Source organism: Dermacentor albipictus, chromosome 8, assembly GCF_038994185.2.
Source record: "Dermacentor albipictus isolate Rhodes 1998 colony chromosome 8, USDA_Dalb.pri_finalv2, whole genome shotgun sequence".
Lineage (NCBI taxonomy): Eukaryota > Metazoa > Arthropoda > Arachnida > Ixodida > Ixodidae > Dermacentor > Dermacentor albipictus.
In genome coordinates this window covers 7,909,499-8,053,677 of record NC_091828.1, presented here as the reverse complement: position 1 = coordinate 8,053,677, position 144,179 = coordinate 7,909,499, and positions in this window count along the sequence as shown.

Sequence of the window (144,179 nt, the reverse complement as noted above, 5' to 3'; positions counted from 1 at the left end):
ATGGTGGGCGGTCTCCATCTTTTGCGATGGACCAGTAGCAACTCCGATTTTTCCGGCGCACATTTAAAGCCAATAGTTTGAGCAGCCTCATGCACCCTGTTCATAGCCTGTTGGAGAGTTTCTTGGATATGCCCTGGCGAACCCGTGTTGATCCAGATGGTGATATCATCTGCGTAGATCGAATATTTGATGTCGGGGATGTCTCGTAGCGCTCCATGGACTACGCACATGGCAAGATTAAAGAGAGTGGGCGAGATCACGGAACCCTGCGGGATACCTCTCTGCGGCTGGGGATACTGTTGTGAGGTGATGTCGCCTACTCGTAGCGTGTACGTGCGACTCCGTAAGAAGTCCCTAATGTAGTTATAAAGCTTGGTTCCGCAGCCAGTAGCTTCGAGCTCTTGCAGCATAGCATCGTTGTTAACATAGTCAAAAGCTTTCTTGAGGTCTATGGCAAGAATAGCTTTAAGTTGAGCGCTGCTTGTTTCCTTCGTGATTTCTTCGTGTAGCTGCAGCAGAACGTCTTGAGTAGATAAGTGATGTCTATATCCAATCAAATTATGGGGTAGGTGTTGTGATTGCTCAAGGTGAATTAGAAGTATGTTAAGCACAATGCGCTCCATTAGCTTGCCGACGCATGATGTTAGCGATATTGGACGCAGATTCGCTATGGCTTGGGGCTTGCCAGGCTTCGGAATGAAAATGATGCTGGCTGTCTTCCACTCTTCTGGCAAGCTGCCCGTGTCCCACATATTGTTAATTTCCTGAAGTAGGAATGCATGATCGGCTTCTGTAAGGTTGCGGAGCTGTGTTGTCGTAATTTGGTCTGGTCCTGGCGCTTTATTCGGCTTTGCTTCTGCTAAGGCACGCTGTAGTTCCGCTAATGTGATTGGGCCGGTGAGACCCTCATTTTCTGGCTCTGCGCTTTTGTAGTCGGCATACTGTGGTTGCGCTGGATCCGCAATGTGTGTTGTTATAAGCTCGTTGAATAGGTCATCGGTATGCTCAAATGTTTCGAGCAGCTTTCCGAGCTTATGGGACGTTTCCGTGTTTGTCTGGGTTGGGTCAATGAGTGATCGGATGAGATTCCACGTGGAGCTCATATTCAATGTGTCATTGAGCTTGTTGCACGTATCGTACCACTGCTCACGAGTGAGATGTTCAGTGTAGTGGACGATCTGCTCGTTGAGCGTGTTGATACGTGAGCGTAGTTTTCGATTGAGCTTATTTCTTTTCCATCTCTTAATGAGGGCATGTCGTGCCTCCCAGAGATGAAGAAGATGCCTGTCCGTGCTTGGTTGCTCCCACTTCTCTATTATTTCCTTCGTGTGTGACTGGACCAATCTTTCAAGTGCGTGTTTTGGAAGTCTCCTACATGTGTCTTTCGGAACTCATTCCAATCCGTCAGGCGATGCTTGCGCTGGCGTTTTGGGAATCCTTTGATTTGCAGAAACATCTGTATGCCAGTGTGGTCACTCGTTAAAGTATCGTGCGTGTTAACCCATTGCGCTGACAGTCGTCCTTTAATGAAGGCGAGATCAGGCGTGGTATCTCTTTCTACGGAGTTTCCGTGCCGCGTCGGGGAGTCGGTCTCGTTAAGGAGAGTTAGCTGGGCCTGTTGCATATGGTATAATAGTGCGGATCCTTTGGAGGAGTTTTTTGTGTATCCCCATGAAGTGTGTGGCGCGTTGAAGTCGCCTGCTATTAGATGATCAAAATACTTCGTTGGCCGCAGATGGGCAACCTCCTTGAAGAAGTCTACTTTCTGTTTTGGCGGGCTATAAACATTTGTGATGAATAAGTAGGGCTGTGCCTTGCTTTTGTCAATTTTAGTTGGAAAGACACGTACAGTGAGGCTCTGTTCCGTGCTGTGGACAACATTTGCCGCTATATCTTTACGAATAAGAATGGCCATTGCAGAATTATGGCTATACGCCGTATAGCCTGCAAGATGAGGTGTTTGGTTAGTTTCCTGGAGTAGGAGAATGTCGGGTCGACGATCTTGAGCGGCAATGTAGTGCGTGAGAAGGCCCCGTTTTCGAGCAATCCCTCTGCAGTTCCACTGCCACACCACCAGATTAGTCGCCATTGTTCTACTGATGATTTTGCGGAGCGCCCGCTGTAGGGTAAGGAGTGGGTCGCGTCACGCTGGTAGATCGACGTGCTCTGGGTCGTTCGCGCTCTTCCTGGCGCGGTAATGCGGCCATCGCAGCCTGCACTTGTGTAGAGACCATCGCCTCTGCCTGGCTCCTGAGGAGCTCGTTGAACAGGGAGCGCATTTGGCTCATTATTTGTTGAGTGTATGTTTTTAGCGCCTCCTCAACTTGAGCAGCAACCTGTTGAGCTATCTTGGCCTCTATACTGGTTTGCATTTCTTTCATTTCGTCCCTTAGTTGCTTAAAATCTGCTTCAAGGTGTTGTAGGGCTGTTGTGTGGTATCTTGCATTTTCATTGCCGGTTGCAATGACGCTGGTTCTGCTTCCTGAGCTAATGGTTGCTCTATATCACCCAATGGTGTAACTTCAGGTGCGTGTGCCTCTGCTTGCATGTCCATGCCTTCGGTAGGCTCTAGTGATTGTGACGATAGTGTTGACATTTCATTAGGTCTGCGGGTTTGAAGTAGAGCGTTCTTATAATCTTTGGCTACTTTTTGAGCTCGTGTTTGAACTTGAGATGCCTTGGTAACGGGGGGGAAAGGGGAGGTGCCGGGTGACTGACTCACGTTTCGCTGGTTTGCGGGTTGCTCGTCTTGTTGACCTCGGGAATGGTTGTGATCCGGAGACTGGCTGCCACCTCCGAGCCGGTTGCAGTCCCCGGACCGGCCGCCGCTCCCGGACTGGCCACTGCTGCCGGACTGGCTTTGGTGCCCGAAGTGGTCCCGGCCCCTGGAATGGCCGCGTCCCCTAGATCGGCTGCGGCCCCTGGATCGGCTCCTGCCTCTGGAGCGGCTGCGGCCCCTGGACTGTTGACGGCTTCTGGAGCTACTACTGTCTCTCGATGTGTTGTCGGAGTTGCGTTTTGGGCTTGGGCTTCGGCTTGCGATGGTGACTGTTTTCATTTGCTTGTCGTCCTTTCGTTGTTTCAAACGCTTCAGGTAGGCCGCTTCTCTGACCGCTTTATCAGCGGCTCGTCGCACTTCACAAGTTGGGTCATCTGCCTTGTGATCCTTTCCACAATTAGGGCAGCCTGGTTTGCAGTGATGATCCCCTACAGGATCTCCGACAGACTTTCCACATGTTCTGCATCTTTGTTTTCCATTGTCGCGACAAACGTCTGATCGGTGTCCTATAGCAAAGCATGTTGAGCAAAATTGCGCCTTGGGTCGGTGAGGGACGCAGCGGTATACACCTCCGCCGAAGATGACCTGGCGAGGTACATGTGAGCCCTTGAAAGTTATGATTGCAGTGGCTGTTCTACCCATCATACGAGCCGCAATAATCTCATAATTTGGGGCTCGGAGTTCACGCATCAATTCTTCGGTTGGGGCGTTCATTTCTACGTTGTGAATCACACCTCTGCACGAGTTATGGGGTGAAGCGATATAGATGTGGACAGGGTAAGTTTTGACATTAAGAGTGGTTTCATTAATGTGCTGGAGCTTTTCTGTCGCCGAGGGGTCATCACTGGTTATTATAGCCAAGTTCTTTTCTTCTTTGATGTCTACTGTAGCGGCGCGAGCCTCTGCAGCAGTCAGAGCTGCTGAGACGCTCAGCGCGTCGTGAAGCGTTCGTGGGCTCCACTGAGGTAGGAAAAGGCCAGTTGGCGGACGCAAAATGAGCGTTGCAACGTGCTGCGTACCTTGGGAACGTTTTGATACTCGAGTGGTCCATCCATCAGTGTCGGTGACGAATTTCGGGGCCATTGCTGCTGAAGGAGTGCGGGCCGTTGGCGTACTTGACGGTAGGCCTACTCGCCTAGCCGTTAGGGCTAGCTGAGCGCCCTGCCAGGTCCGTGACAAAAGCACAGAAACTCACAGTACGTTGGTCCGATCACAGCAGAAGTTGGCCAAAATGTTCGGATGATGTTCTAGAGGAGCCGAGCCGTGTCTGAGGACTGGTCCTTGTCGAATAACTTGGCATTCGGGTCTTTCCTGTGGAGCGATGCGAAGGCACGTATGCTCGGACAGGAGCGACGCTCGCCCAAGAGCTGACGATGGGGAGGCATGTCTAGTTATCGGCGATGACGGTGGCGACGGTTGGTCGGTTGGTCAGAGTGGTGCCCCGGCCAAGTTTTATGGACCGCTATAGGACAAAGGGAATCAACTGGAAGGCATGGGGTCGCAGCATAGATCTCTTTTGGCGGTCGGTCAGAGTGGTGCACCGGGCAAGTTTTATGGCCCGGCTTAGGACAAATGGAGCCAACTGCAAGGCACGGCGTCGAAACCTAGCCCTGCTTTGGAAACCGTCCCAAACACAGCGGGAATCGTGCGTGATGCGGGCGCCACCGGACAAAGGAGGGGGGCGGGTGGCTGCATTGCTGCCGGCACGGGAGGCGCCAAATTGCAGTCCGTGAGCCGGTGGCCACTTCCGTGCAGCCGCGAGTAATTCGGGGATGAATGCGCCTCCATGGTCGTCACACCATAGCACTGGCCTCCCATCAGACAAATCCCAGGGCACAAACAACAGAACGCAGCCTTTCTTTCTTTCGGGCTTCATTCCGCGGTATGTTCCATGAAAGCCCGTTGCTCCGCACATGCTTCGCCGAGGCAGTTGTCGCCTAGCAACAGAGGTGCGTCTGTTCCTTCTTTCACACTTCTTTCTGCTTGGGCCTTTTCTTTCGTACGCGCTTCTTTCAGCGGCCGTATTAGACAGCCTACAACCATGCACGAAGAAGTGTAAGCCCTCGCGGAGGACGCCACTCGGCCAGTCCTTTTTAAACGATGTTTTACAACGCGCGTGTGCTTCGAAATAGTTCACGTGTCCAAATCCTGCGCAGTCCAGCAAGGCCGTGAGGTGGCGTTGAGGCAGGACCTTGAAGTTGCCCCGTGGGAGGTATGAGCCCGGGTCACGTTAAACCTCGCCGTACATACAAGAAAGTTGTATCCATCCAACCATCCATCACACTAATAGCCTATACCAATTTAAAGCAATGCCGTTTGGATTAGGCAACGCCTCTGCCATCTTTGAGCCTATGATGGACTCCTTGCTCCAAGGTTTCAATAGGTGCACATGTCTCTGTAGCGCCACGAAACGGCGCTTTGGTGCGCAATGCAAAGAGCGCATGCACGAGGAACCACGTGACTTTTCTTCGTGAGCTTCGGAGTGAATAAAAGTTCAGTTGTTGTTTGGGAACCGTGGTTGCTTGTACTCACTTAGCTCACCCTAGCAGCGCGTTCCAAAATTGGTGACCCGGACGTGTAAGCAGCCACCGGGGTTGGGCATCAACGTCGCTATGACTTTGACGTTGTCGACGGACGCCACGTCTATGATTTCGACGTCCACGACTGACGCTGCGCCCACAGTCTCTTCAGTCGGCGGTAAGGTGCCCCCAATCTGGACCGCGGGCCTCGCACTCTGCTTCATTCAAGTAGAAGCGCATTTCGCAGCACGACGCACAACAGCAGACCTTACCAAATACCACTACGTCGTAAGCAGACTGCCACCGCCCATAGCCACTAAAATACGGGATGTTTTACTCGACCTGCCTGCCGAAAAAGCATATGCACGCTAAATGAAACCCTCATCCGTCGTGTCACGCCCCCCGAGTCGCAGCGACTACAGCAATTGCTTCCCTATACGGACCTCGGGGACCGTACTCCTAATCAGCTGTTGCAGCAAATGCTTCCATTGCACGGCGAAACAACGAATACTGAAGAAGGAGCATTATTCTGAGAACTCTTTTTGCAAAAGCTGTCGTCAAGTGTCCGCTTGGTTGTCGCTGCTTTACAGCAGAAAGACCCACCTGCGCACGCCGAGCTTGCCGATCGGCTCATGGCGATCACTACGCCTACATCACTGGCAGCCGGGCGAGCACCTCAGGCTCAGGACGAACTTTAGCAAATGCGTGATGATATTTCTCGACTTGCCGAGACGTTATCAGCTTTGCGCACAAGCAGGAAATCACAAATTTTAAGCGATCCAAACACGTCGCTATCACAATCCCAGCGAGAGAATATATGCTGGTATCATCAGCGGTTTGGGAATGCTGCGCGTAACTATGCTCCACCCTAAGCGCTCGGGAAACGACCACAGCAAGCACTGAGGGCGACCAGTGCTTCTACGTTGCCTTCAAGTCATCCCTCGGTATTTTTTGTTACCGACCGCAGCAACGGGGCGCGTATTTGGAATATCCAGAAAGTACAACGCATGGCAACCACAGCACCACGCTATTGGCTTACGAGCCTGCGGGACGCCGTGATGTCACTCCTAGCAACGGCGCCAAGCGATAACTCTCGTTCCCGGTGCTCTCCGTACACAAATCCCTCACGTGACCTGATCATAGGTGCCTAGGGACAGGATCGTTTAGGGATTTTTGAGAAGGCATGATGGTGGCGCTGAGCGACACCGTGGCGTATTCGTTCTCGGCATGTTCGTTCTCCGGCTCGCGCGGACCGTGCATTGTTCGACGTTGCTTATGTGATCGTGCTTGCGTTGCTAGTGTGTTGGTGGTACGTTCTGCGTTACTTCGCGGAAAGCCGCGAGTAGTGGTGGTGCGGCAGTGCGACTTTCGCCTCGGTGAGCTCTGGCAGTACAGAATCTGCGTTGTGTGACCCGTGCTTCTACCGTGTGACCCTCGGCAGCGAAGTTCTACGAACCGCGATGTGGCGTCGCCGTGTCCGACTTTGCTTAACGGACATCGAGGGATGCGCTGCTCGCTACAAGTCATGTAAATGCGACTGCGTCGACCGCCCATGCACTGTTCAGCGCTGAATGTGTGTTAGGTGTGCTGTGCTTGAAACGAGTGGTGCAGCCGTGCAGCGGGGGGTAGTGGAGGAGCAGAGTGGCTTAGGGGTCTCCATTTGCACGTTCACAGATATGTGCTCCCGTTTTAGTCTCATTAGCGGCTATCGCGGGATTGTGGTGTGCTCCTTGCCTAGTATGAAGTTTACGATGCTTACACACAGCATATTCACGTTTTTCGTGCTATATGTCATTTGCATGACGGCCGAGTGGAAAAAAAGGCATATGTCTGTGTTGTTTGCAATTGTGCGTTGTAAATTACTTCCTATTGTGGAAGTTCTGGCAGTCTTATTACGCAAGGAGTACGAACGTAAACATATTGTGACGTAGCAGTCGTCACTACGTTTATTCCGACTCGAAGATACGGCGAAGCGATCACGCCCACAGCACGGATCACACTCGAGAGCCAGCCCCACAAGCGATGACGAAGAAGAACCCCATATGAGCCCCACATGATGATGATCATGTACAGATGACAAAGAATAGCTTATATCTCGCTACACTAATGTCCCCTCACGCGAGAGCGGCCATCCTGGCCGCAATTCAAAGGGGCGGCGAACGCCGCGTGAAAGGCTTCATACGGGACACGTGGACAACCTCAGCAGTGCGGCAGCGGCGGTCACTTGGAACAATAACTGGTACCACGCGATAGTTAACCGGGGAAGTCTGCTCCAAGACTTTGTAGGGGCCGATGAACCGAAGTTGAAACTTGTCACACAAGCCAGGAGTACGAACTGGTGTCCGGAGTAGCACTTCGTCGCCAGGGCGGAAGCACACGACGCGATGAGAGGCGTCGTAATGCTGCTTGCGGTCCTGTTGCTGTGCTTCGGTGTTGATGCGAGTGAGCTGGCGACAACGCAGAATGCGGGACACATATTCTTCACAGGAGGATGGACATTGATTGACAGTTGGCGCGAAGAAAGAGGCGTCAAGACAGGAACTGGGCGAACGACCATAGACAAGGTAGAATGGCGAGTAACCGGTCGTGCGTTGAACCGCGGTATTATACGCAAAAGTCACGAATGGCAAAATTGCGTCCCAGTTTCTGTGATCCGGTTCGATGTACATGGCTAGCATGTCTGACAGCGTGCGATGAAATCGCTCTGTGAGGCCGTTAGTTTGCGGATGGTAACTGGAGGTAGTCTTGTGGGTGGTTCCGGAGGCTCTGAGTACCTCGTCTACTAGTTGCGAGAGGAATGCTTTTCCACGGTCGCTCAGGAAGACGCGAGGAGCACCGTGGCGCAGTATTAGGGATTGAAGTATGAATGCAGCAACTTCAGAGGCTGAGGCAGAGCTCACACAAGTTGTTTCGGCGTAGCGTGTCAAGTGATCAACGGCTGTCACAATCCATCGTTTACCGGTGGGAGTCACAGGAAGAGGACCATACAGGTCAATGCCAACGATTTCAAATGGTTGCGACGGACAAGGAACCGGTTGCAGTTGTCCGCTTGGAGCTGATGTAGGGAGCTTTCGACGCTGACATAGGACGCAGGAAGCGACATACCTCGCTACACTGGCGGACAATCCAGGCCAGTAGAAGCGACCTTTGATGCGGTCATAGGTTTTCTGGAAACCAAGGTGACCAGCAGTCATGTCGTCGTGAGAAGCCTGCAGGACATGAGCACGTAGAGAGCGTGGCAGGACAGGAACCCAGCGCTGACCGTCAGGGTGATAGACATGACGGTACAGGACGCGGTTGTCAATCTTAAATTGCGTCAGCTGTCGACGAAGGCGGGCGTTAGGTGGGCGCGAAGCTCCTTGAAGGTGGTCTATGATGCGGCGACAGTAAGAGTCCGCCAATTGATGAGATTGAAAGAATCCGTTGTCGTGTTTAGGCATCTCGTCTACAGGGGCCAACAAGAAAGCATGTGAAGAGGGGTCATGCGAAAGCTTGTCACGGATGGTAGTTGGAGGTCCATTGCATGGCGTCGTAGGAAGCGGACAGCGAGAAAGCGCGTCTGCATCCTGGTGTTTTTTTCCGCACTTGTAGGTAATAGTAAAGTCGTATTCCTGTAGACGAAGGATCCACCGACCAAGCCGTCCAGACAAGTTTTTCAGCGTCGAAAGCCAGCACAATGCATGATGGTCTGTAACGATGGTGAAATGGCGGCCGTGAAGATAAGGTCGAAACTTCTGTACAGACCAAACGATAGCTAGGCATTCCTGCTCTGTGATGGTGTAATTCCTTTCGGCGTTTGTCAGAACGCGACTTGCGTATGCGACGACCCTCTCCCCTAAAGCGTCGTCTCGCTGTAGGAGAATGCCACCAATGCCATGACCACTAGCATCCGTATGCAGGAGGGTAGGAGCAGCTTCATCAAAATGGCGTAGTACTGGTTCCGATGTGAGAGCGCGCTTCAGATGGGCGAACGCAGATTCACATTCGGGAGACCACACAAAGGGAACATTAGAACCCAGTAATTTGTGCAGAGGTGACGCTATTGAGGCGAAGCCTCGTATGAATCGGCGAAAATAGGAGGCGAGGCCTAGGAAACTGCGCAAATCTTTGGCCTTTTCGGGACGAGGGAAGTGCCGAACTGCCGAAACCTTGTCAGGATCAGGACGAATGCCATCTTTGCTCACAATGTGACCGAGTACCTTAATCGTCTTGCTCGCAAAATGGCATTTCTTGGTGTTTAGCTGAAGTCCAGCGTTGGCAAGGCATGTGAGAACTTCATCCAGACGTTGCAGGTGCTGAGAGAAAGTTGACGAGAAAACAACAATATCATCCAGATAGCACAGGCACGTCTTCCACTTCAGGCCACGAAGAACGGTGTCAATCATGCGCTCGAACGTTGCGGGTGCATTGCAGAGGCCGAATGGCATGACATTAAATTCGTAGAGCCCATCTGGTGTTGAAAACGCTGTTTTCTCTTTATCGTCCTCATGCATAGGTATCTGCCAGTAGCCGGAACGTAGATCGATGCTGGAGAAGTACTCGGCACCTTGCAGGGAATCCAAGGCATCGTCTATTCGCGGCATAGGGTATACATCCTTGCGCGTGATCTTGTTAAGTGCTCGGTAGTCGACACAAAATCGAACAGAGCCGTCTTTCTTCCGAACCAAAACAACGGGGGAAGACCAAGGGCTAGCAGAAGGGCGTATTATATTCCGTTGGAGCATGTCCGCGACGTTCTCGTCAATGACTTTCCTCTCGGCTAGCGATACGCGATATGGTCTACGGCGCACGATGGATGTACCATCTGTCTGTATCCGATGCGTCGTAATCGAAGTCTTTCCCAACGAAGCTGAATGCACGTCAAACGAAGCTTCATGTTTCTGGAGCAATGCAAGCAATTGTTGTGACTGTGAAGGTGTCAGGTCGGAACTGATGGCAGCTGCAAGAGCTGAAGGAGATGCGGTCCGTCCGGTACAAGGAACTTCAGAGGAAGCTGGTTTAAATGAAACAACAGATATAGACTCCGATTCGGTGGCGGAAGCCAATGTAGTGCCTTTAGGGATGAGAATTTTTTCGGATGTCGGGTTTGTAGCGTAGAGAAGCGCAGAGCCATGATCAAACATAACCAGCCCTGATGCAAAGGAAATCCCTCTTGCGAGACAGCGTGCAGATGGTAATACAAGCACGTCGCCGCAGTCAATCACATCAGACGTGATAGTCACAATGCTTTGATGGCGAGGAGGTAGCGCGGTATCTTCTGCAGCAAGAAAGTGAAGTCGTGCGTCATCTGCATGAAGTGAATATGTCGTGTCGGTCATGTGGAGAACGCCTTGCCCACAGCAGATGGAGGCGGAGGCCGTAGAAAGAAAATCCCATCCCAATATGAGCTGTTGCGCACACGAACTTAGCACTGCAAATTGTACGTAATGCAGAAGTCCATCGATAGAAATACGAGCTGTGCACATGGCGATAGGTCGAATGGCAGCCCCTTGAGCAGCGAGTAGCGTAGGTCCATCATAGGGGGTCGTAACTTTCCGAAGTCGCGAATACAATTCACAGTGAATGACTGAAACACTAGCACCAGTGTCTATTAAAGCTTCTACTTGGATACCTTCTATTACAACCAATATCACATTGCACGGACGCGATGGAGGAATTTCTGTCCTGTCGTTCGATGCAGCTTTTCCTCCAAAAGCTGCATACTTTAGTTTTCCGGACGACGATCGGCGAATTGAGAAGCAGGTCGGTCTTAGTGGGGACGTAGAGCGGCGAAGGGGGGACGGCGAGCGGCGTCTCGCAGGACGGTACGGCTGAGCCGTCTCGGATGCTACAGTAGGCGATGGAGAGCGTCCGCGCGGTGGACCATAAGGACGGCGTTGGTCGTGGAAGCTCCCTAAACGTTGAAAAGTAGCTCCGGGCGAAAAGTCATCCCGTTCGTATACGTCATATCCGCGACGCTCGTCTTGCTGGCGCTTGCGGCAAAAACGTGCTATGTGGCCACGATAGCCGCAGTAGTAGCAGATGGGACGAGGAGGACGCCACTGCGGATAGCTGGTTTGGGTAGGTGCGCTGGTAGTCATGGACGCGATGGGGGCCGGTGTTGGTTTTGGAGGCATCGGTGGAACGATGACTGGAGTAGCTGCGGCTACTTGTGCGTACGTGGATGGGGCCCTAGGGGTTAGAGGGTCCGTGTACGCTGCACCAGCCATGGACGCCAATTCCTCCTTGATAACGTCTCGCAGATTGGTATCGGAGGCATGACAAGGCATAGGCCCTGCGGCTAAGCCAAGATACTGGAGCTCTTCTCGAATTATTGCGCGTATCATTGCTCGTAAAGTAGGGTCGTCGGCAGTAGTGTTCGGAGTGGTGTCTGGCTGCAACCGTACTGATTCGAGTTCGTCAAGGCGCTGGCAAGTAGCGACGATATCAGCAACGGTAGCGGGGTTCTGGATGGCTAAAGCATGGAAAGCAATAGCTCCGATGCCTTTGAGGGTGTGGCGAACTCTGTCTGATTCTGTCATAGCCGGGTTCACCCGTCGACAAAGAGCAAGCACATCCTCGATGTACGACGTATAAGATTCACCGGTTTTTGCTTGCGAGTGTCGAGCGTCTTTTTGGCGAGGGCGGAACGAACAGCCGGTGTGCCGAAGATTTGGCGGAGCTGCTGTTTAAAAGCGCCCCAGTTCGTGAAATCAACCTCATGGTTGAAAAACCAAGTCTTGGCCACTCCGGTCAGATAAAAGGCGACGTGACGTAGCTTGGACGCATCGTCCCAACGGTTAGCCGAACTCACTCGGTCGTAGTCGTCCAGCCAATCTTCGACGTCTTCCCCGCGAAGTCCAGCAAACAGATGGGGATCACGCTGGTGTCCACTGACAACCCAATACGGGGAGGCCGGGATAGCCGAGGCCGAGATGGTGGAAGTAGAAGTGCCTGTTGGCTCGTCCTGCGACATGGTGGCGGACAGCTGGCACAATCGGCGACCCGATCGAAGCTCCAGGAGGTTGAGCGGGGAGTCAGAGGACGGAGGACCGAAAAGCACACTCCACCACTTGTGACGTAGCAGTCGTCACTACGTTTATTCCGACTCGAAGATACGGCGAAGCGATCACGCCCACAGCACGGATCACACTCGAGAGCCAGCCCCACAAGCGATGATGAAGAAGAACCCCATATGAGCCCCACATGATGATGATCATGTACAGATGACAAAGAATAGCTTATATCTCGCTACAATATATACATATTTCTGTGTGTCTGAAATTTTGAATTTCCCATAATAGCCCTTACGACTGATAAGCTGGCTACACAGCCTCTGTGAATCAGCTACCTTTTGTTGCGACCCTCTTCCATGTGGTAGACTGATGCATGGTGCGCGTTTATTTCGGTACTGTTGTAAAAACCATTTCTTTATTCACCCAATACAAATGTACTGCTTCTTCGCCGCAGTACATTTTAGTTACGCACTGAAGGATACTAAAAGTGGGAGGGGACCGCTATCACTCAGCATAGTATGTCCACTCAGGCGACCTGAGAGGCGGCGGTTGCGCGAGTGTATAATTAAAGAACTCTTTTTATGTCCAGTGACAGTGGCCCCTGCCCCCTTTTAGTATGTTTCACCGCAGTACAAAGGTGTATTGCAAAAAAGGTCATTCTAAAAGGCTCAAATATGCAACGTTTGACATAAAAACTGTTTACAGCGCAAACACATGCAACCACAAAGTAAGGGACAGGACACAAGCGCTGTACTGTACAGCGCTTGTGTCCTGTCCCGTACTTTGTGGTTGCATGTGTTTGCGCTGTAAACGGTTTTTATGTCAAGTATGCACCAACTCGCCCAGAAAGAAGTTTTAATGCAACGTTTCTTTCATAGCTTGCTACACCGCAATACAGGGGTGTAGCATCGTGCAGTAAAGCATACTAAGAGTGGAAAGGGCACATAGGTTTACTCATTATTTTCAATTGTGATTTAATTTGCAAGTGCGCCTGTGCTCTTGGTAAGCTTTATTGACAATTCTTTGTACATTACAAATTCACATTGCCGGGATGCTTACGAAGGCACATTCGCCATTTTGTAATGCATTATTCACCTTCAATGCAGGAGCACAATGCGGATTCATGCCTATGTTTCTGGCTGGACTGCACGTGCTCTTTGAGAACTGATTTGTTGTTCATAAGTGCACTGGTACTTACTCTAAACTGGAGGGCTGAAGTTGATACGGCAGCACAATTTTTATCAAGGGGACAAGATGTTGCCAAGGTGGTTGTAGCACAGTTTTTTTTTCTTCCAGGTACCTTTTCTACTAGAAGCTTCCATTGCAGTGTTTCGAGCCTCTTTGAGCAAGCACATAGTGTATATAAGAATCGGACACCGATTGGGAACATCACCTATGCTCTCTGCAGTAAGCTGTGCACAGGATAAGTTCATGCCTATCTATAGAAAAAAATGTAGCATGACCAGACAAAAAAAAAGGGGGCGGGCTGCAGCAATACTAAGTGTTAAATGTTGCCTTATCATTTCCGTTGAGTTTTCTGTTTTGTGCTTTTTGTTATGGATCCTCCACAGTAACCATTAGAGTGCCGAACGTGAGCTTGTTGGTCTCAGATCTCATGGTTGTTACTAACAAAACAGTAAGATAAACAAACAAGGGCTTGGAGGCATCCTGTCACCTTGCTTATCTCATGGTGTTGCTTCATGAGCAGCGTGAGCCTCCAGACCAACTAGGAAGGGAAATTCGTTGCGATCACTTCAGAACTGTATTGCAACCAAACGAACAGTGCTCTCAATGACAACTTTTGGACAGTAGAATGCTTGCACCCAGCAAAGTCTAAGAAGGAAGCATTCAGGATGTGCAAGTGGGCCTTTTGAAGCTGGCATCATTGCTGAAGGGGCTTTGCCTGCTGCCCTCTTTACGGATACACAAAGATGATTTCCTGTTTGAGAGGGATTGTTTCAGATGTCGTTACATGGCAACAATGCTGGGTGTACAGTAGCAGAGAAGCTTGTCTTTGCCCACTGTCAATAATATGTTCCTTTTCCAGTGCCCCTGTGGAAGTGCCTACTTTTTGGACACAAAGTGCTCTCCATGCATGTATGCATTTTTAGCTTGTAAAGATGTCTATTACCCTTTGCCTCAAGCTGTTCCTTGTTGATGTCACCCAAGAAGGCATTGCGGAGTATGGCGATGCGGACTTACAAATCAGTGTTGATGCCAGTGAAACGAGATTAATGGAGCTGCCGTTTATTTCTGTCCACTCCATCTTCAGCCAGTTACAATGAGCATTTCTGTGTCCAAACAGAAGGCATATGTAGCTGGTCATGCATAGCCTGCGAACTAAGACTTGTTGGCGTGCCTGAGAACCTTAGCAGTGTCTATATGCAAAAACATTCATCAGGCAAAAACTTTGCCTGATGAAGCCAGCAACTTGGTCAATTAGATTTTCAAGAGGCTTCCCATTAGTTTTCCCAGCGTCTCCTTTACCAGGGTGCTGCTCATAGATATCTGTTTTCTTGACCTTGCACTGCACTTAAACCATGGCCACACTTGCTGAACCTACAGTATGCGATCAGAAAAGTGCTATACATCACGTTGCTCCAAGCTCACGACATGTGCTACAAGGCCTTGAGGAACACCCTCATTAATTTCCGCCCTCATCATACTGTATGAAGCTTCACATGACAAGTGCGACAATTAACATCTCCTGGTTCTTCAGTGGTATTGCTGTCCAGCTTGCTGAAAGCTGTCCCGAGCGTTTCAAAAGCAGGACTGCTGCCGGACAAGAAGTGCATAAAGCAAGGGTAGCTATAACCATATATGTCACACAAAATGAAGAAGTCCACTGAGTGCACAGGCGATTTAATTCTTATCCAACAAGCTTGGTTCTGCCTTTGCAAGTGAGTAAACCCAACTTGCCCCAAAGACATGGCCTGTGACAAACTATGTGCCAGATGCTGTGTCACCTGCAAAGCCCAAGATGTGTACAACATCCTGACACCCGCAGTGGCTTCTACAATGGGCAAACAGGCTACTATAAGAACGACCGCCTCTACTAATATGCTAATAACATGAAAACTTGCCGGAATTTGGTTATTCATTGGGCCCAACTGCAGGTGCAAGCCACTCTTCCACCAGATGTGTGTTGTTCACAGGAACTGGAGCTATACAAATGCAGACAAAAACAGTGATGTTTGAAAGTAGTTGAGTAGAACTATATTCTGCACAAACAGTGCTACTTGCAGCGCTGGTACCTTGTAGCTGCATTTCATGGCTGTCCCACCATGCAAAGGCACTATTCTTGAATTATTAACTTCTATTTATATTTATGGTGGCCATATATTGCAAGTACATATCTACATTGTGTGCAATATGGTTAAATTATGTCAACTATGATAGCCATTCCTAATCTGAGATGCAACAAAAGAACTAATATAGGCAACAAATTGTAATTCAAGAAGACAACCCGGGCACAGGATAAGTGACAGACTTCATTTTATTGAACAAAAGTCACATGTGTCTGTCAAAGATTGGTGGTGGGGTTAATTGCACTCTCCGAACCGGAGGGGATGGGGCGACAACAAACCCACCCCGCGTGCGTTTAGGGAAGGTTCGACTGCTGACCGGCGATAAGGTCCACGCCTGATCGACCGTGAACCAGAGGCATGAGACGGGAGGCGACGTCGTACAACACACACACTCAATTTAATACAATAAAATCATGTCCGAGACATACTCGAAAAACATACAAATTACCAGTAGCGGGGCCTAGTTCGCGGAGAGCGTGCGGGTCACACAGCACACGCCCTGACGCCACTCGCGCGACACTAAGCCCACCACGTGGGAGCCACTAACACTCGCGAAATACAAATAAAATACGCGACACAAATACAAAATATCCGCGACAATAAATAGGGCAAACGCTACACTAACAGAACATATAAGAAACAACACTCGATGGATAAACAAAGGAAAGATTAAACGAGATTGGAAAAGAGAGTCCGGCGGAAAGTTGTGAGAGCGGCCTGGAACACGAGGCTTATCTGGGGCGTGCTTGCCGAGGTCCCGATCTTAAGAGCGTCGGGCTGCTGCAACCTCGTTGCCGAAGATCCTGACGAACTTGCACCGTCTGTCGCTCGACCGGCGAAGGCTTCGGCCTGGAGATCTCAGCATGCCGACCACATCTTCAGCTGTTCCCCGGTGCACGACCCCACTCCTTCGTTCTCCAAACTGCTCTGCCGCTCCCCGAGCCGCGTCATCCCTCCGCCGCGCTCAGCCGACACACGTGACCAAACTGGTCTGGCGAGATCAGGGACAATGGGGAGCGCTCTCCCTCATCTCCGTTCAAGCGGCGTTGCTGCTGCTGCGGCAATGGCGGCCATCTTGAGAGGAGCGCGGGCATGCAACTCTGTGACAGTGTCACACGTCACCAGCAGTGGGTAGCAAACTTGCAAGCTTGGGTGACAGAGGCAAAACTTAGCAAAATGCTACACTCATATTCAAATGTAAAATGGCCTATGACACCATAAACGACATTATATTGTACTGAATGAAAGGGCAAGACTCTATCCAAGAACACATTATGGCACCACATAATTGACATGGAGTAAAAGATGTTAACACGCCCTCGCCATAAAAAAAAACACTGAACACATGCCTTAAAAGGCAATGTGCAGTGTCTAAAAGCAAGGAAAAACAACCCAAAAATGTTTCGCTAAGTCTTTCAATGATTAAAATTGTCAAACTGTCTTGTCTGCATTGTGTACTAGGGTGTTCTGATAAGGCAGTTTCAGCAAGTGTATTGGAAAGCAGTGTTCCCAGTCTGTGTCCAATATTTCGAATTTAAAGAGCGTCAGGCTGCCTTTCAAAGATGTACATTTTAGTTTATAAAACAGGAAGAGGCAAGCAAAATTGCTGTGCTTTAGAAATTCACTTAAGGCAGTGCTATTAAATTAAAGTATTAGCTTGCACAATTCCATTATAACAGCTTTCCACCTCTAACATTGTTTATCCCAGTTGTAAAGAGATGGGAATTTCTTTTTGAACAGAACTTTTTAAACTATATTTAACAGGCGAACCAAACACATCATAAAAGTGGCATTTCGCATCTGCAACAACTTCAGTGTACTTCAAATTTAGCATATTGGGATATGGAGAAAGCCATAAAAATGCAATAACGGCCCGAGAGAGTTCTCTGCAATTAGGTGAAGAAATTGGCACATACCTGCAACATTTATTGATATCTAGAGTGAACTTATAGGCTCTTTCGAGACTGCTTATAACGTTTTGTGCCAGCGCACATACGTTAAAACACTATTCAGTGCTTTCACGCCGTGTCGATGTATGCCGAATTGCATTAACAGGACGTGAGCAGCACAGTAATCGCACGGGCATTTTGTTTCCACTTGAGGGCATCGCGCTGCGTATCATTAGTAGTAGTGGTGGAATACGACTCCATCTCACAGGTTCCGATCTTTGTCGGCATGGGTTTCGCCCAGCGATCCTCGCAGCGTAAACTGTCGCACCGGCGTAGGTCCCGATTCCTATCAATCGGCAGGGCGGAGAGGGCGCTTCGATGGACGGGACGGAAAGTCGCGTCACCCTCGGCTCGCGACCGCGCCAGCACACAGTTACGGAAGTTTCACGTAGCCGCGTCTGCGTGCCAGCCACGAAAAAAACGTTGGTCACGGCGTTGGCCACGACCCACAAGAAGCTACGCGAAACCGCTGGTGATGAGAGTACGTTGTTAGGCATGACGCCACGGCGCATCCCCGCAGGCGGCAGCCAATAGCGTGGCGCTGCGGTTGCCATGCGTTGTCCCTTCTGGATGTTCCAAATACGCCAACGAGGCCCGTTTCTTAGTCGACACAAGCGCCGAGGTGAGTGTGATACCCGCGTCACAAGCGGAAAGGAAAAACCCTAGTACATCGCCACTACAAGCCGTCAATAACACGTTGATACGAACATACGGACATCGTTCGCTCACGGTGAACTCCGGTTTCAACAGTACATTCAAAAGGCGGTTCATAGCCGCTGATGTGAAGTTCGCCATATTGGCACTGACTTTCTGCAACACTTCAGTCTGTTGGTTGAAGTTTGGAATAAACGTCTTCAAGATACTGTATGTCGTGCAGTGGTACAAGGCAAGCCGTGTTTGCGTCCTCCTCTCAGCCCGACATTACTCCGTCCGTCCGGAAAATCGCGCTTGACCCCCATAGTACCAGAGTTCGCAGAGCTGACGCAACAGCACCAGGCACTCGTCGAAGTGAAACACGATCTTCAGCATCACATTGAAACAACAGGACCACCGGTCTCCACGCGGACACGGCGTCTTTCACCCAAAAAGCTATGGCTAGCCCGACAGGTGTTATCGCATATGATGGAAACCAGCATAGTACGTCCTTCGCCAAGCCCATATGCCTCGCCTCTGTACACGGTCCCGAAATCAACAGGCAGCTATTGGCGTCTTTGTGGGGATTATAGGGCAGTATACCATGTGACTGTACCGAACCGTTACCCAGTGCTACACGTCCACGACCTCACCTCTTGCCTGCATGGCGCTAACATCTTCTCGAAAATAAATCTCGTGAGAGCACATCATCAGACACCTGTAGCACCAGAGGATCTTCCCAAGACTGCAATAACAGCGCAATTTACAATGTTTGAATTTCGACGGATGCCTTTTGGCTTAAGGAATGCAGGACAAACTTTTCAGCGATTCATGGATGGGGTTGTCCGGGGCCTCGACTTCTGCAAGCATTACCTGGATGACCTGACGATTGCTAGCCGCACGCCCGAAGAGTACGAGAGTCATCTAAGCTGCGTGCTACAGCGACTAGCAGAGCACGGCATCGTTAGCAATACGGCAAGGGGCGTGTTTGGGATGCCTGCCGTAGCTACCATTTTTGGGCCAAAGCATTTCAAGCGCGGGAGTGCAACCACAACAGGACAAAGTCGAAGCAGCTGGTACAACGGTTTTCGCAGCCAAAAACAATCGACCAGCTCCGAGAGTTCCTGGGACTCGTAAACTTTTATCGTAGGTTTGTTCCGAACTGCACACACACCCTTCACCCGCTGCACAGCCTACTAGCAGCATCAGAAACTAATGCAAGCGCCGTTCAGGGAATGACCAAGCCGTAGAAGCGTTCCTGCATGTTAAGGAGGCTCTCTCAAATGCTGCTGTGCTCGCATACCTGCAGCCCGGTGCTCCGCAATGCGTAATGGTAGACGCCTCTGACGCAGCTATTGGAGCCGTATGCAGCAGAAGGGGAAGGTGGCGACCGATTTCCTCCTTCTCCAAAAAATTGAGTCCGTCCGAACCAACGTTACTAGACTAGCTCCAGTTGTAAAACTCCCCGCCCGCGCGCTTACAGCCGCTGTCGCCACTTCTGTGACAGCCGCCAGATGGCCGCGCTGTTCCATCGGGCTCCCATGGGCTCCATTGCAGACGCCTCGTCAAAGCCTTGAGCTCATGCGGGCGGGCAGTTTGCATGTGTTTCACGCTCGCTGGCGTTCTCCCTTGTCCGAATTAGTGATACCACGAGAAGGCGGTATCCACCTACTGCAATAAGATTTATCGCGCGAGTTCGCTAATACTGAGAGAAGGGTAAACTGCACGAAAGGAAGAAACGCATACACCGAAGCGCAGAAGCTGCGTTTCTAGATGCCGTGTGTTTCTTCCTGTCGTCTTAACGTTTCGCGCAGTTTAGGCTCACGAGCCTGAATATCTGGCCAAGGTGCGTGATTGTAGGATGAACTTCATCCCCACCGAAGCTTCTAACGACGCCAAAGAAGCACTACAAAAAGAAAGATGAGGTTGGTCTTTGTACACACCAGCCACAAAAGAAAAAAGGAAGAAGAAAGAAGTCGAGTTTTTCATTCCGTGAAGATGGTAAATCAGCGAAGCTGAAACGTGTGGCCCCTGTGTTTATAACTGGGTTAATCCCGAGGGTTCATTAAAGTATTTCTCAGTTATGAGGTTATACGCACAAGCGGCTGCGACGGAGACAACGACGTCACTGACGGTATGCCCGCAGTCCGCACTTGTCGCTTGCGTTCGATGTCTCGAGTTTGCTCGGCGGCGTGGTTAGCAGCCTTCGCCTGCGATTTGCCGCTTGTACATTCTTCGATATAAATTTCTTCAAAATTAAATATTTCCGTTGTGTAAGACCATGAGTGGCTCATACTCCCTTAAGGAATGGCTCATACCCCGTGAACGCGGCCTCCCCATTACGACGACAGAAGTCAAGTGAAATTCTACGCTGGAAAGATGAACGGCCACGCAGTCCGCTTTGGAAGACGAGGACGAACGCGGTAGCAGTGGCGCGAGCGCGTGCCGTTGATTTCGCAGAGAGTTCCCGGTCGGCACGAGGAATAGCTCTGTTTCACGCCGAGCAAAGCGTCGCATTGCTGGGAGCACAGAAAAAGTGGTGCGCCGAACTGTCGACACCGTTCCGATAGCAGCTCTGAAGCCAGGTACGCTGCACGTCTACAGTTCCACGGATGACACGCTTGCTGAAATTCGCCGTCAACAACGAACCACAGAATATACCAGCGCTGGACCGCGTGCTTAGTCCGGCCCGCCCGCGTAGCCGGTCAGTGAGGAACTGAAGCCGGGCGCGAGTGCAGCGCCACGTAGGCGCGGGCGGGCAGTCGGCGCCGAGTTTTAAAACTGAAGCTAGTCTAGTAATGTTGGTCCGAACGACGGTACAGTACCTTTGGTAGGGAGCTCCGGGCCATATACGTAGCTACACGACATTTCCGCGACTATGTACAAGGGCCCGAATTCTTTGTGCTCACGGATCACAAGCCGCTGACCTACGCATTGCGCGCGATGAACTCAGATACGGGTAGACACGTGGCACGAGAGCTCCACCAAATATCATATATCGCAGAATTCACGACAGATATACACCATGTCAGCTGGAAGGACAATGCAGTGGCAGATGCTCTTTCGTGCAGCCCAGTGAACGTCATCAGCCTACCGAGCGGCTTCGACTTTACCGCACTAAATACGGCTCAACGCAGCGACATGGAGTTGAAACACCTACTGAAGTCCACAACCAGCGCCTTGAAGCTGCAATGGGTGGATGAACCGACAGGACCTCTATGCGGTGACATGTCAACAGGTAGGGCCAGGCGGTTCGTGCCCCCTGATCTTCGCCGCAACATTTATGAATTGCTGCATGGCCTTTCGCATCAGGGGGTTCGAACCACTCAACGGATGTGCACAGCTAGGTTCGTGTGGCCCGGAATAAACCGGGACGTCCGACATTGGACACGGGAGTCCGTATCATGTCAGCGCTACAAAGTGCAGCGCCATACTGTGAGCCCCTTAGAATCCTGCTCCGTGCCGGACACTGGATTTTCCCACGTGCATTTGGACCTTGTGGGATCATTGCCTGATTGGCGAGGGCAAAACTACTTACTAACTTGCGTCAGCACTTCACGCGGTGGCCGGAGGCCACCCCCATCCCAGATAGGATTGCCGATACTGTGGCCCGCGCTTTCATGTACTATTGGGTAGCGCGATTCGTAGTTGCGTCAACAGTGACAACGGATCGCGGAACGCAATTCGAGTCTGCCCTATTCGGTAGCATAACGGGGCTTCTAGGCATCATGCGCATCAGAACAATAGCCTACCATCCCATCAGCAACTTCATGGTGGAAAGGTTCCATCGCCAGCTGAAAACTAGACTGACGGCAACTTCAACTCACAGTTGGGTAGAGGCGCTACCCCTGGTTTTACTGGGAATTAGGACGGCTCTGAAAGCGGACATTGGCTGTTGCTCGGCTGAACTCGTATACGGCACAACACTTCGCCTTCTGGGGGAGTTTTGGCTGACAGTACAAACTCAAACGCCTAAGCCAACTACGATTACATCCTGCGACTGTGGGGCACCATGAGCAAGCTACGCACTGTCCCTCCACGTCTGCCAGCACCACGGCTTGTGCATGTCCACAGTGCTCTCCTCCTGCTACCACGGGTTTGTAAGGTACGACGCAGTGCAGCGTCCACTCCAGCCCCCTATGATGGGCTGTTCAATGTGGTGAAACAGGGAGGAAAGCACATCACGGTCGACCAAGCTGGCCGTCATGACCTGGCTTCGCTTGACCGCGTAAAGCCATCACACGTAGACAGCAACAGTGAAGTGCGTGCATCATCTCGAGTTTCGCAGCCGGAAGGACTACCAGCAGACCAGACTGAACCGGCCCCAGAAATCGTAGAAAGGTTCACACGGAGTGGATGGCGCACAAGACCTTCGTTGCGAATGAACTTATGAACAGCAGCTCATTGGTGACCCATTCAATAGAGGGGGGGGGGGGGACAGTATTGTAGCGCCGCAAAACGGCGCTGCCGTGCACAATTCCAACAGCGCATGCACGAGGACCCACGTGATTTTCTCTTATTTTTTTCGTGAGCTCCGGAGTGAATAAAAGTTCATTTGTTGTCTGGGGCGCGTGGTTGCTTGTACTCGCTTAGCTCAGCCTAGCAGTGCGTTCTATCTCTGCTACCTCGACGTATCATTATCTACTCGCCAACGTTCGACACTCACCTTGAGCGTCTAACAAATATACCAGATGTATTTCGAAAGGCAAAGCTCCAACTGAACTCGTTCAAATGTCGTTTTGGCCCTCGCCAAATTACTCTTCGGGGCCATTTCGTTGACGCTTCAGGCGTAAAGCCTGATCCCGAGAAAACTCGCGCTGTTCGAGACTTTCCGGGTCCGAAGACAACCACCGAATTTCGAACGTTTGTGGGCTATGCGCGTGCTTTCGTCATTTTGTTCAATATTCGGCGGCAGTTGCTAGACCCCTCACTGACCTTCTGAAGAAACGCGTGCAATTCTCGTGGGGGTACTTCAGAAGCCACCGCCTTCTCTCGTCTCCTCACTCTTCTCACCTCACGATCAATTCTCGCCCACTTCGACCGTGATGCGCCTACAGAATTGCCTACAGATGCCAGTGGTCATGGCGTAGCCCAGCGTCAGCGTGGCCAGGATCGCGCTATTGCTTATGGAAGCCGCCTCCTGGCACCATCGGAGCGCAGATGTTGCATTACGGAACGAGAATGTGTTGCTGTTGTCTGGCCAGTTGCGTAGTTCCGTCCTTACTTTTACGTTCTGCCTTTTTTCGTAGTCACTAGATCGATAAAAGCTCCATCGGGGCGGCTTGGTCAATGGTCTTGGAAGCTACAATAATTTCCATATTTCGTGGTGTACAAGTCTGGCCGCCTGCACCAAGAGGCTGACAGATTGTCGCGTTACCCTGTTGACGACTCTGACTTCCGATATTGCCAGTGCTGCTTGCGTATTCTCTTATCACAGCTCCTTCATTTCGCCAACGAGCAACGTCGTGACGCCTACATCACAGCACTCATCGACCGTTTGGAACACTCTCCAGCCGATGCTATTCTACGCCTCTTGGTCCACCGCGACGGTATTCTGCACCATCGTAACCTTCATCCGGACAGCGCTGAGTTCCGACTTGTCATACCTAAACACCTCCGCTCAACCGTTCTAGAAGAGCTCCACGACGCACCAACGGTAGGACACCTCGGCGTATCTCGAACCTATAACCATATACGTCGCCGTTTTTTAATGCCGGGCCTTGCCCGTTCCGTACGACGTTACGTCGCCGCTTGTGAACTTTGCCAACGACGCAAGAAGCCTTCCTAGTCCCCGCTGGTTACCTACAGCCGCTTGACATCCCTGCCGAGCCCTTCCATCGTGCCGGCTTAGACCTTCTCGGCCCATTTCCGGAATCTACATCAGAAAACAAGTGGGTTGCAGTCGCGGTGGACTACGCGACCCGGTATGCCGTCCCCCGTGCTCTGCCAACCAGTTGCGCAACTGATTTTGCGGACTTCCTCCTACAAGCTATCGTTTTGATTCATGGTGCTCCACGTCAATTGCTAACATACCGTGGCCGTACGTTTTTGGCCAAAGTCATTGACATCATGCGTGCCTGCTCAATACAGCATAAATTTGCCACCTCCTACCACCCTCAAACGAACAGCGTCACTGAGCGTTTGAACCGCACCCTTACAGACATGCTATCGAAATATGTTTCAGACGACCACCGGGACGGGCACCGGGCTCTACCTTACATTACTTTTCCGTATAACTCTTCCCGTGTCGAAACTACTGGCTCTTGCCCGTTTTACCTCTTGTATGGCCGAAAACCAACGCTTACACAAGAGACTGTGCTTCCGTCCACCACAGCTTCAACTAGCGATTATGCCCGTGATGCAATCGCCCGTGCTGACTACGCTCGCCAACTTGCGCGTGCTCATCTACAAATGTCTTAAATAAATAGAAGCAATGCTACGACCTCCGTCACTGTGATGTCTATTTTATGCCCGGTACCCTCGTGTTGCTTTGGTCACCATCCCGTAAAGTTGGCTTTTGTGAAAAACTGCTTTCTTGTTACACAGACCCATATCGCGTGCTCCACCAAGTGACTGATTTCACCAATGAAATCGTACTCGCCATGCCCACTACGTGCTCTGCTGTGACAACCAGTGACATTGTCCACGTGGCCCGACTCAAGCCCTGCAACTCTCCACGCGCCTTGGGTATTTAACAGCGCCGTGATGGCGCTTCTGCCGCCGGGGGGTGGAGTAGTATCACGATATCATCGAGAGAAGCTCAAGAGACGAGCCGCCGCGAGAACGATGATGAAGTTCGTCTGTGCCCTTGGCGCGAGCGCGTGTCGGCCTGGCTGTATTGCTCCAGTGTAAACAGCCTGTAGATAGCCTCTTTCGTCTGTGTCCTTCCTCACGTAACCATATATATAAACAAGGAAAATTTAAGTATGTTCCATTAAGGAAATTTTGGTAACAATAAAATTCAGCCGTATATATTACAAAAATAATAATTAATTTAAACTAATAATGGAAGGTAATTCCCAAGTTAGTTCATACTCCACTCCAGTACAAAAAACACCAAAAGATTCTATCGGCTTAACACTAAAAACGCGATATCAAGTGATTACAAACTGAATTACTGCAAGTATTATTATTTAATTAGGGATAGCTTACAATTGACATCTAAACATATGACCATATCAGCACAAAACACGAGTACCGTGAATGAGGTGTAATGCTGTGCGTACGCACAAAAGTGCAACATATATACTCGCGTTTAAAAAAATAATCAACACCGCGACTCATATCGATTAAAAAGAAAGCTGTATTTATGAAGCGAGCAGGTAGTGTGCTTCAATAAAACTGAGTGGCGTAAGCATGACCATGAATGGAGGGTGAAATATACGACACACACACAAACTAGCAAATAAACAATTGAAATGAAGCATTGCTTACTCGGATCACATTTGTTGTTGCCTTCGGAATTCGCTACAGTGGTCACAACATAAGCAATGCTCACCACTGTCGCGTAAGCGAAGAACTTTTACCATTGTCCATTGGCATTGCGGCTTCTTGCAGCGGCCACGCAGCGCGCCAAACATGTCGCTGCTCCACAGCGGCAATGATTATTTTTGGCGGCTCGCGCACCTTTAGGAGTCTTTTGGTAACTGTACCACGCGTCACGAGCGACTCATGCACACAACACGCTTCGTAAGCGCACGCCACCAAATCAGAGAACGTTAAAAGTGGTTAAAGCGATGAAACAAAGCGCGACATGGCCCTTATAAAAAGACCGCATCGGCAATAATCTTCCCGGCATGCTTTTTGAGAGCTACACAACGCGGAGGTGGTATGACTGCGCTCATGTTTGGCTTAAGCTGAAGTGCATTTGATTATGGCACCCATCTGTAAAGCGCAAATAAAAAATAATAATCAAGCTACAGTTCCGCCAAAGTGTCACAAGATTCTAATATTCTATAGTTTAAAGATGCTGCTATTCATTTACATCTATATATTTTCTCTCTACTCATTTCACCGGCCGCCATTGTGGCATCATACCGTGAGCGCCCGTTCATCTCTCTACGAGACCTTTCTGGAGGGGCTCTCGCCCGTAGTCATGTGAATGCAGCAGCGTCTTTCCCGCGTCTTAGCGAGCAGGCAAAAGTGGTGCGTGTCCGCCGTTCTCTAAGGAACCACACATCTGCTGCCAAAGTTCGCTCGCCGCTTAATGCCTCCTTATTCTATGCCCACATTTTCTTCCTTGGCGGATTGATGGCTCGGTACCACAAGCTGCTGATTACCAGATAGAGTTAGCACGAGTGCTTCCGTCTTCGTGTGGCTTCTGCTGTCGTCACCGCCATGAGACCGGCCACGACTCCCTCTTCAACACGTCACACGCAATGTCCCAACGGTGCCACTACTTAAACGACTGGCATGGCCTGGCCGCCTTCATTGGGCACCGAGGAACAGCCGAAATGTGCTCGCCGCTCAATGTCTCCTTCTATGTGCAGGTTAGCGGCAGTTCGTCACTGCATTGCAAGCGTTAAAATAACGTCTTTTTGCTGCTCCTGTCGTGCTCCAGTGTGTTATATGTAATTTTTGTCACTGTGCGCACGTTTCTAAACTGCTCCTTCGATGCGGGGATGTACAGATGAATACTGGGCCGGATGATCGAACTAGCCCAGTCCTTGCTGCCATTACTGCTTTATCCGCTTTGGCGGAATCCCTTCATGAAGACGTAATGCGTTCCTTTTCGGAATCTAAAGCAACGCGAGAAGGCCTCACTCACAAAGTGTCGGACCTGTCAACTAGATTGGTAACCCTTGGAATCCCCCCCCCCCAGTTGTAGAGACCTCCAATCTACCCCACCTCCCGCAGACATATCCAAAATAGTTACTGACGTTAGTGCCGAAAACTGTGAATTCAAATCAAGGCTTGACGACTTGGAGGTTCGATCACGGAGCGACAATCTTTTGTACTATGGGGTTGTTGATAACACTTCGGAAACACGTGCACAAACTGAAATTGTTGTAGGCGATCATATTAAAATAAACCTAAAATTAGAAATATTTATTGAAGCGATTGCTAGGGTACATCGTCTAGGCTCTTTCGTGGTCGGCGAGACTCGCCCAATTATTACCATGTTTTCATCGTTCAAAACAAGGGAACACACCCTATCACTGAAAGGCCTGCTAAAGGCCACAAAAGTATCGCTGGGAGAAGATTTTTGCAGCGCTACCTGCCAATCTCGAAATAAACTAATTGACTTCAGAAAAGCCACCGGGCAATCATTTTCTTTGTGGACAAACAAATAAGTCATGAACAAAAAAAAACTTGTGTATTCTTCTGTCACCAATACTATCTGCGAACATCATTCTTTCGATTCAGCGCTGAAGTAAATAACGATACCACAGGTCGTAACTATCCTTCCTCTCATTCTTCATAGCTACCTTCAAGTCGACCTTGTCAAAATAGCACGCCTGTTCTTTTCACTAATGTGCGTGGCGTTTCTTACAAGCGAAGAGCTTTACCTTCAACTATCGATTCTTGCTCCGTTGACGTCATTTTCCTTACTGAAACTTGGCTTTTTGCGGAAATAAAGAATAGTGACATGTTCGACTGCGAAAGTGCTTATAATATCTACAGGCGGGACCGTGATATCTGGTAAGGAGGGGGCGTTTTGATTGCCGTCAAAGATAACCTAAATTCATTTGTCATTGGCATTGCATCACCCCTAGAATTAGTCTGTGTGCGCGTGAGCATTTCAGACTGTCCCTTTATTTTCAGTACATGTTGTAGGCCACCAAATTTGTCCTCTACATATTCTGCAGATTTCCATGATGTCCTTAACTAATTGATATTGAGGTTTCCTAACTCCTGGTATTTGATTTGGGGGGACTTTAATTTTCAAGATTGAATACGGGAGACTGACTGTGTTAATTTTATGCGTACTTCAAACGAGTCTATTGAATTCTTAAATTTGTGCTTTGACTTCCACTTGACACAGCTGGTCAACAAACCCAGTCGAGCCACTCCAACATCTAATACACTTGACCTGGTGTTGTCCCTACACCCGACCTAGTTTTCTCCTAAACTTATCTTCCTGGGATAAGTCATCTTTTATTGTTGCAGTTTAATTTAAAAACACGCTTTTCTCACACAAAGAAGGTTAAGACAACTCGCGATTATTCCAAAGTTGATATTCCCGCAATTACAATAGAAATGGAGCATTTTAGGATGCAATGATGCCCGATTTCGATCAACGAACTCTTGAGCAAAACTAGACTCTTTATAAGTGCAAACTGTTATTCCTAATTCGAAAATATGTTCCCCAACAAAAAGTACACTGTAATCCCCAGTCACATTGGTTTACGGCCACTTTGCACCGTCTTCGTAACAAGAAAAAACTTTTATTTGGTTCCGCAAGATACTCAAACAACCCGATTCGTTGGTACGAATACCACTGCATCAACGATGAATATTGTAGCGCCATTTCCCAAGCTAAGCAAACCTCTTTCAACATTACATTACCATCATACTTACATGTCAACGCACGTAAATTCTGAAATGTTGTTTGTGGCAATACACCAGCCACAATACAACCGTCCCAATTTAACACCCCTGTTCAAAGTTGTCAGTAGTGTACAATTTCTAACAATGTATTTGCTTATTTTCTTCATGACACTGCACCCATGCTTTTGCTACCATCAACTGAGGTTTATGATACCCCAATGGACTCAATTCTTATAGACTGGGTGGGCATTGGAAAACTAATCGATAATTTGAAAATATCTTCGTCTGCGGGCTCAGATGAAATTAACTCAAAAATACTCAAATGTACTGAACTGTATTATTCAATTATTCTTTCTAGGAGATTTCAACAATCAATACACCTCTGATCACTGCCAAATCATAGTCCCAAAAACTAGCGTCCGATATCACTAACCAGCATTCCCTGTACCAATCTGGAGCATCTAATATGTTCTCACATAATTGATTTTCTTGAGACAAACTGTTTTTAACAACAGTCATCATGGCTTTAGGAAATCGTTCTTCTGCGCAACGCAACTAGTTTGCTTTACTAACGACCTTTTCTAAGACCGACTTAAGATTTGACGCCGATTGCATCTTTATCGATTTTGCTAAAGCCTTGAATACCATATCCCATAACTTACTAATCTGCAAACTTAGTTTTCTCAACAATGAGCCGAAGTACTGGACTGGAATAAAAACGTTCTTGCTAATTGTACGCCATACGCAATCACAAACGATTCGTCGTCTGCGCCCCTCGCGGTAACGTCAGGCGTTCCGCAAGGGTTGGTTCTAGGTAATCTACTTATTGTAATCTATATTAATGATCTTGCTTCCTGTGGGAAATTTTCAACTATTAGGCTTTTTGCTAAACACTGCGTAATATATCATAAAATTACTGACCTCAATGATTCTCTTAAAGTTCACGACGACATAACGCTTTCTTATGTTCTAACAAGTGCTCTATGAAGCTTAATTTAAGCAAATGTAAATGCATGTGCGTATCACAGCATACCAATACTACTAATGTGCATACACATTTACTGAATAATTACCCTCTCAGTTTTCTCGTGGTGCAAATATTTGGGACTCAACATCACCCGCAACCTTTCCTGACCCATGCATGTCGACAATATATGCAGCAGTGCCAATCGCATGCGGTGCTATTTGCGTCTAAATTTTTCATCTCCACTATTGTCACTGAAACTCTCTACAAAACATTAGTCCTCTTCAAATTTAAATACGCATGCGCCCTTTGGGACCCAGCTTACATTAAACTCATAAACAGCATAGAAGCCATTCAAAATTTTGCAGCGCGTTCCATTTTATCAAACTACTCCCGATATGCTAGAGTTGCCTCAATGAAAACAACACTTGCCAGAACTTTCTTTCCGTCGTTGATGCTTCTGCTTTTTGCTCTTTCATAAAATCTAACACCACAACCCTTTGTTGAAAGAACAGCTTATCACCCAATTGCCATACGTATCATCTCCCTCTGACCACAGTTTTAAAGTTCGTGTGCCGTCTTCACGTACTAAACTTTGTAGTAATGCGTTCATCCCTAGCACAAGCAAAAATTGGAGCCACCTTCCTGCCCCCGTTGAGCCATCCTGGATACCGACACCTTCAAAACCACCATTCATGAAACGCCATGTTGAATACGATTTTGTATCTAGCACAATGTTTTTGCTATGCTCACCCAATCCTTTCTGTAATGCCTTCGGGCCTTGAAATTATTTTAAACAAATAAAGAAGTAAATAACTATAATGCGTTAGAAATGCAAAAAAATAGCGGCATCGTACATTATGTTGCAGTGTACAAAGCATTTTTCTTCCCTACAGAATAGTTTGTGGACCAGCTCGACGCTTTTATTCTGTCGGTCATTGAGCTTTTGCAGTATTCTATTGTGCGCCCGCGGCCCCCTACAGTCAGCGTGCTGCTGTCAAAGGGTGTCGCGTTTCAGCGGAAGCTATACAAACGCGACTAAATTAAGCATTGGTACACAAATAAATAAATAAAGATAATTGGGTACAAATGTATATCCACTTCCCGTAATTCATCTGGGTCTAGTTTTTGTGCAGATAAGTTTTACACCACAGCATAAAATGCCTGCAGTTGTAGCGGGGGGCTTTCCACCACACTAAACCGTAGTTATAATTTATGCCACAGCGTCGTTCACCCCAATATTCTCCAATGTATGTTTAATGTCTCCGTGGCTTGCTTTTACATTATATTGGCACGTAGGCAGTATATATTGTTACGTAAGAAGACGCAGATGAAAAGCTATATACAAGTATATTTACAACGTAATACGCCGCACTTGGCCAAGAGGCAACAGCCCGCGCTAGCCTCCAATCGTCGTCGTCGTCTTCTTACTGCTCGCCTCTTCGTCATTGGTAATACTTTTCCGTAGCACTACCCCCGGCGGCAAAAGCGCCGTCCCGGAGCGAATAAAGGCCGGACTCGGAAGCAGTGTAGTAGGCTTTTGCCTACTGACGTGCACGACATCACTAGATGCACGAGTAGATGACGAGATTGAGCTGACAGGAGCAATTTCGTACGTCACAGGGGTCACCTGGCGCAGCATGTGGTAGGGCCCTGTGTATTGTGAAAGGGGCTTTTCTGAAAGTCCAACGTGACGAGAGGTCGACCACAAGAGAACAAGCGCACCATGCGAAAACTGTAGGTCACGGTGGCGGGCGTTGTACTGACGCTGCTGAGTGGTTTGCGAGTCCGTCAGTCGAGCACGGGCAAGCTGGCGTGCATGGTTGGTGAGGGCGATGGCGTCGCGCGCATACTCGCATGTTGAGATCGAAGCAGGAGGGAGTGCCGTGTCAAGGAGCAAGGTCGGTTCGCGACCGTAGAGAAGATAAAAGGGAGAAAATCCGGCGGTGTCGTGCCGGGAAGAATTATAAGCAAATGTGACGTAAGGAAGGGCGCTGTCCCAGTGGCGGTGGTCCTTGGAAACGTACTTGGACAGCATATCGGTAAGAGTACGGTTTAACCGCTCTGTCAGGCCATTGGTTTGAGGATGGCATGACGTAGTCAGCTTGTGTTGAGTGGAGCAGGAACGTACAATGTCGGCGATAACTTTCGAGAGGTAGTTACGACCACGGTCAGTCAGCAGCTGTCGCGGGGCGCCATGAAGTAAATAATGTCACGCAAGAGAAAGTCCGCGACGTCAGTGGCGCAACTGGTAGGGAGAGCCCACGTGATAGCGTATAGGGTGGCGTAATCAGTTGCGACAGCTACGCATTTGTTCCCCGAGGATGACGTGGGAAAGGGACCGAGGAGGTCTAATCCAACACGAAAGAACGGTTCCACAGGGACAGTGATCGGCTGGAGATGACCGGCAAGTAGCACCTGAGGTGTTTTCCGACGCCGGCAGGTATCACAGGCAGCAACATAGCGTCGGACGGAGTGAGTGAGACTAGGCCAATGGAAGTGGCGGCGGACGCGGTCGTACGTGCGGGTTACGCCAAGATGTCCTGCCGTAGGTGCGTCATTCATCTCAAAGAGCACGGTCTGTCGTAGATGTTTTGGCACGACAAGAAGAAGATCAGATCCGTCAGGGAGGAAGTTCCTTCGGTACAGAATGCCGCCCTGGGGGACATATCGGCGAACGGATGCGTCGGTAGGTGTAGAGCGCAGACGCTTGATAAGTACTCGCAGCGATAGGTCTCGGTACTGCTCATCTGCGATGTTACCGAAGACAGACACAGAGAAAACGCCGTTGGCGGTACTACTGTCGGCGTCGTCAGGCTCGTCTACAGTGTAACGAGACAGGCAGTCAGCGTCCTTGTGTAGTCGGCCAGAGTTGTAGGTGAAAGCGCATGAATATTCTTGGAGGCGTAAGGCCCAGCGACCAAGTCTACCTGTAGGATCTTTCAGTGAGCATAACCAGCAAAGCGCGTTATGGTCTGTGACAACGGAAAAGGGTCGGCCATATAAGTATGGACGGAACTTGGCAACCGCCCAAACTAGGGCCAGACACTCACGCTCAGTGATGGAATAGTTGCGCTCGGAGGGTGAGAGGAGCTTGCTGGCGTAAGCGATAACACGGTCGTTGCCACGCTGGCTTTGTGCCAGTACTGCGCCAATTCCGTGACCGCTGGCATCAGTACGGACTTTGGTAGGCGCAGAAGGATTGAAATGGGCCAGAACGGGAGGCGTTGTGCGAACGTCGATTAGATGCGAGAATGCAGAGGCCTCGTTATCGCCCCACTGGAAAGGGGCGTCTTTTTGCAAAAGCTCGGTTAGTGGTCATGCTATGGCCGCGAAATTTTTCACGAAACGGCGGAAGTAGGAACAAAGGCGGATGAAGCTGCACACATCCTTGATACACTTCCGAACAGGGAAGTGCGTAACAGCATGGATCTTGCCTGGGTCCGGTTGCACTCCGTTCGCGTGAACGAGATGCCCAAGGACGGTAATCTGGCGACGGCCGAATTGGCAATTCGATGCGTTCAGTTGCAGACCGGCTCGACGAAAAACGTCTAGGACTGCTGAGAGGCGCCCGAGGTGCGTAGCGAACGTTGGGGAAAATATGATAACGTCGTCCAAGTAGCACAGGCACGTGGACCATTTGAAACCTTGAAGAATGGAGTCCATCATGCGTTCAAAAGTGGCAGGGGCGTTACATAGACCGAGCGGCATCACTTTAAATTGATAAAGACCGTCGGGTGTTACAAAAGCAGTCTTCTCGCGGTCGAGATCGTCCACGGCAATCTGCCAGTAGCCGGAGCGGAGGTCAATAGAGGAGAAGTAGCGAGCACCATGGAGGCAGTCAAGGGCGTCATGGATCCGAGGTAAGGGATGCATGTCCTTTTTGGTAACCCTGTTAAGGTGCCGATAATCCACGCAAAAGCGCCATGAGCCATCGTTCTTTTTTACCAGTACAACAGGTGACGCCCATGGACTACATGACGGTTATATAATGTTCTTGGCAAGCATTTTGCGAACTTCTGAGTGGATAACTTGACGCTCAGCCGGTGACACTCGATACTGGCGGTGATGAATAGGAGGGGCATCGCCGGTAATTATGCGATGTTTAACAGCTGTACTTTGGGCCAAAGGACGATCGTTAAAGTCCAAAATATCGTTGTAGGAAAACAGAACGCGGTAGAGCTTACGAGCGTGCTCGGACGGCATGTTGGGCGCAATCACTTTCTGTAAGTCGGCGATGGTACAAGTTGTCGACTGCGATGGTAGAGGAGGATCGGCTGAATTGTCGTCTGCCTCAATAGATGCTATAGAGTGATCCTCCAATGAGCAAAGCTGGGCCAGAGACACCCCGCGTGGCAGCGCTTGTGTCGTCAAGCGAAAATTGACCACTGGCAGGCAGACGCAATTCGCCGTAATAGATAAAACGGTATGAGGTACCGTGATCCCGTGTGTAAGGAGGACGTCTTGCATAGGAGCCGCGATATAGTGACCGTCGGGCACTGGTGGGGATGACACTAGGTCAACGTAAGTCAGTACCGAAGGTGGCAAGTGAGAGAAGTCGACGGAACTGAGGCGACTGGGGTGTGGTTCAGCGGGATCGAGAACAGGCAGGTCAAGGCGCAGAGTACTGACGGAACAATCGATAAGAGCAGAAGGTGCGGAGAGGAAGTCTAAGCCGAGGATGATGTCGTGCAAACAGTGGGCGATGACTGTGAATAGCACAATTGTGGAGCGATCGCCGAAGGAGACACGGGCGGCACACATACCATTTACGGTGGCTCATCCGCCCTCGGTGACACGGACAACATGCGTCGTGGTGGGCGTGATTATTTTTTTCAGGCGGGTACGAAGGTCAGCGCTCATTACCGATAAATGCGCCCCAGTGTCTATAAGAGCAGATACAGGAACACCGTCGACTTGCACGTGAAGAAGGTTCAGATGAGTGCTCAACGTCAGTAGAGGATTTGGTGGCGTAGGGAGCAATGCAGCGTCACCTCGAGGCGCTGCATCATCTAGTTTTGCATCTGTGAGCGGCGTCTGAAGGGAGTCCGCGAAAAGGTGCGACGAGGCTTGGGAGAGCGAGATTGTCGTCGTTGGGGCGAAGGAGAACGAGAATAGGGACGGTTCGGCGCAGGAGAGTGAGTGGCGGCATTATCGCAGCGTGCGGCATAGGGAAGAGAAGGACCACCTGAGGGGCGAGAGTAGGCAGTATAAGCAGACCGGGTCGAGGAAGTCCAGCGACTTCGACAATGCCGAGAATTATGCCCGATGCGACGGCAGTGAAAACAAATGGGCTTCTCGTCAGCAGTGCGCCATTCAGATGGGTTGCGGAGACGTGGTGGGTAAGAATATGCGAGACGGGGCGGAATCGAAGAATCCAGATGGGTATCAGGGCGATGGGCCGAGCAGATGGTTTGAAGGCCTATGCTTTCGAACTCCTGGCGGACAACTGCCTGGGTCAGGGAAACCGTGACTGCAGGTGCGTTGGTGGGGCTGGAGTCGAAGGCAGCCAGATAGGTGGCCTCAATCTCACGCCGGGTGATTTTGGTAATATCGCCAGTGTTGCTGGGACGAGGAGCATCAGCACAGGGAGATGTCGCTGGGGTGTTGGGCAAAAGGGCAAACTGCTGGTCGATACGTCGGCTTTTAGCGAGTTCCAGGCGGCGGCACTCCTTTATAACAGCATCCACCGTCGCGAAGTTGTTGAATACGAGCAAGTTGAAAGTATCATCGGCAATGCCTTTCAGGATGTGGGATACCTTGTCTGACTCAGCCATGTGTGCATCAACCAACAAAAAAAATGAAATCGCGAAAGAAAACAAGGAGCTCAAGGCAATTAACACAAAACTTACAAGCGATTGCTCAACGCTATCAAAGCAAGTCGGTCAACTCGAGAACCGTGTTACTGTGTCTGAGCAGTACTCAAGAAACCGCAATCTCGAGATAAAAGGTGTACCCTTGACTGAAAGTGAAAGCGTTCCTAAGATTTTGCACAAAATCGGTGTGGTCTTGAATGAACCTATCGTGGAAACAGACATTGAAGTGTGCCATCGTGTGCCTACAAGGAATGCTGATGCCACCCCAAACATAATTGTGCAGTTTAAGTGCCGTACCAATCGTGATTCAATCCTACAGAAAGTAAAAAAGTCACGCCTGTCTACTCAGGAACTGGGTTTTTCCCCTGGTTCACCACTGTATGTTAATGAGCACCTTTGTCCAACGCTGAAGCATCTTCTCAGCATGGCGCTTGCGCAAAAGAGATTGAAAAACTGGCGATTTGTTTGGTCAAGTAGCGGCAAGATTTTGGCCAGGAAAGATGAAACGTCACCGATTGTGCACATTCGCAGTGAGCGTGATCTAGAAAGGATTAACTAGTTTGCGTCGACTGCACATATTTTTTCTGTTATTCAATGCTTTTGCAATGGCTGTGTCTTCAGAATACTTTAATAATGCGTTTCACTATTGTAAAAACCATTTTACCTGCCTTCACCTGAATGTGCGGTCCCTGAGAAACAAGGAGGAAGAACTGTCAGTTTTCTTAGATGAATTTGTTTTCCATTTCGATGTGATTATGTTTACAGAGACATGGTGTTCTGCAAATACTGAAATTTTCCACCGCGAAGGTTATCAAAGCTTCTTTCTTAATAGGCAACATAAGCAAGGTGGCGGTTTAGAGGTTCTCGTGAAACGTGAGCTGGAATGTGAAATAGCTGCCGAGTTTTCCATTATATCTGAGGACATAGAATGTTTGACATTACTATCGCGCGAATATATTTTCACTGTCATGTATCGGCCACCGAAGGCACAAATCCAACATTTCATTGCATACGTTGAAAAACTTCTAAATTATGTTAATTCGAAAAACGCGAAACTAATTCTTGGCGGAGACCTAAACATTGATATCTTAAAATCTTCCTGCATTAAAGAAACACGCTTTTCAGCTGTAGAGTCATCTGGTCACGCTCGCTTAACAGATACGGCAACGCGTGTTACATCCTACACAGAGACACTCATCGACCTCTTTGTTACAAATATACATACCGAAAGTTTGACAACTGGTGTCTTGAATTGTGATATCAGCGACCACTTGCCGATTTATTTGTTTATCAGGGCTGAAGATAAGCTTATATATGCGCAAATGAACGATGTAAAGACGGTACAAAATATCGTTCCCACAACTTTAAACGCCTTCTACGCGTGCCTTGAAAGGGAAACTTGGACTGACGTTTACCATTATTCAACGGCCGACGCCACATACGAGGCTTTCATTTGTGCTTTCAAACGTATTTATTTCGAACATTTTAAGGAAAAAGTATTGCGAAAATGTAACGAAAACCGGAAACCGTGGATCAACCGCGAGTGCCTGCGCAGAATAAAAAAGAAGGCAAGATTGTTCCAAAAGTTTCTTAAGACCAGATCACCAGAGGATCTCGATATTTATAAAAAATATCGTAATAAGCTTAACACCTTTCTAAAAAACGAAAAGCGCTCTTTTCTGCACGATCTGTTTAGTAAAGAGCAATGTAGAGACAGTGCGCAGATGTGGAATAAGCTCAACAGTCTGCTAAATCGCACACAAGTCTCGGCAACAGTCACGGAGCTAAACTATCATGGCCGTCGTATTGAGGGCTTCGAGCTTGCTGAACAATTTAATACATTTCTCAAAGATGCTGTGTCAGGTCCGCAAAGGTCAAGTAGGTCTAAACATGCCATAAATAGCAACCCTTTTAGCATGTATCTCGAACCAACTAATGAGGCCGAAATATGTGCCATATTTAACTCATCTAAAACAGCAAAGCACATGATATTGATGGTATACAGATGGCTCCAGTTAAACACGTGGTTGAAATAATAGCCCCAGTATTGGCTTATGTATATAACTTATCAATATATTCAGGTTGCTTTCCAAAACTGATGCAAGTAGCTAAAGTTAGTATGCTTTTTAAAAGTGGTGACAGAAATGACATGGCTAACTATAGGCCAATTTCGATTCTGCCCATTTTTTCCAAGGGCTTGGAGAAGATAATTTATAAACTACTGATGAAGTTTTGCGTGAAATTTAACTTGATTACTTCATCTCAGTATGGCTTTCTACCAAACAGGTCCACAGAAACAGCTCTTCTAAAGCAAAAAGAATTAATTCTTGAGTCCATTGAAAACAAAAAATTGTGCATTGGTGTATTTATAGACTACTCGAAGGCGTTCGATCGGATCAACCATGAAATACTTTTGGAAAAACTAGAATTATACGGTATTCGTGGAATCGCAGCGCTCCTCCTAAAATCTTACCTACAATATCGATGTCAGGGCGTGGCGATAGGAAACTACGTGTCTACTTACCAGAATATCACCACAGGAGTCCCTCAGGGTAGTATCCTGGGCCCATTATTGTTTCTGCTATATATTAATGATATAACAACTATTAGCAACGACCCAAGTTTTATTTTATATGCAGATGACACAAGCCTCCTATTTAAAAGCCGTGACATGCAGCACCTGACCTTGGTTATTAACGAAACTATGGAAAAGCTTAGTAGATGGAGCGCTGCAAATTGCCTGTTGATAAATTCCAAAAAAACAAAAGCTGTGTTGTTTCATGCGCGTCAAAATACGCCTATTGTAAAACCAGTGATAAAGTTCAACAACTGCAACATTGAAATAGTTGATACTGTAAAAACGCTAGGAATACTTTTCAATAAAAACATGAGCTGGGATCCTCACGTTAGCTCAGTTATGTCTCGCCTAAATAGGTCTGTTGGTGTTCTAGCAAAATTTCGCTCATACCTTCCCGTATCCGTAAAATTGTTAATTTATAACACATTCTTCTTATCCCATCTTAACTATTGTTTCCTGGTTTTGGGAAATACCACATCGTCTAACACTAGCAAACTGCATGTGCTACAAAAGAAGGCATTACGTCATATCGCTAGTGCTGATTACAATGCACACACTGCTGAACTGTTTCGTCAGTTTAAAATTGTTCCCGTGCCCAAACTTTACGAGTATTTTCTATGCATAAGATACAAAAAATCTGTATATAACAGCGAGCATGCTTTTCTTAGCATATCATCGTTGAAAACGAATACCATTGTGTATCCAATCCGTAGTAAAGAATATTGGCACGTGCCATTTTGTCGTACTGAGCTTGGGCGGCAAATGTTACGTCATGCACTTGCAGCTCTGTTGAATAAACTAATTTTCCAGGATATTCATGTAGAAATGTGCAGCATACGTAACATACGAGAGTTCTTCATTCCATGATGTCAGTACTATTTTTCCACTGCTGTTAGTATTTTTATGTATGTATAGTTACTGTCAAGCTGTTCGTATTACATTACATTGTATAACACTAGAGGTTAGCCTGCAATGGTAAGCTGTTAAAATGCCTTGTTAATTGTCACCCTTTTTGTATGCCTTGTATATTGGGGGCTCGGGCACTTCTCAAGTAAATTGATTTTCACTTTTTGCCCGAGCATTCCCGCATTGTGATGATGCAAATGAATATCAACTTCAACTTCAACTTCAACCTTGCGGCACAGAGCCAAGACGTCCTGAATGTGCGTGACATAGGGCACTGTTGGCGCCTGCACAAGGCCGGAAGGCGCCTTCTGCGCGGCAAGTTTGCGACCGTAAGGGTTGCCGAACAAGTCTCGGAGCTTTTGCTTGAGTGAATCCCAACTGGTGAACTCATCTTCGTGCGTCTGAAACCAAACTCGAGGTGTGCCACCGAGGTAAAAAACTACGTTGGCGAGCATGATAGTATGGTCCCACCGGTTATCGTGGCTGACGTGTTCGTACAGGCTGATCGAGTCCTCGACGTCTTCCCCATCTTTGCCCGAGAATACACCAGGATCACGAGGAGCAGGGAGAGTGATGTAGGTAGTCGAAGTGGCAGCAGGTGTCGGAGGCGGCTGAGTCGAGTTGTCGTCGCCGGGAGCCATGAAGCTGGGCTCGACGCACCGTCCACTGCGAAGCTCCGTGTCGAGATACAGGGAACATCCACCTCCACCAGAAATTTTACGCAAGAAGACGCAGATGAAAAGCTATAGACAAGTATATTTACAACGTAATACGCCGCACTTGGCCAAGAGGCAACAGCCCGCGCTAGCCTCCACTCGTCGTCGTCGTCTTCTTACTGCTCGTCTCTTCGTCATTGGTAATACTATTCCGTAGCAATATGATTGATCACTGAATTGCTGCTAGTTGGAGTGAGCATGGGCTCGCGCAAGAGTTAAACTTTTTTTTTATATTTCGAAAAGAAATATTCCGACTGGCACCATTGACATCCTAATTTAGTCCAACCTGCCTCCGTCCCGCGGCCGCGCACCATATTTTACACGTTAGTCCTGGCTGAAAATATCATATCAGGATCGCAATGCAAACAAATTATCAGAAAACTTTCAATCAATACAATAGGTCCCGTGAGCTACGGTATAAAACTTTCTATAAGTTACAATCTAAATATTACGAGACATTTGGCGTTGCAGTAACATTTGCAATACTATACTTCGACACATGTAACCTCTAGCCCAGAAGGAAATTAACAAAAGCACAAATATCAAGTTGGTTTATAAACATAGTAAACTTCATTTGATAGGTTACTTGCAAGTAAAGGTAAACTTAAACGTTACCGCGCTAAGAGTGTAATAATTCTAACCGCAGATATTACATTCACGACGACTTATACTTCTTCATGTATACCATTAGCAATACGTCGGTGTTAACCCTTCATAAGTTCTATCTTGGTCCTTTCATATGACATCCACATGCACCGTCGCCCAAAAGTCTTTACAGTACCTACGCCGTAGCCTCAGTAATTCGCCTTCTAATATTGCCAAATTAGGTGACCTTAATTTGTTCTCCCACAACTTGAGTTTGCTTCCTCCATTTGGTCTCGATATCATAACCGCAGGGTCACTTCCTTCTTGCCTAATTTAGAATGCATCCAAAATAGGGTAGCACGATTCACCTCAAGGAACTATAACTACCATTCAAGCGTCACTAAGATTAAAGTGATCTTTCTTTCCATCTCTAGACACAGGCCGTGATAGCGCTGTACTAACGTTATGTCACAGGTATGTACACTCCGATAGGTCATGTACATTTCACCTCGGTGTCTCATCCCACACTTGCAAAAGATCGCACTATCATTTGAGTTTCTCATGGATTTATGGTGATACTTCAGTTTCCATCAGCACTTCCACAAGCCATCCGAATCCGGAATAACCTACCAGAGAACATCGCTTGTCTGTCTAAACGTGCTAGATTCCGGCACGAACTCATTGAGCAGTTCACTGAAGCCGTCGTTTAGCATGTCTAAGGTCATATCATACTTACGCGATATCACAATTTGATGAATAATGCAATCATCCATGCGCCATGCGCATTATTATGTTTTTCGACAGCGTGGTTTAACCTGTGCTCCATATTTATTGTTGTGACTGCCGCATCGCTTTGTCTTCTGTTCTCAACTGCGATAATGTGGTCATATTTTATTTACCATGTATTGCACTTTGTTTTGCTTTGACGTGTAGTATAAGCGTGTAGTAGAGACGTGAAAACAAACCCTGGCCCTCAAACGCACGAACTACTCTTACAGCTGATAGAAGGGCAATGGAAATCAGAGCAGAAATAACGGAAATGACACAAAAAATTGTTAGTGCTGACATGGCTTTGTCCGAGATACCTGCACTGGTAAAAAGGGCTGAAGTCACTGAAACAGAACTGTTAACTCTGCGATCCACAGTGGCGAAACTGATAAAAAAGGTTAGCAAATTGGAGAATCAGAGCAGAAGTAATAACATTGTAATTAGAGGCATCCAGATACGTAGAACGAGACAGAGCAAACGTTTAAGCAGGAATTTGTAGTGGGAATTGCGCAGGGGAAACTGAATCTTTCAGTTACAAGTGCGGAATGTATGCATCAAATTGGAAAACCTTCTTCAAACGCACAAAGACCCGTCATTCTGCGCCTGGGAAGCCTCGCAGAATACAAAGACGTACTACGCAACCGCATAAGCTCAGGAGCACGAATATTTTCATCGATCAGAACTTTTCGCATGATGCAAGAAGGCAACGCCTCTGGAACAGCGCATTGGAAAACAGAAAAAGAAAAGGGAAGCTCGCACGTCTGCATGATAAAATGTAGATAAACGGAGTGATGTACGCATGGGATGAAGCCAAAAACCAATGCTATCGGGTGACTGACAGCCCGTCTAATACAGGTGCAAGAACCGCTGCTTCCTTAATTGACTGACATGTGGGTGCGGGCAAGCTTCAGCTACTGAACGTCAATGCCCGTAGCCTTGTTAATATTGCTGGGTGCCTGGAGCACGTTTGATTTGAGCACAACCCATATATTCTATTTGTAACAGAAACATTGCTACATAAGTATATCCGAGATTGTGAAATATGCCGTCCCCGATATAACGCTATCAGAAATGAGCGCAGTAGCAGGGGTGGAAGCGTTGCCATGTTTCTAATATGCAGCCTTAAAGGGAAGCTGAAGAGTCTATCGAATTCAATAAGACGTTCATATGCGGATGCGGCAACCTTATAAACCATGAAGGTAAAATTTTGGGGGGGATTTTTCACCTAGGAGCGACGCAATCGTCGGTTAAAATTGCGCTGTAGCTCCGCCCCCCGTCGAGCGCCGCGCGCTGACGCTGACGATACGAGCGGAGACGGGAAACCGCGGCTTAGTGACGTCAACGCTGGTGTTCCGCTCCTTCGCATTCTCCGCGACCGTGCCTGACCGGGCCTATTTTTGCGTGCGTGCCGTCCTAATCTGCTTCGCTCGACCCTACATTCCTTTATTTGTGTGTATATAGGAGTGGTAGTTGACGTGCGCAGCATCAATTGAACTTGTAGACCGATCATGCCGGCGTTCTGTGCAGCCTACGCTTCCACAAACACCGGTGGCAGCGATGATGTTCCGATGTTCCATTAGTTCCTGCAAGACAAGAAGCTTTCAGCTAAGTGGGAGGCTGCTGTGAAGCGAAACAACTTCAAGCGCTCAACAACAAGTGTTGTGCTCTAAACACTTACGTGATGATTACTACCGGAGTTTATCAATAATGTGTGCCTTGGGTTCTCCTAAAAAAAAAATAGCACGCTGAACGGAAGGTGCATGTTTATCGCCCACCCTTGACGCAGGTTTCATCACCAAGCGCCGCGAATTTTCTATTCGCACTTGTGTTGTGAAGCAGCCTGCATGCAGCTACCATAACGCCGTGCAAGCGTTAAGTTTACATGTGTTAGAAAGCCTGCTCACGCCAAGACGCTGCGTTCCCCCTTCTCTCGCACACATAAGAAACCGACCATCTCATGAAGCCGACGGAATTCGCCGGTTACGAGTAGCGTGCGGATGGCGCGCTGATGAAGGTTCTATACTACACGTGCTACAACAGCCGGTAAACTTTTCCCGCGTTTAAACCGTCTGTGTAGCTTGCCGATAGCTTTGGGGCAGCGCACAAATGCTGAAGATCGCATCACCGCATACGTTCTACGAGGAGGCATGCAGGAAAATAACACTACAGTTGTTTGCCCGGAAACGCACTCAATGGAACGCGGAATTCAGCTTAGCAAAAAACATACTCGCCAACGAACATTTCCAACACAAGGAGATGCTAACACTTCGCCTTCGTTCGCGTGGAAAGCAGTGCTTGCACCAGCATTTTTTGCTTCTTGGAGAGGCCGGCTCTTTGCAATCGGCTCGTACATGTAGTATGTACAAGTATAAATCCTTTCCAAGTGATCTTGCACGCGACAGCGACAGCGCCACAAGCTAGGCGATGGCTGTCGCGTTCACTCGTCCTCTGCAAGCCGAACTCCTTATCAAAATAGAAGTGAGGGGTGCAGACAGGGCACAAGAGTAGAGAAGTGGACAACACGAACGCCGACTATAAACTGAAGGGAGCACCGACGCGGAAAATGAAATAAGACACAAAACTCATCTGCGCATGCTCAGGAATGGTAACACCACGTGTCGATCAGGTACACGTGCTGGTCTACGTGAGAGATAACTGTTTAGGCACTTAATCTCTTCCTTATGTAATGTAATCAAAGGCTGACTCACGCACGCACTTCCACCATTACCCTTAGGAAAATGAACCATGAGTTTCTGTGGAGGACGTGATGTGTTCCTAAGGTGACATCAGACATTCATAAGGAATGCATCGTCTAATGTTTTTTTGGCATCACAAGTACATCAGAGACTCAAATGACAATGCACCTTAGGATTTCTGATGAGAGGAGTGTACAGCTTTTTTGTGTTATTGCTAATGTCAAAGTACATCATATATGAATGTGTACGATGCCAAGTCGCGAAAAATTCTTTGTAATGCGATAGCGTTAAATGGCTCATGAGCCGCAAAATCCGGCATTGTCGGCGTGAGCACTCGATGTACAAAGTGGTTACAAACTCTCAACCTTTCATGGGAGTCGAACTAACCTACCTTTGGCGGCAATTAAGGCTACGAACCCAGGACCTTTGGTGTTCATTAAGGCACCGTTAATTAAGAATGTTATTGAAGATATGGTTAATTAATGCACTCGAACGCACGTACGACTCTTAGTGGAAGTCGAAGCCTGTTAATTAATCTGTTAATTAAGGCGCAGCTGATTATTATGTTGTTAATTAAGACACTCGTATCCACGACCCTTGGTGCTTATGAAGGCGCTGTTAATTAACGCGCAGTTAAGATGCAGTTATTTGAGGCACTCGAACCCACGACCTTTGTTAATGATGACGATGCTAATTAAGGTACAGTTAATTACGATCTAGGAATTAAGTCACTCGAACACATCACCTTGTGTGGGAATCGCACCCACGACCATTGTTGTTAATGAAGGCGATATTAATTGAGGTAACGTTAATTAGGATATAGGCAATTAACACCCTCGAGCCCATGATCTTATGTGTTAATGAAGGTGGTGTTAATTAAGGCGCAGTTATGATACAGTTATTTGAGGCACTCGCACCCACGGCCTTTCTTGATGAAGATGGTGCTAATTAGGGCACAGTTAATTAAGATCTAGCAATTAAGTCACTCGCACCCAGTACCTTGGGTGCGAATCCAACCCACGACCTTTGTTGTTAATGAAGGCGATGTTAATTAAGGTAGTGTTAATTAATATAGTCAGTTAAGGCACTGGATCCCACGGCGTTTGTTGTTAAAGGTTATGTTAATTAGGCATATTCAATTAATATATAGTTACTGAAAGCACTCGAACCCATGATCTTGTGTAGGAGTTGTGCCCACGAATTTTGTCGTTAATGAAGGCGATGCTAATTAATGTACAGTTAATTAAGATGTAGTTGATGAAAGCACTCGGACACATGACTATTGGTGGGAGTCCAACCCGAGACCATTGGTGTTAACGATGAAGATGTTAAGTAAGGAACCGTTAATTAGGATACAGTTAATTAAGTCACTCGGACCCTTGGCCTTTGGTGGAAGTGGTTCCGATTCATCGTTAGGGACAGTCTAAGAGACAAAAATGATGAAAACGATATAACACAGCGTGAGCGCCGAGTACTCAGGAAACGCTTCCAATATATGAGGGCTAGGCACAAAACAACGACGTCATTTTCTTTCCTTTTTAAAGAGCACTGTAAGATGGTGTTACCCCGTTATCACATTTGGTAAACAGTGCAATCCTATAGCGTATGCCTTGTTTTGAGCAGTTTGATTTCTCGGATGTGTTACTAGTCTTGAAGTGGCAAACCGACAATTCTGCAGATTGACATGATCATGACATTGAAAACTGCGCGTAAAAAATTATGGGGTTTTACGTGCCAAAACCACTTTCTGACTATGAGGCACGCCGTAGTGGAGTACTCTGGAAATTTCGACCACCTGGGGTTCTTTAACGTGCACCTAAATCTAAGTACACGGGTGTTTTCGCATTTCGCCCCCATTGAAATGCGGCCGCCGAAGCCGGGATTCGATCCCGCGACGTCGTGCTCAGCAGCCCAACACCATAGCCACTGAGCAACCACGACGGGTAAAAAGAAAAAAAAACTGCGCGTAAGCGTCTATTTGCTGGAACGCACTGTAGTACTTGGTTGAAAGCACATCGTACGCCAGCGCACATTTCTGGCATATACCACATAGGACAAATGCACGCTACCGAGACATGTGGGTTTTTCGAGGAATCTTCGTGGATAGCACGATCAACACAGAAGGCACGAGCGACAGTAGTGCAACCCGCGCAGATTAAACGCACTAACACGAAAGCAAGATACGGATGACAGGGGCGTAAGCTGCGCCACACGAGCAGATTTGACGCTTTCCGACTGACACTGTTGCAACTGGCACTAAAACATCCCACACTGCACACATGTGTCCCTCGGAGATCACGTCAACGATGCCTGAGGCCATATAGTTGATGTTAACGACAGCAGGAAGTTATTTAAATTGAAGTGACGGCGCAGGTAGCACGGGGAGCAGCGAAATGCGTAATTCACGGGTTTTATGAGAGGTAACCGAAGCGAAAATCGTTCGAATAACATCACCGCAACGGCTTTCTATATGGTTAACATTTTCAGATCTCGAAGGCCATGCTTTTGCTGTCTGCAGATAGCAGAAACGATTCAAATTGGAAATGCGTTATAGAATTTCTTTCTATGCCAAACTATAGCTTACAATATAGACTTATCTGCGGTTCGGCTTGTCTTGCAACAGCTATGCGCTATTAGGCAGCCGCACAAATCCTCAGATGACGCTAGCCGAGGCATTCGCCGGCCCCAGCCGACCTGTTGGTGGCGCCACCCACCATCCCGTTTCCTATCCAATCCAATCCAATAAGCCTGTCGCTCTGTTTACGAGTCGGTCGGGCGTGCGAGCTGCAACGATGTGCTTGTTTGATCGTGTGTTTTTGTGTTTGCTGTAACTAAATATGACTTAGTTCACGTGCGCATAAGTGCCACAGACAGCTTGTCTCTCGCTGCAAACTCGCCGTGTGCGTGGCGCGCCAGCCAAATGTGGACCAACGATGTTCATGCCGTGGAGTGCGTTCCCTTTGTCTCTGGTTGTCGTTGAAAGTTGGGTGGACGTCGCGAAGAAATAATGCGTATTGTTAGCGTGCCACTGCTCCTCCACTATGCACCGGTATGTCTGCTGGGAGTAACATCGAAGCATCGGCAACTTGGAGGGCGCTTTTCGACCGCGTCGTGCCTTTCAAAAGGTGAGTAACCGTGCTTGCTAACTACACACGTGTTGTGCGTGCTTCTCGGTGTGGGCATAGGTTGCCTTGCGAACGTAGGAAAGAGAACTCCCACGACAACAGTGAAACCTATGCCGACGCTTGCTGGGTGTTAGAGTTTAGTTGCGCGAATTTATTGCCATAATGCGGAATTGAAAATCTTGATAAGCGTTTTCTTCTGATGAGAAAGATTAAGTTCGGAAATAATCGTGTTCATCATGCGCGCTTGTGCGTGAGCTCCCGCATTTCTGCTGATGTCGCATAATAACGACTCATCTACCTCTTGACCGATTCTCACTGCAATGACGTTTCCTCGCTTATAAATGATTCGACGTTGTAGATAATCTCTGCTTACAAAGTTTTCGATTTAGGAATAGTATTAAGAGAAAAGAAATGTAAGCAATCACAGCGTGCTACTGGTACAGGTTTGTTTTGAAGGGGTGTTGCCATAACTTTGACGTAACTAAACATTACAAGGGATAGTCACATAAAGTCATTAAAGAAACTCTAGAATCGTTATGTAAACAAACATTCATGTAATGCGCTGCTGCTGCGTGTAAAATTTTGCCTTGTTGAAGGGGTCCCCGTTATCGTGACATTCATCTGTGACTTCGACGTTTTGCTCTATTGCCACCCTGCACCAGTGCAGGCATTGTTTTCGTGACTGTTTTTACATGCTCCTTGCATGTGTTCACGATGTGATGGTCTTATTCTGCCACAGCTATAAGTTAACACAGTATTCTCTTTGTAGTGGTGAAGCCGTGACCCACAACAGTGTCCACATAACCCGTGGCCATGGCTGCAGCAGCACGGCATGTAATCTGGATGGACATATCAGGTATGCTTTAAGTGTACGTGTTCACAAAAGTGGGCTTCGGTATCATTAGTGGATAAGTGTATCGACATATTACTTAATGAATCTTGCTAAATAGGCTAAATATTTATGCAACTTTATTCCACTTGCTGCTTATTTGTGTTTGTAGACATTATGCACACGTAAATCTTGTTCTGTTAAAACTACACCTCGCATGTCCTGACGTTTAGTATTTTTCTCGCATCAATTGCTTGCCTGCAAGTCCATTTCATTTTTGCCTATTACGCAGTATGTTTCATTTTTATTTTGGTTTTATTTGTTTGGAACTGTTTCTTATGCTGTAGCATATATTTCCCTGTTTTCCTTTCTGCTTATGGTACACACATGTGCTGTTTTTGTCCATGTAAGAATTCGAAGTGTAGTGTGCCATATATGTCACAGGTCTAAGCACGCATTGTGCATACCATTGTTTAACATTGATATTTACAATTATGTCTGTTTTGTTCTCAGAATAACTGTCACTGGCAAATACACATTTGATGAACTCGAATTTCTTGAAATGAAATAGGAAGGCCAGTATTCATTGTGCTGCAGTTACTTAAGTAGTGAGGTCTTTTCTGGTAAGCTTTCTATTTTTTCTCTCACTTTCTTCGTATTCTTTTCTTTGCAAGCTGCCCCTATTTATGCTGGTATGCATTGTAGCAGTTGTGAGTGTGTCTAGTGCAGTGATGTCACAGCTAGGTTGCACACACTACAGGATACCCACAGATACCCATCACTGTTTTTGTGCATTTCTGAGAACCAGCTGTGTCCACTCGGCAAAACTTGTAGTGTCTATTTGAATTTGCCAATCAGTTCATGTAACTTTTCAGGACAACATTTACGCAGCGAGGGAAGGGAGACCACGCAACATGATCTTGGCTAACAGCTGTTTAAGTTGTAGGAAGGACTAACAAAAATAGCACTCGTTGTGCACCAGTTAGTTTGAGGGATGGCAGAAGTTGTAATACAAAGGCATAAAATCATGATAAATGGTGTTTGCATAAAAAGAAGTAAGTGAATCGGCACACACTAGTTTCTATCCCTTGTAATCTACAAAGGATGCCTTTCTTCATGCATTGATAATGGGGGCTGCCTGACACTTATTGTTATTTATGTGGTGTGCCTGACTGATTTCTCTTGCCAATTTTCATCCATGGGTGAAAACAGATAAACAATCCTAATCCGGCCTGAAGCCCCATTGCGGATATGTGTGACCAAGTCGGACGAGCATACTGGTCTTTTGAGTGAAATATGGTGATCTCATAGGTACATATTTAGGCACCAGCCAGTCTGCACTATGTACATTTGACAACATGTGAAAGGAATACAGTACAGTGCCTCTGACGCGTACTGGACAAATTTTGTGCCACCTTTAACCAAGCAACCCTCGCTTGCCTCCTTGCCTTTCTCGATTCAATTTTCAATTCAATCAGTTCATGTAACTTTTCAGGACAAAATTTGCGCAGCGAGGGATGGGAGACCACACAACATGACTGTTGTGCATATGCTGCCTAATTTATTTTTGCTGGAAACATATGTGCATTGCAATCCACAAGTGAATTGACAAAGGCACCCAGGCATTGGAGGCTTGCTTAGTAAAAAATACCCAAAATTTGTTTTGTATCTCTGAGGGGCAATGTAGGCTATTCTTTTGATCACGTGCATATTTGGTCCAATGTACATTGGGCACGCTGACTAGCCGGTGCCTCAGCATGCGCCTAGGAGAGCACCATAATTCACTCAAAGGACCAGTGTGCTCGTCCCATTTGACCATGCATTGACACGACAAGCTGTGCACTAGATTTAGATTGTTTATCTGTTTCGTTCGCCTATGGCAACCGATTGATACAACAAAATCAGTGAGGAATACCACATCCAAAAATGGGACATGTGTCAGTCAACGCTCATTATGATTGCATGACAAAGAGGAATACTCAATAATGACGTGGGATAGCAACCACCATGCTTATTTATTAAATTATTTATGCAAGCTTGTTCATCATGCTTCTACGCATTTGTTTTTCAACTTGTGCCCTCCCTCTGAAAGCAGCGCTCGGGTTTAAATGATAAAAACACCAGACATGGTGGGGTGTATTTCTTGAATTGGATGTATGCCGTCATTCAGGAGGCCAACACATGCATGACATAGTAGGCTTGGAATGTATGAGAACTGTGCCCGTAGCTGATGCAAATATTCTGTAATGACTGGCACTTGGATGTCTCTGGGATGCATTGGGTTGCCCGTGCACAAACACTCCTACGCTCATTTCCAAGCCAAGTAATTAGTGAGATTTTCTCATTCACGCTAGCAATCCACAGACACTGCTGTCCTTTGTCAAGTGGAAACCGATATAGCTGAAGTAGTTCACGAAATGTACACACGCCACAGCAGATCCACGTTGCACGTTTTTACAGCCAAGAGCAATTTCTGCTTACTGTAGTTACTGCTCCACCCAAAGGCCACACAGTGGTTCCTCAACAACTTTGTGTGAACCGACCCCACATAAATTTTTCGCAGAACTATCTATAACATCTCCAGATCGTTCTGCAGCAAGTGATACAGCGTGTATTTCTGTGGTTCATTGCCAAGTTTTGTTAATTTTCTGTGCTTTCTACCATGCAGGGTACACGTGCACTTACTTCAACATGACGACACGCCACCTCAAGAACAGCCTCTCCTAAGTGATAAGTAGCGAAATTAAATGAAAGGAAAATATCACATCCGTAACCAGACTGATACTGTGTTTTCCTTCCATTTAACCTCCTTCTGCATTTGAGGAAGCATTGATATGCCCAATAAATGTTTTTGTTAAATATCTTTCTTTGAGTAATGTCTAACATGCAGCATATGTAGGGCCCATGTAAATGTTGACAAAAGTGCTGCATCTTCGCTGGACATACATACATGCATACAGGCTGCATATATCAAGCACCAAAGACAGTCACGCACAGGTAACATATTTAAATAAGGTCTGACTGCCATTGGGACACATGAGAAAATGTTACCACACGTGGTGGCCAATTTTGTTATAGGAGTAATATGAGCACCAGCAGTCTAATGTATAAGCTCATTAGAGATTCATTAGGAAGACGTGAGAAAGTCACAAGAAAACTGCTTTGGAGCGCACATTAGGAACACATTTCATGCTCACAAGAAAAACACTCGTCAAGAATTCTACAGAAAGACTGTGGCCAATATGTTATAGAATGACATTAGGAATACATCAGAAAATTCCAAAGAAACTCGTCAGAAAGTCTAATGGCTTTGACGTCAAAACTCGTCAGACTTTCTTGTGAAACTCATCTCATATTTTCATAAGGGTATAGATATGCCATGCCTATACCATAAGACGCGTATCTTCATTCTTATGCCTGTACAATATCGCGCATTCATCTAACTCTGGCTTGCAGTTACCATCTCGGCAATGTAGCGAAAGATTAGAAGGCGATCCACCGGTTAACGACCGTTTATGTTCCATTAGCCTCTGATTGATACGCCGTCCCGTTTTCCCTACGTAGAAATGGCTACATCTGAGGGGAATATTATAAACCACACCCATACGACAATCAGTAAAACTGTTGTTCTTATTGTGCTTCAGTGGAAAAATATCTGTTCGTGTTTTGCCTTTTACCCGCTCCTTTCTATTCTGTACGGCAGCGCAGATCTTACCTAGCTTATTGGTAGCAGTGAAAGCAACATTAACATCATATCTACTAGCAACTTTTTTAAGCCTGTGCGAAACTGAATGAATATACCGAATAGCCACTACTCTTTTTTTACTATTACTGCTTTCTGTAATCAAGTTCGTCCCTCTCGAAACCGACTTCTTTAGGCGCTCAGCCAAAGTGGCCACCGCTACACTAGGATAACCCGCTTCTAATAGGCGCCGGATCTGCGTATTAAAACTGGCGCTTATTTTGTGCATGCAGGATGTTTTGAGGGAAGACTTAAGGCACGACATGTCAATTCCGTTTTTTACTAATTTAGAATGCTTGGATTGGAAGTTTAGCAACGGCTTCGAAGATCTTGGGAAGTACTGCCATCAAACATGATTTTGTTCGAAGATCAAGGAAATGTCAAGAAACTGAATTACGCGTCGCTGAGGAAATTCCTTGGTAAACTTTAATCCTCCCCTTAAAGTTTAAATTGCTCACTTACTGAGGTAGCACCGGAATCGAATTCTTCCATTTTGGAAAAAATCAGGTAATCATCAACGTAACGAAATATCTTGATAACGCTATCACCTAAGGCTTTCTCTAAGCAGTTGTCAACCTTACTCAGGCAAATGTCGCTAAGAATAGGAGCAACCTTTGAGCCAATACAAATGCTTGATTTCTGCAGAAAAACGCCATCTCTCCACCCAATCAGCGTCGACTTCAAGTATATTGAAAAAATTTCTAGAAAAGCTCCCTGGGAAACAGAGAAAGGGACGTGGCAGGTCTGTATCGCTAGCTACCTACAGAAATGCCTAGGTTCAGTAGTGTTTTCAGACCCCTTTTGCCTAGGTAATTCTCAGGCACTAGCTCAGTATTTGAGAGAGGAAAGTCCTGGTGATTGTACAGCTTTTAGTATGGATATCGAAGACCTGTATCATTCCTTGCTGCATGACGGGTTCCTAAATTCCGTAAATGAGTGCATTAAAGAATAAGTGCAAGAGTCGGCTTTTATTGACAGATGCGGTGTTTTCAAGGGAGCTTTTCTAGAAATTCTTTCAATGTACTTGAAGTCGACGCTGATTGGGTGGAGAGATGGCGTTTTTCTGCAGAAACCAGGTATTTGTATTGGCTCAAAGATTGCCACTATTCTTAGCAACGTTTACATGAGTGAGGTTGATAACTGCTTAGAGAAAGCCTTAGGTGATAGCGTTATCAAGATATTTCGTTGCGTTGATGATTACCTGATTTCCTGCAATATGGAAGAATTCGATTCCGCCGCTACCTTAGTAGGTAAGCAATTCAAACTTTATGGTGGACGAATAAAGTTTACCAAGGAATTTCCTCAGCGACGCGTAATTCAGTTTATTGACATTTCCTTGATCTTTGAACAAAATCATGTTTGTAGGCAGTACTCCCCAAGATCTTCAAAGCCGTTGCTAAACTTACAATCCGAGCATTCTAAATTAGTAAAAAACGGAATTGCCGTGTCGTGCCTTAAGTCTTCCCTCACAAGATCCTGCATGCACAAAATGAGCACCAGAGTTAATGCGCAGGTCCGCCGCCTATTAGAAGCAGCTTATCCTAGTGTAGCGGTGGCCGCTGTGGCTGAGCGCCGAAAGAAGTCGGTTTCGAGAGCGACGGACTTGATGAAAGCAGTTATAGCAGAAAAAGAGTAGTGGCTATTCCGTATATTCATTCATTGTCGCACAGGCATAAAAAGTTGCCAGCAGATATGATGTTGATGTTGCTTTCACTGCTCCCAATAAGCTAGGTAAAATATGCCCTGCCGTACAGTATAAAAATGAGCAGGCAAAAGGCAAACAACGAACAGATATTTGTCCAGTGAATCACAATAAGAACAACAGTTTTACTGACTGTCGTATAGGTGTGGCTTATAAAATTCCCCTTAGCTGTGGCCAGTTCTACGTAGGGCAAACGGGACGGTGTATCAATCAGGGGCTAATGGAACATAAAAGGTTGTTAACCGGTGGACCGCGTTCTAATCTTTCGCTATATTGCCGAGATTGTAACTGAACGCCAGAGTTAGATGAATGCGCGATATTGTACAGGCATAAGAATGAAGATACGCGTTTTATGGTAGAGGCATGGCTTATCTATAATGGTGAAAGTGCGTGCGTGAGTCAGCCTTCGATTACTTTACATAAGGAAGAGATGAAGTGCCTTAACAGTTATGTTTCACGCAGACCGGCACGTGTACGCGATTGACACGTGGTATTACCATTCCTGAGCATGCGCAGATGAGTTTTGTGTGTTCTTTTATTTTTCGCCTCAGTGCTCCCTTCAGTTGATAATCAGCGTTCGTGTTGTCCACTTCTCTGCTCTTGTGTCCTGTCTGCACGCGTCACTTCTATTTTGCGTAATGAATCCTTACGAACTAGCTCAGCTTTCTGTCGTTCTAAGCCGAACTCAACGCGAGCGACGGCTTTGAGCGACGACTTCCCGGTATGAGGGCAGCAATATACGCGCCGAAACTAGCGTGACGCATGCTTTATCAATTTAAGTTGATGTATTTTACTGAAGAAGGAGCATAAAATATTTCTGAAGGTCTTGCCCTAGGTTGTTATTCTTGCACGTGTAAAATTCAATAGTATGCTCGTTCCGTGTGAGAAGCAGTAGTATTTGAGTTATGTACATCCAGTTTCGGCTTCGTGCAATTGGCTAGTCGGTCATAGCATTTCCGGGCGACAAGCGGCGAGTTCTAGATTTCTAGAAACGAGCGATCGAGCGACAACACCGAGCGATTTGTTCAAGCCATGGCCCGTTTTGTCGCTCGAAGCCGTCGCCCGTCACCGTCGCATGCAATATCGCTCTCGTAGAGTTTGGACTTAACGCCGAACTTCTCAGAGAAACGTAAGCTCTCGAAAATTTTCATGACCGTCTCAGCAAAACACCACCAAACCACTTTGCACCGTGCTTCTTCTGTAGCGGCAGCAGTCGGTCCGGACGAACACCATTATTGACGTCACGAGGCGCCCGACCAATCACAAGCGGAAACGAGGCGCGCGAGATGGGCGTGTCTGCTGCTGCAGTTTTCGTCGAAATAAAATATGTTTGTACTTTCTTTCGCTCAATTTCGATGCGATATTCGAATTCAGAGGGTTGAAAACCACGGCGTACTGCTCGTCACCTATTTTTTCTGGAAAATCTTTCAGCTTCCCTTTAAATACATGGTCCTTTACAAACCGTCCGACATCGAAGCACTATGTTGCGAAATTCCTGGACACCCCGACTTGATTGTTGGGTGCGTATATCACGCTCCGGGAAGTACTGCCGCCAGTATTGATGCAATGAATAAGAAACTGCATGATTTGCGCGTTCAGAACAGAGATGTTATCAAAGCGGGGGATTTCAATGTTCCAGACGTTGAATGGGACGAAATGGAAACGGGTACGCGAGACCGTGATGCAGGCTCAGCCATTATAGATATGTGCTTTTAACATGGAGTTACACAAGTAGTACGTGACTTTACTAGGGTCTGCGGTAATAGCAAATCTCTTCTTGACCTCTTTTTGATTAATCATAGCGTTGTATCGACATACTACACAGTCGAAATTCTTCCCGGGATCTCACATCACTTAATTGTAAGATTGTCTTTAAATATAAGTTCATATTCAAGGGTCCGTATACTTGTTTCATATTACAGACAGTTTAATGAAGCTGGTGATACTTCAATAATAGATTGACTGGCGTTTTCTTTGGAGAATTTTGAAAAATCAAGTCAAGATAAATCTGCGCATATCGATGAGTTGTGGCTATGCTTTAAGGGAACGGTTCACAAATGTGTAAGCCGGTATGTTCCTCTCAAATGTAAAACAAAACGAATGCACAGCCCATGGATTACAAGGGAAGTCATACAACTGAAAAGAAAAGTGACAAGGCTTAGGGCACTTTATAAGCGTACACATGACTCCGCTGTTCATGATGACATGTCAAACCTAACTAAACAGCTAGGGTTAATGATGAAGGGTATAAGGACAAGTACTATGGTGTCACTATGGGTACTTTTCTGTGCGAATCACCCCAAACGCTTTGGAGGCACCTGGCTCCAACTAAGCCGACAGTCACTAAAATAAGCACAGAGCAAGGACTTATTGACGATAAAGTACATATAGTGGACGCCTTTACTAACTTTTTTGCTAGCGTTTTCAGTGATGATGGAAAGCAGTCTAACCCGCCGTGGTTGCTCAGTGGCTATGGTGTTGGGCTACTGAGCACGAGGTCGCGGGATCAAATACCGGCCATGGGGGCCGCATTTCGATGGGGGCGAAATGCGAAAACACCTGTGTGCTTAGATTTAGGTGCACATTAAAGAACCCCAGGTGGTCGAAATTCCCGGAGTCCTCCACTACGGCGTGCCTCAATCAGAAAGTGGTTTTGGCACGTAAAATCCCATCATTTTTTAAAGCAGTCAAAATTTGAGGTACGCGAACAGCTACCAGTTGCAGAGGAACTGCGGCTAACGTATGAAGGAGTATTAAACTTACTGCTGAAGCTAAATACCAGGAAATCGGCAGGTCCTGATGAGATATCAAATTTGTTTTTAAATAGGTATGTTGAATGGACTGCGAAGTACCCCTTCATTACCTTCACGCAGTCATCACGGTCGGGTAAACTTCCTGAAGAATGGAAAATGAGCAACGTTATACCCGTATTTAAAGACGTTGACACCACATCTACAACCAAGTACAGGCCCACTTCGCTAACGTTAGGATGTTGTAAAGTGTTAGAGCATATTGTTTCTAAGTACATTTGGCTGTTTTCGTCACAGAACGAAATTCTCACTAACTATCAACATGGGTTTCGCGAGGGTTTGTCAATCGTAACCCAACTACTAGAATGCGTTCACAATTTCAATAAAGTAATTGATCGCAAGGAACAAATAGATCTGATCTTTCTCGACTTCAAAAAGGCCTTTGATAAGGTTAATCTTAGAAAACCGTTAATTAAATTAAAGGCTATTTTAGGAGATACAGGTGTAGTCAAACGGCTGGAGGACTTTCTTACTGGTCACCTACAGTACGTCAGTACTAATTAAAATAGGTCCGGGGTCTGTGACGCAAACTCAGGCGTGCCTCAGAGTTCAGTTCTTGGGCCTGTGGTGTTTCTGGTATACATTAACGACCTAATCGAAGAATCGGCCCCAGTTACAGCAAAGTTATTCGAACATGACTAAGTCATATATACAGAAGTGAAATCTATTAGTGAACAGATACACTTAAATAACTTAGGAAAAGTGCACCAATGGTGCATCACGGGGCAGATGCCTCTTAACCCAGCAAAGTCTATGTATGGCCATCACACACGAACATAAACCTCGGTCATTCACATACACCCTACAAGGTGAACCACTTCATCACTTAACTGAGCACAAATATTTTGGAATTTTAATAACATGTGACCTCAGTTGGACCTCAAAATGTAGTACGGAAAGCCAACCAAGATTAGGGTATATTTGACGTGTCCTTAAACTCGCTTCTCCAGCCACCGAACTGACTGCTCATAAAGTGCTCGTGCGCCCAAAAAAAGACTATGCATGTGAAGTTGGAGATCCGTATTTGAAGGATTCACTGTCAAAACTGGAGCAAGCTCAAAGACGTGCATTGCGGTTTATTTATTCCCAATACCGTGCGCAAGACGTCGCAACACCACATTACGCCAGGGCAAACCTGCCCCTACTTAATGTCAGGAGGTATGAAAAACGACTTAACCTTTTCTACTTAACCAATAATGAGCTGCTACTTGTTGATATGTCTCACTACATAAATGAATCTATGACCCGCATAGTGCGAAATAGACCTAGTAGACTCGTTAAGGAAAATTGATTTCGAAAGCACTGCTACAAATACTCATTCTACAAATACCCAGTCACGTGACTGGAATTGTATCCCTGCAAGCATTGAAAACGCAGGGACTCGTGAGCAGTGTTCCGCACTTGTGTCCGAATATTTTGAACAATAGGGCATATATCACTGTATCGCTGTATTCTATTGTTCCGTTCACTGCTTGCTGTACGTTTATGTATTGTTACCACTCCTGTCTTGGTCTTGATGTGGATCGACAGTATCTCTAAATAAAATAAATACTGCTTAGGCAGCAGCTGTTTATTGCTTATGCACTGTATGCGCTGTTTTTGAAGATGTTTGAGACTTGAGCGGTTTTGACGTTTTGTTTTTGAGTGCACTGCATTTTTACGACCCCTTGTGGGCGTAACCAGGCTGATGATGATGATCATGGCACAATGCTTTACAAGCATGTAAGACATGTCAAATAAATAAAATGAAATAAAACTTCGTCCTAATGGTTTGAGCATCGTGCCGCTATGCTGGATGGCAGATGTTCGACTCCGGCAAAGCCCACGCGTTGGGTTTCCCGCCATTTCCCACGCATTTGGTTTCATTGAGAAGGCACTGTACCATGCAACAGCTTCATTCTCTTTACCGCAAAGTGCCGGGAATGACCAAAAAATTGTTCAAATGAAAAGCTTGATAGTTTCGCACTAAGAGCAAGGCATGCAACGCAATACCAACGTTCAATTTTATGTTCCAACACGATGAATGGTCTTCGAACTATGCGCAGGACCGAGGTGTTGCTGCAACCCAACGCGAAAGGCCACTCCCGTTGGGCAGAAGGAACAATGCCCTGGCAGCTGCCAAGTGTGTGACAGCTCTTGTAATGTAGAATTTTGACAGCATTTACTTTCACCGTAAGCATCCTCTGCTTTATTGTGTAATGGAGGAAGTGCTAGGATAACAGCGGTAATTATCTAAACAGAGTTGACTCGTAACGAGCTCGCGGAGAACCTCAAGTTCTGAGAGCCTACAGTGGTATTCGTATTAGGATGAGGACCTGGTGATCGCCTACGCCCTATGAATGCACCTGTAATACTATTTTCCTTTCTCTGGCGGCGTAGCTCTGGTTTCGGAATGGGCGGTCACCCAAACGACTCTGGAAAGCCGTTTTGGCAGCCTTGATCGGAAGTGGGTATTATTATGGCACAGCCCCCGCGAGTAAGGGGTGCCGTAATGCTGCGACCAGGCAGTTCCGGCTATAGTGCCGGAAATTGGGCCTCCTTTGGCAACGCAAGTGTGCTCCAGAGAGCACTTGCGGATGGACGGCGGTCACGTGCTTTCATTTCCCTTGTCCCTCGAGTGCCTTTGCAAACATGATGGCCGAGGGCTCGGCCTCCCATTTTTGCCCTAATAATGTTGCTTCTCATTTACCGCCACTGGCGCTCTTTTCTGGCTGATCCTGTTCGAAATGTCCATGAATGAGGGATCTCCCTGAGGTACGCGAAATAAATAAATAAATAAAAGCACTAGTTGTCAGTTCAATTTAAAATCGTCGACATTGCCTTCTACTCAAGTGTAAAACATCTTGCTTTGCAGGACCATCGCCTAAACAATCACACTAGCCTGTTTTTGGGATGTTTAAGTAATATTTGTTCGGACACCTGTTGTAATGGCCGTAGTAATCACTGCTCTGGTTGCAAGGAGTTTTCATAGTACACATAATTAAGCAGCCACATATAAGTAGAGCGCCTAATCAAGAGAAACCTGTGTACAAACATACCAGTTGTATGGAACAATTTCATGCGTCATTATTTAGCGAAAAAACTACACACGAACTCATCAGTGAACTACACGACACGAGCGGCTGCGGCATGTGGTTCTCTTTTTCCACCTTCTGTATTTGCAGCTCATTCACGCTGAAAAATTTACAGTGAACGTCGACAAATAGCTGAGCTCGTCAGACTTCTTAACAAATACCTTAGCCCTATTTCATTTATTACAGGACAACATGTACTTCCCCTCTATCCCATTAAATTTATTAGCTAAAACTTTTGCGTCTGTTCCTGGGTAAAATTTAATGTTTATGTCCGAACACCAATTACGCCGTAAGTCACAAGTATATTGTGCCACTGTCGAAGACACCAGATGCACGCAGGCAGTATCCTTGCGAAGCGAAATGTAGCTCTGGACGTAACTGTCTGATTATCCGGAGGTTTAGGGAGTTTTATTTTTGCTCGACACATGTGATAGCAACAGGTGTTATTTTGCCATATGTGCAGGGCTGTCGCATGCTGTGAAATATTGTGGTGGTTACCACTGGTAACAGTGATCTGTTACCAGTGGTAACCAGAACAGTTACCACTGGTAACAGGACCGGACAGCCTCCTGTCTCGATACTAATTCGCACTAAGGACTTGCCCTTCACCTTCACAGCAAAAAATAAATAGTAAAATGAGTCATCGCATATTCTTATTTCAGGCTGGCGTAATAACAGTAGGCATGGTGCAGTAGGTATGCCTTTTTCGTTACTAATAAGGCCAGCTGTTTACTTTGACCCTGCACAGAAGAGGTGGGGATCTACGATAGCGATTTCATTTCCACTTAGCAGACGGTGCTGCACTGTTAGCTTTTGTGGTGCGTTGACAGTGCAGGAGGCTCTAAAATAGCAATTACTCCGGGCATCCTCAGTTTACTGCTCTGATCAAGTAAAGTACGTGATGACGGTGGCAAAAACTCCATCTACATGCTAGCAGATAATGCGGCGTGCGTTGACTTATTTAGAGAACGTTAGCATGCTTTCCAGGCTAAGGATAATGTACTGAACCCGTGATAAAGCGTATAGACGAAACGCAGCCCCGCTTTCGCATTCATATAAATTCGGCTAAAATTAGAGTGCGAAAACGAATGTTGAGGTAACGCATTTACTGTTTAGGGGCGCATGTATCAACAAGACGCCGAGCAGATGCTAGAGGGTCGGCCTCTTCCACAGTATAGCAAGGAACTACTGAGACTGCAAAAAAAATCTTAATTAAAGAAACTTTACTGAAATTTTCTGTACCACAAAAGAAATTTTCTGTGAAAGTTCTATGAGAAAAACTTATTTAAAAAAATGTTGGTCGTTTTTCGTCTCTGGCCTATAAATGGAGTGAAATCTAAACTATAACCATCTTAAATTGCTGTAACTGCATAAAAAACTATGAAATAAAATTTCATATTTGTTTATCTTTTCATACACGTCATCTTTTGTATTTACCACGAACAGTGTGTTGTTTGCGGTACAGCTTTGATGCCCCATGCCATAATCAAGATCGCGGCACTTGGAGTCAAGGCATGCTAGCCTTGTGACAAAGTAATATGGAACTTGAAAAGTGTAGCACAAATACATTTATTGCCATCATTAGCAGCTAAATATTGTGGACCATCCGTAGCAGTGGCTTCACTGCAAACATTTTGGCATCAATTGTCAGCCTTGGTCATAACCTTCAAGGCAAATTTAGTGAACAGAGAGCGAAAAAACTTGGCAATGCTTCTAACAACTTCTCATGATACTCAACCATTGAATACTTCACACTGTCGCAGCACTTCAGCACCATCTACGCCAAAGTAATGCTCTTAAAGTCGCTATCTCGCATTTATAATCAAAATGATGCTGATCGAGCTTCCAAGAATTACATTCTCTGTGAGCCTTCAGGATGCAGTATACAGTGGACAATGCATACATTACATAGCAGTTGAAATACAGCCACATCATAATCTATTGGCTGTCAGTGACGATGCACAAAACAAGCTAACCGAATTAGTAGCACGCGGTGCATGAAGCTCTCGACCAGTGCAGTTGTCTGTCAAAAGCAAGCTACTGCATTTCTAAAACGTTCTTAAAGTTTTAGTACTAAGCACAACAACAAATATGTGAGGACATGCTCATCTGTACTTTTCCCGGGAAGCATATGTCCATAGTCAGTGTCACAGATGAAAGTGTCTTTCGGCTCTGCATGCAGCAGCTGGTGCTTTATACTTGGCCACTGCTTCATCTTGGCAAGCACATTTCGTCATGCTTTAGAACAGTTGCAGACACGCACACATAACTTTTCATTTCATTTCATTCATTCATTCATTCTTTCATTCATTCATTCATTCATTTATTGATACTGTCAGCCCTCATCGGGCTATTACAGGAATGGAGAATAAAAACAACAAAGAGATGCATAGAATGCGACCGAGCAACAAGCTTTGGCTCACAAAGCTTGCCTAAAAAAGGAAAAGTATGAACTACAACATACAAGGGAAAGTAATAAAGAACCATTCACAATTTGGCACCGCATCGTCATAAACACAATAGGAGTCACACATGTAAAAGTAAAAGCATACATGTTGGGTAATTCACTATGTGCTATTACAAAAAAATTGTGCTTTTAAGACTTTCCAAAAAGGTAGTTGAGGACATCGAGGTTACTAGAGAGTCGGGTAACACATTCCAGTCTCTTATAGCCCTAGGAAAGAAACTGAACTTGAAACAATCATTGCGGGCGAGTGGAGGAGAAATGTACATACTATGACGATGTCTCGTTGACGCGTTCATAGAAAGCTCAAAATAATCATCTGGTTTAATGTTTACTTGATTGTGAATAACTTTGAAGAGGAATTTTAATCTGTCGTATTTAGTTCTGAGCTCAAGTGGTGCTAGATCAGCTAATTGACATAACTCTGTTGGAGAATGGATGCGACGATATTTATTAAATATAAACCGGGCGGCTAGCCTCTGTATGCGGTCAAGTTTAGAACAGTTAGTTATGGTGTATGGGTCCCAAACTATTTTAGCATATTCAATAATTGGTCTAACTAGAGTTTTGTAAGCAAGACATTTAATTTCAGGGGTTGCCCGATTGAGGTTGCACCTCAAAGACCATAGGGCTTTAAGCGATTTGATGCACACATTTTCTATGTGTGTATTCCAGCGTAAATATGACGTAAACGTTAAACCCAAGTATTTTGTTTTTCAACGTTCTCGAGTTTGTTGTCATCAATGTAGTAAGAGTAACTAAGGGTACACTTCTTACGTGAAATAGACATAGACACTGATTTTTGAGGGTTTATGACCATTTGCCAATCGTCGCACCATTTTTTAATTTTTTGAAGATTTGAGTTCAGTTCTTCTTGGTCTTGTCTCGATTGAATTTTGTTGTAAATGACGCAGTCGTCCGCAAACAAGCGCAACGGTAGAGTGATCTCATTAGGCATATCATTAATTAATACGAGAAATAAGAGTGGTCCTAGTACCGTGCCCTGAGGTACCCCAGACTCTACAAGTGAGGGTACAGACCGGCAGTTTCCAATTTGAACATACTGTTCTCTGCAAAGAAGGTAAGACGGGAACCATTTCGTGATTGTGGGATTCTTAAATATGGCGTCTATTTTATGTAATAACTTAGGATGAGAAACTTTATCAAACGCCTTTGCAAAGTCTAGGTACACTATGTCGGTTTGGCCACTTGAATTAATGGTTTGGGAGAGGTCATGTACAATTTCTATAGTTGAGTTGTCGTGGAGAGTTTTCTTCTGAAACCATGTTGACGGCTGTATAGTACCTTAAAGTAATCCAGATATTTAATTAACTGTTTTGATACAATGTGCTCCAGTAATTTTGAACATGCGCTGGTAAGGGAAATGGGCGGTAGTTGTTGACGTCTGCCGTTGCGCCGCCTTTGTGTATGGGTACGATTTTGGCACGCTTCCAAGGACTGGGGATACAGCCGGTAGCAATAGATGAGCGACATAGAATGGCAAGATATTTTGAAACCCATGCTGCATACCTGTATAAAAATTCATTGGGTATTTCATCGGGTCCAGGCGATTTCTTTATATTAATGTTGAGTAGCAAGTTAAGAATTCCTTCTTCACTAATTACTATATCCTCAATTGGGGCCCTATCTGAGGTGTCTACAAAGTGCGGAAACATACCGTTATCTCGTTTAAAAACAGACGAGAAAAAATCACTAAAGCTATCAACCTGTTTATCGTTATTTTGGCTAGCATCCACGTGTGGTCGCTTATCCTTAAGATTAATGTAGCGCAAAAATTTTCCGGGGTCTTCTGCAAGAAATTTTTTAAGTGTGATGCTATAAAACATGTCCTTGCTCTCCCGAACAAGTTGTTTTAACTGTTTACTTAGTTGTCGAATGCGTTCCTTATATTGTGAGGTGGTGTTTCGCAAACGGGCTCTTCGTTTCCTTTTCAGTTTTCTTTTAATATGTATAATTTCCCTCGTCATCCAGGGAGTTTTCTTCCTGACAATTTTGCGGCGTTTGGGGACAAAACGTTCGATGCACTGTCGTACAATGTTTGAAAAAGTGTTGCACAGCAGGTCTGTACTGGCTCCGGAAAGATAATGCATTAAAAACTTGTCGAGGGACTGTTCTAAGAAGTCAAGTGCACCGACGTCATCAGCAGCTTGAAAGTCTAGGATGAACTTCTTTGAATGAGTACTCGGCATGTCTGCAGTAACGTTTAATGATAATAAAACCATATTATGGTCGGATAGACCCTCAGTAACTTCACAGCAGACAAGAGAAGACATCAAGCCTGGCGATACAAAAACCAAATCAAGAATTGAGGACGTCGTTCCGCATACCCGTGTGTAATCCGTTACAACCTGAGTTAGCTCGTAACAAAACGCAAGCTCTAGTAGTTGTTCACAACTGACGACTTCTACCTGTCCAGGGGATTGGGATAGCCAATCAATCCCTGGTAAGTTAAAGTCACCTAGGATCAGAATATTATCACCTTGGTGCAGATTCGCATCCATAAAGGTCCTGAGTTGAAACAACGCATCTATGGGGCAACCGGGGGGACGGTACACACCACCTATGAAAACTGTACGACAGCCTAAGTTAGTTTTAATCCATACAGTTTCAATATCACTCTCAACTGGCAGAATCGTGAATGAAATGTGGCTTTTAATCATAATGGCAACACCACCACCCCTTCTCCCTCGATCTTTTTTATTACTATGTACCCGGAAGGTGTTACTTCTGCATCGCATATGTCCGTGTGTAACCATGTTTCTGTTATGACCAGGATGTCTGGGTCATGTTCCAAAACAGCACATTCCAAAGCGTCCGCCTTATTCACCAGGCTTCTGGCATTTAAATTTATTATTTTAAAAGCAGAGGATTCCGGGTGACGAGTTCATGCCGTAGTTTTATCGGGAGAGGCGTGCCACTTGCTCCGCTCGTTTGTTACATCATTCCAAGTGTACATAGTTTTATCAACTCGGAGCTTGTAAAAAAATAATTTAACCTTGGCACCCTTAATTCTTTCTTCTTCCGATGATTTCCAAAGTTTCTTGCGGATTTCAACGACTCGCTTGGAAAAGTCTTCATTAATGCTAAATTGCGTACCTCGGAATTTCCTCCAGTTGCTCAGAATTCTAACTTTATCCCTGAAGTCCGTAACTGTAAGAATAATCGGACGTATTTGACCAGGGATTTTCTTTCCTAACCTATGTATTCGTTCGATCGAGTTTAGTTTTTGTTTTAGTATACCTCCAATGATTTCCTCGTTCACCTTTTTCATCAAAATTTCATCTGTTTCGGAGTCTTCCTCCTCTACTCCTCTTATGATAAGATTATTTCGCCTAGCGCGGTTATCCAAGTCCTCAGTTTGTCTTCTCAAGGCAGCCACGTGCACACCTAGTGTCTCAACGCAACTTTCCACTTTGGTAAGCCTGTTCTCAATTTGATCCATGTTCTGTAACTTCATTTCGATATCGACAAGTTTACTTTGAATTTGCGTTATGTTCAATTCCGATGATACTTGTTTTTGCTGAATTTCGTTAATTTTTGACAAAATTTCTTTTTGGTTCTGAAGCATTTCTTTAACCATATTCTCCATCGGAGGTCCAGGGTTTTCTTCTACATCTCCGGAAAGCATAAGTAACAGGCTTGCCATTGAAAACACATCATTCAAACAATCCAGCACTATTTGTGGACACGGCAACACAATAAGGCATAAGGAATTGCTAGAAAAGTCTGTTTGTCGACCACCAACCTGCACGAAGAGCGGCACATTAGGTGTTATCGTCACGACAGGGTTGCCGTGTCCACTGAAGAATGCAGGCGCTGGTGGCCCTTTTAAACCCAACGGCGAGGCGATCCACTTATCCGTGAGTGACGTCATCGTAGCTTTGCGCGGTCCTCCGTGGGCATCATGTGCATGTGCAGCAGCTGAGATTGTTGGGGGCGTAGAAAAGGTACCGAAAGCGTTGTCGAAACGAACCGTCACAGGAGTTCCCAGTTCAGCGCCACGCCAGCAGCAACCGTCACTTGTCGAAATCGTTGTTCCCGAGGCCGAAGCGAGAACCAGGCATCCAGCGGCAATCTGCACGAAGAGCGGCACATTAGGTGTCATCGTCACGACAGGGTTGCCGTGTCCACGGCAACCCTGTCGGCCCTGCTCCGTTCCTGTTTTCCAAAACAGTGCACGACGTACTCTCTTACCCAATATTTCCCGCGTGTTTGTGACATGGAACAGGACTATAATGTAGTCCGCGAAGAAATTTCGGGCGGACAGTGAAAAAATTTAGCAACTACGTGTTCTAACATTTCAGCGTAGGTTGCACTTTCTGAGGTAAGGCGGGATTTAATTTCTTTTTTTCTTATGGCACCCGTAAGGGCTAGCCAGTGGCCTTGACAAATGTGTTATCGTCTATTCTTGCCTTTTCGCAGTGTACTTGTTTTTGCTGTGGCTCCGAGAAAGAAAGCAAGCTCACTCAGCGACGTTAGCTCTTAGGTACGATCAAACGTTTAGTTTATTGAAGTGACCGCAAAGTCCGAATTTCTTCTATTAAGTAATATTTTATTTGGTGTCATGCTGGCATAGTAAGCCGCCGCATATGAGGGCACATGGTATCTTTTATTGCGTTTGTTCCTTCGCAGCTGCGGCTCTAATGTTTTAGCGTGTTACCTTCGGGAAATGATTTTGCCTGGCTACTGACTAAGTCGCTTGACTTCAAAAAATATTTAGCGGGAACACTGACTGCGTCGCTTTGTATACTATCTGCGCATTTCAAAAGCACAGCGCGGAACGTGCTACAAATCGAGCCACGAAGATATGTTGTATCACGCTTGTGGCCACGAAGGACTGTCTGCTCGCCTAACTTCCTGTCTCTGACAAATAATCAGTAAATCTATGAATGATTCACTGCAATAATCAGAAGCCATGGTTAAAATTTGCATAAATTGAACTGCAGAAACACATTTGGTAAAAAAATAATAAAGGCAGCATATCTCATTGTTTCAAGTAACTAACCCTATACAGGTAATCTAATGTTTCCACCACTTTAACTATTCAGGAATATTTTCTATCGTGTGCCATTGTACTTGACACTGGTATAAAAATAGCTGAGGTGTCATTTGTTTGCGAGTGGGAAACTCGCGACCAGGCCCAAAAGGAACTGACGGAGGCAGCGCGGGAGGGATGCAATTGCAACATGTGCCCTAAAGTGAATAGCAAGATCAGCTTAGCAGAGTTACAAAAGCGGCAGTCATGAGAGAATGTGGCAATGTGCATATGTGTTTTTGACATAACGTTATAACTATCCGCATGGATTAAAAATGTTTCAACCATAATTGCACAAACGGTATGATAATATTGTCATGAATAGGTGAAAAGCATAAGAACAACCAACAAAACGACGAATTACACTTGTAGCTGAGCCAACCGTGATCAACCAAATACTTTTTTTTCGTTGTCTTTAACGACTGTTGTTCCTTTAAAATGAAACAATTATAATTCTGAAAATGCTGCCTTTCGTATGCTTACCTGTACTTAAAGAAGAAAACCACAGAGAGAGAGAGAAAACCACAGACGCCTCAATTATTCTGAGGTTCCCACATCCTATAGCTTGGTGCATATTGGCAGTAAGGAAGCTTGTTAGTGCAATGTTGCAAACATGCTTCTACATATTTTAAGGAAACAGCGACCACAAACATGGAGTTGTGTGTTCGTTGTGTGTGTGTGGAATGTTTCGGTGGGCATGTGTGTTGCGTACGTGTTGTGTGCATTGGGAAGGGGAGTGTGTACATCTAGTCACATGATGAGTGATGTTTGTTTGCTACTGCTTGCTAATATTCGGCAGTCACCTGAAACAAAATAGTTGTCTGGCTGGAATAAACATTATTTGTAAGTGGCCTCTCCCACGGGACTCACATACGCACACATTGCAGGGCTTTGCTGAGCATTCTTTAAAAAATAGTATTCTGCCAAAGCGCTGCATGGGGCTCTGTACAGTCCTGCTACTGCTCTGAAAGAGGAATCAAGTTCCAGACCCCAAGCAAGCAGTACAGCCTTGCACCAAAAGTTGTCTCCATAATTAGGTGTCTTTACGATTGAGTTTTGCATCAAAAGTCTTCATCAACGTAATGCCGAAACTAATTTGTGTTTGTTTTTTCTTCAGCATCGTTATGGCTCGATATATTGCCCTGTAGTATAAAGTTCGCTGTTTCCGTTTTGCTTTCATGCAGCTTATTTAACCATCAGTTTTTTTTTTTGCTATGAAATAGAACACTTATCTATTTTCCTATGCTAAAAAATGCAGCTTGGCTCTTCTTTTTACCATAGTTATAATACTGTCACCTGCTCTTTGTCGCGCATGTCTCCATCAAATATCTGGTTTCTAAATTTATTGAAAACAAGAAAGACCCGCCACGGTGGATAAGCGGCTCCAGTGTTGCGCTGGTAAGCACAGCCAGATTTGGATGGGTGCGAAATACAAGAAAGCCTCTGTCCCGTGCATTAGGGGCGCGTTAAAGATCCCCTGGTGATCAAAATTATTCCAGAGTCCCCCGTACGCCGTTTCTCATAATAAATTTTGGGTTATAGCAGATAAGCACCCAGAATGGATTCATAGAAAGAAGAAAGCGCTCGCGGGAAATTAGCTTGAACAATTTTCTGTTGCGAACAGCTGTGCTACTATGCCAGTCAGCAACGATGACTAAACCAATATCTGACTTTCCGCAATAGCTCATTGCACATCAAAAAAAGCATACGATTGTTTATGCATTTTAAAAATATGCACGTCTCTTCAATTTGCACTTCACAGTATCTGGACACTTGGACATAATGCACACTTACCATAATGCCTCATAGACACTGCACACGCATCTTGATGCTATTGTGTGTCACAAATTTGTGCATGAATGCATGCCGTGACTAATTCAACACAAATTTACTCACAGGATCGCGGGAGTTTTGTAAGTTACCCACCATTACCTATTAAATGTAATGATGTGCACATTTACTTACTTAACTTGCCATGCTTTGAAAGGGCATGTGCTTTATTTATTGAAACTGCAATCCCAGGAACGCATTCTCACGGGGTGGGCATACATATTTTCACAGGGTGGGCGTACTTTTTCCTGTTCTTCCCTCTATACTTACGCGTGTGATCCATGGCAAGTGCACGCTTATCTATAGCCTGAGAAATTGACTTTTAAGCTGTTATAACAGTTGGAGGAAAAGCGATACTGCTTGTTTTGTGGATCAAGGGCGCATTAGCAGTACTATTAATATACCTGCCTTGATATTTATCTGCCCAGTGATGTTTTCATTTAAAAAAAACAAAAATGTATTTTCTTCTATAATGTCCTAAATTACAAATTCTTTCTTACAGCAACTGAGAGAAAAGTGTTGCCCATATTTGACAGCAGCGCAAGAAAACTCAGTAAATGAAAGAAAAAAACGCAGACACAAACGAGCGCTACGTGTGGCCTGTGTCTTTTTACGCTGCAGTTGAACATCTTCAGCATAGAGCACACAGCCTTATTTTGGTTTTGAGACGAGCTGCATATTTACATGATATTTGTTGTTTTGTAATGATTATGTGAGGGGCGATAGAAAACTCAAACGAGAGAGAAGTTCACACGAAAAATGGAGACGAGAAGTGATAAACAGTGATCGAAGAAGGAATGCCGGTTGCACTCAACATTCCCGTTCAAAGCCTTGGCTTAAGCTACAGTCCTGGTTCATCCATTCTTCATCAGGATAGAAAATGGTCTTTACATGTCGCACTTCTGTACAGTCGAACAACAAAAAAGTGAAGTAACATGAAAAAATGTCACCAGAAACAGAACTTTTTCGGTGCCTGAAAATGGCCAATTGTTCTACACATACACTTTCTGTAAACTAAAACAGAAAGTATTATTAAGACAGCGGAAAATTTTTAAACACTATACACAACTTTACCTGTAATACAAGACAGATAACTCTCTTTAAATACAAATTTAGCCTTAATGTCAAAGCAGAAACAACTTGTTAAATAACAGAAAATATTTCGTAGTTCCGCCAGAAAGCGAAACACCCATTGCGATAGCACATTCGTAGATAGCTGTACGAAGTAAAGACAGTATGTTATCAGCCGTATAAAGTTGTTAAAATTCCCTTAATCATTAAATTAACACAGACAATGTGAAATCATGATTCACCAGGAACGTAGAAAGAAATAGACACACGGAGACAGCATGTCTTTGTGTATCTGCTTCTTTCTACATTCTTGGTCAGTCACGTTTACAGATTCTATCATGGATTCAAACCAGCTAACCCGTCAACGTGCTTTAACTAAATTAACCAGCACGGTGTCACGCTCGCAACGTTAAACATAAACACACATCTCTCGATGACAGCAGAACTGTGTATGAAAAAGATGTAAAAAGATGTTAGCAATCGCGGCAGCAGCCGTGAGCAAATTGACCTCCGTGCAACTGTCTCATCGGCACGTACAAAACGCCGAATGCACAGCGCATATGAAGGTATCGGCGCTAGGCGCACTCGCTGATCGCTTTGAAGATGAGGCCCGCGTGGGCGTGCACTTAAGCCACGTCGCAGACCGCTTTCAAGACAGACGAGCGCCGGCAAAGCGTCCCTAAGACGTCCGCCAAAGGAGTTCACTACGCCGTCCGCAATTCGCGTGGTCAACGCCGTTGAAGACGCCGCGGTTGTGTCAACTCTCTACGGAGCTGCGGGCGAAGAGGACATTGAGGGACCGTAGCAGCGGCAGGTGAGAAACGGCGCTCCTCCCTCGCCTCACCCCTCTGCCTTGCGCGCCACAGGAGAGGGCACGTATTCGGCCGCGTTGCTTGGTCGCGCACACGAGATTGAACCGCATTCAACGGCTCACCCCCACACGCTTTCGCTCATACGCAACCTAACGGCGACGGCGACAGCAGAAATGCGTCTGGAGTGTCCATATATAATTGCTATCGAAAAAAGGAAAAACATACAGAACATTGTTTTGCTAACATTTCATAGCAAGCCAGCTGCCAGAAATTTTCAGCTTCTTTTTAAAGAAATATTTTTTACAGCGTAGCTCTCTGAGACACACGGGTCGTCTCGCGACATCTGTGAGGCGTGTCGAGGTTTAGATGTGGTCTGTGGAGAACATAACGTTGGACTTGGCAGCGGTAGCGGCAGCGAAGTTTACGGGACTCAAACGCTGCACACCTTTTCACGCAGGGCTGCTGGAATTTTAACGCGATAGCGTTAAGGAGCTCGTGTCGCAGAAAAGCGGGTGTCATCGGCGTCGGTGTCGGCGTCCGCAGCGTTGACCGTGAGCGATAAATCACGGCAGGCGCTTGATAAATAAAAAGCAACTTCCAAGATTGCCTCGGTGGGAATCGAACCAGGGTCTCCGGAGTGTGAGACGGAGACGCTACCACTCAGCCAGGAGTTCGATGCTTCCAAGTGGTACAAACGCGCCTCTAGTGAATGCGGTGTTGCCTTCGAAACGAGCCGTGGAAAGTTATACTGCGGTGTATATCGGTAATTATGAACATGTAACGTACAGAAGTCGCAATTACACGACTAGCGAAGTGCGTTTTCACTGCATTTCTTCTGCGCTTTCCGCACACGCAGAGCCATCTTGCGGCAAACACAGAAGACCCCCTCCTCTCAATGTACGGCGCTGCCCCGACAGGAGGCGCGCCGCGCGTGCATTGGGACCGCTGCCAGGCGCGTCGCGGTCCCGACCCCCTCTCCCCTGACGACGCTTCGCCGTGCTCCCAGTCGCAGAATCAAGAGCCGTTCCTTTCTTTAGATTACTATCTATCTCTCTGCCCGTGCCGATCACGACGTTTGGCTGGCGTAGATTGTTTCCCCTCTGAGACACCGAGTTCTTTGGTTCGTTCCGTTCGCTCAGGCGCACGTTTCGTTGCCGCGCCGAACGCTGCGTTGCTCGACGCTCACCGCGTCATAGGTGGGCGCTAAGACCGATGCTTGGGCGCATCGTAAGTGATCGCTGTGCCGTAGCGCATTGTCTTGTACCCCTTGGCGGGTCGACGGGAACGCTGTCGCGTCCCACTCTTGAAGGCGAAGCTTAAGCGTCCTCCAATTTTTTTCGTTTCCGGCTTGGTGTGGCGGTTCCGATGCCCTGATATCAGTCAAGCAATCTTCATCTGCATCGAGCAAGGCCACCGTACGTCAGCCCTCGTGTTATTGTGACGCTGCCTGGATCACCGCCTCGCATTTGTTCAACCCCACAACCTGAGTCTACAATGTGACTGAACAATGTCTCCGTCCTTCACTTGGCAGCTGTAGCGGCAGCGAAGTTCTAGGGACTCAAACGCTGCACGCAGGTTTGCGCCCAATTCCTGCATGTTTTCTAGATTTCTTGCCTTCTTGCTGCTGCGGTTGCTGCCACAAGTGTGTTACTGCCTATTTCTGTTGTTGAAGCATGGCGAAAGGGATCAGATCACTTTTCGATGAATTGAAGCGTGAAATCCGGGCCGAGTTCAAAGACTTCAGAGACACAATTGAGCGGGATATTCTAAAAGAACTGAGGGAAATTATGGCCACCTTGGTTCCCATAAATGCTGATTGTGAAGAAATAAAGGCTACCAACAAGGGACTTAAGGCGGCGAATGCTAGAGGCACCGTGCGCTGATCTTGTTCAACAGGTGAAAAATCACGAGAGCAGAATGCTACACCTTGAACAATACTCCCACAACGCAAATGTAGAGCTCAAAGGCATCCTGTACAACGACACCGAAAACCTCGCTGCAACAGTAATCAAAATTGGCGAAAAAATAGGTGTTGCGCTTGTTGCGGCTGATATCGAGTCTGTGCACAGAGTCCCAACTGCCAACGATCCAAGAAAAAAGAATGTGGTAGTCCAGTTCGTGCGGAGGCACAAACGTGATTGCTTTCTCGAGAAAGCGCGTGCTGCTCGGCTGAAGTGTTCTGACCTGGGTTTGGACTCGCAGGCACCATTCTTTGTTAACGAACATTTGTGCCCAGAGCTGAATCGTCTGCTAGGCCAGGCTACTGCATGTAAGCGCGAGACCGGTTGGAAATGCGTTTGGGTACAAAATGGCAAGATTTTCGCCCGGCGGATGGACAACGCACCAAAAATAAAAATTTTGTGCAGTGAGGACGTTGATATAATGCGCAACCCATTTTGAAGGCTGCAAGATCAGACCACTGTTCTGAGCATTGAGAGAACTGTTAGGGGTGGTACTACGCCACATCTGATCAGGCCGGTCAAATGTGTGAAGGGAACACATAGCTGTTGATTTTCTGATAGTCTAGCGGGAGTAAAGGCAATACGCCCATGCGTTGCTCGCCATGCATTTGATCTCTTCGCGGTAGTTGCTGTCTACGTTTCTTATTTCTTTATGTTCTATGTTCTAACTTTCGAACTACCATTCTTTAGTTGGCCTGTTGTCTTTTGTCTGCACGTTTTGTGTGTCTACTTTTATCGTGACATGCGTCAGGATAGATCATGGTTTCATTTTCTGTCACAACGGATGCAACCAGTTGTAAAAGCCATATCCTTCGTTTGTCTGTTCCCAACATCGCATTATGTTACTCATAAATACAGGTATTTATTGCAGCGTCATGTATACATAATATAACGTCTAAATCAAACCGTATGTAATAATATGCGGACCCATACAAATCATCAATGAGTGTATCCTGCATCAGTCCGACCACTTTGATGTCCGATATTGTGAAAAGATTAAAATCGCCTTTAACTTTTATGCATTTGAATATGCAGTCAGCATGTCGAAAATATGACGACTTTGGATGCTTTTACACGAATTTGCGTTTTCTTTCTCAGTTATAATGCTGACTGAGACATGGTATAATGATCATGACACTATACATTTGGAGGGATACAGGGCTGTTTATTTGAATAGGAAATCAAAAAGCGGTGGCGGTGTTTGCATGTTTGTAAACTTGTGTATTAGCTACGACTACCTAGAGGGTCTTTCATGGTCCACACGTGATACTGAAATTTTTTGTTTAAAATGCGACAAATTTCTGTTTGCTGTGGTGTACTGACCACCTGATGGTAATTTGAGCGAGTTTTTCAAGTGTATAGATGCTTTTTTTCGTATGTTAATGCAAATCAATACACTTTAATTTTAGGAGGTGACCTAAACATCGATATGTTGGTTAAATCTGCTAAACAAAGTGAATTATCTGCAATCCTCGATTCTCATTTTTTGTCTTATATAAGCACTGCCCCTACACGTATAACTGCAAACCGCGAAACACTTATAGACCTTTTCATTACCAACCTATCACTTGATGACCTATTTTCTTTTACCATTAATGTGACCCTCAGTGACAATTTGCTCATATATTTAGTCACTGACACATCTCGTGCGGCAGAAGACATCACTGCGAAAAAAAATATATCAGGATATCAACACGGTTGCACTGTCTCAGTCTCGAGATGAACTCGTCATGATTGATTGGAACGAGGTTCTTGCGTGCTCGTCGGCTGATGCCGCATATGAGCGTTTCATTGAAATTTTTTCCTCTCTCTATGAACGATGCTTCCCTTACAAAGAAATAACGAAGCCGAAACGTGCACGTAAACCTTGGATGACAATAAGTCACTTCAAAATGATACGTGCAATAAACAAGCTGACCAGGCGTTCTTGAAAAATCGTGATTTAGATGCACTAAAAATGTTTAAAACTTACAAAAAGAATCTTGCCAAAGTATTAAGGCAAGCCAAACGTAATTATTACTTTACTATCTTCGATGGCATCACAGACAGCAAGCAAATGCGGAAAACCCTAAACGCAATTATATTTTCACGTCAACAAGCGCCCCGCGTGAACGATATTAAAATTGACAAACATGTATTTAAGGGAAAAGCGTCGGCCAATAAATTTAATGACAACTTTAGTTCTTTATCGGGCAGTAGTCACGATGGGAATGCGTTCAGTTATTTACCCACGCCAATAACGCCCTCGATATTTATTTGCCCCACAGAACAATCTGAGGTAACTAACGTTTTTATGAAACTTAAAAAAAGTAATAGCGAAGACATTGATGGCATAAAAATGGAACCGATTAGTTTTTTAATCGATTTGTTAGTACCTTATTTGCCCCATATATATAATCTTGTGTTAAACACAGGTCTGTTCCCTCAGCGTATGAAAAAGGCCAAGGTCGCGGTACTTTGCAAAAGTGGCGACAAAAACGAAATGAGTAATTTCAAACAAATATCGGTATTGCAAGTATTTTGAAAGGCTCTGGAAAAATTATTTTCACTAGATTTTCAAAATTTTTAGACATGCATTCTGCGATTACAGCGGCAGAATACGGTTTCAGGTGAGGTGTATCGATAGAGACAGCACTTCTACACCAGAAAGAGGTCATACTAGGCAACATTGAAGCAAGAAAGCTCACACTAGGTGTATTCCTAGATTTTACAAAAGCGTTTGATAGGATCGATCACCAAACATTGTTAGAAAAATTGCCCTATTATGGCATCAGAGGCGTTACACTTGAATTAATAAGGAGGTATCTTAGCGATCGGTACCAGTGTGTGTCAATAAATAAGAAAATATCCATGCCCCAAAAAATCAAACGTGGTGTACCGCAGGGAAGTATATTAGGTCCTCTCTTATATAACCTTTTTATTTTGATATTGTAAACATAGATCGATCAATACCATACGTTACCTATGCAGGTGACACGAGCTTATTTTTTACAGGAGCAAACTTAGATGAGTTGAGTCAAGCAGCTAATGAAACTTTACACAAATCGTCCGAATGGTCTTGACGTAGTTCGTTATAAATCAACAGCTTTCAAACCAAGGCCGTTCTTTTCCGCGCGAAAGGAACGGCTTGTAAGTACTCGCATCAACTGGTACAAAATAATCTTGAAATTGAACTTTCAGAGACTGTCAAAACATTAAGTATTATCTTTTAGCAACATATTCTGTGTGATTCTCACACTGAAGAATTATGTATTAAGCTAAGAAAAGCCCTCGGTATGCTATGGAGGTGTCAGTCGTTTCCGCCGGTCTCAAGAAACATTATATTTTTAATGCCCATTTTAGTTCCCACCTACGCTACTGCCAGGTGGTATGGGCATCTGGAACTCAAACATAAAAAAATTATATATGCACTTCAAAAGTGTGCTTTGCGGGCTGTCGCAGATTTAGGCTATAGAGATCATACATCTCATATATTTATGAAATTTAAGGTATTAAAATTCAGTGTTGCCTATGAACTTCAATTGTTGTTGTTAAGGTCTGAAATTCACAGAAATAGCCTAAACTTAAGAGGTTTAGCACAATTACAGCAGAACATTTCATTGCGTCCCATCAGAAATTCGGAACACTGGCCCATTCGCCGAACACGAACGAATTACGGTCTCCAAATGTTAAAATTCACCATTCCACAAGTACTCTATACGTTCAAGCTAACAGAAGATCACTTGCATGTACTTTCAGGCAGGGAGCTATTCAACATGTTTACATAATCCGCTTTAAGCATAGAAAAATTCTGTCGAAATAGAGCACTCCTTTCTGTTTACAGTATGTCTTACTGTTATGTTACCTTGCAATAATTCTTGTCGTTTGCTTTGGTTTTTTGAGCGTGAATGATTGATGTACTTTTAGGGACCCAAGGACCATAAAATTATGTCTACTTGACAATTATTGCACACGTTTTATTTATTTTTTTTTCTATCATATGTTAAGACTGTATGCAGTTTGCTGTGCTGTGGTTCTGCTGCCTTGTACGGATGGGAGGTGGGGCTAGAAAAGCTGCATCAGCGTAGCTTTTCTCCCACTTTCCACGCCACAACTGTTCTGTGTAAAACGCACTGAACTGTTGGTGGTGAAAATAAACTTCAACTTCAACTTCATATTGCTTGGAGGCAACGTTACATAGCTTCAAATTATGACAAGTACGTAATTTAGGTTGGTTCCGCCATGATTTATGAAGATTAAACCAAGAAATATTGTTGATCAAAACGCTTAGGCTGCTTTCCATCTGAAGGAAATGGGTCTAAGAATTCGACGCACTCTCTACAGATTTCACTTTTAGATGATCTCACTTGAACTACAGCATCGAACCTCGGGGAAATGCACATAATACTACATGAACAATATTTTTTTACTGAAGCGACCGCTGATAATTATCCAGTATCCAGTTACTCTACCAACGAAACGTCGTTTTATGCATTCAAGCGCAAAAGAAACTGTAACGCCGAAACATTTAATAATAGTAATTATTATTATTATTATTTCCTATCAAGAAGGATGCAGGAGGCTGCAGGTAAAAGCTGCACAAACAAACGGCAGCTTGATAGAGGCCCGCAGCCCCCTCTATCAGGCGGCAGTACAAAAGGCTACAGGAGGGAACTCCGAAAACATTCATAGGCACCGAAATGGACGCAAGGAAGGAACACAAAAATCATCTAATGAGAAAGACTAAATACCTTACACATAGCGTTGTTTTAGTTACATTTAAAATGTCATTGGTACTTTTGTTGTGATTATTCGGGAGAGTGGGCAGGGTGAAGGACAGTTTTTGTGTAGAGTAGTTAGCCCGAGGGGTTATAACATTAAATTTTTGTTTGTGACGGTTACTCTGTACGAAAATGTTCTCTTAAGTAATAGTAATAATCGGTCGCGAAGAAACGTTGTATTTTAATGTACTACGCGTTTGAAGGCTAGTGATAGCCATGTAGGTCGTTCCAATTATTTGTCCTAGCACAACAAACGAAGGATTGCCTCCTCCGGCTTAATTACGCCTCCCAAGATGGCCACTTCACCCTCTTTCTCTGCACAGTGTTCCGCGCCGCAACACAGCGCCTACTCCTCCTTCTGATTTTCTGTCAAGGATATCGAAAGAATTCCCCCCCCTCCCCCCGGCTCAATTATGCCACCCAAGCTAGCCAGTTCAGCCTCCTTCTTTGCAATGTCTTGTGCATACTAATACCACGCCTGATACTCTTTCTGAGTTTCTTCTGATAAAATTGGAAGGATTTCCTTCTCCGGCTTAATTACGCCTCCCAAGATGCCAACTTCACCCGCTTTCTCTGCAGTGTGTACCGCACCGCAACAAAGCACCTACTGCTCTTTATGATTCTCTGTCAAGGATATCCAAAAGATTTCCCCCTGCGGCTTAATTAGGACACCCGAGCAAGCTAGTTTAGCCTCCTTCTCTGCAATGTGTTGCGCATAGTATTACCGCACCTGATACTCTTTCTGGTTTTCATGTGATAAAATTGGACGGATTCGTACTCCGCACTAATTACGCCTCCCAAGATAGCTACTTCACCCTCTTTATCTCCACTAGAATCCGCGTCACAACACAGCGCATGCTGCTCTTACTGGTTATCTGTCAAAGATATCGAAAACATTTCCCCCTCCAGCCTAATTACGCCATCCGAGCTAGCTAGTTTAGCCTCGTTTTCTGCAATGTGTTGCGCACAGTATTATCACGCCTGACACTCTTTCTGGCTTTCTTCTGATAAAATTGGAAGGATTTCCTCCTCCGGCCTAATGACGCCTTCCAGGATAGATACTTCACCCTCTTTCTCTGCACTTTGTTCCGCGTCAGAACACAGCGCCTGATCCTCTTTCTGATTTTTTGTCAAGGATATTGAAAGGATTTCCCCCTCCGGCTTAATTAGGCAAACCGAGCTAGGTGGTTTAGCCTCCTTCTCTGCAATGTGTTGCGAATAGTAATACCAGGTATGCCTGATACTCTTTCTTATTTTCTTCTGATAAAACTGGAAGGATTTCATTCTCCAGCCTAACTACGTGTCCCAAGATGGCTACACCACCCTCTTTCTCTGCAATGTGTTCCGTGCCCCAACAAAGCGCCTGCTTATCTTTCTGATTTTCAGTCAACGATATCGAAAAATTTCCCGTTCCGGCTTTTTAACGTCACCCGAGCTAGCTAGTTTAGCCTCCTTTTCTGCAATGTTTTCTGCATGGTAATACAGCGCCTGATACTCTTTTTGATTTTCGTCTGATATGATTGTAAGTATTCACTCCTACGTCCTAATTACGTGTCCCAAGATAGCTACTTCACCCTATTTCTCTGCAATGTTTTCCGCGCCGTACCACAGCGCCTGCTGCTCTTCCTGATTTTCTCTCAAGGATACAGAAAAGATATCCCCCTCCAGCTTAATTACGCCACCCGAGCTAGCTAGTTTAGCCTCCTTGTCTGCAATGTTTTGCGTATAATAATACCGTGCCTGATACTCTTTCTGATTTTACACTGTTAAAATGGGACGGATTTCATCCTACAACCAAATTATGCCTCCAAAGATAGCTTCTTCAACCTCTTTCTCTGTAATGTGTTCCGCGCCGCAACACAGCACTTGCTCATCTCTCTGCTTTTCGGTCAACGGTATTGAAAATATTTCCCCTTCCGGCTTAATTACGTCACCCCAGCTAGCTTGTTTAGCTTCCTTCTCTGAAATGTGTTGCGCATAATAATACCGCGCCTTTACCTGTTTCTGATTTTCTTCTGATAAAATTTGAAAGACTTCCTCCTACGGCCTATTTACGTGTCCTAAGATAGCTACTTCACCCTCTGTCTCTGCAATGCGTTCCGCGCCGCAACACAGCGCCTGCTCCTCTTTCAGATTTTCTGTCTAGGATATCGAAAGGATTTCCCCCTCCGGCCTAATTGCGCCACCCGAGCTAGCTTGTTTAGCCTCTTTCTCTGCAATGTGTCGCGCATAGTAATACCGCGCCTGATACTCTTTCTGATTTTCTTCTGATAAAATTTCAAGGATTTCTTCCTTCGGCCAAATTACCATTCCCAAGATAGCTACTTCACCCTCTTTATCTGCAATGTGTTCTGTGCCGCAACACAGCGCCTGCTCATGTTTCTGATTTTCTCTCAAGGATATCGAAAAGATTTCCCCTTCCGGCTAAATAACGTCACCCGAGCTGGCTAGTTTAGCCTACTTTTCTGCAATGTGTTGCGCACAGTAATACCGCGCCTGATGCTCTTTCTTATTTTCTTCCGATAAAACTTGAAGGATTTCCTCCTACGGCCTAATTACGCGTCCCCAAAAAGGCTACTTCCCCCTCTTTCCCTTCAATGTGTTCCGCGCCGCAACACAGCGCCTGCTCCTATTTCTGATTTTCTCTCAAGGATATCGAAAAGATTTCACCCTCCGGCTTAATTACGCCACCCGAGCTAGCTTGTTTAGCCTCCGTCTCTGAAATGTGCAGCGCATAGTAACACCGCGCCTCATACTCTTTCAGATTTCCTTGTCTTAAAATTGGAAGGATTTCTTCCTACGGCCTAATTACGTGTCTCAAGATATAGCTGCTTCACCCTCTTTCTTTGCATTGTAATCCGCGCCGCAACACAGCGCCTGCTCCTCCTCCTGATTTCTGTCAAGGATATCGAAAGGATTTCCCCCTCCGGCCTAATTACGCCAATGAGCTAGCTAGTTTAGCCTCCTTCTCTGCAGTGTGTTGCGCATAGTTTTACCGCGCCTGATACTCTGTCTGATCTCCTTCTGATAAAATTGGAAGGATTTCCTCCTCCGGCCTAATTACGCCTCTCAAGATAGCTACTTCACCCTCTTTCTCTGCAATGTGTTCCGCGCCGCAACACAGCGCCTGCTCATCTTTCTGATTTTCCGTTGACGATATCGAAAATATTTCCCCTTCCGGCTTAATTACGTCACCCGAGCTGGCTAGTTTATCCTCCTTCTCTGCAATGTCTTGCGCATAGTAATACTTCGCCTGAGAGTCGTTCTGATTTTCTTCTGATAAATTTGAAAGGATTTCCTCCTACGCCCTAATTACGTGTCCCAAGATACCTACTTCACCCTGTTTCTCTGCAATGCGTACCGCGCCGCAACACAGCGCCTGCTCCTCTTTCGGATTTTCTGTCAAGCATGTCGAAAGGATTTCCCCTTCCGGCTTAATTACGTCACCCGAGATAGCTAGCTTAGCCTCTTTCTCTGCAATGTGTTGCGCACAGTAATACCGCGCCTGATAGTTGTGGTATCCGTAACTTCTGGTTTCGGTTTTGGGTCATCGCATCAGGGCGCCACTCAGCGCCAAGCGCTGTAAGTGCCTCCTGTAAGTTGCCTCCTCAGAAATAAAGATTGATTCCTTGTCTGGTCCCCGACTGGAGCAGTCCGGCTCTTATCTTGCGGCGCTGCGCGCCCCGGCCGTTTAGGCCTCATGCCGTAACCCTTCCGTCCGGCCGCCCCGTCGAAGCTACACCAAACAGGCGACGAGGTAAACCGCTCACTTTACTTTTACGGCCCCTTGCCTTTCTACTCCTGCTGCTCCCCTCCTTCCGGCATGCAAGACGCTACGTCCACTTCGGCGTCGTCCACCGCAACTCCCCCACCTTTGTTCTCCGTGCCCAGCATGGCGTTCGCACCACCCATGTAGCCTTTCCTTGCATTACCCGGTACTCCTTCGGTACCGTGGCTCACATAAAAACGTTCTTTTAGCACTTTTCTTCAGGCTACCGGATGCGAAGCATTACAAGTCGAGAGGAATAAGGCCATTTTACTGAGCAACTGAGGCTCCGAGGGGCAGCGTCTCTACTATGACCTCGCGTTGCAAACGGACCAGACGGCCGCTACGTTCGAAGACATTCTTCGCATCTTCGACCAGCACTACGAAGAAAGCTCAAATCCCATGGTGCACCGCATTATCTTCCGGGACAGGAAGCAACTACCCGGGGAAACCTTCCAGGATTTCGTCACCGTGCTACAAAGGCTAGCGCCTGCTTGTGCGTTCGGCGCTTGGCACGACGAGTCTCTTCGCGACCAAATTCTCCAAGGCGTCGAGTCAAAAAGAGTTCGAGAACGGCTACTGTACGAAGGATCGTCCCTCACGCTCAAGAAAGCCGAGGAAATCGGACGAAGCGTGGAGCAAGTTGAGATAGAACTTGAAGTCTTCAGCAACTCGTCTATTCAGCGCGTCTTGACGCAACGCCAAGATGGCATCGCCAGCCATCTCCTTCCTCGCCCGGGCGCGCAAGATGGCGGTCACCACCCCCTTCTCCCTCGACCCGGCGTCTTCAAGATGGCGATCAACGGCGTGGCGGGCAGTCGCATCGAGCGGCTGGCCAACGTGACGTCCGGCCCGAACTCTGCGAAGCCACGGGAGACCTCGCACCCCATTGTTACCGATGTGGTTGACCTCGCCACATTGCATTCGATCCAGCCTGTCCGGCAAAGCACGTTACCTGTCGTGCGTGCGGAAGAGTGGGACATTAGGCTTCGGTTTGCCGTTCGAGGAACCGAACGCAGCGACAGTCTCCTGCTCGAACGCAGCTTGTTTCCGTTACCACTGATACAGAATCAGCCTCTACAGTCCCGCTTGTGCTTACCATTCAAGCACCGAATTTCCGTCCGGCAACAATTCGCGCCGGCGTTCTCATTGCGAATACTACACTCAAGTTGCTCGTGGACACAGGAGCTACAGTGTCGCTGATGAACAGCTCCCTATACGAAGAACATTTCAAGGTTTTTCCTTTATCTCCTCCGAGTCTTCGACTCAAGAATTATTCGCAGCAAGAAATTCTGCATTCAGGACGTTTCTCCGTGCTCGTCAAGTATCGCAACAATGCTGCAGTAGTGACATTTCGCGTCACGAACCAAGGCACTTCTCTTCTGGGCCTAGATGCCATTCAAGCTTTGGGCATTGGCATTCAAGTGTCTTCGCTCACATATCAAGTATCAGGACTTCCAGCTGAGCCAAGCGTTCAGCCTCCCTCTCTTCCGCACAACGCTCCAACAGAGTTCACCCATCTGTTCTCGGGACAATTGGGACATGTTAAATGCTTCGTCCACGACGTTCGTCTCCGACCTTCAGTGCAGCCAGTCTCAGCGAAACTGCGTCCTCTACCTCAGGTTCTCCGGGAGCAAGTCTCCACCGAGCTGCAACGCCTGCAATCAGCTGATGTCATCGAACGAGTCACTGCGTCCGAGTGGATTTCTCCGCTCGTCGTCCTTCGAAAGAAGGACAATTCCATTCGACTTTGCGTCGATCTTCGAGTCCCCAACAAGGCTATCATCATTGACGCCTTTCCACTACCGAGGGCTGACGAATTGTTGCATCGACTCGCTGGTGCTACTGTCTTTAGTAAGTTGGACTGGCAGTCCGCGTATCACCAGGTTTTATTATCTGAGAAACGCCGTGAGCTTACAACTTTTATAACTCATGACGGTCTTTTCCGCTTCAAGCGTGTGTGTTTCGGTTTGGCATCTGGGCCATCCGCTTTCCAACAGATCATGTCATCTGTTTTGAAGGACTGCCCAGGCACCTTGTGCTACCTTGATGATGTGCTTGTATGGGGTCACACTCAACGTGACCACGACAGAAATTTGCAAACAGTCCTGTATAGGATAAGTAATGCAGGCATGCAGCTTAACCACAAGTGCGTATTCAGTGTCTCAGAATTAACTTTCCAAGGACATAAAATTTCCGTAAACGGAATTTCCCCGATGGATAGTAAAATTCAGGCGATCGTGGAGGCACCACAGCCTAAGGACAAAAAGGCTCTACATTCATTTCTGGGCCTCACGGGATATTATGCTAAATTTATCCCGCAGTATGCCGACGTATTGGAACCGCTAAGGAAACTCCTAAGGCAAGGACAAGCCTTTGTATGCGATCGGGATACTGAATGCAGCTTTCAGGCTATTAAAGACGTACTTGCATCACGCCCGGTGGTACGCATGTTTCAACCGCATCTGCCTATTGTTGTGACGGTTGATGCTTCTGACATTGGCATAGGAGCTGTCCTACAGCAAAAATGCGGAAATGAGCTCTTTACAGTAGCTTTTGCTTCTCGTACGTTATCTTCCGCGGAGCGACGTTACTCTGTAGGCGAACGGGAAGCATTGGCATGTCTGTTTGCGTGTGAACACTGGCATGTTTACTTGTGGGATCGACAGTTCACTTTACGAACTGATCACCAAGCTCTAGTCGCATTGCTATCTTCAAAGGGTCCTGGACAGCGACCGTTAAAAATTTGAAGGTGGAATGCAAGATTGCTGTATTACAATTTCGCCATTCAGTACTGTAAAGGTGACCAAAATGTCATTGCGGACGCATTGTCACGCCTACCTGTCCCTCCCGAATGTGAACCAGCACTAGATGAGGAAATAGTGTCTTTAGTTTCATCTTGTACTACAAAGGAGGAATTCCAAGCAGCCACACAGGCAGATCCAGTGTGCCAAGCATTAAAAGACAAAATAGTAAAAGGATGGAGAACTGCGGCGGACCTTCCGCCAGAGTTACAGGCGTATGCTGCTGTACAGTCCGAATTGTCCTACATGGATAATCTGCTTCTCCGAGGTGAATGTATCGTTCCTCCTGCTTCCTTGCGTCAGACACTCCTGTCTATTGCTCATGAAGGTCACTTAGGCATTACTAAAACCAAGCTCAGATGGAGAGGCATCTACTGGTGGCCTCAAATGGATAGGCAAGTTTTGGAACTTGCGGGAAACTGCTTTGTGTGCAAACAAGCAGATAAATCTGCCAAACCATCTTTTGCGTCATTACAACCTGTCGAATGGCCATTAAACCCATGGGAAAATTAGCCATAGATATAATAGGCCCTCTTTACCGTGCTCCACAGTATGCTCGTTTTGCTTTGGTCATGCTTACCTATCATTCCAAATGGCCCGAAGTTGCTTTTATTCCTTCCGTCACATCGGAAGCCATCATGCACAATCTCATGTCCATATTCAGCAAGGAAGGATTTCCTGATGCTATAGTGTCCGATAATGGGCCACAGTTTGTTTCTGCACAGTTCGAAAACATCCTGAAGGAAAGAGACATTAAGCATTTCTTGTCCTCTCTTTACTACCCACAGGCCAATGGCCAGGTAGAAAGATTTAACCGTGTCCTTAAAGAATTCATACAGATTGCTATTTTGGAACAGCGAGCCCTCAGACTTGCGGTATTAGAATACTTGGCAATTCACAGGTTTACTCCACATATGACTACCGGTGTGTCTCCAGCTATGATGCTACATAGTCGACAACCACGTTAGCATTCTTAAGGGGGGGGGGGGGGCACTATGGATTGTTAACTGCTTTTACGCACAATGCCAATCCACGACAGCCACAGAGACTGTCTAGACTCAGGCTCAGGGTGAATGAGCCACCCATCAGTGCTGTCCCAGGGGGCACACAGAAAGTTGTTAATGTATACTTATGTACTTTGTGAATTTTCGATGTCTTATCTGTGTGTGCAAGGCTGCATCTCATCGTCCTTCCAAGACGGGTACTGGAACTGCAGATCTGGACTGCAATAACTCATATTCAGTGTTCATGTGCGTTTTTTTAAATAGGGAAGGAAGAGATCATTTTATATTGTATAAAGATGTATCACTAATCATGTGTGTTACAGTACTAACAAGTGTTCTTTGACTCGTTACTTACTTTTGTTGCGACGAGAGCGAGTAGATCAGTTTTTCCTTTCAAGGGAGAGGTGATGTGGTATCCGTAACTTCTGGTTTCGGTTTTGGGTCTTCACATCAGGGCGCCACTCAGCGCCAAATGCTGTAAGTGCCTCCTGTAAGTTGCCTCCTCAGAAATAACGAGTGATTCCTTGTCTCGTCCGCGACTGGAGCAGTCCGGCTCTAATCTTGCGGCGCTGGGCGCCCCGGCCGTTTAGGCCTCATGCCGTAACCCTTCCGTCCGGCCGCCCCGTCGAAGATACAACAATACTCTCTCAGATTTTCTTCTTATAATATTTGAAGGATTTCCTCCTACGGCCTAATTACGCATCCCCAAAAAGGCTACTTCTCCCCTCTTTCCCTTCAATGTGTTCCGCGCCGCAACACAGCCCCTGCTCCTCTTCCTGACTTTCTCTCAAGGATATCGAAAAGATTTCCACCTCCGGCTTAATTAAGCCACCCGAGCTACCTTGTTTAGCTTCCTTCTCTTCAATGTGTTGCGCATAGTAATACCGCGCCAGATACTGTTTCTGATTTTCTTCTGATAAAATTGAAAGGATTTCCACCTACGACCTAATTACGTGTTCCAACATACCTACTTCACCCTGTTTCTCTGCAAGGTGTGCCGCGCCGCAACACAGCGCCTGCTCCTCTTTCAGATTTTCTGTCTAGGATATCGAAAGGATTTCCCCCTCCGGCTTAATTGCGCCGCATGCGCTAGCTACTTTAGCCTCCGTCTCTGCATTGTGTTGCGCATAGTAATACCGCGCCTGATACTCTTTATGATTTTCTTCTGATAAAATTGGAACGATTTCCTCCTCCGGCCTAATTGCGCATCCCAAGATAGCTACTTCACCCTACTTGTCTGCAATGTGTTACGCGCCCCAAAACAGCACCTGCACCTGTTTCTGATTTTCTCGCAAGGATATCGAAAAGATTTTCACTCCGGCCTAATTACGCCACATGAGCTAGCTAGTTTAGCCTCCTTCTCTGCAATGTTTTGCGCATAGTAATACAGCGCCTGTTACTATTTCTGATTTTCTTCTGATAAAATTGAAAGGATTTCCTCTTACGGCTTAATTACGTGCCCCAAGATAGCTACTTCACCCTGTATCTCTGCAAAGTGTTCCGCGCCGCAACACAGCGCCTGCTCCTCTTTCAGAATTTCTGTCTAGGATATCGAAACGATTTCCCCCTCCGGCTTAATTACGCCACCTGGGAGAGCTAGTTTAGCCTCCTTCTCTGCAATGTTTTGCGCATAGTAATACCGCGCCTGATACTTTTTCTGATTTTCTAATGAAATTGAAAGGATTACCTCCTAAGGCCTAATTACGTGTCCCAAGATAGCTACTCCACGCTGATTTTTTGCAATGGGTTGGGCGCCGCAAGGCTGTGCCTGCTCCTCTTTCTGATTTTCTGTCAAGGATGTCGAATAGATTTCCCCCTCCGGCTTGATTACGCCACCCAAACTAGCTTGTTTAGCCTTCTTCTCTGCAATGTTTTGCGCATAGTGTCAGGATTGGAGGCTCAATCCCATCACTCGTGATCCGTTGTGAAGATTGGAGTCCGGCATGATTTCGAAGGTCGGTGACCCATGCCGTCGTCCAACTTATCCACGCTGTGGACGTAGATGAAGGGAAGAGCTGCTTCTCATCGAGAACGAGGAATATGGGTTTATTTACAGTATTTAAATCAGTCTAACATGACTGCTTGAGAAAAAGAGTGTCAGTCCAACATGACTGCACGAGAGAAGTGTGTCAGTCTAACATGACTGCTCAAGAGAAGTGTCAGTCCAACATTACTTCACCAGAGAAGTGTGTCAGTCTAACATGACTGCTCAAAAAAAGTGTCAGTCCAACATGAATGCACGAGAGAAGTGTGTCGAGCATTCGCACCACAGGAGTTTTTAAACACTCGGTCCTCCCGCGATACAAGGTGACACGAACGTTCCTTTACTCATTGTCAACTTGCCGCCGCCCCGCAGAACAGTTTACGCACACATCGGCACACACATTCCGATGTCCGGTCCCGACATCAGAGGGGGCGCCGTTCCGCAGAACAGTTTACGCACACATAGGCACACACATTCCGATGTTCGGCACCGACGTCAGAGGGGACGGTGTTCTGCAGAACAGTTTACGCACACATAGGCACACACATTCCGATGTCCGGCGCCGACGTCAGAGGGGGCGCCATTCCGCAGGACAGTTTACGCACACATAGGCACACACATTCCGATGTTCGGCACCGACGTCAGAGGGGGCGCCATTCCGCAGGACAGTTCACGCACACATAGGCACACACATTCCGATGTCCGGCGCCGACGTCAGAGGGGGCGCCATTCCGCAGAACAGTTTACGCACACATAGGCACACACATTCCGATGTTCGGCACCGATGTCAGAAGGGGCGGTGTTCTGCAGAAAAGTTTATGCACACATAGTCACACACATTCCGATATCCAGTGCCGACGTCAGAGGGGGCGCCATTCCGCAGGACAGTTCACGCACACATAGGCACACACATTCCGATATCCGGTGCCGACGTCAGAGGGGGCGCCATTCCGCAGGACAGTTCACGCACACATAGGCACACACATTCCGATGTCCGGCGCCGACGTCAGAGGGGGCGCCATTCCGCAGAACAGTTTACGCACACATAGGCACACACATTCCGATGTTCGGCACCGATGTCAGAGGGGGCGGCGTTCTGCAGAACAGTTTACGCACACATAGGCACACACATTCCGATATCCGGTGCCGACGTCAGAGGGGGCGCCATTCCGCAGGACAGTTCACGCACACATAGGCACACACATTCCGATCTCCGGCGCCGACGTCAGAGGGGGCGCCATTCCGCAGAACAGTTTACGCACACATAGGCACACACATTCCGATGTTCGGCACCGATGTCAGAGGGGGCGGTGTTCTGCAGAACAGTTTACGCACACATAGGCACACACATCCCGACGTCCGGCACCGACATCAGAGGGGTGCCGTTCCGGGAAGCTCGGAGCCATGGTGGGTAGCTCGTTGTCTTGCGTCCCGGTCACAGGTGGGAAGCAACAAAAAACGGCTTTCCCGCGGCCGCCCACTCACTCGTAGCAGATCAGGTCCGCGCTGGAGAGCTCGGTCACAATTGTTCGCCCGCCGAACTCGTTCCGTCACAACGGCGATGGGGCTGAAGGATGAGGTGGCGGTGTCAGCACAAAGCCCGCTTCATCGAACGCATCTTAGCTGAATCGACGGAGAGTGGGGGATGCGTGTCTTGTTCCCCGGTCGTAACAGGGTGGCAATCTTGCCTTGCAGCTCGCCATTCTTAACAGCGCCCCCATGGCCCGAAAAATCTCGACTGTCTAGCGCTGACTACCGCTAGGCACGAAGAGAACGGCTGGCGGTCAGGGGGGGATTGATGTCTTGGCTCGCAGCGACCACTTGTGTATTGATGTCACCACCCCCAAATATCCAACAAGTGTAGGCAAATGCAAAATGAAACCCACAACACGGCTCTGCGCCGAAATGACGTGCCTTGGCTCTCACTTTACACCCGCTAGGCTTCAAAAAAAAAAACACACACAACGTAATTGCAGAAACAAAAAAAAATGCCGCATTTCGCTATGCCAATTTCTGACGCAAGTTGCTGCTGACAAGTTCAGCAATGATGAACCCAATCGTGCTAAATGAGAGGGGATCTTCTTCGCTTAATAAATTTAACAATTGTAACCCTAAAATTTAGGCGGGACCCTCAAACGCAGGATTCAAATTTGCCTGCTCAAATCATCCGAATGCTATGCAACTTTCCCTTCTTATATGTAACGGAGAAATTGTACTCTTGGAGAGTGAGGCTCCAGCGGAGCAAGCACCCATTTTTGTCTGACATTTGATTGAGCCACGTCAGAGGACAGTGGTTGGTCTCGAAGATGAACTTCGCTCCGTACAAGTAACACGACAACTTCTGGGCGGCCCAAACTAAACAAGCACATTCCTTCTCCGAAGCGCTGTAGGCTTCCTCCCTTACATTTAGTTTACGGCTGGCATAGAGGATAGGATGCTCCTCGTTATCGTCACCGACCTGACTAAGTACCACGCCCATACCTCTGTCGCTTGCGTCGCATTGAACTATGAATTCCTTTGTGTAGTCTGGCGCTCGAAGCACAGGACGAGAAAACAATAGCGTTTTCAAACTTTGGAAAGCGTTCTTCAGCCCGAAGCTGAGTGCGAGAGGGCGAAAAGTGCCTACAGGTGAGATGACTGCGGCATAGCGGCTGGCACTTTCTGAAAGGGGAACTTGCCAGTACCCCTGCACGAGATCTATAGTTGAAATGTATTTAGCAGCGCTAACTTTTCCAATTCATTCCTCAATGTTGGGTATTGGGTACAGCTGATCCCTAGTGATGGCATTTACCTTCCTGTAGTCAACGCACGGTCGAGGGTCCTTGTTAGGGGTTTCTACGAGTATTAGCGGTGACGTGTAGTCACTCTCAGCGAGCTCAATGACTCCAAACTCTAGCACGCGCTGTATCTCTGCCTCCATAATTTCTCTCTGTCTTGGAGACACCCTGTAAGTCTTTGATCTCACTGGTTCCGTTGATGTCAGCTCAATTTCATGCGTTATTAGTTCGGTTCTACCCGACCGATCGCTGAATCTGTCGAGATATTCCCCTAACACCTGTTTTAGCTCATCTAGCTGCTCGGGTCTTAGAGCGTGCGAGCTTACCGAGTGTTCTACTACTTCTTCTGGGCCTATTTCAGGGTTTGAGGTCGCCCTATGCTCTTTAAACTTGGTACCAGTGCCATCCTGCTCTTTGGTGGTACAGTTAATGACTCCGCTCTGCTCTATATACGGCTTCATCAAATTGCAGTGATATATCCTCACCTCTTTCCTGCGACCGGGCATTTTCAGAGCATAATTAGTATCTGAAAGGTTATGCAACACTTTAACGGGCCCAACCCAGTGAACTTCAAGCTTGTTGTTTCTTGAAGGTTTGAGGATCATTACCTGGTCTCCGGCGTTTAATGTACGAAGCCTCGCATTCTTGTCGTAATAGAATTTGGCGTTCTTTTAAACTATTGCCATGTTCTTTCCGACTAGTTCTTGGGTTGCGCTTGGTCGTTCCAGTAAATTTAGCACGTATTCAACCACTGTTGGACTCTCCCCTCTTTCGTCCCACATCTCTCTTAACATTCTCAGTGGAGAACGGTGTGTTCTCCCATACACTAGTTCTGCTGGTGAGAACCCTGTCGCTTCATGTGGAACCGTTCGCAAAGCAAACAAAGTTGCCGGCAGACAGTTCTCCAAGTCCTCCTTGTGCTCGTAACAGAGCGCACGCCAAACTCGCTTAAGCACCGAATGCCACTTCTCTACACTGTTTGACTGAGGGTGATCGACAGAACTGTGTATTAACTGTACCCCGCACTTCTGCAAGAATGTGGAAGTCAGTGCGCTCGTGAAAACTGACCCTTGATCTGCCTGAATTTCGGCTGGAAACGAAACTTGCGCAAACACTGTCAAAAGCGCGTCTGCTACTTCGATGGAGCTGAGCTCATTCAAAGGGATTGCTTCGGGAAACTTGGTAGCCGAACACAGCATGGTAAACAAGTACCTGTAGCCAGATTTTGCTTTTGGAAGAGGCCCTACCGTGTCTAATACAAGACGTCTGAAAGGCTCTGTGGAGCTTTCCATGTCTCTCCTGGTTTACCAGAACGCTGGCAGGCGTCGCATGATCATACAAAGTTTTCTACGTCTTTGAAAGAGCCAGGCCAGTAGTATTCCATAAGCAATCTTTCCTTTGATTTGTTTATGTCTAGGTGGCAGGACCCCCCATTTCCATGACAGAGACTCAAAAGGTCCTCCCTATACTTAGTAGATCCGACTAACTGATCTAAAATCCTACCCTTTCGATCTCTGTAGTGCCGATACAACAATCCTCCTCTCTCATGTATCGTCACGTTGCGCCTAGCAATGCCTTCTTTAGCTGTGTCATGTAATTTAGCTAAGCTCTCAACATTCTTTTGCTCGGCGGCCAGTGACACTCTATCCACAGGTAAGAGCTGATCAAAGTTCTTTGAGGCCAATGATAATAACGACCCTGTCTCGCTTGTGAGTGCGTCAGCTTGCTCTTCCTGCAGGCTAGAACTTTGACACTCTAGCGCTACGCTCTCATTGAGCTGGTCAGCTCGCAGGCTGTCCTCAACTGTTCTTTTGTCCCTCGGGCCTAGCTCGGATTCAGGTATTGAAGTTATCTCCTTTTCTGCTTCCGCTGGAGGAGCTTGAGCATTTTCAGCCGAAAGCGCCGCGATCTTACGAGCTTCGCCTCGGGTCAATGCCTGTACAATGCCCTCTCCCAGTTTGAGCCCTTTGTCACGCAGTAACTGATTCGAACGATTCGAAAAGTTGTAAGAATACTGCAGTGACAGAAATTTGGAAACTGCAGCCTCAGTCTCTAGCTCCCCGAATGGTCCACTGATTTTGACGTTGGCCATGGGTAGACACACGCTGTGTTCTTCTACAACCTGTTTTATCCATGCTACTTCTCTGGTGAAGTCATCTACCGTCACGTAAGATGGATGGACAATGTCCATCGTGGCGGCACTGTCTCTTAGCACTCGGCATGGTTTTCCATTAACTTGCAGGTCGTAAAGATATGGACTTAAAAGTTCTATATTCTCATCTTTTTCCTCCACGTAGGAGAAAACTACGCTAGGCTTCCCGCAGTTTACAGGTATGTGGCCCAGTTTGTGGCATTTGTAACAGCGAATTGGTCTAAAAGATTCGAATTTTCTTTTCTGTTCTTTGTGTGCGGTTTCTCCGTTAAGTTTCTCCTCGCTCTTTTCTGCGGGCTTTTCCGCCATGTCTACAGTCTCCGATTGTCTAGTCTGCGAAGCCCTTTTGAACGGAAATGGTTTTGGCGGTCCATTTCGACCGTCCCAATTTCCGTCCTCGGCGTTCAACTTTCTACGGGTTGCGTAATCTTCGGCTAATTCGGTCGCCCTTTCCAAACAGTTTACATTCCCTCTGTCTTGCACCCACAGTTTCACAGCTTGGAGGATGGTTTTGTAAAACTGCTCTAGACACATGCATTCAATGATCATGTCTCTGCGGTCGTACGCTTCCGCACTTTTATGCCACTCGACTAGGTTGGCCTTTAAGCTATATGCAAACTCCGGATATCCCTCGCTATCTTTCTTGCTTGTGCTCCTAAACCTTTGCCGAAAAGCTTCGGCTGAAAGGCAGTATTTCTTCAGGAGACTAGCCTTAACTTCTGCAAAATCATATTCATCCTGTGGCCTCAGCCTGTCGATTAATTCCGCCGCCTCACGCGGCAACACAGACAGCAACCGCTGTGGCCATGTACTCGGGCCGAAGTTCGTCTTTTCGCAAGTCCTTTCAAAATTGCTTAGGAACAAGCCTATGTCGGCCCCGACCACAAATGGCTTTAATAGCCTGTCCATGCGGTACGATTCTGCCTCACTTGATCGTCCCAGAGCGCCTTCACTTCCTTGAGACAACTCGAAACGTTTGCTTTCAAGTTCAAGTTGCATTTTTCTTAACTCGCGATCTTTATCGCGTTCCTCTCTCTCTCGTTTTTCTCTGTCCCGTTCTTCTCTTTCTCTTTCCCGTTTCTTTCTCTGTTTGAGAAGCTTTAATCCCATTTCAATATCTTCCTCACTGGCCTAATTGGAAATTAGCTCCAATAATTCCGATTTTAGCATTTCCTTGCGCACATCTAGGCCAAGTTCCTCACCAACAATCAACAATTCGTCTCTCAGCAGTGTCCTTACCTCAATGATTGCTACTTTACTGCCTTCATCATGCTATCTAAATCTAGCTAGGAAAACACAATCTAGCCAACACTCAATAATCTAGCTTCCCTACTGTTCTAAACAGAACAACCACAAAATGAAGCCTAGAGAGTCAAAGCAAGAACCATGCACTCACCGCAGTCACAGCACCACGTCGCAAAGTCCATCTCACCGCTGTCAGCCAGTTGTCAGGATTAGGGGCTCAATCCCATCACTCGTGATCCGCTGTCAAGATTGGAGTCCGGCATGAATTCGAAGGTAGCTGGCCCTTCACGTCGTCCAACTTATCCACGCTGAGGACGTTGATGAAGGGAAGAACTGCTTCTCATCGAGAACGAGGAATATGGGTTTATTTACAGTATTTAAATCGGTCTAACATGACTGCTTGAGAAAAAGAGTGTCAGGCCAACATGACTGCACGAGAGAAGTGTGTCAGTCTAACAAGGCTGCTCAAGAGAAGTGTCAGTCCAACATGACTGCACGAGAGAAGTGAGTCGAGCATTCCCACCACAGGAGTTTTTAAACACTCGGTCCTCCCGCGATACAAGGTGACGCGAACGTTCCTTTACTCATTGTCAACTTGTCACCGCCCCGCAGAACAGATTACGCACACATAGGCATGCACATTCCGATGTCCGGCGCAGACGTCAGAGGGGCGTCGTTCCGGGAAGCTCGGAGCCATGGTGGGTAGCTCGTTGTCTTGCGTCCCGGTCGCACGTGGGAAGCAACAAAAAACGGCTTTCCCGCGGCCGCCCACACACTCGTAGCAGATCAGGTCCGCGCTGGAGAGCTCGGTCACAATTGTTCGCTCGCCGAACTCGTTCCGTCACAATAGCGGTGGGGCTGAAGGATCAGGCGGTGGTGTCAGCACGAAGCCCGCTTCATCGAACGCATCCTAGCTGAAGCGACGGAGAGTGGGCGATGCGTGTCTTGTTCCCCGGTCGCAACTGGGTGGCAATCTTGCCTTGCAGCTCGCCATTCTTAGCAGCGCCTCCATGGCCCGAAAAATCTCGACTGTGTAGCGCTGACAACCGCTAGGCATTAAGAGAACGGCTGGTGGTCAGGGGGGGATTGATGTCTTGGCTCGCAGCGGCCACTTGTGTATTGATGTCACCGCCCCCAAACATCCAACAAGTATAGGCAACTGCAAAATGAAACCCACAACACGGCTCTGCGCCGAGAAGACGTGCCTTGGCTCTCACTTTAGACCCGCTAGGCTTCAAAAAAAACACAACATAATTGCAGAAACAAAAAATGCTGCATTTTGCTATGCCAATTTCTGACGCAAATTGCTGCTGACAAATTCAGCAATGATGGAGCGAATCGTGCTAAATGAGAGGGGTATTCTTCGCTTAATAAAATCAACACTAATAACCCTAAAATTTAGCCGGGACCCTCAAACGCAGAATTCAAAGTTGCCTGCTCAAACCATCCGCATTGCTATGCGACTTTCCCTTCTTATATCTAACAGAGAAGTTGTACTCTTGGAGAGCGAGGCTCCATCGGATCAAGCAGCCATTTTTATGTGACATTTGATTGAGCCATGTCAGAGGACAGTGGTCGGTCTCGAAGATGAACTTCGCTCCGTACAAGTAACACAACTTCTGGGCGGCCCAAACTAAACAAGCACATTCCATCTCCGAAGCGCTGTAGGCTTCCTCGCTTCCATTTAGTTTTCGGCTGCCATAGAGGATAGGATGCTCTTCCTTATCGTCGCCGACCTGACTAAGTACCACGCCCATACCTCTGTCACTTGCGTCGCATTGAACTATGAATTCTTTTGTGTAGTCTTGCGCGCGAAGCACAGGACGAGAACCCAATAGCGTTTTCAAACTTTGGAAAGCGTTCTTCAGCCCGAAGCTGAGTGCGAGTGGGCAAAAAGTGCCTCCAGGTGAGATGACTGCGGCATAGCGGCTGGCACTTTCTGAAAGGGGAACTTGCCAGTACCCCTGCACGAGATCTATAGTTGAAATGTATTTAGCAGCGCTAACTTTTCCAATTCATTCCTCAATGTTGGGTATTGGGTACAGCTGATCCCTAGTGATGGCATTTACCTTCCTGTAGTCAACGCACGGTCGAGGGTCCTTGTTAGGGGTTTCTACGAGTATTAGCGGTGACGTGTAGTCACTCTCAGCGAGCTCAATGACTCCAAACTCTAGCACGCGCTGTATCTCTGCCTCCATAATTTCTCTCTGTCTTGGAGACACCCTGTAAGTTTTTGATCTCATTGGTTCTGTTGATGTCAGCTCAATTTCATGTGTTATTAGTTCGGTTCTACCCGGCCGATCGCTGAATCTGTCGAGATATTCCCCTAACACCTGTTTTAGCTCATCTAGCTGCTCGGGTCTTAGAGCGTGCGAGCTTGCCGAGTGTTCTACTACTTCTTCTTGGCCGATTTCAGGGTTTGAGGTCGCCCTATGCTCTTTAAACTTGGTACTAGTGTCATCCTGCTCTTTGACGGTACAGTTAATGACTCCGCTCTGCTCTATATACGGCTTCATCAAATTGCAGTGATATATCCTCACCTGCTTCCTACGACCGGGCATTTTCAGAGCATAGTTAGTATCTGAAAGTTCATGGAACACTTTAACGGGCCCGTCCCAGTGAACTTCAAGCTTGTTCTTTCTAGCAGATTTGAGGATCATTACCTGGTCTCCGGCGTTAAACGTACGAAGCCTCGCATTCTTGTCGTAATAGAATTTGGTGTTCTTTTGAGCTATTGCCATGTTCTTTCCGACTAGTTCTTAGGTTGCGCTTAGCCGTTCCACTAAATTTATACGTGTTCAACCACTGCTGGACTCTCCCCTCTTTCCTCCCACATCTCTCTTGACATTATCAGGGGAGAAGGGATTGTCCTCCCATACACTAGTTCTGCTTGTGAGACCCCTGTCGCTTCATGTGGAACCGTTCGCAAAGCAAACAAAGTTGCCGGCAGACAGTTCTCCCAGTCCTCCTTGTGCTCGTAACAGAGCGCACGCAAAATTTGCTTAAGCTCCGAATGTCACCTCTCTACACTGTTTGACTGAGCGTGATAGACAGAACTGTGTAATAACTTTACCCCGCACTTTTGCAAGACTGCGGAAGTCAGTGCGCTCGTGAATACTGACCCTTGATCTGCCCGAATTTCGGCTGGAAACCAAACTCGTGCAAACACTGTCAAAAGCGCGTCTACTACTTCGGTGGAGCTGAGCTCATTCGAAGGGATTGCTTCTGGAAACTTGGTAGCCGGACACATCATGGTAAACAAGTACCTGTAGCCCGATTTTGTTTTTGGAAGAGGCCCACCGTGTCTAATACAAGACGTCTGAAAGGCTCTGTTATTAAGGGCACTACCTTCAGTGGAGCTTTCCATGTCTCCCTTGGTTTACCAGAATGCTGGCAGGCGTCGCATGATCTTACAAAGTTTTCTACGTCTTTGAAACAGCCAGGCCAGTAGTATTCCATAATCAATCTTTCCTTTGATTTCTTTATGCCTAGGTGGCCGGACCACCCATTTCCATGACAGAGACTCAAAAGGTCCTCCCTCTACTTAGTAGGTTCGACTAACTGATCTAAAATCCTACCCTTTCGATCTCTGTAGTGCCGATACAACAATCCTCCTCTCTCATGTATCGTCACGTTGCGCCTAGCAATGCCTTCTTTAGCTGTGTCATGTAATTTAGCTAAGCTCTCAACATTCTTTTGCTCGGCTGCCAGTGACACTCTACCCACACGTAAGAGCTGATCAAAGTTCTTTGAGGCCAATGACAATAACGACCCTGTCTCGCTTGTGAGTGCGTCAGCTTGCTCTTCCTGCAGGCTAGAACTTTGACACTCTAGTGCTACGCTCTCATTGAGCTGGTCAGCTCGCAGGCTCTCCGCAACTGTTCTTTTGTCCCTCGGGCCTAGCTCGGATTCGGGTATTGAAGTTATCTCCTTTTCTGCTTCCGCTGGAGGAGCTTGAGCATTTTCAGCCGAAAGCGCCGCGATCTTACGAGCTTCGGCTCGGGTCAATGCCTGTACTATGCGCTCTCCCAGTTTGAGCCCTTTGTCACACAGTAACTGATTCGAACGATTCGAAAAGATGTAAGGATACTGCAGTGACAGAAATTTGGAAACGGCAGCCTCAGTCTCTAGCTCCCCGTATGCTCCACTGATTTTGACTTTGGCCACACGCTGTGTTCTTCTACAGCCTGTTTTATCCATGCTACTTCTCCGGTGAAGTCATCTACCATCACGTAAGATGGATGGACAATGTTCATCGTGGCGGCACTGTCTCTTAGCACTCGGCATGGTTTTCCATTAACTTGCAGGTCGTAAAGATATGGAGTTAAAAGTTCTATATTCTCAAATTTTTCCTCCACGTAGGAGAAAACTACGCTAGGCTTCCCGCAGTTTACAGGTATGTGTCCCAGTTTGTGGCATTTGTAACAGCGAATTGGTCTAAAAGATTCGAATTTTCTTTTCTGTTCTTTGTGTGCGGTTTCTCCGTTAAGTTTCTCCTCGCTCTTTTCTGCGGGCTTTTCCGCCATGTCTACAGGCTCCGATCGTATAGTCTGCGCAGCCCTTTTGTTTCCGTCAAAAAAGTTTCCGTCAAAAAGTTTCCGTCCTCGGCGTTCAACTTTCTACGGGTTGCGTAATCTTCGGCTAATTCGGCCGCCCTTTCCAAACAGTTTACATTCCCTCTGTCTTGCCCCCACAGTTTCACAGCTTGGAGGATGGTTTTGTAAAACTGCTCTAGACACATGCATTCAATGATCATGTCTCTGCTGTCGTACGCTTCTGCGCTTTTATGCCACTCGACTAGGTTGGCCTTTAAGCAATATGCAAACTCCAGATATCCCTCGCTATCTTTCTTGCCTGTGCTCCTAAATCTTCGCCGAAAAGCTTCGGCTCAAAGGTAGTATTTCTTCAGGAGACTAGCTTTAACTTTTGCATAATCATATGCATCCTGTGACCTCAACCTGGCGATTAATTCCACCGCCTCACACGGAAACATAGACAGCAGCCGCTGTGGCCATGTACTCGGCCCGAAGATCATCTTTTCGCAAGTCCTTTCAAAATTGCTTAGGAACAAGCCTATGTCGGTCCCGACCTCAAATGGCTTTAATAGCCTGTCCATGCGGTGCGATTCTGCCTCACTTGATCGTCCCAGAGCGCCTTCACTCCCTTGAGACAACTCCAAACGTTTGCTTTCAAGTTCAAGTTGCATTTTTCTTAACTCGCGATCTTTATCGCGTTCCTCTCTCTCTCGTTTTTCTCTGTCCCGTTCTTCTCTTTCTCTTTCACGTTTCTCTCTCTTTTTGAGAAGTTCTAATCCCATTTCAACATCTTCCTCACTGGCCTCATTGGAAATTTGCTCCGATAATTCCGATTTTATCATTTCCTTGCGCACATCTAGGCCAAGTTCCTCACCAACAATCAACAATTCGTCTCTCAGCAGTGTCCTTACCTCCATGATTGATCATGCTCTCTAGATCTAGCTAGGAAAACACAACCTAGCCAACACTCAACAATCTAGCTTCCCTACTGTTCTAAACAGAACAACCACAAAATGAAGCCTAGAGAGTCAAAGCAAGAACCAAGCACTCACCGCAGTCACAGCACCACGTCGCAAAGTCCATCTCACCGGTGTCAGCCAGTTTTCAGGATTGGGGGCTCAATCCCATCACTCGTGATCCGTTGTCAAGATTGGAGTCCGGCATGAATTCGAAGGTAGCTGGCCCTTGCCGTCGTCCAACTTATCCACGCTGAGGACGTTGATGAAGGGAAGAACTGCTTCTCATCGACAACGAGGAATGTGGGTTTATTTACAGTATTTAAATCAGTCTAACATGACTGCTTGAGAAAAGGAGTGTCAGTCCAACATGACTGCACGAGAGAAGTGTGTCAGTCTAACATGACTGCTCAAGAGAAGTGTCAGTCCAACATGACTGCACGAGAGAAGTGAGTCGAGCATTCGCACCACAGTAGTTTTTAAACACTCGGTCCTCCCGCGATACAAGGTGACGCGAACGTTCCTTTACTAATTGTCAACTTGCCGCCGCCCCGCAGAACAGTTTACGCACACATAGGCACACACATTCCGATGTTCGGCACCGACGTCAGATGGGGCGGTGTTCTGCAGAACAGTTTACGCACACATAGGCACACACATTCCGATGTTCGGCACCGACGTCAGATGGGGCGGTGTTCTGCAGAACAGTTTACGCACACATAGGCACACACATTCCGACGTCCGGCACCGACGTCCGAGGGGCGCCGTTCCGGGAAGCTCGGAGCCATGGTGGGTAGCTTGTTGTCTTGCGTCCCGGTCGCGCGTGGGAAGCAACAAAAAATGGCGTTCCCGCGGCCGCGCGCTCACGCATAGCAGATCAGGTCCGCGCTGGAGAGCTCGGTCAAAATAATTTGCCCGCCGAACTCGTTCCGTCACAAAGGGCGATGGGGCTGGAGGATCAGGTGGCGGTGTCAGCACAAAGCCCGCTTCATCGAACGCATCCTAGCTGAAGCGACGGAGGGTGGGCGATGCGTGTCTTGTTCCCCGGTCGTAACTGGGAGGCAATCTTGCCTTGCTGCTCGCCATTCTTAAGATTAGTAATACCGCGCCTCAGACTCTTCCTGATTTTCTTCTCATAAAATTGGAAGGATTTGTTCCTACGGCCTAATTACGCGTCCCAGGAAAGCTACGTCACCGTCTTTCTCTGCAATGTGTTCCGCGCCGCAACACAGCGCCTTCTCTTCTTTCTGATTTTATGTCAAGGATATCGAAAACATTTCCCCTTGCGGCTTAAAAACGTCACCCGACCTAGCTAATTTAGCCTCCTTTTCTGCAATGTGTTGCGCATAGTGATACAGCGCCTGATTCTCTCGCTGATTTTCTTCTGATATAATTGAAAGGATTTCCTCCTACGGCCTAATTACGTGTCCCAAGATAGCTACTTTACCCTGTTTCTCTGGAATGTGTCCCGCGCCGCTACACAGCGCCTGCTCCTCTTGCTGATTTTCTGTCAAGGATATGGAAAGGATTTCCCCTTCCGAATTATTTACGTCACCCGAGCTAGCTTGTTTCTCTTCCTTCTCTGCAATGTTTTGCGCATAGTCATGCCGCGCCTGAGACTCTTTCTGATTTTCTTCTGATAAAATATGAAGGGTTTCCTCCTACGGCCTAATTACGCGTCCCAAGATAGCTACTTCACCCTCATTCTCTGCTATGTGTTCCGCGGCGCAACACAGCACCTGCTCCTCTTTCTGAATTTCTGTCTAGGATCTCGAAAGGATTACCCTCTCCGGCTTAACTGCGCCGCATGAGGTAGCCGGTTTAGCCTACGTCTCTGCAATTTGTTGCGCATAGTAATACAGCGCCTGCTACTCTTTATGATTTTCTGTCAAGGATATCGAAAGGATTTCCCCTCCGGCTCAATATTTTATTATGCGAAGCATATTACGAGAGCTCAATCCAGCTCCTCAGGCGCGGTGGTGTCGCCTTCGATACCACGTGACACCGTGAAGAGACAGAGGAGAAACGGGGCTCCAACTCGCGCCGTCGCTCGCGGCGTCGCGGTGGTATATAAGCAGCTGCGCTTGCCTCTGCTAGACACTCACGAGGTGAGATGCCTCCTGGAGATAGAGCTGCTCGTGGGAATGAGAAGCGAAGGTTGCGGCGTGCTACAGAGACTGTTTCTAGGTGGCTTTGCTACGGCGCAGTGACTACGCGCCCCGCATCGGACGCGGTGAGCGTCGAGCAACGCAGCGTTCGGCGCGACAACGAAATGTGCGCCTGAGCAAGCGCCGCACGCTTGAGCCGACGCCGACGACACCGGCTTTTCTGCGACACGAGCTCCTTAACGCTGTCGCGTTAAAATAAAGGCTAGTATGCTTCGCATCCTGGGCTTAACCTTAGCTAAGCCACAGCCAGTTTTCTTTTTCTTATTTTATTCTTTTTGTTTTCTTTATTTTTATGATTTTTGTAATATTTTTTTGTATTTCTTATCTATTATTATTATTATTATTATTATTATTATTATTATTATTATTATTATTATTATTATTATTATTATTATTATTATTATCGGTGGCACTCGGTGGCGAGGCTGGCATCGAATACTCATCGCCACGTTTGTCAAGGCAGGTGCTGCTTTGGTCGCTGTGAACTAACCTGGAACAAGCTTCTGTGGCTGCGCCATTCTTCGTCCCAGGCATGACCCGAGCATTCAGCTGGAAAGTTTGGGCGACGTTGCTGATAGCCTGCTAAGCTGCTGTCCAAAGTGGCCGCTGCCAGCTTTCACATCGCACCGAACCGTGGCGCCTGGATCTCGCATCGGAGCATAAAAGGCGCTCCCGAGTCAACAGTGCTCCGCAACAATAAAAATTCAAACAGCGCATAAACGACGGGACCAGAATGAGGAGGAGACAAACACAGCCAAAACTCCTCCTCATTCTGGTCCCGTCGTTTATGCGCTGTTTGAATTTTTATTGTTACCATGCAACACCAACTCGCCCAATCCGCTGCCCTTCTGCAGTGCTCCGCAGTCGGTGGCGAAGCTGTCATCGAATACTCATCGCCACGTTTGTCTTAGCAGGTGGGCCACTAATTTTAAGAGCATAGTTGTTTGCCACTGCTGCCGACTGCTGTCTACTTATGTTGAACCTTGTGCTGATGCTATAATTATGTTGTGCTTTATTGTGTTTAACATTGTGCTGATGTGATAGGTAATTAGCGAACAGTATATTCAGCCTTGTCAATGTTTTTTTTTGCGCGTGTGTGTGACCATGCCTGACCGAACCAAATGTCAATCGTGCTCGGAGAAGCTGCCAGGTGATGGCAGATTCCTAACATGCTTGGATTGCAAACTAGGCTATCACCTAGGTAAAAACTGTTCGGGTGTGGCTGAAAATACGTTTGCGTCAATGGGCGTGGCAAAAAGAGAGGCCTGGAAATGTAAGCAATGCAGCACACCTGCAAGCGATAACAGCTTATTGACAGCCACTAATCCTCAAGTAACTGCAGTGGCTGATGATCCGGGCTCTTTCGCAAAGGAATTAAATGCTTTCAGAGAAGAACTAAGGGGTATTAAGGACATGGTCGTTGTTTTTTTGCCTCTCCGAGAAAAGCTCGAGGAGCTCCTGGCTCTCAAACCAAAAATAGATGAAGTAATATCAGTGAAAGAGACTGTAGTTGAGCTGCAAAATTCTGTACAGTTTCTGTCTTCGGCCTATGACACTGTTGCGACACAAACAAAAAAGTCTGATTCGGCCTTGAAAAGCCTAGAAACTGAAGTTCTGTCGCTGACGGAAACGGTGAATTCCCAATCCACTGAGATTGTTCAGTTGCGAACAACAGTTGCGAATTAATGGCTGTGAGCAGCATAACAGACTATCGAACCTTGAGCTACACGAGCTTCCGTTTTCATCGGGAGAAAACTCTTGAACTGCTATCGCGGATCTCGCACAGAAGCCAGAAATAATAGATTTTGAACCCCGTGACATAGTTGCGATCCACCGTTTACCTGCCAGAAAAGATAAAACGCCTATCGTGCTCAGTAGATTCTCGTCCCCATTTTTGCGGGACACTTGGCTTGCTGCTCGCGGCAAACTTCGTGCCTTGGCACAGACAAAAAGTGTACCTGCTATGTATCTCAATGAAAACTTCACCCAAGCTACCAAGGAACTTTTTTCGAAAACTCGGTCTAAAGGCAAACAAAACAGCTATAAGTTTGTCTGGGTAAGGAATGCAAACATCTTTGCACGACAGGAAGACGGAGGCCCTGTCATCAGGATTGCCGCGGTCACAAACATCAATAAGATGCTTTAAACTCGTGGCGATAAACTATATTTCTCTCCCTGACTTCGGTTCTTTGGGATCTATTTTCGAAAACTGTGGCAAGCCTTCTTTTTCAGTCATTCACACAAACATAAGAAGCATAAGAAAATACTGGGATGAGTTTCTTGTCGATGTTGCTGACGTCATGGCCTTAGTCGATGCATTTGTACTCTCGGAGATAAATGTTCAAGATGATATGTTGTCACAGTTTCGTCTACCGAATTACCAAGAATACCTTTTTTTACTAGAACGGCCAGGAGAGGTGGTAGAATCGCAGTATTCATCAAGTCTAAATGGGCAACTACAACTACGACGTTTACTTTAACGTGGGCGGAAAGCCTCGCCTTCCGCTTGAAAAATTCTAATGTGGCTTTGTTGTTAGCTGCGATTTATTGTCCCCCCTCCGAACATGTGCAAATATTTTTTAATGAACTAAAGCAAAATCTCGGTTGTCTATCTCCTAATTCGAACGTTTGTCTCGTTGGAGACATAACCATAGACATTTTAAACTTAGAGAAAGCCATGGTCACCAATTACTTGAACATCTTAGCTGACTATGGCATTGAATCGGTTATTAACGAGGCTACACGAGAGGAGCTTCCTTTGTCTCGTGTTGTGACTTCCTCTATTGACCACGTGATGGTCCGTTCAATAGATTTTTCAAATATCAGTTCAGTCCGAGTGACGAAAAAGCTGGCAGACCACTATTTTATAGGATGCCAGCTTTCATTCCCAAGTTCCCAGCAATCCCAAAGTAAAGAATCCCAATATGTTGAAATATTTGATTGCTTTAATTTCGACCGACTAGTTTCCCAGTATGACTGGAACGCAATGCTAACAAATAGCTGTCCGAACAGAGTATATATTAATTTTATAGTGGTGATTACCGATTTAAAGAAGGCATGTAGAAAAGCAGTCTTGGTTCCGAAACGAAGACCACACCTATACTGGCTGAGCAATCGGATAATAAAAGCTACTGAAGAAAAGGAAAACTTGTGGAAGCGGTGTCGACAGCACCGTGATGACGAAACACTAAAATGTCTCTATCGAGAAGCCCGGAACAAAGTTACAGCATTGATGCGCTGTTGTAAGAGGAACGACTATCGTAATAATTTTTTTCCTCGCGTTATAAACCCGGTAAAATGTGGTCCGTGGTAAATGAGCTTGGAGCCTCTTATCCAGGTACGCATTTGGACCCGTTAACAAAAAAAATTCGGATCTATCAATCAAAATCTGGCGGACAGCTTCAATTATTTCTTTTCTTCGGTTTACGCTGATAATGATGGACCCACTGATCCTATTGGTCTCAATGGTGGTCTTAGTTCAATACTAAATTCGGCAATTCTTCCACCAATAAATAAGGAAGATTTGTATCGATTCTTGCATCGATCTAGATAAAGCCGTGCTGTCGGATTTGATGGCATAACAGCAGAAGACACATGTTGCAACGTCATAGTTCTGGCCGATCCGCTTCTTTTTATCTTTAATAGAATCCCTGATACTTGCATAATACCAGGTGCGCTAAAGAGAGCCTGTGTGATACCGATATTTAAAGGCGGAGATGCTTCGAAGCCAGAGAACTATCGCCCCATCTCTGTTCTTCCTTTCTTAGCGCAACTGTTCGAAAGACACGTGCTTAAAACGATTGAGGGGTTCGTTTTAAAACATACCATCTTATCAACTTCCCAGTATGGCTTCGTGTCTGGTAGAAGCACGCATACGCTTTTCGAAGAACTGTCGGATATTCTATATCAAACATTTCAACTTAACCAGGTAGCCTGTGGGCTTTTTTTAGATATGTCAAAGGTTTTCGATTCGGTAAGCCACAGTATTCTATGTGCTAAACTACTTAATTACGGCTTTCTGGCGCACTTCCATGCATTTATACAAAACTACCTGTTAAATCGGTCCCAGATCATGTGTATTGGCGACCAAAAAAGTTCTTTGCGGTTTCTTAGCGCAGGGGTTCCAGAGGGTTCCGTTTTGTCTCCGCTTCTGTTTAATTTGGACGTTTGTGACTTGGCACTGGTAACAACTTCATGTACCATTTTCCAGTATGCCGATCACACATTGCTTGTGTCGAAACACATGCAGTACGAAGCAGCGGTCGCTTTAATTCACAGCGACATAAAAAAATGTGATGAAGTGGTTTAAAAAAACCGTATAAAAGTCAGTACTAGGAAAACTCAATTAGTATGTTTTAGAAATCCGTTACAAGTCAACATGTTTTCCTTCACGGTTCTGATTGCTTATAGACTGTGTTTGTGCCCCAGTACAATATGTGGATAGTGTCAAGTACCTTGGAGTATACTTTGAGACTGACTTATCATGGAATATTCAAATGGCTCAAATTTTTGCGCGATTACGTAATTTTGCATGTGTCCTTTACCGAATAAGGAGTTATGCACCTACCAAGATTAAAAAAGTAATAGTGCATGCTTTAGGCTACTCGCATATAGGGTACGGCATTCCCTGTTTCTTTAATTGCAGCGGATTTTGGAAACATAAAATTGACAACCGATTAAAAAGCATACTAAAAAGTGTCGCGTAAAACTCTGTTTCGTTCAACAATTGTGATGCGTTATTTCTGGAGCAATACTTTCCGAGAACCTGTACATAAAAAGTGTTGCTTTGCGTAGTCATCCCAGATATGTAGTTCCTCGGACAAGAACTCGTTATGGAAAAGGACAAAGAAGGTACTACATCCCCCACCTGTTTAATAACCTTCCCATGCTGTACTGGATCAGACAACTTTGTCGGGATTAAAAAAGGCCCTCTAGGCAATGATAGAATAGTTTTCACGTGTCTCTTTTGTTGTAGTGTGATCTTTACCGAAATTATTGTCAGACTGTTTCCGCTGTTTTCACGATTTTTTTTCGTTCTCGATAGGTTGTACGTTTGTTTACACATTGTACTTTGTTTACTCAATTTTAATGGTTGTTGAGTGCTACGGGTTTTCATTTGAACATTAAGTGTTGTTTACTGGGCATGCTTACCTGCAAAAGCTGTGATACATTTTTTTTCCAATTTTTTTTTTGGGGGGGGGGCATTTAGTTTGTCTGTAATAGGGTACATAATGCAATGCCCTGACTGCCAGGTTTCTGTCATACAAGCCCACAGAAAGCTTCGGCAGACCTAGCAAAATTATATGCAATAAAGATTATTATTATTATTATTATTATTATTATTATTATTATTATTATTATTATTATTATTATTATTATTATTATTATTATTATTATTATTATTATTATATTTTATGCCCAGTTTTCATCTGATTATTTCCTTTTTTCTCGAAACACAAAACGTTTACTTTGAAATTCACGCGCTAAAATTATTAACTCCTTTGTTATCATTATTATTTTTATGCACCTAATTAAACCACCCGATTCTTGGCCAATCCCCCACTGTGGGTATGTGCCATGGCCACTCAGGACAACAACAACAACAAATTCTGAGCGTTCTTCGTCCGTGAGGTTGGCTGCATGGAGAATGGCGGTGGTTACCATGGGACGGAAGATCTTGGCGATATGAAGCGCGCCCTTGGGGTGGATGAGAATCTTGATACCCTCCGTTGGAAGCGGTGGCATGCGGCCCGCCTTCAAAACTTCAGCATTCATTGTCAACCCTGCATTTGTGAAACCTGAATTTTTCACCGGGGAATATGTAGGGATCCGGCAGGTAGTCGAAAAAAATAGTGTTTGTTTGCGAATAGCCAGCGTAAAGATTGAATGGCCGTTTGGACTATTGCTGACAGAAGCAGCAATATCGCCACATCAGTCAAAACACTAGTTCTACTTATTTTCAAATCGCTCGGAGATGCTGTTGAAAAAGAAGATCCTGAGTTTAAGCGACCATACAGTTCAAGCTCTCACGTGTTGCAAGGCTCAAGAGATTGCGGCAGAGATAAATCACGGCAACGAAGCCCAAAATATGCCTCCTGACAGTGACATTCAGGACGCACATAGTTAATAAAGCCAGTGAAAAAGGCACTAGAGAGGAGGCATCCGGGTCAGTGAGAATAGCGCAGCAAGGGCTAGCAGAGGAATTAGAGACTGATTTGGCACTAACACATTCGGAAAGGTCTTCAGACTTACTGGAGGTGGCTGAAGGAATCGCGATAAAAAAAGGAGTGATTAGGCTACGAAAATAGAAATAAAGACTATCCAGGAGGACGTTCCTTGCGGAGAGGAGGCCAGTTTAAACAGTCCCGAAAGGTTTAGGGAGGCGCGGAAGAAGTCACTCGTAGCTCCGCAATTTGGCGACTTTCCGGAGTTGTCAAAAGAAGAAAAGAATGCCAAGGCGGTCCAGCAGGGTAGGAACCCAACTCTTGGGAACTTCAGAGGCGCATTAGGCGACCGCCTTACTTGAAAAAAATTGGTTAAACAGCGCAAAATCATGCCAGCCAAGTATTCGGCTCAGCAAACAAAAGAGAAAGTCGCCACACCGCAGCCCATGACACCAGCGAACAGACCATCAAGCAGAACTTCAAAGGCTCGTTGTGGCGGGTGAGAAAACGAAGGCGTCACCTAACAACAAATGTGAATTCGTCTCCCTGAGTAGGGATGAGGCCGAAAGCTACAATCGGGCTGAGATTTGCGTGTGCGAACACGACCAGTCAAACAGTCATTTGAGTAGAATGCGCCCCGCCGGTCAGCTAAACAGGAGGCTGGCAATTCCTCTCGCCGTTACGCCCTCATTTTCCGGTAGAGAAAAGCAAGCCACGGGCACAAAAGGTACAGATGACGACAGAAGGCAGCATATGCATGGCGCCCTTTGATGCTTTCGGGGAGACCCGAAAGCTTTCAGAGAACGATCCAATGGAGTGCGCATTAAGCGTTCCTGCTTGTCAAATGAGGGACATCCATGGGTTTCTTGATTGTTGTAACGATCCTCCTTTGTTCTTTGCTTTTGCTAGAAGACACCTTCTTTGTCCGTGTTGAATATATGACTAATGTTATTGCTGGGTTTCAATGCGTGCTCAGTCTTTCAACAGATGAAAAGAGAAAACTCAGAAACATCAGGCCTTGCCATAGTTGGAATACGCAATTAAATCTGCTTTTCTTTATTTTTTCAGGAATCTCAAACGAGGGCTGCAGGTACTATTCTGAGAATGTTATCTGAAGAACGTGTCAACTTGGCAGTTCTCTGCTCTCTGTTTGCTCTGCATTGGGTTGGGCGTGGTTTATTTCCAGAAGGTGTCACCAGGTGGGCCTTGGAACGATCGGTGGAACGAAAGAAGCACGTGGTCTACTGGCCTCTTCGAGATGCTCGGACACTGCAGCCCCTTCGAGACTTGCGTGGCGGTGGACAGGCTGTTATCACAGAGCTGTCAGGTGTGAGAAGCATTCAAACAGGCTTCCCCACGTCAACATATTTGTCCTCTTCTGAAAACGTGTCAACATGGCAGTTCTCTGCTCTCTGTTTGTTCGGCGTTGGGCTGGGCGTGGTTTATTTCCAGAAGGTGTCACCAGGTGGGCCTTGGAACGATCGGTGGAACGAAGGAAGCACGTGGTCTACTGGCCTCTTCGAGATGCTCGGACACTGCAGCGTCTTCGAGACTTGCGTGGTGGTGGACAGGCTGTTATCACAGAGCTGTCAGGTGTGAGAAGCATTCAAACAGGCTTCCCCACGTCAACATATTTGTCCTCTTCTGAAAACGTGTCCACTTGGCAGTTCTCTGCTCTCTGTTTGTTCTGCATTGGGCTGGGCGTGGTTTATTTCCAGAAGGTGCCACAAGGTGGGCCTTGGAACGATCGGTGGAACGAAGGAAGCACGTGGTCTACTGGCCTCTTCGAGATGCTCGGACACTGCAGCCCCTTCGAGACTTGCGTGGCGGTGGACAGGCTGTTATCACAGAGCTGTCAGGTGTGAGAAGCATTCAAACAGGCTTCCCCACGTCAACATATTTGTCCTTCTGAAAATGTGTCAACTTGGCAGTTCTCTGCTCTCTGTTTGTTCTGCATTGGGTTGGGCGTGGTTTATTTCCAGAAGGTGTCACCAGGTGGGCCTTGGAACGATCGGTGGAACGAAAGAAGCACGTGGTCTACTGGCCTCTTCGAGATGCTCGGACACTACAGCCCTTCGAGACTTGCGTGGCGGTGGACAGGCTGTTATCACAGAGCTGTCAGGTGTGAGAAGCATTCAAACAGGCTTCCCCACGTCAACATATTTGTCCTCTTCTGAAAACGTGTCAACATGGCAGTTCTCTGCTCTCTGTTTGTTCTGCATTGGGCTGGGCGTGGTTTATTTCCAGAAGGTGTCACCAGGTGGGCCTTGGAACGATCGGTGGAACAAAGGAAGCACGTGGTCTACTGGCCTCTTCGAGATGCTCGGACACTGCAGCCTCTTCGAGACTTGCGTGGTGGTGGACAGGCTGTTATCACAGAGCTGTCAGGTGGGAGAAGCATTCAAACAGGCTTCCCCACGTCAACATATTTGTCCTCTTCTGAAAACGTGTCCACTTGGCAGTTCTCTGCTCTCTGTTTGTTCTGCATTGGGCTGGGCGTGGTTTATTTCCAGAAGGTGTCACAAGGTGGGCCTTGGAACGATCGGTGGAACGAAGGAAGCAGGTGGTCTACTGGCCTCTTCGAGATGCTCGGACACTGCAGCCTCTTCGAGACTTGCGTGGCGGTGGACAGGCTGGTATCACAGAGCTGTCAGGTGTGAGAAGCATTCAAACAGGCTTCCCCACGTCAACATATTTGTCCTCTTCTGAAAACGTGTGAACTTGGCAGTTTTCTGCTCTCTGTTTGTTCTGCATTGGGTTGGGCGTGGTTTATTTCCAGAAGGTGTCACCAGGTGGGCCTTGGAACGATGGGTGGAACGAAGGAAGCACGTGGTCTACTGGCCTCTTCGAGATGCTCGGACACTACAGCCCCTTCGAGACTTGCGTGGCGGTGGACAGGCTGTTATCACAGAGCTGTCAGGTGTGAGAAGCATTCAAACAGGCTTCCCCACGTCAACATATTTGTCCTCTTCTGAAAACGTGTCAACTTGGCAGTTTTCTGCTCTCTGTTTGTTCTGCATTGGGTTGGGCGTGGTTTATTTCCAGAAGGTGTCACCAGGTGGGCCTTGGAACGATCGGTGGAACGAAGGAAGCACGTGGTCTACTGGCCTCTTCGAGATGCTCGGACACTGCAGCCTCTTCGAGACTTGCGTGGCGGTGGACAGGCTGTTATCACAGAGCTGTCAGGTGTGAGAAGCATTCAAACAGGCTTCCCCACGTCAACATATTTGTCCTCTTCTGAAAACGTGTCAACTTGGCAGTTCCTGCTCTCTGTTTGTTCTGCATTGGGTTGGGCGTGGTTTATTTTCAGAAGGTGTCACCAGGTGGGCCTTGGAACGATCGGTGGAACGAAGGAAGCACGTGGTCTACTGGCCTCTTCGAGATGCTCGGACACTACAGCCCCTTCGAGACTTGCGTGGTGGTGGACAGGCTGTTATCACAGAGCTGTCAGGTGTGAGAAGCATTCAAACACGCTTCCCCACGTCAACATACTTGTCCTCTTCTGAAAACGTGTCAACTTGGCAGTTCTCTGCTCTCTGTTTGTTCTGCATTGGGTTGGGCGTGGTTTATTTCCAGAAGGTGTCACCAGGTGGGCCTTGGAACGATCGGTGGAACGAAAGAAGCACGTGGTCTACTGGCCTCTTCTAGATGCTCGGACACTACAGCCCCTTCGAGACTTGCGTGGCGGTGGACAGACTGTTATCACAGAGCTGTCAGGTGTGAGAAGCATTCAAACAGGCTTCCCCACGTCAACATAATTGTCCTCTTCTGAAAACGTGTCAACTTGGCAGTTCTCTGCTCTCTGTTTGTTCTGCATTGGGCTGGGCGTGGTTTATTTCCAGAAGGTGTCACCAGGTGGGCCTTGGAACGATCGGTGGAACGAAGCAAGCACGTGGTCTACTGGCCTCTTCGAGATGCTCGGGCACTGCAGCCTCTTCGAGACTTGCGTGGCGGTGGACAGGCTGTTATCACAGAGCTGTCAGGTGTGAGAAGCATTCAAACAGGCTTCCCCACGTCAACATATTTGTCCTCTTCTGAAAACGTGTCAACTTGGCAGTTCTCTGCTCTCTGTTCTGCATTGGGCTGGGCGTGGTTTATTTCCAGAAGGTGTCACCAGGTGGGCCTTGGAACGATCGGTGGAACGAAGGAAGCGCGTGGTCTACTGGCCTCTTCGAGATGCTCGGACACTGCAGCCTCTTCGAGACTTGCGTGGCGGTGGACAGACTGTTATCACAGAGCTGTCAGGTGTGAGAAGCATTCAAACAGGCTTCCCCACGTCAACATAATTGTCCTCTTCTGAAAACGTGTCAACTTGGCAGTTCTCTGCTCTCTGTTTGTTCTGCATTGGGCTGGGCGTGGTTTATTTCCAGAAGGTGTCACCAGGTGGGCCTTGGAACGATCGGTGGAACGAAGGAAGCACGTGGTCTACTGGCCTCTTCGAGATGCTCGGGCACTGCAGCCTCTTCGAGACTTGCGTGGCGGTGGACAGGCTGTTATCACAGAGCTGTCAGGTGTGAGAAGCATTCAAACAGGCTTCCCCACGTCAACATATTTGTCCTCTTCTGAAAACGTGTCAACTTGGCAGTTCTCTGCTCTCTGTTCTGCATTGGGCTGGGCGTGGTTTATTTCCAGAAGGTGTCACCAGGTGGGCCTTGGAACGATCGGTGGAACGAAGGAAGCGCGTGGTCTACTGGCCTCTTCGAGATGCTCGGACACTGCAGCCTCTTCGAGACTTGCGTGGCGGTGGACAGGCTGTTATCACAGAGCTGTCAGGTGTGAGAAGCATTCAAACAGGCTTCCCCACGTCAACATATTTGTCCTCTTCTGAAATCGTGTGAACTTGGTAGTTCTCTACTCTCTGTTTGTTCTGCATTGGGCTGGGCGTGGTTTATTTCCAGAAGGTGTCACCAGGTGGGCCTTGGAACGATCGGTGGAACGAAGGAAGCACGTGGTCTACTGGCCTCTTCGAGATGCTCGGACACTGCAGCCCCTTCGAGACTTGCGTGGCGGTGGACAGGCTGTTATCACAGAGCTGTCAGGTGTGAGAAGCATTCAAACAGGCTTCCCCACGTCAACGTATTTGTCCTCTTCTGAAAACGTGTCAACATGGCAGTTCTCTGCTCTCTGTTTGTTCGGCATTGGGATGGGCGTGGTTTATTTCCAGAAGGGGTCACCAGTTGGGCCTTGGAACGATCGGTGGAACGAAGGAAGCACGTGGTCTACTGGCCTCTTCGAGATGCTCGGACACTGCAGCCTCTTCGAGACTTGCGTGGTGGTGGACAGGCTGTTATCGCAGAGCTGTCAGGTGTGAGAAGCATTCAAACAGGCTTCCCCACGTCAACATATTTGTCCTCTTCTGAAAACGTGTCCACTTGGCAGTTCTCTGCTCTCTGTTTGTTCTGCATTGGGCTGGGCGTGGTTTATTTCCAGAAGGCGTCACAACGTGGGCCTTGGAACGATCGGTGGAACGAAGGAAGCACGTGGTCTACTGGCCTCTTCGAGATGCTCGGACATTGCAGCCCCTTCGAGACTTGCGTGGCGGTGGACAGGCTGTTATCACAGAGCTGTCAGGTGTGAGAAGCATTCAAATAGGCTTCCCCACGTCAACATATTTGTCCTCTTCTGAAAACGTGTCAACTTGGCAGTTCTCTGCTCTCTGTTTGTTCTGCATTGGGTTGGGCGTGGTTTATTTCCAGAAGGTGTCACCAGGTGGGCCTTGGAACGATCGGTGGAACGAAAGAAGCACGTGGTCTACTGGCCTCTTCGAGATGCTCGGACACTACAGCCCCTTCGAGACTTGCGTGGCGGTGGACAGGCTGTTATCACAGAGCTGTCAGGTGTGAGAAGCATTCAAACAGGCTTCCCCACGTCAACATATTTGTCCTCTTCTGAAAACGTGTCAACATGGCAGTTCTCTGCTCTCTGTTTGTTCTGCATTGGGCTGGGCGTGGTTTATTTCCAGAAGGTGTCACCAGGTGGGCCTTGTAACGATCGGTGGAACGAAGGAAGCACGTGGTCTACTGGCCTCTTCGAGATGCTCGGACACTGCAGCCTCTTCGAGACTTGCGTGGCGGTGGACAGGCTGTTATCACAGAGCTGTCAGGTGTGAGAAGCATTCAAACAGGCTTCCCCACGTCAACATATTTGTCCTCTTCTGAAAACGTGTGAACTTGGCAGTTTTCTGCTCTCTGTTTGTTCTGCATTGGGTTGGGCGTGGTTTATTTCCAGAAGGTGTCACCAGGTGGGCCTTGGAACGATCGGTGGAACGAAGGAAGCACGTGGTCTACTGGCCTCTTCGAGATGCTCGGACACTGCAGCCTCTTCGAGACTTGCGTGGCGGTGGACAGGCTGTTATCACAGAGCTGTCAGGTGTGAGAAGCATTCAAACAGGCTTCCCCACGTCAACATATTTGTCCTCTTCTGAAAACGTGTGAACTTGGCAGTTTTCTGCTCTCTGTTTGTTCTGCATTGGGTTGGGCGTGGTTTATTTCCAGAAGGTGTCACCAGGTGGGCCTTGGAACGATCGGTGGAACGAAGGAAGCACGTGGTCTACTGGCCTCTTCGAGATGCTCGGACACTGCAGCCTCTTCGAGACTTGCGTGGCGGTGGACAGGCTGTTATCACAGAGCTGTCAGGTGTGAGAAGCATTCAAACAGGCTTCCCCACGTCAACATATTTGTCCTCTTCTGAAATCGTGTGAACTTGGTAGTTCTCTACTCTCTGTTTGTTCTGCATTGGGCTGGGCGTGGTTTATTTCCAGAAGGTGTCACCAGGTGGGCCTTGGAACGATCGGTGGAACGAAGGAAGCACGTGGTCTACTGGCCTCTTCGAGATGCTCGGACACTGCAGCCCCTTCGAGACTTGCGTGGCGGTGGACAGGCTGTTATCACAGAGCTGTCAGGTGTGAGAAGCATTCAAACAGGCTTCCCCACGTCAACGTATTTGTCCTCTTCTGAAAACGTGTCAACATGGCAGTTCTCTGCTCTCTGTTTGTTCGGCATTGGGCTGGGCGTGGTTTATTTCCAGAAGGGGTCACCAGTTGGGCCTTGGAACGAACGGTGGAACGAAGGAAGCACGTGGTCTACTGGCCTCTTCGAGATGCTCGGACACTGCAGCCTCTTCGAGACTTGCGTGGTGGTGGACAGGCTGTTATCGCAGAGCTGTCAGGTGTGAGAAGCATTCAAACAGGCTTCCCCACGTCAACATATTTGTCCTCTTCTGAAAACGTGTCCACTTGGCAGTTCTCTGCTCTCTGTTTGTTCTGCATTGGGCTGGGCGTGGTTTATTTCCAGAAGGCGTCACAACGTGGGCCTTGGAACGATCGGTGGAACGAAGGAAGCACGTGGTCTACTGGCCTCTTCGAGATGCTCGGACATTGCAGCCTCTTCGAGACTTGCGTGGCGGTGGACAGGCTGTTATCACAGAGCTGTCAGGTGTGAGAAGCATTCAAATAGGCTTCCCCACGTCAACATATTTGTCCTCTTCTGAAAACGTGTCAACTTGGCAGTTCTCTGCTCTCTGTTTGTTCTGCATTGGGTTGGGCGTGGTTTATTTCCAGAAGGTGTCACCAGGTGGGCCTTGGAACGATCGGTGGAACGAAAGAAGCACGTGGTCTACTGGCCTCTTCGAGATGCTCGGACACTACAGCCCCTTCGAGACTTGCGTGGCGGTGGACAGGCTGTTATCACAGAGCTGTCAGGTGTGAGAAGCATTCAAACAGGCTTCCCCACGTCAACATATTTGTCCTCTTCTGAAAACGTGTCAACATGGCAGTTCTCTGCTCTCTGTTTGTTCTGCATTGGGCTGGGCGTGGTTTATTTCCAGAAGGTGTCACCAGGTGGGCCTTGTAACGATCGGTGGAACGAAGGAAGCACGTGGTCTACTGGCCTCTTCGAGATGCTCGGACACTGCAGCCTCTTCGAGACTTGCGTGGCGGTGGACAGGCTGTTATCACAGAGCTGTCAGGTGTGAGAAGCATTCAAACAGGCTTCCCCACGTCAACATATTTGTCCTCTTCTGAAAACGTGTGAACTTGGCAGTTTTCTGCTCTCTGTTTGTTCTGCATTGGGTTGGGCGTGGTTTATTTCCAGAAGGTGTCACCAGGTGGGCCTTGGAACGATCGGTGGAACGAAGGAAGCACGTGGTCTACTGGCCTCTTCGAGATGCTCGGACACTGCAGCCTCTTCGAGACTTGCGTGGCGGTGGACAGGCTGTTATCACAGAGCTGTCAGGTGTGAGAAGCATTCAAACAGGCTTCCCCACGACAACATATTTGTCCTCTTCTGAAAACGTGTCAACATGGCAGTTCTCTGCTCTCTGTTTGTTCTGCATTGGGCTGGGCGTGGTTTATTTCCAGAAGGTGTCACCAGGTGGGCCTTGTAACGATCGGTGGAACGAAGGAAGCACGTGGTCTACTGGCCTCTTCGAGATGCTCGGACACTGCAGCCTCTTCGAGACTTGCGTGGCGGTGGACAGGCTGTTATCACAGAGCTGTCAGGTGTGAGAAGCATTCAAACAGGCTTCCCCACGTCAACATATTTGTCCTCTTCTGAAAACGTGTGAACTTGGCAGTTTTCTGCTCTCTGTTTGTTCTGCATTGGGTTGGGCGTGGTTTATTTCCAGAAGGTGTCACCAGGTGGGCCTTGGAACGATCGGTGGAACGAAGGAAGCACGTGGTCTACTGGCCTCTTCGAGATGCTCGGACACTGCAGCCTCTTCGAGACTTGCGTGGCGGTGGACAGGCTGTTATCACAGAGCTGTCAGGTGTGAGAAGCATTCAAACAGGCTTCCCCACGTCAACATATTTGTCCTCTTCTGAAAACGTGTGAACTTGGCAGTTTTCTGCTCTCTGTTTGTTCTGCATTGGGTTGGGCGTGGTTTATTTCCAGAAGGTGTCACCAGGTGGGCCTTGGAACGATCGGTGGAACGAAGGAAGCACGTGGTCTACTGGCCTCTTCGAGATGCTCGGACACTACAGCCCCTTCGGGACTTGCGTGGCGGTGGACAGGCTGTTATCACAGAGCTCTCAGGTGTGAGAAGCATTCAAACAGGCTTCCCCATGTCAACATATTTGTCCTCTTCTGAAAACGTGTCAACTTGGCAGTTCCTGCTCTCTGTTTGTTCTGCATTGGGTTGGGCGTGGTTTATTTCCAGAAGGTGTCACCAGGTGGGCCTTGGAACGATCGGTGGAACGAAGGAAGCACGTGGTCTACTGGCCTCTTCGAGATGCTCGGACACTGCAGCCCCTTCGAGACTTGCGTGGCGGTGGACAGGCTGTTTTCACAGAGCTGTCAGGTGTGAGAAGCATTCAAACAGGCTTCCCCACGTCAACGTATTTGTCCTCTTCTGAAAACGTGTCAACATGGCAGTTCTCTGCTCTCTGTTTGTTCGGCATTGGGCTGGGCGTGGTTTATTTCCAGAAGGTGTCACCAGGTGGGCCTTGGAACGATCGGTGGAACGAATGAAGCACGTGGTCTACTGGCCTCTTCGAGATGCTCGGACACTGCAGCCTCTTCGAGACTTGCGTGGTGGTGGACAGGCTGTTATCGCAGAGCTGTCAGGTGTGAGAAGCATTCAAACAGGCTTCCCCACGTCAACATATTTGTCCTCTTCTGAAAACGTGTCCACTTGGCAGTTCTCTGCTCTCTGTTTGTTCTGCATTGGGCTGGGCGTGGTTTATTTCCAGAAGGTGTCACAACGTGGGCCTTGGAACGATCGGTGGAACGAAGGAAGCACGTGGTCTACTGGCCTCTTCGAGATGCTCGGACATTGCAGCCCCTTCGAGACTTGCGTGGCGGTGGACAGGCTGTTATCACAGAGCTGTCAGGTGTGAGAAGCATTCAAACAGGCTTCCCCACGTCAACATATTTGTCCTCTTCTGAAAACGTGTCAACTTGGCAGTTCTCTGCTCTCTGTTTGTTCTGCATTGGGTTGGGCGTGGTTTATTTCCAGAAGGTGTCACCAGGTGGGCCTTGGAACGATCGGTGGAACGAAGGAAGCACGTGGTCTACTGGCCTCTTCGAGATGCTCGGACATTGCAGCCCCTTCGAGACTTGCGTGGCGGTGGACAGGCTGTTATCACAGAGCTGTCAGGTGTGAGAAGCATTCAAACAGGCTTCCCCACGTCAACATATTTGTCCTCTTCTGAAAACGTGTCAACTTGGCAGTTCTCTGCTCTCTGTTTGTTCTGCATTGGGTTGGGCGTGGTTTATTTCCAGAAGGTGTCACCAGGTGGGCCTTGGAACGATCGGTGGAACGAAAGAAGCACGTGGTCTACTGGCCTCTTCGAGATGCTCGGACACTACAGCCCCTTCGAGACTTGCGTGGCGGTGGACAGGATGTTATCACAGAGCTGTCAGGTGTGAGAAGCATTCAAACAGGCTTCCCCACGTCAACATATTTGTCCTCTTCTGAAAACGTGTCAACATGGCAGTTCTCTGCTCTCTGTTTGTTCTGCATTGGGTTGGGCGTGGTTTATTTCCAGAAGGTGTCACCAGGTGGGCCTTGGAACGATCGGTGGAACGAAAGAAGCACGTGGTCTACTGGCCTCTTCGAGATGCTCGGACACTACAGCCCCTTCGAGACTTGCGTGGCGGTGGACAGGCTGTTATCACAGAGCTGTCAGGTGTGAGAAGCATTCAAACAGGCTTCCCCACGTCAACATATTTGTCCTCTTCTGAAAACGTGTCAACATGGCAGTTCTCTGCTCTCTGTTTGTTCTGCATTGGGCTGGGCCTGGTTTATTTCCAGAAGGTGTCACCAGGTGGGCCTTGTAACGATCGGTGGAACGAAGGAAGCACGTGGTCTACTGGCCTCTTCGAGATGCTCGGACACTGCAGCCTCTTCGAGACTTGCGTGGCGGTGGACAGGCTGTTATCACAGAGCTGTCAGGTGTGAGAAGCATTCAAACAGGCTTCCCCACGTCAACATATTTGTCCTCTTCTGAAAACGTGTGAACTTGGCAGTTTTCTGCTCTCTGTTTGTTCTGCATTGGGTTGGGCTTGGTTTATTTCCAGAAGGTGTCACCAGGTGGGCCTTGGAACGATCGGTGGAACGAAGGAAGCACGTGGTCTACTGGCCTCTTCGAGATGCTCGGACACTGCAGCCTCTTCGAGACTTGCGTGGTGGTGGACAGGCTGTTATCGCAGAGCTGTCAGGTGTGAGAAGCATTCAAACAGGCTTCCCCACGTCAACATATTTGTCCTCTTCTGAAAACGTGTCCACTTGGCAGTTCTCTGCTCTCTGTTTGTTCTGCATTGGGCTGGGCGTGGTTTATTTCCAGAAGGTGTCACAACGTGGGCCTTGGAACGATCGGTGGAACGAAGGAAGCACGTGGTCTACTGGCCTCTTCGAGATGCTCGGACATTGCAGCCCCTTCGAGACTTGCGTGGCGGTGGACAGGCTGTTATCACAGAGCTGTCAGGTGTGAGAAGCATTCAAACAGGCTTCCCCACGTCAACATATTTGTCCTCTTCTGAAAACGTGTCAACTTGGCAGTTCTCTGCTCTCTGTTTGTTCTGCATTGGGTTGGGCGTGGTTTATTTCCAGAAGGTGTCACCAGGTGGGCCTTGGAACGATCGGTGGAACGAAAGAAGCACGTGGTCTACTGGCCTCTTCGAGATGCTCGGACACTACAGCCCCTTCGAGACTTGCGTGGCGGTGGACAGGATGTTATCACAGAGCTGTCAGGTGTGAGAAGCATTCAAACAGGCTTCCCCACGTCAACATATTTGTCCTCTTCTGAAAACGTGTCAACATGGCAGTTCTCTGCTCTCTGTTTGTTCTGCATTGGGCTGGGCGTGGTTTATTTCCAGAAGGTGTCACCAGGTGGGCCTTGGAACGATCGGTGGAACGAAGGAAGCACGTGGTCTACTGGCCTCTTCGAGATGCTCGGACATTGCAGCCCCTTCGAGACTTGCGTGGCGGTGGACAGGCTGTTATCACAGAGCTGTCAGGTGTGAGAAGCATTCAAACAGGCTTCCCCACGTCAACATATTTGTCCTCTTCTGAAAACGTGTCAACTTGGCAGTTCTCTGCTCTCTGTTTGTTCTGCATTGGGTTGGGCGTGGTTTATTTCCAGAAGGTGTCACCAGGTGGGCCTTGGAACGATCGGTGGAACGAAAGAAGCACGTGGTCTACTGGCCTCTTCGAGATGCTCGGACACTACAGCCCCTTCGAGACTTGCGTGGCGGTGGACAGGCTGTTATCACAGAGCTGTCAGGTGTGAGAAGCATTCAAACTGGCTTCCCCACGTCAACATATTTGTCCTCTTCTGAAAACGTGTCAACTTGGCAGTTCTCTGCTCTCTGTTTGTTCTGCATTGGGCTGGGCGTGGTTTATTTCCAGAAGGTGTCACCAGGTGGGCCTTGGAACGATCGGTGGAACGAAGGAAGCACGTGGTCTACTGGCCTCTTCGAGATGCTCGGGCACTGCAGCCTCTTCGAGACTTGCGTGGTGGTGGACAGGCTGTTATCACAGAGCTGTCAGGTGTGAGAAGCATTCTAACAGGCTTCCCCACGTCAACATATTTGTCCTCTTCTGAAAACGTGTCCACTTGGCAGTTCTCTGCTCTCTGTTTGTTCTGCATTGGGCTGGGCGTGGTTTATTTCCAGAAGGTGTCACAAGGTGGGCCTTGGAATGATCGGTGGAACGAAGGAAGCACGTGGTCTACTGGCCTCTTCGAGATGCTCGGACACTGCAGCCTCTTCGAGACATGCGTGGCGGTGGACTGGGTGTTATCACAGAGCTGTCAGGTGTGAGAAGCATTCAAACAGGCTTCCCAACGTCAACATATTTGGCCTCTTCTGAAAACATGTGAACTTGGCAGTTTTCTGCTCTCTGTTTGTTCTGCATTGGGTTGGGCGTGGTTTATTTCCAGAAGGTGTCACCAGGTGGGCCTTGGAACGATCGGTGGAACGAAGGAAGCACGTGGTCTACTGGCCTCTTCGAGATGCTCGGACACTACAGCCCCTTCGGGACTTGCGTGGCGGTGGACAGGCTGTTATCACAGAGCTCTCAGGTGTGAGAAGCATTCAAACAGGCTTCCCCATGTCAACATATTTGTCCTCTTCTGAAAACGTGTCAACTTGGCAGTTTTCTGCTCTCTGTTTGTTCTGCATTGGGTTGGGCGTGGTTTATTTCCAGAAGGTGTCACCAGGTGGGCCTTGGAACGATCGGTGGAACGAAGGAAGCACGTGGTCTACTGGCCTCTTCGAGATGCTCGGACACTACAGCCCCTTCGAGACTTGCGTGGTGGTGGACAGGCTGTTATCACAGAGCTGTCAGGTGTGAGAAGCATTCAAACAGGCTTCCCCACGTCAACATACTTGTCCTCTTCTGAAAACGTGTCAACTTGGCAGTTCTATGCTCTCTGTTTGTTCTGCATTGGGTTGGGCGTGGTTTATTTCCAGAAGGTGTCACCAGGTGGGCCTTGGACCGATCGGTGGAACGAAGGAAGCACGTGGTCTACTGTCCTCTTCGAGATGCTCGGACACTGCAGCCCCTTCGAGACTTGCGTGGTGGTGGACAGGCTGTTATCACAGAGCTGTCAGGTGTGAGAAGTATTCAAACAGGCTTCCCCATGTCAACTTATTTGTCCTCTTCTGAAAACGTGTCAACTTGGCAGTTCCTGCTCTCTGTTTGTTCTGCATTGGGTTGGGCGTGGTTTATTTCCAGAAGGTGTCACCAGGTGGGCCTTGGAACGATCGGCGGAACGAAGGAAGCACGTGGTCTACTGGCCTCTTCGAGATGCTCGGACACTACAGCCCCTTCGAGACTTGCGTGGTGGTGGACAGGCTGTTATCACAGAGCTGTCAGGTGTGAGAAGCATTCAAACAGGCTTCCCCACGTCAACATACTTGTCCTCTTCTGAAAACGTGTCAACTTGGCAGTTCTATGCTCTCTGTTTGTTCTGCATTGGGTTGGGCGTGGTTTATTTCCAGAAGGTGTCACCAGGTGGGCCTTGGACCGATCGGTGGAACGAAGGAAGCACGTGGTCTACTGTCCTCTTCGAGATGCTCGGACACTGCAGCCCCTTCGAGACTTGCGTGGCGGTGGACAGGCTGTTATCACAGAGCTGTCAGGTGTGAGAAGCATTCAAAAAGGCTTCCCCACGTCAACATATTTGTCCTCTTCTGAAAACGTGTCAACTTGGCAGTTCCTGCTCTCTGTTTGTTCTGCATTGGGTTGGGCGTGGTTTATTTTCAGAAGGTGTCACCAGGTGGGCCTTGGAACGATCGGTGGAACGAAGGAAGCACGTGGTCTACTGGCCTCTTCGAGATGCTCGGACACTGCAGCCCCTTCGAGACTTGCGTGGCGGTGGACAGGCTGTTATCACAGAGCTGTCAGGTGTGAGAAGTATTCAAACAGGCTTCCCCACGTCAACATATTTGTCCTCTTCTGAAAACGTGTCAACTTGGCAGTTCCTGCTCTCTGTTTGTTCTGCATTGGGTTGGGCGTGGTTTATTTCCAGAAGGTGTCACCAGGTGGGCCTTGGAACGATCGGCGGAACGAAGGAAGCACGTGGTCTACTGTCCTCTTCGAGATGCTCGGACACTGCAGCCCCTTCGAGACTTGCGTGGCGGTGGACAGGCTGTTATCACAGAGCTGTCAGGTGTGAGAAGCATTCAAACAGGCTTCCCCACGTCAACATATTTGTCCTCTTCTGAAAACGTGTCAACTTGGCAGTTCCTGCTCTCTGTTTGTTCTGCATTGGGTTGGGCGTGGTTTATTTCCAGAAGGTGTCACCAGGTGGGCCTTGGAACGATCGGCGGAACGAAGGAAGCACGTGGTCTACTGTCCTCTTCGAGATGCTCGGACACTGCAGCCCCTTCGAGACTTGCGTGGCGGTGGACAGGCTGTTATCACAGAGCTGTCAGGTGTGAGAAGCATTCAAACAGGCTTCCCCACGTCAACATATTTGTCCTCTTCTGAAAACGTGTCAACTTGGCAGTTCCTGCTCTCTGTTTGTTCTGCCTTGGGCTGGGCGTGGTTTATTTCCAGAAGGTGTCACCAGGTGGGCCTTTGAACGATCGGCGGAACGAAGGAAGCACGTGGTCTACTGTCCTCTTCGAGATGCTCGGACACTGCAGCCCCTTCGAGACTTGCGTGGCGGCGCACATGTTGTTATCACAGAGCTGTCAGGTGTGAGAAGCATTCAAACAGGCTTCCCCACGTCAACATATTTGTCCTCTTCTGAAAACGTGTCAACTTGGCAGTTCTCTGCTCTCTGTTTGTTCTGCCTTGGGCTGGGCGTGGTTTATTTCCAGAAGGTGTCACCAGGTGGGCCTTTGAACGATCGGCGGAACGAAGGAAGCACGTGGTCTACTGTCCTCTTCGAGATGCTCGGACACTGCAGCCCCTTCGAGACTTGCGTGGCGGTGGACAGGCTGTTATCACAGAGCTGTCAGGTGTGAGAAGCATTCAAACAGGCTTCTCCACGTCAACATATTTGTCCTCTTCTGAAAACGTGTCAACTTGGCAGTTCTCTGCTCTCTGTTTGTTCTGCCTTGGGCTGGGCGTGGTTTATTTCCAGAAGGTGTCACCAGGTGGGCCTTTGAACGATCGGCGGAACGAAGGAAGCACGTGGTCTACTGTCCTCTTCGAGATGCTCGGACACTGCAGCCCCTTCGAGACTTGCGTGGCGGCGCACATGTTGTTATCACAGAGCTGTCAGGTGTGAGAAGCATTCAAACAGGCTTTCCCACGTCAACATAATTGTCCTCTTCTCCTATACGACGCCATCTCCATCTCCACTAGCAGAAACAAATAATAGGAGAAAAGACCTAACGTCAACATGACGCCCCGCTTTTAGAGATGGATATAGGCAGAAACCAAACGCCAAGACGACGTCCCGCTTTTATCCGAGCTGGGACAAAATTATAGAAGGAGAAACGAAACGTCAACATGACGTCCCGCTTGAATTATGAGGTTTTACGTGCAAAAACCATTTTCTGATTAGGACGGCTATACCTTGAAGAAGAAATGGCAGCAGCAGCAGCAGCAGCAGCAGCAGCAGCAGCAGCAGCAGCAGCAGCAGCAGCAGCAGCAAGCAAGCAAGCAAAGCAAGCAAAGCAAAGCAAAGCAAAGCAAAGCAAAGCAAGCAGCAGCAGCAAAGGCAAAGGCAAAGCAAAGCAAAGCACGCATTATCGTCGTGGGTGTCACTGGTACTGTATAAATCTCTATAGAACTCGTCAGCCGCATAAACTATCTTATTCATATTAGTAATGATATTGCCGGCTTTGTCTTTTAGCGCATGATTCTGATTCTTGCCTATTCGCAGTTTCTTCTTCGCTGTTTTTAGGCTTTCTCCGTTCCTGAGAGCATGTTCAATTCTATTCATATTATACTTCCTTATGTCAGCTGTCTTACGCTTGTTGATTAACTTCGACAGCTCTGCCAGTTCTATTTTAGCTGTAGGGTTAGAGGCTTTCATTCATTGGCGTTTCTTGATCAGCTCTTTTTTCTCCTGCGTTACATTACAGGTATCCTGTCTAAAGGAGTTACCACCGACTTCTATTGTACACTCCTTAATGATGTGCATAAGATTGTTGTTCATTGCTTCAACTCTAAGGTCATCTTCCTGAGTTAAACCGAATACCTGTTCTGTAGCTTGATCTCGAATTCCTCTATTTTCCCTCTTACTGCTAACTCGTTGATCGCCTTATTATGTACCAGTTACTTCCGTTCCCTCCTCAGGTCTAGGCTAATTTGAGTTCTTACCATCGTATGGTCACTGCAGCGCACCTTGCCGAGCACGTCCACATCTTGTATGATGCCAGGGTTAGCGCAGAGTATAAAGTCTATTTCATTTCCAGTCTTGGCATTCGTGCTCCTCCACGTCCACTTTCGCCTAGCCCGCTTGCGGAAGAAGGTATTCGTTATCCGCATATTCTTCTGTTCTGCAAACTCTACTAATAGATCTCCCCTGCTATTCCTAGTGCATATGCCATATTCCCCCACTTACTTGCGTCCAGCCTGCTTCTTGCCTACCTTGGCATTGAAGTAGCCCATCAGTATATTGTATTTTCTTTTGACTTTCCCCATTGCCAATTCCACGTCTTCATAGAAGCTTTCGACTTCCTAGTCATGACGACTAGATGTAGGGGCGTAGACCTGTGTGACCTTCAATTATACCTCTGGTTAAGTTCCAACACAACACTTGCCACCCTCTCGTTGATGCTTTAGAATTCCTGTATGTTACCACGTATATTCTTATTAATCAGGAATCCGACTCCTGTTCTCGTCTCTCCGCAGAGCCCCGGTAGCACAGGACGTGCCCTCTTTTTAGCACTGTATGTGCTTCTTTTCTCTTCCTAACTTCATTGAGCCTTATTATATCCCATTCACTGCCCTCTAATTCCTCCAATGGCACTGCTAGGCTCGCCTCACTAGATACTGTTCTAGCGTTAAGCGTTGCCAGGTTCAGATTCCAATGGCGACCTGTCCGGATGGTCCAACGGCATGTTGGGCTATTTTCGCCGAAACTTCTCATCCGCACCATCGTCACTGAAACTAACTCTCTACGAATCATTAGTTCGCTCCAAACTAGAAAACGCACGCGCCATTTGGGACCCGGCTAACATTACACTCATAAATAGCATAGAAGCCATTCAAAATCGTGCGGTGCGTTTTACCTTATCAAACTTCTCCCGACATGCTAACGTTACCTAAATGAAGACAACACTTAACTTGCCAGAACTTTCTTTCCGTCGTAGATGCTTCCGCCTTTCGCTATTCCATAAAATCTACCACCACAATCCTTTGTTGAAAGAACAGCTTATCACCCAAGCGTCATACGTATCATCTCGCACTGACCATAGTTTCAAAGTTGGTGTGCCATCTTCACGTACTAAACTTTGTAGTAATGCATTCATCCCTAGCACGAGCAAAGATTGGAACCACCTTCCCGCCACCGTTGCAGCCATCCTGGATACCGACACCTTCAAAACCAGCATTCATGAAACGCCACGTTGAATCTGTTTTTGTATATTGCACCCACTCCTTTCTGTAATGCCTTCGAGCCCTGAAAGTATCGTAAATAAATAAATAAATAAAAAAACCTGCGCATTACTTGACTACTTGACTTGCCCAGTTCCGTTTTTTCCTTTGATCTCTTTTAGAACATTGTCTGTACCCGTTTGCTTACTGATCCTAACTGTTCTATTTCTATCTCTTAAAATTATGGTTAGCAATCTTCGTTCCATCGCTCTTTGCACGGCCCTTAACTTGTTCGCAAGCTTCAATGTCAGGCTCCAAGTTCCTGCCCCATATGTCAGCACCGTTAAATGCACTGATTGCATACTTTCCTTTTCAATGATAATGGCAAAACCCCAGTCAGGAGCTCACGATGTCTCCCATATGCCAATCCAACCAATTTTCATTCTTCTCTGAATTTCGTTCTCATGGTCAGGGTTCCCTGAGAATAGTTCACTGTACCAATCTCCAGCACTTACTCGCACCCTAAAACAACTAACATTGCTGTACTACAAGGACCTATATTAGGAACTCTCTTATTTTAATATACATTAATGACCTCCGAAAGTACCTGAAGTCCTCACACTGTATCCTTTACGCTGACGACACTACCATTTTCTCCTCAGAGAAAAGTCTTGATTCATTGATGTGTAAGCTTAATCCCGACGCGGCAAATATTGCAACCTGGTGCCAAGTAAACAGACTACACATTAATACCGCCAAATCTAACTTCGCCATCTTCTCAGCTAAACAAAAACATATCTCAGTGTATCCATTGCTACGCTTTGCTTCCAGTGTACTTTATTCTACTGATAGTGCATTGTTTCTTGGCGTCATATTAGACAAACACCTAAAATTTGACGAACATGTTTTATCCTTAACAAAGAAGGCAGCATATGGAATCAGAATATTATTTAAAGTTCGCAATTTCTTTAATATGAAGACACTTTTCTCCCTCTACTACGCTTTTATTCACACTCATATTAACTGTTGCATATCATCGTATAATGATATGCAATAGTTAATATGCGTGTGAATAAAAGCGTAGTAGAGGGAGAAAAGTGTCTTCATATTAAAGAAATTGCAAACTTTAATTAATATGAGGAAACACATATCGCACACATATATCTCCACTACAGCATACCCAAAATCATGCAATTCGCATCATTACACGTAGCAGCTACACATCGGAAGGATCTCCATTGCTCAGATCTAACGGCATTTTATTGTTACAGAAACTAAATAAATACTCACTTGGAATACTTGTTTACAAATATGTTAAGGCAAAGCTCCCGTTCCCTATAATTATTACCAGCTAGTATCCATATTCCACGTCTACCCGTTTCGCTTCCACCAACAGCTATTTACTACCAAAACCTCGAACTAATTATGGTAAATTTACTACTAATTTTTCAGCCACACTACTTTGGAACTCATTACCGTGTCATATTAAGATATTCTCTCATCTCTACACATTCAAATCAAACCTTTGTAAAATTTTGCACTCGATTTGATCGTTATGATTATATTAATAAGTGCTTTGTGTCGTTAAATATTTTACAGCGTAAGCTAGTGACTAAATTAATATGATGTCTTTTGTGTTTGCATATAGCTGCCTTGCATATATATATCCTACTCATATGTAGTGGGAGGTCCCTTGTACAGTCTGTTGACTATGGGACCTCCCTCTGTATATATGTATAATCCCCATTTGTAACTTGATTATTATGCAAATAAATAAGGAACTAAATAAATAAAGGTAAATATACTGCTTCATAGGTTTTACAGTCTGACGTGCGATCTTGAACTCTTGTTGACTTGTCCGGTTATTTATCCTTATCTTCGTATTCTGCATATTATTCTTCAACCTAACTCTTACACTCTCCTTGTTAAGGTCCTCAATCCTTTGTTGTAACTCGTCCGCAATTTTGTTTCATAGAACAATGTCATCGGCAAACCAAAGGTTACTGAGGTATTCGTCGTCGATTCTTATTCCTAACATTCCCATTTTAATGGCTCGAATACTTCTTCCAAGCACGCAGTGAATAGCATTTAAGAGACTGTGTCTCCTTGTCTGACCCCTTTACGTATAGGTCTCTTCCTATTTTTCTTGTGTAGAATTAGGTTGACTGTGGAATCTCTGTAGATATAATTCAGGGTATTTGCGCAGGGGTTAGTACTCCTTGACTATGCAATGACTCTTCATTTCGTGCTCCTAATATTTTATTTCTTAATCGTACCAGTGAGGCCACAGGGTTTCACAATATCTTTGGCCAATAGTTTCAAAATATAAATTTTGTACTCCTTAAACCTGTGTACTTCTGCAGGCTTGGAGTGACGCCTGACGCCGGAAAAAGATGCCGAGAGCGAGTGGGGCTTAATAATCTAGGTACAACCAAATTAGGAAGGCCCACTATGCTTCAACAACGACACTCCAACACCATTATAGGAATTGGCCTCCCTGGTGCAGATTGGGACACTACCTCCCTAATGACTCCTCAAATTAACCTTTCGATCTCAGTCCCAAGCAGATGCGGAGCATTTGATGAAGGCGGTGGCCATACCTGTAACGTAGCAGAGGGTGCTAATAATCTCTGGGTCCGGCCAGGCCGCCAATTGGAAATGACGCTGTCAACCTTTAATAGCCGCACCCTGTCCACTGAGGCTAGCTTAGCAGGACACTTTGAAGAACTATAAGACATTGTTTTGGGTATCATAGGCCTTCTTAAGATTAGGAGAACTGCATCGAGGAATATACGTTGCGAAACAACGGTCCTGTCTTCTGCTATAGAGATCTCCCAGATAAAAAGCAGTATAGCGTAGGATTCCTAATTCCTAAGGGCATAGCGGGAAACATTGACGAATTCTACAGCATTATAGAGAGGCTAGCTGTAGTCGTAATCACACACACTAAGAGGTACAGATTAAAGATTGTAGAAGCCTGCGCTCCAACATCCGGTCACGATGGTGATGAAGTAGATCAGTTTTATAAGGATGTTCAATTAGCGATGAGAAAAGGGCGAACTCAGTATATTGTAGTAATGGGCGACTTCAATAAAAAAGTGGGGGAAAGACAGGTGGGTGGACATCATCGTCGTCGTCGTCCTCATCATCATCATCATCATCATCATCATCATCAGCCTGGTTAAGCCCACTGCAGGGAAAAGGCCTCTCCAATACTTCTCCAACTACCCCGGTCATGCACTTGTTGTGGCCACGTCTTCCCTACAAACTTCTTAATCTCATCCGCCCACCTAACTTTCTGCCGCCCCCTGCTACGCTTCCCTTCCCTTGGAATCCAGTCCGTAACGCTTAATGACCATATTACTCTCCTGTTACCAGCGATATTTAGACAAACTGGGACGGTGCTTCCTCCGCCAGGGATAATGGTACATGCATATTGTGTGCTTCTTGTGGACGATGCCCACGGGCGCGCCAACGAAGAAGACGAATGGCTCTGGCTCTCGAGCTGTCGGCTGAATTTGCCAGCACTGGAGTTATCCTTTGTCAATCAACTTTGTAAATTGTCTGCAGTTTCTTCTTCATTGCTTTTAGGCTTCCTACGTTCCTTAGAGCATGCTCAATTCTATCCATATTATAGTTCCTTATGTCGGCTGTCTTACGCTTGTTGATTAACTGCAATTCAATTTAATTCACTCTCTTTTCAACACCACAATGTTGAGGACCGCGAACAAAAAAGCCTTTTGTGGCTTGACAAGGTCCGCAGCCCCTTTTAACAAGCAGTGACAGAGCATAGGGTTAGGTATTACATATTGTTGCGTGAAGCTGAAGCCGAATACTCTTTACACTTTATTTACAGGTAAGCTCACGGAGCCAAAATGGCGACGCCATATCAAACCGGCACACACGTCGTCTTCGTCCTCTTCAGTGCAGCCACACTGTGGCGGCTGTTCCGTAGCATCACCCCCGGCTGGAGAAGCACCGTCCCGGTGCTTAATCTACACATCCGCGGTGAAAGGTGTGTGGTATGGTTTTAGTCTTGCCACGTGAATGATGTCACTTCCAGCTGATGATGACGCTGAGAGATCGGCGGGGATGGTTTCATACGTGACATCGGTCACTTGTCATACCATATGGTAAGGGCCAGTGTAGCGCGACAGCAGCTTTTCGGAAAGGCCCACACGGCGAACGGGTGACCAGAGAAGCACCAGAGAACCCGGAGAAAAGTGCACGTCACGATGGTGTCAATCATAGAGGCATCTCTGATGCTCCTGTACGTGAGGCCTCGAGATGGGAGTGGGTGAGCTGGGCGCGCATGGTCGGGGGCGCATTCAGTGGCGGAATGTGTGGCCGAGGGCAGCAAAATGTCCAAGGGCAACACGGGTTCTCGGCCAATAGGAGATAGAATGGAGAATAGTGGACGGTGTCGTGACGCGGTGAATTACACGCGAACGTCACATATGGTAAATGAACATCCCAGTCGTGGTGGTCGGTCGCAACGTACTTGGAAAGCATGTCGGTGATGGTCCGGTTGAGGCGCTCCGTGAGGCCGTTGGTATGTGGGTGGTAGGACGTGCTGAACTTGTGCTTTGTCGAGCAGGAGCGGAGGATGTCCTCTACGATTGCCGACAGAAAGCTGTGGCCACAGTCAGTGAGTAAGTGGCGCGGAGCACCGTGCAGTACAATGATGTCATAAAGCAGAAAGTCAGCAACGTCAGTAGAGCAACTTGTCGGGAGGGCTCTGGTGATTGCGTACCGCGTAGCATAATCGGTAGTGACGGCGACCCATTTATTTCTAGAGCCCGAGAGACGAAATGGTCCAAGACAGTCTAGACCAACACGGAAAAAGGGTTCGGGTGGGATGTCGATCGGCTGGAGACATCCAGCTGGAGGTGTGGAGGGCTTCCGGTGCTGACAGGGCTCACAAGCGGCAACGTAGCGCCGCACGGAGCGGGCGAGACCCGGCCAAAAGAATCGACGGCGTACATGGTCGTATGTGCGCAAGGCGCCCAAGTGTTCAGCCAAGGGAGCATCGTGAAGTTGCTGGAGGACAGTCGAACGCAGGTGCGATGGAATTACGAGCAGAAGGTCAAGGCCGTGTGGATCAAAATTGCGGCGGTATAATGCACCCTCCTTAAGGAGAAATATCCGGAGAGAGGCGTTGAAAGGAGTTGACTCCAGACGGTCGATGAGGGCGCGTAATGAAGGATCGCGCCGTTGCTCGTTGCCGATTTGATGCAACTGGGACACATAAAAAACGCAAGCGATGGCGTCCGCATCAGCCGGTTTGTCGACGGGGCACTGGGACAAACAATCGGCATCCTGGTGCAATCGTCCCGTCTTATATACCACGGAGAAGGTATATTCTCTCAGGCGTAACGCCCAGCGAGCGAGTCGTGCCGTGGGGTCCTTGAGCGAGAGCCAGCAGAGAGCGTGGTGATCAGGGATGACGCAGAAAGGGCGTCCGTACAAGTACGGACGAAATTTCGCAACAGCCCACACAAGAGCGAGGCACTCGCGCTCTGTGATTGAATAATTGCGCTCAGCGGGTGATAGAAGTCGGCTGGCATACGCTATAACGCGATCATGTCCACGCTGGCGCTGTGCTAACACTGCTCCTATGCCGTGACCACTGGCATCAGTTCGAACTTCCGTTGAGGCAGACGGGTCAAAGTGGGCCAAAATTGGAGGCGTGGTAAGGAGAGTAGTCATCAGCGAGAAAGATGCGGCATGGTCAGGACCCCAAGAAAAAGTTTCTTCAATAGGTCGGTAAGGGGACGTGCGATGGTCGCAAAATCCTTCACAAAGCGTCAGAAATAAGAGCACAGCCCTACGAAACTACGAACGTCCTTGGTAGACTTCGGAACAGGAAAATTCGTAACCGTGCGAATTTTGTACGGATTGGGTAGCACGGCTCTGGCGTCTACGAAGTGGCCAAGGACGGCGATTTGGCGGCGAGCGAAATGACATTTTGACAAGTCGAAAGACGATCTAGATGCGTGTCGAATGTGGGCGAATAAAGGATGACGTCGTCCAGATAGCACAAACAGGTGGACCACTTGAACCCCTGAAGCAAAGAGTCCATCATTCGTTCGAAGGTGGCGGGCCCGCTATAGAGACCGAAAGGCATCACCTTGAACTGATAAAGGCCGTCAGGGGTAACAAATGCAGTCTTCTCTTGGTCCATGTCATCGACGGATATCTGCCAGTAGCCGGAGCATAAGTCAATAGAAGAAAAATAGGTGGCACCCTACAGGCAGTCTAGAGCGTCATCAATACGTGGCAAAGGGTACACGTTTTTTTTGGGGATTTTGTTCAGGTGGCGATAATCTGCGCAAAAGCGCCACGTTCCATCCTTCTTTTTGACAAGAACGAGGGGAGATGCGCAGGGACTACAGGAAGGCTCGATAAGGTCCTTTGCAAGCATCTTTGTGACTTCCTGTTGGATAACAGCTCGTTCCGTCGCAGAAACATGGTATGGACCTCGGTGAATAGGTTTCGCATCGCCAGTATTTATGTGATGGGTCACGACGGACGTTTGACCTAAGGGTCTATTGTCAAAGTCAAAAATGTCGCGATAGCCTTCAAGAACGCGGCAAAGAGCTTCAGCTTGAGCAGGTGTAAGGTCAGAGGAGGCCATCTTGTTAATGTCGACGTCAGTACCGTGCGATGACGTTACGGTATGGGCTGGGCTGTAACGATCTTCCACTGTGACTGGCTCGACCTCATCATCCTGCAAAGCGCGAATTATAGCCAAGGAGATGCCCTGAGGCAGAACTTACGCGGTTAGCGCGAAATTGACAAGTGGAAGGCAGGTGCTGTTGCCAGTAATTTTCAGCACAGTGTGTGGCACGATAACACCATGTGTAAGCATAACGGCCGGAGTTGGTGCGGCCACGTAATTGCCGTCAGGTACAGCTGGTGAGGACAACAAGTCGACGTGTGTCACAGAGTGAGGTGGTAGGCGAATAAAATCTATGCAACTCAGATGTCTTAAAGGCGGGTCCACAGGGTCGGCAAGGAGAGGCAAGTCAAGGCGAAGTGAGCCGGCCGAATAGTCAATGAGGGCAGAATGATGGGCAAGAAAATCAAGACCGAGAATGAGTTCGTGAGGGCAATGCTCGATCACGGTGAAGAGAACGACGGTGTGTCTCTCAGCAATCGTGAGTCGGGCAGAACACATGCCAAAAATAGCGACAGTCCCTCCATCGGCGACTTGTACAACTCGGTTTGGGGCAGGCGTCAGAACGTTCTTGAGCCGACGGCGAAGAGCAGCACTCATAATGGACACATGCGCCCCAGTGTCAATCAACGCGCACACAGGAACATTGTCGACGAGAACGTCCAAATATTCTTGTTCCCAGTGGGTAAGGTGAAGCGAGGATTTCTCGCCGATGTCGTCAATGCAGCTTCACCTCCAGAAGCTGCACTGTATAGTTTTCCGGTCGGGGGTGCGGCGAGTAGGTCGGGGAAGGAGCATGACGTGACGGGGGCGAGAGAGATTGGCGGAGGGACGGAGAAGGCGAGCGGGAGTAGCGGGGTCGTGTCAAAGGTGTCGCAGGGTCAGATGATGGAGCGGGCATAGAAGGAGCGAAGGAAAAGGATGCGCTAGAGGGGCGAGGGGGGGTAATCAGGATAATAGCGAGTCGGAGAAGTCCAGTGGCTGCGGCAGTAGCGAGCGACATGTCCAATGCGTTGGCAGTTAAAACAGATCGGCTGGTCATTCACGGTTCGCCATTCCGAGGGGTTGCGCTGTCCATAAGAGGAGTAAGAAAAGCGCGGTTGGGACGTGCGTGGAGACAAAGGTTCCGAACGTACGGAACGAATGGATTGCACGCCGACGTTGGACAACTCTTGACGAACGACGGCCTGGATCAAGGAGATTGTCACCGGAGAATGATAAGGTAACGGGAATGAAGGGGCCGCCGGTTGTGCCGCTTCGACCTCATGACGAATGATGCGGGTGACGTTGTCACATCGTGATGACTGGTGGAAGAGGTGGTCACAGGATGACGTAGCAGCTGTGCTGCGAAGTCGCGTGATGTGCTGGGATACCCGGCGGCTTTTAGCATGCTCGAGACGGCGGCACTCCTTGAGGATGGTATCGATGCTGGTGACGTTCGTAAACACCAGTAAATTGAAGGCGTCGTCAGCAATGCCTTTGAGGATGTGATTAACCTTATCGTCCTCAGTCATGTTCGGGTCAGCCTTGGCACAAAGGGCCAAGACGTCGAGAATGTACGACACGTATGACTCGGTCGACGTCTGTAAAATGTGGCGTAGCTTGTCTTTGAAAAGATCCCAGCTCGAGATCTCCTCTTCGTTAGTCTAGCTCCACGCCAATGTTGCTCCGTCGAGTTAGAAAAGTACGTTGGCAAGCATAATAGTCGGATCCCACCTGTGACTGGTGCTGACACGTTCGTATAAGCGGAGCCAGTCGTCAACATGACGATTTCCGACTCCGTTGTAAACGCCAGGCTGCCGAGGTGGGGAAACGGCGACGTAGGTCGGGGCTGCAGGCGGAGACGCTTGCGTAGATGAAGTGCCGTCAGCAGGAGCCGAAGTTGCATTGCCGCCGTTGCGACCGCTGCGAATCTCCATGACGGGTACGGGGAACGTCCACCTCCAGCAAATTAATGTTACGTGAAGCTGAAGCCGAATACTATTTACAACTTATTTGCAGGTAAGCTCACGGAGCCAAAATCGCGACGCTATATCAAACCAACACACACGTCGTCTTCTTCCTCCTCAGTGCTGCCACACTGTGGCGGCTGTTCCATGACAATATTAAGCTAGAATTACCTAAGTCCCAATAACACGAGTGACAGACATATGCATATATATAGTATATACATACATATATGTGTAAAATGAATTCAAGTGAAACAGAATATATACACTACATATAGCATTCACGTACTATTGAAACCGAAAGAATTAACGCTAATTACTAATGCACATTGTACATATATGAAAACAACAAATGTGCCACACAAAACATACTGCAATGTACAATTCAGCAAATACACTGTTACACAACAATTTCTTCCATTTTTGCGCAAACATAGAAAAGACAAGAAAAAGGCACAATAATGAAAGTTATACAGCGTTGAATTCATTTGGACAAGATCGTAATGTAAAGCGCAACATTTGGTATGCGTAATCAGTCCTTGCCCGTGGCTTCTCCCAGAGTTCACAACTGCGCGTATTTAGCTTCCCATCTCTACGTTGTAAGTTCGATATAGTATTTAACGTGTTAATACTTCTTTTAATACCTGTCTTATATCGGTGAATTAGTGTTTGCTCATAAATATCAGGCATAGAAAGCAAATTCAGTTTTCTGAAAAGGGGGCGCGTCTGTGTGCGTGGGAAACATCCAGAATACTACGGACGGCCTTTTTTGTATTCTGTGTAATGTGGTGATATTAGAAAGTTTCGTTCGAAAAGTGTCCTTCGAAAGTTCTGCCAGTTCTATTCTAGCAATTGGCAACTAGCAAGTGCTGGTAACTACGGCGTTGATTCTAGGAACGCTGGAGTAGAGATGCCGCTAGAATTCGTAGAAAGGATCGAGCTTCGCGTAGTGAAGACATTTTTCAGGAAGCGTGGCAACAGAAAGTGGACCTGGAAATGCCCTAATGGTGAAACAAGAAATGAAGTTGATTTCATGATTTCTACCGCTCCCAGCTTAGTACCGGATGTGGAAGTTCGAAGTAGCGTAAAGACGCAGCGATCATAGGTTGCTGAGGGTTAGGATTCACCTCATTTTGAAGAATGAAATAGTAAAATTGGTCAAGATGAAACAGGCCAACCAAGTCTCAGTAACGGTAAAAGCAGACCAATTAATCTTGGCAATTGCAACGAAATATGAAGCCTTAGAACAGAGAGATAAAAATGACATCGAGACAATAAATTGAACCATAATTAGGCTCAGAAGAAGCAAATGAAGTGGGAGGTCAGACAACGTGGTAACCAGTAGGTAAGCTCCCTGAAGCAAAAAACGACCGAATAAAGAAACTGCAAGGAATGAATGCGGCCAACCAAGAGGTCAGATAGAATTCGCGTCATTGTCAAAACTGATCAACAAAGAGAAAATAAGGGATATTCAAAATGATAACCTAAGAAAGACTGAGAAAGCAGTAAAAAATTGACGCAGCCTGAAATCAGTGCGAAGAAAACTTGGCATCGGAGAAACCAAGATTTATGCTCTGAAAGATAAGCAGGCTAATTCATCAGCACTCTCGAAGTTATGTTAAAAGGCGCGTAAGAATTCAATACTGATCTATACAGTACCCAAAGCAGCCACGATACCTACATTCCAAGTAGTAATGAAAAGGTTACAAAGGCTCCTTCTACAACTAGTGAAGTTAGAAGGGTCTTGGAAGACGGGAAACGTGGAGAAGCGACAGGAGGAGAGGAAGTCTATGTAATCAAAGATAGAGGAGACATAATCCTTAGAAAGCTATGGGCTCTTTATACGAAATGTATACCGACTGCAGGGGTCCCAGAAAACTGCAAGAATGCAAACAATATACTAATCCACAAAAATGGAGACGTTAAAGAATTGAAAAGTTATAGATCTGTTAGCTTACTCCGGCTAAATATAATATATTCGCCATAATAATCACCCATAGAAAAAAGGCAACACTAGACTTTAGTCAACCAAGCGAACAGGCTCAGGAAGGGATACTCTACAATAAATCACATGCATGCCATCAATCAGGTAATCGAGAAATCCGCAGAGATCAATCAGCCTCTCTACATGGATTTCAAAGATTACGAAAATACATTTATTTCAATAAGGATACCAGCAGTCATAAACGCACTACTTATTCAAGGAGTACAGACCGCTTACGTAAATACCTTGAAAAATATCTACAGAGGTTCCACAGCTACCCTAATTCTGCACAAGAAAACTAGGAAGATACCTATAAAAAAGGGGTCAGACAGGGGGACACAATCTCTCCAATGCTATTCACTGCGTGTTTGGAAGAAGTATTCAAGCTATTACACTGGGGAGGCTTTGGAGTAAATGTAGACGGAGAATATCTCAGCAACCTTCGGTTTGCTGATGACACTGTTCTATTCAGCAACAATTCAGACGATCTCCAGCTAATGATTGAGGACCTTAACAGAGAGTGTGTAAGAGTGGGGTTGAAGATTAGTATGCCGATGACAAAGATAATGTTGACTAGCTAGGCAAGGGAACGCGAGTTCATCATCGCCAGTCGTCATCTAGAGTCTGTGAAGGAGTACGTTTTCCCAGGTCAACTAATAACAGCGAACCTTGATCATGAGGATGAAATTCATAGATGCAAAAAAAGAAAGTCGGTTCGTTCGCATACGGCAGACATCGTCAGTTCGTCACTGGAAGCTTACCATTGTCATTGACAAAGAAGGTGTACAATCATTGCATTTTACCAGTGCTGACATATAGGGCAGAGACTTGAAGACTGATAAAGAAGCTTGAGAACAAGTTAAAAACCACGCAAAGCGCGATAGACCGGATATTGCTGTGCACAAGGTTCAGAGACAGAAATAAAGTGGTTTGGATCAGAGAGCAAATGGTTATCGCTGATATTCTACTTGACAATAAGCAAAAAAGGAATGGAGCTGGCCAGGTCATGTAATGAGCCCATTAGATAACCATTGGAACATTAAGGTTACAGAATGGGTACCAAGAAAAGGGAAACGTAGTCGAGAACGGCAGAAGACTAGGTGGAACGCTGAAATTGGGGAATTAGTTGGGGCTAGTTGAAATCGGTTGGCGCAGGACAAGCGCACTCGGAGATCGCAGGGGAAGGCCTGCGTCCTGCAGTCCACAAAAAATAGGCTCATAATTGTTAATAATTATATTATTATTATTATTATTATTATTATTATTATTATTATTATTACTACTACTAATACTACTACTACTACAACTGCTGAAAATGGCAGGAACATTTGTTTATTTTTATAAAAATACTTCAGCTAGTGAATGCACTGGGTCACTTCTCTCAGCTATTCAAATGCATATACGGGCAAAGAAGATAGCCAACTATGTTTTAACAACCGTACATCAGGCAGTTAGGTCAAGAGCGCTCTTTCTTTTCAAACTGACTGCCTTTCTCCTCTCATTTGAGATTGCATTTCTGTTAAAACAGATAACTCGGGGAATTTTTTTTTTTGGTGGTAGTCCTTCTCCCTAAGGGCCTAAATATTCTTTTTTAATTCTTCGCCTTGGTTGCCCGAAAAGATGAAGGTAGAGTTCCTGCTTCCTGCCATAACGATTATAAAAGAATGTAAGCGTAGAAGAAGCCAATATTGATCTGGTCGGAATTTGGATAGAGAGCAGGGGTTGCGGTACCGTAAGTAAAATCAGAAGTGACGTGAGCGGTGGCAAAATTGAACCTCTAGGGATCCTCACTTCCGTCAACCTATTACGAACTTGTCAAGCCCAGGTGCCGCAGTGCTCCCACTGTCGCGCTTGACTGAACTGAAATATGAGGTGTCCGCTTGCCTGCGTTTTTCCTTATGTTTGTAGAATGAAGCTGCTTACAACCGGCCCGCTTTTTCTTAATGCCCTACGTGTTCTTCCTTCCTTGATAATGAGTTAGGCGCCATATAAAATAAAACCACGTCAACCAATTCTCAAGGTCAACAAATAGATAAAAGTCATATTCTATCACGCATAGGTGTCGTACGCTCCCGATGTGTCTAGGGGGTCCTCGCCTTTCTTTCGTGCCTTTGAACTTTTGTGTGCCGACAGCTGCTGAGGCGAGAATCACACTAGTCTGACACAAAGGGGCCATTGATAGGTTGGGTTAGCCTGTGATGTTTGAAACGAAGGTAGCCAATAGCTGAGTGGTTGCTTCAAAAAGAATAATCGAAAACAGAAAAGTAATTTGTGTTTCAGTGCACTGCCAATCAAAGTATTATTACTGATACGTTGCGGTATTTTAAGTGTATCAGCATACAAGTTGTTTGGTGACTTTTTTTAACATAACATAATCTAAGAGAACAATATCATTGTAATGGAGGCATGCATAATTACTTGAAAAAGTTCATGAAACGCGCAAGAAGGCTAGTGGAAACAATTGTATTTATTTATTTATTTATTCATTCATTTATTTATTTAGGTACCCTAATGAAACTGAAGGGTATTACATAGGATGAGGGGGGTGCAGTACAAATCATTCTGTCAAATGTAGAAACACCTGAACAAATAATAAGAAAACAAAGGACATGAGGTCCATAAATGAAACACACCTTCGTATAAAAGAAGTTTAACGACACATCCAGGATGATATTCATATTTAAATCAGGCGCAACGAGAAAGATATAGCGCAATTCTGAATGTGCGTAAATGTAAGTGCCAGTGGCTCTCACTGTGCCTAAATATGGTTCTATCAGAACAGTAGGCTTTTGGGCTATAGTTGTTTGCGGAAAAAGGAGACCAAGACAGGAATGTCTGTCCTGTTTTGGTGTCTTTTGTTCCGCAACACTTCTGCGCTCCCTTTTGAAAGACATAATGGTTCTATTGTTCGATGCATCACAATTGGCTTGCCGCCAAGCAACGCCATAAATACCTAGCGGCGGGTCAACTGATGAGGGATTGGCGTGGTTTAATATATCTCCAGGCCAAAGAAGGCATTCCATTGGAAGTTGCAATAATTCGGAAAAGCCTTACCTGCGCTGTGGCGCGTTCTTACACATGCCCTTGCCTCTGTGACCTCCCTAGCTCGTGTTTCACGCAGCTAGTTGTGGCGATTGGCAATAAGCTAGTGAAGCGTGCGAGAACATGGAAAAATAGTCGTCAAGCGCGTTCGTCGCATGAATTTTTCTTTTTAAGAAAAGCGTTTTCTAATCGCAAAGGATAAACGCTTATGCATAATGGGGATCGACTATCCTTGTCTTTCTTTTTCGTTCTTTTGTTTGTTTGTTCATTCGCTACTTTTCATAAGTGTTCACTGGTCTCCTGAATAAACTTGTGGCTGGTAGTCAACGCTGGTATCCCTAGTGTTTAAACGGTAAAAGGGTGCCTCCCTTTCTGAGGCACCTTATCCCTTTTTATAACCTTTAAACTTGCAACTAGTCGCTTGACCAGCCCAAATCAGGTGTATGACTTTAGTATATATAAAATGACAGAAGTCGAAGCTTTAAATTTTGTATATTTGCCTACAGGATATCCTGGATGAAAAATGTTTTGCTCTTCGCTCACTCCATTCCCGGGGCACAGATTTCCAGCCAAATACTAACTGGACATAAAAAAAAATTGGAGGATGCTTAAGCTTGACCTTTAGAGCGCACTGGCGCCTGTATGAAAACGACGCATAGAGTCCGTGAACAACAATGCAAGTTGTTTCTCAATAGCGAAAAAACCGGCATTCTTGTTCTCTGATAACTTTTACATGCCTATAAGAATCAACAGAAGCGTTAATATTGAACTGAGTAATACAATTATCACAAGCACCGGTTGATAAACTAATGGCCAAATGAGATCCGGAGAAGCAGTCAGTATCATATCTAAAGTTTCAGCAGTATTTAGTGGGCGGGCTGATGAACGAGATACATGAGATCACAATTGAGACAAGGTTGAAGGAACGAAGAGCCCTCAAATGAATTTCCCATTTCATTGTGGGGTGGGGGGGTTACACAGTGCAGTCAATTGTATGAAAATTACAATCACCTATCCAGAACAAGGGAGAATATGGAAACCGTGTAATTACATATTCAAAGCGCAATGAAAATCAACGCAAGAATTAGATAAGGAAGGCCGTCTGTGAGAGACGCACAATATAAAGCATTAATGACAAACATTTACAACGCTGTGTGTGTCCCTATGTGTCTTCTTCTTTCCCGTCTTTTAATCGCGCTACCGTACTCCCCTTGAAGACGCATTACCAACAAGCCCACGTTGCAACCCTCGTGAAAACGATTTCCAGGGGGGACACCAACATCACTAAATCCGGTGCGAGCCTTTAACGTATGGCAACAAGAACCTCGCCTCCTACGCGCATGTCACGGTCACAACAACAAAACCTGAATAAATTTTCGCATTGGTTAATTTCGTGATCCAAAAATTTGTCAGAGAGCCAGGGCTCGGGACAGTGACTGTATCTGTGGAGCAACTGTCAATAATAGAAGACAACGCGCCACACTTTTTGCAGACACGGCCCGCATTGGTGTCCATGACAGACATGCTTTTACCCGATTGGTTCTGTGATTGCTAAGAACACTGTGGCGAGTCATTAGTGTTGAAAGGGCTAACAATGAGACCGTTAGCCAGCGCGGGAATCTGCGTGGTCTCGGCCTCACACACGCGGTTCGTAACAGGATAAACAATGTAACATTTTCTATTAATACAGGGTGTTTCAGCGAACAGTTTCAAAATTTTTTAAATGTTTTCTGTGGCAGAGAGCTCAATTTTAGTTGATCAGCCGGTCCACTCGAAGTGGTGGGCACTACTCTAAAAAACAAATTTAATGCGAAATTGACTAATTAACAAGAATTCACTAACTTTTCAGCTATTTATCATATGACCCCTATTGCAATTTACAAATTCTAGCCGTGGACTTCGCAAGGTGCATCCGCTTCTAACGAATTCTCAGGACGACACCAGTTTCGCGATATAAATTCCCGAACTTTGCCGAGACCCGCCGCGGTTGCTCAGTGGCTATGGTGTTAGCCTGCTGAGCACAAGGTCACGGGATCGAATCGCGGCCACGGCGGCCGCATTTCGATGGGGGCGAAATGCGAAAACACCCGTGTACTTAGATTTAGGTGCACGTTAAAGAACCCCAGGTGGTCGAAATTTCCGGAGTCCTCCACTACGGCGTGCCTCATAATCAGAAAGTGGTTTTGGCCTGTAAAACCCCACAATTAAATTTTTTTTTTTACTTTGCCGCAAGATGTATTGGCGTTTCTCGGCAAATCCGCTTTCGTCACCGTCACCGCTTCCATCATGCCAGCCCTGTCTATGGACATTTCGGACCAGGCAGCTTGACGTCATGAATCGGAGTAAACAGCCCTTGTGCTATCTAGGTGATGTCGGCTAATCATGCGCGTCTCTCTTTTTGTTGCGCGCATTCGCATGGGATTGCACGGGAGGAACTTTCGGCGTACAGGCGAGCGACACATGCACGGACGGACATATTGATGGTCGGAGAAAAGAAAAGCTATAGCTTCAAAAGAGAACACCCATCCGGCAGCGTCCGACACACTGCTGTGCACGGCGCTCTGCTTCCGCGAAACAATTGTTGGAAGCAGGCACAGTGCGCGTCATTCTTTCGCGGTATCCGTTTTGCGCACGGCGCTCGTTGAGCCATGGCTACGAGCACCTTATATCGGAAGGTGATTACATAGAAAGCTGCAAATATAAAAAACAGGGCTTTTCGACGGTAAAGTTAGTACATTAATTGCAGGTATCTCTGCGGTTTGTAATACAAAACCGTAATCCTCATAGAGGTATGCAGGTCAAACGCACACTTTCGAATCTATGTAAGCAAAGCTTTAGCGAAGTCGTTAATTAAATGCTTTACTACTAGCGGTGATGCGCACAATTTTGTTTACTTCCATGTTATGCAGCATGTAATCTGAAGGATTGTTAATGTTAATCCTCCGCAAAGGTAACAACTGTTTCGTCATGCAATTGCTATGGTTACGCGCACCATATCACTCTCAGGACATAACGAAATGCGTGCCGGAAATGAGGTGTCCGATGCTGCTCTTTTTAGCACCCGCACATGGATTTGTGCCAAAACGCGTTTTAAGCATGCATATGCATCTTTTGGTAGACGCGGATGCAGTTTTCTGCAAAACCACACGATATGCATGCAAATGGTGCTTTTTGCAGAACGCGCACGTGGATTTCTACCAAACGACGTGAAAAGCATGCCGATGCTGCTCTTTTTAGCACCCGCACATGGATTTGTGCCAAAACGCGTTTTAAGCATGCACATGCACCTTTTGGTAGACGCGGATGCAGTTTTCTGCAAAACCACACGATATGCATGGAAATGGTGCGGTTCAAATGAGGTTCTATACCACGCTCAAGCTCACGCTCAACCCGAAGTTTAAGCGCGACAGGCACGTAAATGAGGCTTGGCTGACGCTTCAAGCACCAAGTTTCCGAAAATAAGCGTGGCATTACTTCTTCTAAGCATGAGGACAAGACTGCGTGCCATGGTACGGTCTTGTGCGAGCTTGAGCGAGCCGCGTACGCGCGAGAAACGCAAATCACACGCTTAACATCCCGCGGAATTCATCACGCATATATTAATCCTGATAAGGGAACCGTGATATATTACATGATCTCACGAAGTGTGGGCGAGGGAGAACAACGCTCTGTTCCCTTTCTGCGCACGAAACTTTTCTTTAGGGGGCTGAAGAAGACCGTGGTGTTTTGTTCAAGACTGCTCTCGGTCAATTTTCGTGTGGATTCTTCGGCACACTGTCACAACGTTCGTTCATTGCGGCATAGATCTTTCGGGCTAACTGCCAGAATTGGTGAAGCATCGCCACGTTCACTTCTACAGACATTCATGGCGGACCACGCGGGTAGTGCATGCAAATATTGTGTGACTCTGCCGAGTATACGACGGAAAATCCACCGACGTCTGACGCCTCAGGAACAGCATTTTCATATGGACCCAACTGCCATTTACGACCGATTGGAATATATAGGCGAGAACGGACGTCATGCTTCGCTCATATTAAATGGCGGCTAAGTAGTTATTTTTCATGATTTCCGGTGCACACTATATCATGCGTGGTGCAAAATTTGCGTCAATGATGCATTTATAGAAAAGCCAGAACCCTCTACGTGAGCAGCAGCTTTGATCGAAATAAAATATTGTCGGCCTCGTGATTTTCTAAACAAGCTCTAACGCTGAACTTTTGAATTCTTCTGAATTGTTGTTTATTGTCGTTAGGTATACTGAATTCCCGCAATTATAAAGGGGGTTACATTAGAAATTACTGAAGTCGCAACGCACCACTCCTTATATCCTGGTTCATGACGCGAAAATAACGTGTTTCCATTTTCCCTTTTTCATTGTGTATATTCGCGACGTCACGACGCTCTCTGTGCCCACTGTCGCTTCGCCCCGGAAAGTCTGGTGAGCTAGGAGTTGTCCCTCTGCCTTTTGTACAATGTGTTTGTTATGATTTACAACGCTGTTAGTGGCGCATCAATGTGGTTACGATGTATTAATAGCAACCTTGAGCAAAATGACTGGCGCTGTTGGGCAGGTGCGTCAAGCCAGCGGTCTTCAAGGTCGCGCGTTCCAACGCCACGCAATCTGGGAAAGGCTTTCGCGCGTTGAATTGCGTCGCGGGCACTTCATGACGACACTCGCCCGATAACCTTGGCGTGTGCCACAGGGGACGACGCCGTTCTCGCCGACAGTGACAGAGAGTTTAGACCTCGCACTGCATTTTGCGAATGGAGTTCGCGGCATCCATGAATTATCCCTTGCGGGCATTGGCTTCGAACCGTCGTGGCCTGTCACCCTGCGAGATAAGTTTACGTTGGAATGGTTATATATATATATATATATATATATATATATATATATATATATATATATATATATATATATATATATATATATATATATAACCATTCCAACGTAAACTTATCTCGCAGGGTGACAAATATATATATATATATATATATATATATATATATATATATATATATATATATATATATATATATATATACCGGACAGTCTGCGCCTCTGCGAAATACTCCTCTGCCTATTATGATGGTGAAGTAAAGATGGCGTCCCGAGGCTGCACATGCATGCATGCGCTAACGTCTTCTTTTTCTTCTCCTCGCCCGGCTCATGCCGTAGCAATCCCCGGTTGCCAGACGAAGCCCGCTGGGTAAGTCCAAATCACTCGGAAAGCGTAGGGTGAAACCGCTTAAGACGGGCAACATGATCTAACTGGGTCCGGCTAGACCGACGACCAGCCGACGTCAAGCGTGCCACCACGTACGTCAAGTCACTCAAGCGATCTACAATGACGAATGGGCCCGTGTTCTGGGGTAAAAACTTTTCGCATAAGCCACGTTTACGTTGCGGAGTCCACAACCACACAAAGTCTCCTTTAGCGTACGAGACAGCCTGGTGTCGGCTGTCATAGCGCTCTTTCGATCGGTGTTGAGATGCCACAGTACGAAGGCGAGCGATACGCCGGGCTTCTTCGGCAAGACAAAGCGTCTTGGCAACAGAGTACTCGCTGTGAAAGTCAAACGGTAGTATAGTGTCAATGCAGCTTAGCGGTGAACGTGCGTAAAGGAGATAAAAAGGACTGTAATCGGTCGTCTCATGCTTTGCAGTATTATAAGCATAGGCGATGAAGGGGAGGACGTCATCCCAGTCCTTGTGATCGGAAGATACGTACATGGCCAACATGTTAGTTAGAGTTCTGTTCGTACGTTCCACGAGCCCATTTGTCTGAGGGTGATAAGGCGTTGAATGACGGAACTGCGAACTGCAGAGACGAAGCAGTTCTTCTACGGCGTCCGCAACGAACTGACAACCGCGATCGCTAATGATGACACGGGGGGGACCATGTCGAAGAATAATGAATCGAAGCAAAAACGTCGCAACGGACGCAGCTGTTGAAGATGGTACGGCCGCCGTTTCCGCGTAACGGGTCAGATGGTCGACACATACGATCACCCATCGGTTGTCGTTAGATGATAGGGGAAATGGGCCCAGAAGATCGATACGCACTTGTTCAAATGGCAGGCAAGGTGG